Source organism: Phyllostomus hastatus, unplaced genomic scaffold (genome assembly GCF_019186645.2).
Source record: "Phyllostomus hastatus isolate PE091 unplaced genomic scaffold, TTU_PhHast_1.1 phas_scaffold_21, whole genome shotgun sequence".
Classification (NCBI taxonomy): Eukaryota; Metazoa; Chordata; class Mammalia; order Chiroptera; family Phyllostomidae; genus Phyllostomus; species Phyllostomus hastatus.
The window spans coordinates 38,656,282-38,799,832 of record NW_025334017.1 but is presented as its reverse complement, the minus strand read 5'-3'; the positions used below and the strand labels follow the sequence as shown (position 1 = coordinate 38,799,832).

At 48.3% G+C, this 143,551-nt stretch overlaps 2 protein-coding genes and 1 long non-coding RNA gene across 4 annotated transcripts; 2 read left to right on the top strand and 1 right to left on the bottom strand.

Annotated features, from left to right (window-relative positions):
* The first annotated feature begins 23,420 nt into the window (after positions 1–23,420).
* ANXA13 (annexin A13) lies at positions 23,421–70,074 on the top strand. Its single transcript, XM_045860706.1, has 12 exons — positions 23,421–23,517; positions 24,667–24,789; positions 43,759–43,834; positions 51,177–51,271; positions 53,217–53,387; positions 55,731–55,764; positions 55,870–55,949; positions 57,746–57,814; positions 58,231–58,332; positions 63,058–63,133; positions 66,565–66,677; positions 69,473–70,074. Exons 1-12 carry the CDS (start codon positions 23,503–23,505, stop codon positions 69,590–69,592), a joined length of 1,074 nt encoding a protein of 357 aa, XP_045716662.1. The 5' UTR covers positions 23,421–23,502; the 3' UTR covers positions 69,593–70,074.
* Positions 70,075–88,999: 18,925 nt separating this feature from the next.
* On the top strand, positions 89,000–97,356 carry KLHL38 (kelch like family member 38). 2 transcript variants are annotated; one of them, XM_045860725.1, is made up of 4 exons: positions 89,000–89,191; positions 89,595–91,184; positions 95,326–95,431; positions 96,306–97,356. In XM_045860725.1, the coding sequence occupies exons 2-4, from the start codon at positions 89,832–89,834 to the stop codon at positions 96,593–96,595; spliced, it is 1,749 nt and encodes a 582-aa protein (XP_045716681.1). In that variant the 5' UTR covers positions 89,000–89,191; positions 89,595–89,831; the 3' UTR covers positions 96,596–97,356. The 2 variants fall into 2 exon arrangements, with proteins under 2 accessions (XP_045716681.1, XP_045716680.1); XM_045860724.1 differs by lacking the exon at positions 89,000–89,191 and having other exon boundaries at positions 89,426–91,184.
* A 24,330-nt stretch (positions 97,357–121,686) lies between these two features.
* On the bottom strand, positions 121,687–132,815 carry LOC123833360. The gene is made up of 3 exons (XR_006788220.1): positions 132,763–132,815; positions 132,101–132,212; positions 121,687–121,918 (listed from the first exon to the last, which is right to left on the bottom strand). It is a non-coding gene; the product is annotated as an uncharacterized LOC123833360 (long non-coding RNA).
* Positions 132,816–143,551: the final 10,736 nt, after the last annotated feature.

Sequence of the window (143,551 nt, the reverse complement as noted above, 5' to 3'; positions counted from 1 at the left end):
AGGTGCCCTTCAAAAAGACTACAGAACTGTTTCATTCCTGAAATTCCAAGAAAAAAAAAAGACAAAAACAAAAAACCAAATCCCAATATAGTGAGCAGAAACAACCTGAAAGTATGGAGCTTTCTGGTGATTTAATTTCACAGACTCCAGGATGTCACTTTGTATGTTATGTAGAATAACGACCCCCAATTGTCCATGCCTCAATTCCTGGAACCCGAGTCTATGTTACCTCACACGGCAAAAGGAACTTTTCCGATGTGATTCAGTCACGGTTCTCCAGATGGGGAGATTATCCTGGGGTCTCTGACTGAGCTCAATGGAATCACAGGGTCCTTCTGAAAGGGGGGCTGGAGGGCCAGAACCGAAGATGGACATGTGACAATGATGCAGAGGTCAGAGGGACTTAGGGCCACAGGCAAGGAATGTGGGCAGCTCCTTGGAGCTGGTGAAGGGAAGAGATTCGCCCCCAGAGCCTCCAAAAGGATCACCGCCCTGCCAACTCACTTTGGACTTCGGATCTCCAGAACTCTAAGATAATAAATGTGTACTGTTTTAAGCCACTAAGTTTGCAGTAATTTGTTACAGCAGCCATAGGAAATTAATATACTCCCCCAGCAATAAAATACTCCCAACACCCCAACAGCTGCTGCATTACACTTCATACTTCAATCGTTGTGATTTAAATGTAAATGCCCCTAGGAAGAATAATAGCTTTTTAGCCTTATAGGGTTTTTTGTTTTTGATTTTGTTTTTTAGTACATATGACCTCTCACATCCTTTTCTGAGAGTAAGTTTGAAACAGAAAGAGCTCGGGATTAAATGAGGCTAGAGAAGCACCTGTGCAGGAGGAAATGGCATCTAGAGAAAAAGGCGAAGAAGCCACTAGAAACATTTTCTATTTCATGATTTTGCCTGGGCTTGACCTTGGCCTTGGGTTTCCCTAATACATATATATGCATTGCTCTGTCTTAGGAACCAGTTCATCATCCCTTGATGCTCAATACCGTGGCCTGCCTTGTTCCCACCCAATGGCTTTTGCACTTGCTATTCCTTTGGCCTTGAATGCAGGCTTTCCCCCTGGACCTTTGCATAGCAGGCTTCCTCCAACCCACCCAGTGTCACTTCAGGTGGCCTTCTCCAGCTCCTCTGTCCAGCCTGCCCACTTCTCTCCCTCCTCCCTGACACATTACCTTTGTTATTGCCTTTGTTGCAAGGAGTCACCTTCTGACCTTATCCTATTTGGCTTCCTGCTTACTGCCTATGAATATAATCTCCATGGAGGAAAGGACCTAGTCCGTCTCATTCATCAGTCTGTCTCCAGTACTTAGAGCCGTGCCTCGAACACAGTAAGTGCTCAATAAATACCACCGACTGTATGGAATGGGTGAAGCAATTATGTGACACCTGAGCTCTCCAATGTCACCTTCTCAGCTAAGTCTTCTCTGACCACCTTATTCACAGCTGTAGCACATCTCCAGCCATCCTCGGCTGCCTCCCTTGCATTATTTTTCTTCATAGCACTTACTGCCATCTTATGTATTTAATAATTTGCACAGTTTTAGAACTATTTCCCTCTCCCATTACACTGGAAGTGCCCCGAAGGTAGGGGCTTTTGTCTGTTTTGTTCTCTGCTTTGTCCTCAGGCTTAGCGCAAGACATAGTAGTCCCTCAATAAACACTGAATGAAGGAAAGGATGGAGTGTACGGAGCAGAATTCTCATAAAAACCCAGATTTGGGAATTCTCTTGAAAATGTGGAAAATCCCACAGCATTAGACCCCCTTCCCAGAGGACAGGAGCTGATAAAGGCCACCTGGCTAAGGCACAACAGGGACTCTCTCAGGGGCCACGTTCTCCTGCCCATTATGGACACGGTCTGTTGTGAAAAACACCCTACCTGTGCTAGGTGGGATAGGTAGTAAACTGAGGCAGGGAGGAGGAGGGAGACACATATAACCCACTGCCTCAGTAGTCCTGAGCCTGGCCCGATAATATCTCCAGGTGTTCCAGCATCAGAAGGAACACCATGCTAACACGGGGGGAGGGAAGTCCTTGAAATTCTATGTATCATTTCCACTCTCTGGGAAAGAAAGCCTTGAAACTGTGTATTCATCCCGAGGCCTAGAAGGGAGAAGAGGAGGGGGCCCACAGTCCCCACCCAAAGAAGAAGCCCATAAAACAACTTTGGTTAATTGCCTGCCTCTGGTCTCTATCTGTTTTATGAGGGAGTCCCCTAGTGGGTATAGGAAAAGCCCATAAATAACTTTGGGTAACTCGCTCAACTTTAATTAACTGCCTCCTCTCATGTATCTGTTTCACAACAGGATGAACAAATAGAGTCTGGAGCAAGGTAAGGATTCGAGCTAACAGACCCCCGCACATACCTATGTTTGGGTAGTCAGTCCCCCCGGAAAGCTGGTACTATCTTTATCCATTGATCAATATGTCATTTCTTCACCTCGTCCTGACAATTATGCTCTTGTCACCCCTGCTCTTGCTGCCCTTGTTTTTTGTCACCTGGGCCCTTGCCTTTCACCCCCAGCCCAGCAAGGCCTGGTCTCTTCCCTGAGAAGCATCACCAGTAAACCCTGCTTGCACGCTAATGGACTTGCTGATCTGTAACTCTTTGCCGCGTCGGCAAGAAGAACTGGGTTTCTCCTGTAACACTTGCACTTCGTTTAGCTGGAGTGGAGACATATTTCTGTACCCTAGTCTCTGCTGAAAGTAAAGGAAATGAAAGCCAGACCAGAAGACCGAGCTTCTCGTCCAATCTTGCATTATACTCTTCAGAAATATGTTTACAGTTCCCAAAGTACACCATACTGTTTAAGCTCTTTGGGGTTTTACATACAGAATGCTCCTCTCTGAGGTGCCTTTTCCTCCTTCTCTACCTGGAAAACGTCTCATCCCGAATCCATGACTGGAATACTGAAGAATCAGGAGGTGAGCATGGAGAGGTGAGGAGGGGAAAGGTCGTGTGGGATCATATTTTCTCCAGTAAGGAGTTTCCAGGATTTTTTTTCCCTGCAGATTGTGGAAAACAACTAAAGAGGTGCAAGTCTGTTTTCAAGAGAGGTTGAGAGATCCTCTTGCCATAGAGCCTATTAAAGATTAATATTATACACTTATGTATACGGTATAGAATGTCATATTTCTGCCATCTGAAGCCAGTCTGTGTTTAGAATACTTGTGGTCTGATGTGGAAATGGACTTGCCAATATTAAGCCACGGGTCATCCCCACTCAAAAGCAGAACTGTAATTCTTAGGGTGCCCACTAGGGGCCGATCTCACACAACATTTTGTTACCCAAAACCTGCAAGCTCTAGCTTTCCTCATCTCTGACTACTGATTTTTATCCAAACCATCCTCTCAGGCCTGAAAGTCCTTGAAATTCTTTCTCTAATTTGTCTCCAGTGTCTGCTAGGGCCAAGTGCGGTCGATTCTTCCTTGGAAATTGAAGCATTTAGGACTGCTGGGTTGTGGTCCAGCTGAGGTTTGCACAACCTTAGGGTCGTCGTTGAGCTTGAAGTTGCGTGCCTCTTGGTAGCTCAGGTAGGCGGGGCAAGTCAGCCAGGTGCAAAGCATGAGTTATCCTTACTTGAATATACAGGGTCCTGCAGAAGTAACGCCTGCTGGAGTGTGGTTGGTAGGGTGTGTGAATGTCTCACACGAGATGGACAGCAATCTGAACATTTCACCTAAAATGTCATATGGTGTGCCTGGGTGTGACATTGTTATGTTACAGAATTACATGTTTGTGATTTTGTAATAAAAAAGGGGCATTATTTGTGCTGGACTCTGTATTTTCACAGTATCCCTGGTAAGAAGTAAAATCACATTTTGAGTGAATGGGACTTGTTAATTCTAGTGAGGTACTTAATTTTAATTTTTTAAATGAGATTGGACTCGCTGAAATAATAAACAGAGGAAAGGAACGGTGTACAAAAGCCAACAGAAGTGAGGAGGCAGCTGGAGAGTTCCTGTATTTTTTCTCCATTACTTCATTAAATGAGTTAATTTAAGTAAGTGGGTAAGATACACAATAAAAATCTTAATGCCAGTTTTTTTTGTGAAAAATTGGGGAGCAGGTAGTCCTAGGAGCACGAGATCCCTTGAGAAGATTTTTAAACTACCAATATCCAGGCCTCACACCAGAGCGATGATATCAGAATCCCTCAGTTGGAGCCCAAGTATGCATATTTTTAAAAAATATCCCTAGGTGACTCAAGGTACGCCAAGAGCTAACAACCATTTATCAGACTTCTTTAGGCTTCAGGAACTCAATAGCATTTGTTGAAATGAATCTGCAAAATGAGGAGTTTGAACAAAGATGAATTCTAACGTGCATTCCAATTCTACAATGATAATTACATAGCCAACTATAATACTTTTTTGCATATGCAAAACAGTTCCCCCAATCTAAGCTTTTTCATACAAGAATTAAAGCAGGCACCTGTTCAACATTCATGCCAGGGGTGTCCAGCCTTCTGGCGTCTCTGGGCCACACTGGAGGAAGAGTTGTTTTGGGTCTCACGTCAAATACATTGTGACACGTAATCACAAAAACATCTCATAATGTTTTAAGTAAATTCATGATTTTGTGTTGGGCCGCATGCATAGCCATCTTGGGCTGCCTGTGGCCCGTGGGCTGCAGGTTGGACACCCCTGAAGGAAATAATTTCTTCGCCCCTTGATAACCGTTGGGAGAGCCATGAGATAAATAAATAAAGAATTACACACCATTGGACTAATATGGAAATTATCTGAGTTCGTGTTGTACACATGGCATGGGGCCATCTCAGATCTTTTTAGCTTATTTGGGTGTATTGTCACAGTGGCTTAGAACTTGGCTGAAACGAAATCTTTTTGTTTTCTTCTGCATTATGTCATTCAAACTTTACACCTTTAGCAACACGTAATCTCTTAACTGTCTAACAAGAAAAACAAGTTTGTCTGCTAGAGTAAACGTGACCCAGAATTCAATTCGGGCACAGTAGGACCGGGTCACGACCTTTTTCAATGAAATCTGAGTGAGAGAGAGGATGCTTTCTTGGCAACATCACAGCTGGTTCTGGGAAAAGGGTAAGTTGGCCCTTTCTTGGCCTGGGTCTGTGTAAGCATTGGTTCCCTTGCTGTATAGACATGTGAAGTTCTCTTTTTTTTTTTCAGAATTTGGGAAGATTAAGTCAAATGTCACTAGGGGCATATCTTTTTAGAATTTGTATTGCTTTAATGCATAGTAATTTTTGGTTGTTGTTGTTGCTGTTTTCTTTCAAAGAGTATAAAAAGCCAATTGAATTGTGTAGCCAACTGAATTGTATAATGGTAAAAGGACCAGGAAATCAAAGTCAGGAAAAAATTAATCAAAAAACTAGCATGACCCATTTGCCTTTGAGAAGATAATTATTAAGAACAAAGGCAAAGAGCCCTGTCTGGTGTGGCTCAGTGGATTGAGTGCCGGCCTGTGAACCAACGAGTCACCGGTTCGCTTCCCAGTCAGAGCACAGTCTGGGATGCAAACCAGGTCCCCAGTTGGGGGCGCACAAGAGGCAACCACACACTGTTTCTCTTTGTCTCTTTCTCCCTCCCTTCCCCTCTCTCTGGAAATAAATAAAATATTTTTTAAAAAAAGAAAGGAAGAAACAAACAAAGGCAAAGAGAAAGTCAAAGTTCGCCTTTTGAAATAAAAAGTAGGATCTTTTAGTCTGAGTAAAACATAGTCTTGAAAGCCAGGCTTTGTTGAGAAAGGGTTTTCTGAACTATTTTAGTTCCCACTGGCACATTGTAAGGAGAAACAGAGGAGGAAGATGGAATCTTCAAGGTGGGGTATTTGCTAAATAGAAACTATTGATCTGATGAGATGACTGTGTTTAAACAGGAAGAGCCAAATTAAGAGTATTTTGATTGGTAAGAGCAAGGCCCCACTCCCCACCTCACCCCCTACACACACACACACACACACACACACACACACACACCGCCCAGCAGGGGATCAGAAACAAAACAGCTATAATTTTCTTGGTTTCTGTGAACAGTCATGTGTGAACATTTTCAACCCCGAACAACTGCCAGCGTTAATCTGAGCTAAGACGTATTTCGTGCACATGGGAGGCAAGGAGCAGGGCTGAAGGGCAGGGACAGTCCGCTGCGTTCCTCCTAAGAGAGCACCAGTACCCACAGAGTACCGTCCCTGGGCAGCAAGCCCTGGGTAGCAGGGCCTGTCCAGAGGGGAAGGCCGACAGCGCCCATGGGCTACTCAGAAAGAAGAATCACTAAGGGGTGACCCAAGCTGTGACTTACTAAAGGGCCTGTATCTGAAGGGAACTGTGAATCCATTGAAGGGCTGAAGTCCCTGTGGAATTGTTTTAAGCAGATAACTCTGACCCTAGCTACAAAGGTGTAGGTGTTTCATGGACTCCATCGATGAAACCAACACGAAAGATTGTGATTAATTCCCAAATGCAAAAGAAGCTCAAAGCAGGTATCATTCTGGATTCCAGAAAAACCCGGAGGAAATTCTCCCCCTCTGGAAATGGGGAAGACGCCGGAAGACTCAACACCTGGATCCCGCCATGCTCCCGATTCTTACAGCCCAATGACAGAAATTGAGTTAGCACCCGGTTTTGTCCTGCTGCCAAATATTGATTTCTGATTCTAGAGAAGGATTAATTGAACAAAAGGATATATTCTTTCGACAAAAATGTGCTAAGTGGTTTTCTGTGTGCAAGGTCCTAGGCTAAGTAGCTGGTGATACAGAAATGACTAAAGCATGATCTTTGCCCTTCAATGATGTACAGTCTAGTGGGGTCGAGACTCCAGATACTTACTCCAGGGGAACACTGAATATGATGGTGGGTCCAAGATGATGTGTGGGTCTGGTGGAAGGAAGTGGCTCTTCTGATTAAGCATTCTGGACGCAATCGTGGAGCAGGTGGGGTTCTCGAGGGGCACTAGTACTTGGGTAGACGTGAAGGGGTTGAGAGGGAAGGTGTTTTCACTGGCAGAGAATGGCATGACAAGACGCCATCGGGGCCAGGTAGGGCTAAAATAAAAAGGATAAGCTAACGCTCTTGCTAGAGTCTGAGGTCAGCAATTTAATGACCAAAAGTCCCACCTGACAGGTGACTTGTCCTTTGGTAGCTCTTCAGTGTCTTATGATGTATTAATATATCACAATCATAATATTGATCTTTGTAATTAAAATCCTAACATATTTAAATACAGAGAATGGACTTAGTTTATTTTATATAGAACCCCAACAGAAATTATTGATATGACTAATACACCAAGTCAAGGAAAAGATATGTGGACTGTTTAGATATTTAAACAGATCGAGGTCACTTGTAGTTTCTCACCAAGTGTATGGCCACTGGATTCTTGAAAAAAATAAGAAGCTGGTTGTTCATTTCATAAACCACAAAGTTACAGATTTACATTTGCACTAAAATCCAATAGCTGGTGCAAGCTGGTACCGTGTACTTACTTCTGAAATGAGAAGCCAGACACACCTGCTGTTAGCAAATAATGACAGGACATTGTGAAAGTACATCCTGGAAAACATACCGGAGACGCTTAGTCACGTCGATTCATCACGCTGGGATTGTGTGGGTGCTCCTCTGAGAACTCCGAGATGCTTCACAATTCTCTAGACCAGGTACTCTCAACGGGGGGCAGTTTGGCCCCCAAAGGACATTTAGCAATGCCTGAAGACATCTGGGGTTGTCACAGCTGAACAAGGTTGTGAAGGCCACCAGCATCTTGTCAACAGAGGCCAGGAACGCTGTCCTAAAATGCAGAGGACAGCCCCTCCTTCCCCCCAAAAAGAATTACCTGGCCCAAAATGTCAATAGTAGTGCCGAGGTTGAGATCTCTCCTCAAAATGAAAACCACTCGCCATAAAAGTGGGTTCTCTAAGAGCGTTCATCTCCAACTTTCTGACTCCAACTCCCAAATCGGTTCTGAAGGTTTTCTGTACAATCGCCATACAGAGACCCACGTCCACCCTAATTATGCAGCTGTCAGGTAGAGAGCAGCGGCCCGAATTAAAGTCCCCATGTGACCACTTACTAAGGGGCCTCTGGTTGTTTAACCACTTCGTGCCTTACCCCCATCTGTAGAACTGGGCAAATAACAGTAACTATCTCACAAGGTTGATGAGATGTTTGAGCAAACAAACGTGTCAAGTGCTTAAAAAATGGCCCATAGAATTAAATCAATGTAAACGTATTACTACTACTTAGCATAAAGAGAAATTTAATAATTTGCATTTATCTAGATCAATTTCCAAAAGTTCAGGAATTTCAATAATTTTATTTCCAAGTATCATCTAAACTACTATTTAGTTGAGATTTTTCTTAAAATTGTCATACTTCACACTCTTTATAAACTTTTTGTGTCCATAGTTTTTTTTTAACCTTATCCAAGGACAGGCCTATTGATTTTAGAGAGAGGAGAAGGGAGGGGGAGAAACATCAATGTGAGAGAGAAACATCGATCACTTGTCTCTCGTATGTACCCTGACTGGGAATCAAACCTGCAACCCAGGCAAAGAACCTGCAACCCAGGCAGGTGCCCTGGCTGGGAATTGTACCCATAACCTTTTGGTTTATGGGTTGCTGCTCCAACCAATTGATCCACACTGGACAGGGATTTCCTTTACAGATTTGATGCCTTATTTGTATTTTTCTAAATCATAAAATGATGCAATGCTATCAAAGCAAGGTTGTTTGAAATCATCTCACGTGCCCCCTTGGTAGATGTGCCACAGTGTGATAGCCACCCCCGTCTAGTGGATTTTTGTCACTCACTTGTCTACTCAACATCTAAACATTGTATCAATCCTGCTGGAGGCAGAGTCCCTATCCAATCAAAGAAGCCATAAATGCCACAGACACTCTTTCCCTGCTGCTTTTGCAGCTGAGCCATGAGTATGTGACCTCGATTTCACCAATCAGACACGCTCATGCCTGACCCTGACTCAGGAGCCGGTGACCAGAAGAAGCTGGCACTGTGTCCATCACCTCAGTCTCCACAAGCTGAGCTCCTGTGGCTACAGAGACATCCAGCCTCGGGAGGCTGAGGGGGCAGAGATTTTCTCACTGGTCCACGATTGCCCTTTATCAAGTAAAGCCCCGTAATTGCCAATTCAAATGCTAGCGGGACTAGGCAAGTCATGCAACTGAGTGACTCGACCCAGGTCAGGGGGTAGTGGTGACTGTGGGAACACCAGCGCTCACCCTTCATCTAAAGCGTGCCCAGGTCCCGCCATTCATTTTCATTGGGGGCTGGGTCGGGGGGCTGGTGCATAAGCCCTGTACTACCAACACTGATTTTTCAAGTGAAACAGGAATTCCCAGTTTTACGTGAAATTGATGCATAACCAACTCAAACAAACAGGTGAAAACCCACTGTGGGGGCGACATTGATGGGCAGGTGCCTGCAGCCCTCAGGCCACCTGTGTGCCGACGGCAGGGCGCTCCTAAATCCTCGCACCTCTTACCCACTCCCCAGTGGAAGGTTCCATTGAGAGAAAAGTTAAAGCAGTCTTCTTACTAATGTTCAACCAAGAATATTAAGTAATAATATCATTAGCAATTTTAACATTATTAAGTAATAATAGGTCATCAAAATATTAGTAAGACTTCAAGACTTCCATATTTTTAAAAATATTTTCTTTTCTTTTATTTATTTATTTTTAGAGAGAGGGGGAGGGAGAAAGAGAGGGAGAGAAACATCAGTGTGTGGTTGCCTTTCGCGTGGCCGGCACTGGGGATCTGGCCCACAACCCAGGCATGTGCCCTGACTGGGAATCGAACCAGTGACCCTTTGGTTTACAGGCCATACTCAATCCACTGAGCTACACCAGCCAGGCAACTTCCACATTTCTTATTAGCCTTCCAAATAGAAGCCTTATTCCCTGAAGAAGTTTCATGTCTCTGTACTTTTGCTCATATTGTTTCATCTTCCTTTGTTGACCCCCCGCCCTTTGCCCAACTACTGTTCCTTCTAAACCCTATTCAAGGGTCACTTCCTTCTGGAAGCCCTTCATGATTTCCTCTTCCTCCTTCCCACTCATCTACCTTGGGTTAAGGTACCACATGGCACCCAAACATTTTAAAAAAAAAACAGTATCTTAGCCCTAATTCTCTAAAAAACAGATGGATAAAGCTGGCATGCTAACACTTTATTTATCTGGGGATACAATCCTATGGCAGCAAGAGTGAGGGGGAAACAGTATGATTCAGGAAAGGATAAAAAGCAAATAACCCTGGCTGGTGTAGGTCAGTGGATTGAGCGTGGGCTGCAAATCAAAGTGTCGCAGGTTCGATTCCCAGTCAGGGCACATGCCTGGGTTATAGGCCACGGCCCCCAGCCACCGCACATTGATGTTTCTCTCTCTTTTTCTCCCTCCCTTCCCTCTCTAAAAATAAATAAATAAAATCTTTTAAAAAGTTTTAAAAAAAGAAAAATACAAAAAAGCAAATAAAAGACACTGCATTCCTGAACAGGCCACAGCTTCTCATGAAAACAGTTCATTGCTTTGTCCTGCGTGACACCCCTTAAGAGGCAGCATGGAGCTCCTGCTACTCAAACCAGTTCTGTGCGGGTAGGAGGAGTGAGGACTCTGTTGGCCCCTTCCTGTCTTCAACCTCCCCCTGAAAATCGGAGCTATGGGAGAGGGGCCCCCCAGGACCAGGATGGGTGTCCAGGCACACACGGGCCTGACTGCAGGCCGGCCTCCACCTTGGAGACGTACGAGATGGTGCAGGCCTGACTTCTGGGCAATGGCACCATTGATGACACCAATAATGCCGTCGCCATTTACATCTTCGGCGTTTCCGTGGTGCTCAGCACACAGTAGGGAGGCAGGTGAGTTTGGTTTAGCTCTGCAGGCTTTACAAAACATCTAGGGTTGCCAAGTGGAGTGAAGCACAGAAGTGGGTGATGATAACCTTGAAATGTCAACCCCATTTTCAACTCATTCCTGCAGCTTTAACAAAACTGTATGTATTAGTCAGGGTTCTCTGGAGAAAGAGAACGGATGTGTGTGTAGGTTTACATTATAGGAATTCGGTCACGCAGCCTGGAGGCCACGATGTCCCCCAGTCTGTCCTCCGCAAGCCAGAGAACCAGGAGAGCTGGTGGTCTGATTCTGTCCAGGTCTACAGGCCTGAGAACCAGAACTCCGATACCCAAGAGCAGGAGGCGGACATCCCAGCTCAAGAAGATAGAGCCGGATTGGCCCTTCCTCCTCCTCTTTTGCTCTGTCCAGACCCTCAACAGATTGGATGATGCCCCTCCCCCATCAGTGAGGGCGTACCTTCTCTTTACTCCTGTGTACTGGTCAAATGCTAATCTCTCCTGGAAACACCCTCCCAGGTACACCCAGAAGTAATGTTTTACCAGCTTCTGGGCATCCCTGAGCCCAGTCAAGCTGACACATAAAACTAGCTAGCATACTCAGCAACCCAAGGCACACTGATTTCTGGCTTCCTCTCCCTTCCCACCCGCCTCTGGCCTCTCAGACACTTAGGTTCTCTTCGGTACCACAGGACAAAATCTTGGGTGGTTGCTCCAGACAAAATTCCACCTAATTAAAAACTCGACAGTGCATAAAATACCTATAATTACGCACCCGGCGTTTTACTATTGTTGATGGTGAGCCATGCTCACATGCCTTTGCCATGCAGTTGAATTTTTCTATAAGAAGGTTTTGTATATCTTTTCAACCAAATAAAAATGTTACTTTTTGTGGTCTTTATTGTGCTAATTAGTTTTAAACACTCACTTTCAGTAGGGTTCCCCTACATCCCCAGAATTCCCTTGATGACCTAAATTAACAATAAACGAATATTTTTATATGGAAAAGGAGACCCCATCTGTATGGGAGTTTTATGTTTGCTACTGAGGAAAAAGTACCTTTTGCAATTCTTATCGTTGTTTATTTTGTACATCTACTTAGCACATAATTACTTTTTGTCTGTGTGTTTGTTTTCTCAGCCATCTACTTATTGGGAACCACCCTGCATGGTTTCAGAAGCTGTAACCCCCCAATAGCTAAGGCTGAGTGAGCGACCTTCGGATCATAAGCCACTAAGGAGACAAAGGTTATCTCGCTGGCAGGGGTGCTGCTTCTGCTCCTTTTTCTCCATCCATAACTGGCCCCCAATGCTTGATCAGTTAGCCAATGATGGGTAAGATTCCTCAAGGGGGGAACAACCTAAGACAGGTATGATGAGGGGGAGGCCCCAGGGAAGGACTTGGGGGCTATAGCAAAAGGGGGTGATGGACCCTCACCCCTCGGCTTTGACAAAGACCTGAGTCCTCATTCTGTCTGTGAGAAGTCTCCTAATCTCTTGGCTGCTTTACTTCCCCTGCCTGATTTAAGCCTGAAACAATGACAGAGGGTGGTGCAGCCCTGTGCTGGAAAGGGCAGGTTCCCTGGGTGATCAGGCCTAAGAAAGGATATACAAAATCCTGTGAAACCTGCTTTGTTTAGAATCCTCTCAATTAAATCATAAGGGTCCGAGCAGGAAATGAGTTTGTTGCCCAAAGTTTTATAGCTCTTTAGCTAACAGACCCTGACTCAGAATAAGCCCTCATAGTTCTTTGTATGCTATCTATTGTCTGATCCTCACTGCCTGACAATGATTAATGAGCTTTACCTGTATTCCTGTGCAAAATGAACCTAATAAAAGCCCATTGAGGAAAAGGCTCTTGGCCCTTCTCCTTTGAGAGATCGGCCATTTTTCCTCCCCAAGCAGATCATGTCTTGGTAGACTTATTCTCATCCCTGGTGGCTGGGGGGGGGGGCGGGGGGTGCCTGCGGGCAGAGCCCCCCCACACCTACTGAATATCCTCAGGGTGCAGAGCACCCAAGTTTCATTCTAGCCACTTAACATGTACCCCCCCAAAACTGCAAAACCTGAACTCGCTCTTCTCAGGGGGCTGAAAACATAAGAGTGGGACTGAAATAGGATTTTAAAAAATAAATTGTGAAAAATAAATTGTTGGTGTATCTAAATTACTCATTAAATTCCTGGTAATGCTTGACTGCATCAGTTACTTTAAGAATTCTTTCTCTAACAGTAATCCTAACTATCAGGAAAGGTCAGGAAGACTTCATGATCTGTTAAAAAGTGAATGTGCGACCTTCACGTTACCTTTTGTCATTTCCTGTGGCATATTGGTCAGCAGGTGATTCACTAGCTTCCTGCTCTATTAATGATTTATCTGTTATCACTGTGTATGACTTACATTACAATTTCCTACAGCCTTTAAAGAGAGTTCGGGAACATTCACGAGATCTGACATGCAGGCTGAAAAAGGTTGTTATGGAACAGCATTCCTTGGGCTACCTTTTGCCAAATGAAGATCATCAAATAAAGCTTTTCAGCCTCCTGAGTGGAGCCCACACACGCTGGCCCTTGGGAGAGCAAAGGGCCTCCAAACAAAGAACTTTCAACATGTACCCTTCCTCTACAGAAAGTTCAGGGCTTGAAGTCAGCCAGTAACACAGACCCAAAGTGTGGGGGTTGGGAGGAGCTCACGGGGCAGGGAACTCATCTCAGGCATCTTAGTTTCGTCACAGTGTGCCCTTGTAAAGTAAAATTGATAACACAGAACAGGCTTTCAGATGTCATAAAAGTAACCAGTCTGAAAAGAGGGATCTTGCATCTTGCTACTGCTTAGCCCAGAATCACGAAATGAAAAGTCAGAAACGAAAATACTCTTTTTGCACATTAACACTGGCAATGCTAACCTTAGGCAAAATTTTTGGAAAGACAAATTTATTTTTTAAAAATTCATGTGAATAAGTTTAATTAAAAAGGGCTGGATAAATGGTCCTAGTCGGAATCTTAGTCTCAAAGCAGCCTTGAGGTGGAAGCGACTCCACAGGTCCTGGTCTAACCCCATGCTTTAGAGCTACTGAAATGGAAGCCCACAGAGAGGGAGGGGCCGCTCCCGGCCCCCAGCTAAGTGCAGAGAAGCAGGATGGGGCACTCCCTGCGTGTCCCTGAAGTGACACGGTGAGCAGCCACCTGCTTTACTTCATCCCAATCAACCTGACTCTGGTTATAATCACATCTCTTTACACAAATGCAATTAAGTTGACTAATTTAAAAATATATATGAATTAATGAAATATTTATTATTAATTAGTAATGAAAAAAATTGCCCTAGCTGGTGTAGCTCAGCGGATTGCACGTAGGCTGTGAATCAAAGGGTCGCTGGTTCAATTCCTGACCAGGGCACATGCCTGGGTGGTGGGCCAGGTCCCCAGTGGGGGCCATGTGAGAGGCAACCACACATTGATGTTTCTCTCCCTTTCTCTCTCCCTTCCCCTCGCTCTAAAAATAAATAAAAAATCTTTATAAATAAATAAATAAACTACCTGAGAAAATACTGCTTCATTCAGGTGACACATATATTCCTAAAAGCCTGTCAGGTTAATTTTTAGAAACAAAAATACACTTTAGACACTTTGCTCACCTCGGAGATTGTATTCAACAGAGTTAACTGCTCACCTTCTTGAAACACTGTCTGGCCTTCCTAGACGTGGCATTCTCCCCGCTTCCCTCAGTTCCTGCGCACTGCTCCTTCTCTGCCTCCATCGCTGTCTCTCCGCTGCCTCTGCCTTGAAGGCAAGAGCTGGCCCCCCGAAGGCTCAGCCCTGAGTCCCCCTCTTCTCTCTCTCATCTCCTCTGTCTTCACACTCTCCATCCACCTGACTCAGGACTTACAGCCAGGCTGATGACTCCCAGAGGCACCTCCCACCCAGGCATCCTTCATACCCCAGGGCCCCTGGGACAGCACCACCTGGCCATCTGATAAACATCTCACACTTAACAGGACTCAAAGCCAAATATCTCGGCGCCCTGCTCCGTGACCTCTGCCGGCCCGGACTTCCTCACCTCAGCTGGTGCTGCCATCTTCTCTTCCAGGGGCTTGGAGCCTCAAGTCTGGGAGAGACATCCTTAATTTTCCTTTGTCCTCGGTTCCCACATCCAGTCCATCTGCCTGTCCTCTCGGCTCCACTCCCAAATCGGTGCCCACCTCTAAAGGCCACTTCTGCGTCCGAGCCACCTGCATCTCTCACCTGCTCCACCGCAGGAGCCTCCTTACCTGTGCCTCTCCTTCTGTACTGCTGCCATGAAGTCCATCACGCACACACGCCTGGGGCGATCTTTTAAACACTGGATCAGATGGTGCAGCTCTCCTGCCTAAAACTCTTTAGTGATTTCACAGTTCTCTGCAAATGAACTTGAACCCCTGGCCATAGCCTGCAAAGCCCTACTGATGGCTTCTGCCTTATCTCCACTGTCACCCCAACTCCCCACTCCAGCTTCCAGGCTGACACCTTTTCTGTTGCTCAAATGCACAGAGCCCTTTGACCCCAGGGCCTCCTTTGTCTGGCCTGAAGTTCGCTTCCCCAGCTCTTCAAAGGCTGAGTCTCTTCAGGTCTCAGCCCCCAGCCTCCTCCTTCCTGCCCCTACCGCTGACCTCCCCCATCACTCACCTTCTCGGGCCCCTGTTGATTTCCGCCACAGCCTTGCACTTTTCAAAATCTGCAATTATGTCACCACACCTTTGTCTGTGCCTTTACGTTGCCCCCAATACAATGCATGCTCCACAGGCTGAGACTTGGTCCTGTGACTAGGCAGAGCACCTGGCACACAGTGGACGCTCGGTCAACTACTACCTGTTTAAGTGATCATGCACTTAGTGGATGAGAATGCACTAAGGAATCAACCCCCTTTAAAACAACGCTAATGGGAACCGATGTAAGAATCACAGGATCACACACAGACTCATTCGTCTTTGGGGGTGTAAGTGGCAATCCCAGTCTTCCTAACCTGCACTGCTTCAACGTGAGGAAAACCTGTGTACATCACACACACACATGCTTTTTCCAGCCAAACTGTCCACTTGTTTAAAGAATTTTTGCATGAACTAAACTGCTGTTGAAGAAATTTGTATGTCCCTTGGAGCTCTTCATAACAAAATCTGGCCAGTGGGAGGCAGCTTTCTAGAGAATTCATCACTCTCAGTCACTCACTCAGCAATGCCTGCTGTAAGGCAGCTGCCATCATTTCCGTGTGACAAGTGCCATCCAAGCCACTGGATAGAGAAATAGAGAAAAGTGAAGAGGAGACGGTCGCTGTCCCCAGGAAGTCCTGTTCTCGGGTGAGAACATGTAAACAGGAAAACAAATTAAAAACAAAGTTCCCTTTAGGCCTAAGGAGATTTGGGACGACGCTCAGTTTGGGGAGAAAGACCAGAATAAAAAGGAATCTTATACACTGGTGGTGGGAAGGATTTCATATATCAGGGTTTTTTTATTATCTGTCCAATAAATGCTTGAAGTATAAAAATGCACCCAAACTCTAAATGCACTAAATTACTTCCATAAAACTGAGAACTTAATCTAACATTCCTCCCGGTAGTTTACTCCCACGTATCAGCAGAGACTGTAGAAGTTATTTCTAGTGGGAGAAGAATAGCGTGGAAAGAAGTGTCCTGAGCTCAGGAGATTTTAGCACTGTAAGGAATCTCAGGAAGACGCAGTGCACTGTATAATTAGTGTAACTACTTCCTTGCTGTGAAGATGAGTGGGAGGCCCCGTCACTCTCCCGAGATAACACAGAGACCATGGGACGAGCAAGCAGAAAAGCACCACTGGAGGACACCTACGTCTCCCTGGCCTGTGCCTGTCTATCACCCTTTCTCCCCGGTTCTCACAGTGGGGAGGGGGGGCCAGCTGCAGGGTGGGCTAGAAATGACACCAATCGCATGGTGCCGAGAGCATACCTCCCACTCCGCCTGGCGTGCAGAATGTCGTTCTTGGGGCTTCTTGAGTCCAAACCTCTCTCCACCGTTAGTGTTTCTCGTACCCCTTGAAACAAAACAAAATCACGACGCGGGTGAGGGCTGACCTGGGGGAGGCAGCCTGCACCGCAATGCTCCGTGCTTTTCATTAGCTTCATCTTGTCTCTATCACTTTCTCTGATGACCCCTCTGACCTCTTCGATGGCCTCTCTCTCCTCACCACCCTCCAAACAGGTTTCCCAAGCTTGGTCCCCGGTCTTTGTTTATGGGCTGCGTGCTTGGCCTCCGCACACCTAAAAACGCTAACACCCTCTGTGTGGATGGCTCTCTGGTCTGGCTCTATCCATGACTTCCCAACTAAGCCCAGTTCTTCTTCCTCCTGCCCTCCAAATTCTTCTCTTTAGGGGTCTTCCGACACCTCAGGTCCCCCCCAACTCTCCTTCCTAGAGTAGCCCCTTCCTTGATGGCCCCCTTGCTGAAGACATCAGCCCCAAGACCCACTCACTCCTACTTGACACGCTGGATTCGTTTTGATCATTTCCCCTTTGCCACTATGCCAGTGCAGGCATTCTCACTGAGATTAACTCCCCAGTCTCCTCAACTCTCCCTCCCCCATGAACATGTCAGTCTCCCCGCCACCTGCCAGTCAGTCCCCAGATGGCGCTCACTACTTGATGACATCCCCTGTGTCCCCTTCCCCCATGTGCCCTTCCCCTGTGTGCCCTTCCAAATTCTTGCCACTCCGTAACTCCCAGAGGAAGGCCCGTGCCCCTGTGAAGTCTTCCTCCTTCCTTTGGGCCGCCCCCTTCTTTCCCAACTTCTGCAGTGTACCTTGTGCGTAACAGCCACTTAGCAGCTCAATGATATCCTGGCTTCCAATTCTACTTTTTAATATCGGATTCCTTACAAACAAAATTGAAGTTCTTGGAGGGCAAACGCCCTGTTTTATACCTTCCTTTTTTCTGCTCCATGGCCCTAGCACAGTGCTGCCACTCTCCTGACATGGCGGTCAGTGCAGACCTGTTAGTGAACGAGAGCTGGGCTCTGAAATTCCGCAGTGCAGGCCGGACGTGGTGGTTGGTGTTCACCGGGGCATGGGCAGCTATTGAACGCGCCTGACCACAGGAGGGTCGGCCCCAGGCGGGTCGCCTCACCCAGGGGTGCCCAGAAAGCTGCACCAGAAGTGCAAGTTCCAAGGGAAAGAGCACTCAGCCCCCCTTCTGGTGGCGCAAATGTCGGTCCTCAGCCTCCGGGTGGGCTCCAAACGCTCTGGGAAACAATTTCCGCCTTCTCCCATCCTCGCAATCTCTCCCTTGTCCCTTTTCTTTCTCTCTCTTGCTTCCCGTATATTGCTCTTTTTGCCCTTCGAGTGGCCATCTCTGGTTTTCGCCAGCTTACGGTCTACTCACCCTTCTGTTATGAAGAACAGCCCAGTTCGCTGGGTGACCACCCCTCCCCCACTCTCAGACCACGTGATTTGGGTGGGGTTGACTCCTCTCCCAGCTGCAGAGGTGAGATAAAATCCAGTCCTTATAGTCTCTCCCCAGCTATGGTGACCTGCTCAGCAATGAGCATGGGTCTCAATTTGGGCCAGAGAATCAGACCAGGACATATATTCAAACTTAGGGCAAAGGAAAGCTCTCATTTTCTTCTCCCTAGCTTTGGGATTGTGAGAATGAAAATGTGGATCGGCAGGCAGCCATGGTGCCTTTGAGAAGGGAAACAGACCCCTTTGAGTGACAGCAGGACTGAGAAACAGAGAGAGACAGCCCAGGGATATATTCCAAAGCTCAGTGCAGCTCTGCTGGAGCGAACTACGTTTCCCAACCATGTGAGCCACTGAGCTCCTTGTTTGTGTAGGTTGTAGAATCCAGATTTTAGTCACCTGCAACCAAAAGAGTCGCAATGTGTCTTCCCAAATCCAAATTGTTCACAGAACTTTAGGTCTGGAAGTAAATGCAGAAATGAAATCTAACTCTCACGTGTATGTAGTAGAAACCCGGGAACCAGAGAGATTGTGACGCTGGTGTGACCACACTCAAGTTGTACCGGAGACCAGCCGAACACCCAGGGCTTCGCTCTCCCAAGGCCATGGTTTTTCTGCCACAAAATGCTCCATTCAACCCAGGCATTTTTCTTGCAGGGCTCCTTTATTGCCCCAGGCAGGGAAGAGGCCCCTGACACGGCAGGGGAGGGCGCTGCCCTGGAGCCGGAGCCGGCAGGTCCCGAACGTACAGTGTGCACTTGTTCACCAATCACTGAGGGAAGAAGCCTTCTTGTTCTATGAGATTTTTTGCAAATTGTTTTTGTGTTTGCAAGATGAAATGTGTTACTTTCGTGGTTTTTACTATTTGGGGAAGGACAGGAGTATAGGATATGGTTGTTTCAGCGGCAATAATCACTTCCTGCAGATTCCAGTCTTTGGGTCTTGGTCAAGCAATGGCTGTTACTAAGTAGCCATTACATTGCACGCGGGGGTTTGCCGAGCAACGGGCCTGCCTCTGCTCTTGGGAGTTTATTCACTAACGTGGAGGGGGAAGGAAAACTGTACACAAATATGACAAAATATTCACATTTTTGCTTTTGTTTGTATAGAGGAAAATATCAGTCGAAAATCAACTATAATGTTTGGATTCTATCTCATTTACACTAAATAAATAGATACAATACTGTCAATTCTCCCTGCGGAAACAGATATTAGGGAAGTGTTCGACTTCATTATTATATTTAGAAAATCAGCATCTATGTGCTTTTGTTGTTTTGAGTGGTGTGTGGCTACAGAATAATCTGAAACACTGTGGTCTTGTTATCATATAATATGAAATCTTTCCCAAAGTTGTTTCTAAATGAAAAGTTTATTAAATGGAAATTACAAAGCCCAGTGTATTTGCTGCAAGACTCATAGCAACTGATGATGTTTTGTTTGTTTTGTTTTGTTTTGTTTTTATTTTTTTAGCTGTTGTAATAGTTTCTCAGGAATGCTGTAACAAAGTATCACAAATTGGGTGGCTTCCAACAATAGAAATGTATCATCTCACAGTTCTGGAGGCTGGAAGTCCAAGATCAAGGTGCGGGCTCTCTCTCTGGAACCTGTAGAGGAGGCTCTCCCCCTACCCTGCACCCTGCCTCTTCCTGGTGCCTGGTGGTGGCCGTCAGTCCTGGGTGCCCCTTGGCTGCAGCTAAGTGCCCCCGTCTCTGCCTGGGTCACGATCCAGCCTCCCCCTGTGTGTGTCTTCACAAGGCACGTTCCTCGTCTTATAAAGACACCAGTGACAATGGCTTCTGGCCCACCCTAATGACCTCTCCTTAACTCGATTACATCTGCAAAGACCCTGTTTCCACATAAAGCCACATTCACAGGTTCTGAGGGTTATGACCCCAATGTGTCTTTTTGGGGTGGGGGGAGGAAAGGATATACAGTTTAACTCCCAACGGATGTATGGGTAACATTTTGAAGAAGTGTTAGACACCATCTTGGTGGGCGGTGGAGAAGGAGAGACTCCCTTTGGCAAGACTGATTGATGACGTGCTACCGAGACTCACAGGTCAGAAGGGAAACGGGAACTCTGGCTGCCACGCCCACTTTGAGAACCACTGAAATCCGAGAGGTGTGAATAAATAGGCCCAGTCTAGTCAGGATATTACACAGCACCTGTAACAATGTGGAATCACTGAATATTCATAATAATACAAAAAACCCTACTCTCCCCCAATACTCTTCTGTGCCTACTCTTCCCCCCCATGTCTTCCCAGGCGGATCTGTCTTCCCAGTGGGGTGGGCCACCAGTCCTGACACCCTCCCAGGAATTCCTCAGAGGTGATCTCCTTCCCCTGCGGCGGCTTAGAACCCTCCCGGCCACCTCACCGCACACCCATGCAGCTGGGGAGGAGAAAAGGAGGAGATGATATTCTGAATAGTTGTGTTTGCCTTAAATCTGAACTTGACTGTGGGCAAATTTAAATAATCAAGAGGTGGCTATAGTGGTGGTGATCTAGAAAAAAATTTTTAAGTGCATCAGCTTTCTACTCGGCCTCTAAGTTTCGTGTCTTTCACCTCCCTGGAGTCATAAACTATCCATATCTCTTCCTTAGGCATTTCCTGTGCTCAGGAACTCAGCACGGGGAACAGAGCTGTCTCCACATTGAACACTCTGCACGTCTGATTGCCTGGTTCCGCCTGGACTTTGAGCTTCAACAGTGGGCGGGGGTTGGGGGGTGGCAGGACAGGAAGGGAGGGAGAGAGACGTCACCAATCAAGGGTTCTAGGAGGGTCAGTGACACAGAGGTTGGTTCACAGAGGTGGGGCGAGGAAGACTGCGCCCTCAGAGGTCTCAGGCTGGGACAAGGAGGCAGCAAACTATGGAACACAATTAGACACTAAAGACAAATAATAGCGGAGGGTCTAAGTGTTCACTGTAACTCAGTTCCTGGAGGAGAGTGTTATCTCTCTTACCCCGTTTCCCCAGCACACATGCCCCTGCCTGGCACACAGACACTCCAGTCTCTCTGACCGTCTTCCAGTTCTTCTGATTTGCAAAGCTCTTTGCTGCTCCTGAGCCATAGCCCAAAGTAAGAACATCTGATCTGAACACTCTTCTCTTTTCAAAACCTTTTCAAGCTTCCGTTCACAGCTTAAATGGTAGCTCCTTGCAGAGCATGCACTTTAAAGAAAATTACATGCATACACACACGCACACACACACACACACACACACACACCTTTATCACAGCATGCTATTCAGTGTCCCCGCAGCCCTACAACCATCTGCAATGGTCTGTCTCTCCAACAGCTTCTCCACCTGACTGCACGTTCTGGGAAGAGAAAGTTCATGTCCATCTTGCCCGCGCTTGTAGGCCCAGCAGTCAGCACACCCGAGGCTTTCAAAAGACCGTGGTTAAAGAACACAAGAATGGATATGTACACTCAGAATTTTAACACTGTATCACATGGGAATTTTGGCATACGCTAAAGATGGCATCTTAGACCAGCAGAGGAAAGATGAATTATTTATTAACTACCTAGGATCGATTAAATAACCAAAACAAAAGCTGACTCTATTCCTTCCTTACTCTATATCAAAATCAATTCCAAATGGATCGAAGATGTAAGCCTTAAGAAAATGAAGTTATTAAAAGAACATGAAGCAAATTATGAGAAGTTGTAGTCATCTTAGTGCAGAGATGTTTTTTCCGAGCAAGCCAAAGAAGAAAAGATGGATATATTTAAATACTTAAACACCAACACTTTCCTCACACACACATACACACTCTCAACATACTCAGAGACCAAAGACCAGCAACAAATTGGGGGAAAATGATTGTTACCCTTGACAAAAGCCTAGATCTTATTGTAAACCAAGTCTTGTTACAGCTAAATAATGACAAGACTAGTAACTCAAAATAAAAATCAAGGACCTAAGTAGACCACAAAAAATTCATGCAAAGGGCTTTTAAGAAATGAGACATACAGTTTTAAGAATGTCGAGGAAACAAGTATACATTAAACAGTGAGATAGCCATTTTTCATCTTTGAAATCGGTGTAAGTAAAAAAACATTAATACTGCTTAGTGTTGGCCAGCATGTGCAGAAGTGAGCCCGGACATGCCATCATGGGGTGGGGGGGGCATACGTGTGTCTTCAAAGTCAGCCTCATCGGTCCGCTGGCCTTTGAGAAAGGTTCAGCATGTCTATGTCTGTGCAAAGGACAGCTGGGCAATGTTCATGGCAACTTTAAATGCAAATGCTCTTTGGCCAGCAAATGCAACCTAAGAGTTTGTTCTACAGACAAACATGGACACATAGGCAAGGATTCATGCAGAAGACCAAAACAACCGAAATGACCTTGAGTAGTGGACAGATGAAATAAGGTTCGGTTCACGCCCATCATGAATCACCATACTGGGGGAAAAATATGCCGACGGCATGTATCTCTTTAGTATTTGACACATACACGATGTGGAGCATGATGCATTGTACAAACTCATCTGTCGAGAGGGGGAATAAAGCAGTCCAGGGATGGATAGACAGACAGCCAGACAGATAAACGGAGAGACGTGAAGCTGTATACATACCATTTCTGGAAGGATTCACAGGAAACCACGGGGGGAGGGGCCAGGAGTCAGCAGGCTTACTTTTCATGACACCTTTTCAAATCACTAAGAAGAATTTTTTTTGCTAACTCCGCATATTACTTTTTAATTTAAAAACTAGTTATATGATCAAATGATGTTACCATAACTCAGTGTAGTCCTCAGAAAGATTTTCTGTGCCAATAATAGTGATGTGAGAAAAATAGAAAGATGTTTCAGTCTTGTTTGGTTGAGGTATGAAATTTTAAATGAACACATAAAATAAAATAATCATGACTTTTGCAATAATCCAGAAGTGAGCTAGGTTTAGGCCTTTAGTTATGAGTAAGTTATTCAACTTAAAAAGCCTACATTTGATTGATTAATAAATATCTTATTTTAAAGAGATGGTGTGCTGAGGCAGGCTGGGCCAGGTAAGCTTATCTGCAAGCAGGCCACACCCTACCCATCCCCAACAATGTATTCATATTCAATGCCAAAAGTTACTCATTAAACTCAAGCGGTATTATGTCCTGGGAAAACCATTATAAACTTGGCCTTTAGCAGAGCTGATCTCTTAACAACTATCTCAGAAAGACGAAAATGGGCAATCGTCACGTAAGTATTTATTGCCTTTGGGAATCGAGCAAAGTTTTAATTTTGGTTATAGCATGTGCACAAATTTAAACTATTAAATCATGATCGGCACTTTTATACTTGACCATTGTGGTTAACCCTTATCACTGGTTTTTGCAATAGCACAGCATGCTTTTGAAATACATTTGCAATGTATTTTTCTCCGTTAGTCAAAAATCTCTTACAATGGAGATTAAGATTATGACTAAGATTAAGATTCTTTTAGAGAAGTGTTTACAACAAGGTAATAAACAGTGCCTTGCAGAGCGCAAAATGGTTAATATGCATTTGTGGAATGAGTGACTAAAGCTGTCGGTAGCAGAGTGGCACAGAAGTTCATAGACGATGGCCATTAGAATTTGGCAGGGAAGACAGGTTCTTGTTGCGAATATCAACAGATCAAGGTAAAATTATACTCCAGCAAGGCCGTAGCACTTGGATTGAAAGGTGAAAATATTCCAGTATGATTTCTAAACAGCATCCAACATCCAGATATTTGCAAATATCCATGAAATGGACTCAATAGTTTACTTTCCTTCTGAAATGCCTAGGCTCATGTGAATAATACATCTAAACCATTAATAACTACAAACTGCCAAAAACGCTACCATTTGGAACCAGCTATGCACAAGGCAGGTCAGAGTAAGATCTTAAAAAATGAATGGCTAAAGCTGTTGCAATAAGAACTTTAACAAGGCTTTGCGGCACCTACCATAGCTTCCCACAGCAAGGATGATTTACTGTGAGAACCCAAGGAGCGAGAGAATAAAGCTCCAAAATTATCTGTAAACTCTAACTTTATGTTTTTTTTCCTTTGCTATGAATTAAACTTGCACTCGGATGGTTGCAAACCTACAGATATCTTCTTCAGAGAGGCATTATTTTTAAATCACCTGTAAACGATATCACATACTAGCCAAGATTATAAGCCTGCAGTCAGAACATCTTTCAGAGAAAATGAAACCTACTCTTGAAACACTTGTGAGAGGGGCCGAGGACCTCAGGGGCCATGACCTGTCCCCGCACGGGCACTTCAGGAGGACATTTCATCCCTTGAAAGTCGACCTCCCAGGGCAGCTGACTCCTGTGATTTGTCTAGCATTCTTACGTATTTCTCTTTTGAATCTTCAGAGCCATTCTTACTCCCTCTCAGAAGGCAGCCAGCAGTTGCCCAAAGGGGACACCTCAGCCTCGACAGCCGTGCGCCCTCTCAGCCACCCGTCAGGGAGCGGACAGCTGGAGGCCCAGCAGCCTGTAAGCACGGTTTTCCCCTCCAAATCCTGGGTGGGACGGGGTTTTCTTCTGGGCCCGGTATTACTCACCAGTGACCTGTGGTACTGGACACACCCCTCCAGTCTGAGAATGTCATCGTCAGGCATCAAAAAAATGTCCCTGGGAAAATGTTTGCCATGATATTTGCAGCTAATATAAAAACGTAATTTTAAGAACTGAGTTTACACTTCCAATAGTGTCCCCTTAACAAGGACTAAAACGGGAGAGCATGAGGCTACAAGTGGCCACAATGACATTTTTTTAAATACTAATGATATTTAACGTGTGCCCAAGGAATGAATATGTTCTAAGGCTGTGTTTCTGAATGAGTAAATGCAAGGCCGTCTGACAGGACAAAAAAAAATTTGTCCCAGTAATGACTTACATCCTTTGCGTTAGAAAGTACCTTGCATATCTATAAACTTAAAGCAATGCTTGTAATTCTGAAGCAACTATGCAACAAAAACAAATTTAAAAAATTAAATAAAAAGGGGAAAATTTACATGCTAGTATAAAGCACAGGGCGAGGAGGTGCAAACGTGTGTCGCTGGTTCGGTGTCACGGACAAAGCTGCCGTGCGGGACTGAACGGCGGTGCGCAGTGTGAAACCCGTTCTGAGGGCCAGGGTGCGGCTCCTTCTGACTTGCAGCCCGTCCGCAACGGGATGTGGTGCGTGACTCCTGAGTTCTCCTACCACGTTTCTCTATCCACGCTACTGAGAAACTTCTGTGTGTCAGACTCCTGGGATACGATGGGGCCTCCTCTTGGCTAAACTGCGTGACTTCTACATCAAACCTCCCTCTGTTCTTTGTTCTGTTGTCGTCAGCCTGCAACAACAAACGTGTGGCTGCTCGGCATCTAGACAGCTGCACGCAGACACACAAATGCAGGCGCTGAGGTCTCGAGCCTTAGCCACGATGGGTCGTCCTGATGTGCAATGTGCTGTCGGTCATTTTTTAAGTTATCGGCACTAACTACACTATTGAAGAAACCTACCCGGAGAGCTCTGAGTCCCCAAGAACACGTCCACAGATCAGGGCTCGCACAGAACCGTCTGGCAGACACTGCTGTGAAGCCAACAGCGTCTGGGCCAGGAGGCGACGTTTTCCATGGTCCTAAAACATGGAATCCTAGACAATTCTGAAAACTGAAAATTACTTTTTTTTGCTTTGTGCTTTCCCCAATCCTTCTATCATCATTAATTATTTTTTTTTAAACTAGAGACCTAGTGTTTGTGACTAACGTATTTGGAGCACTAATAAGATTCTGGGTTGCTGTCATCAGCTAAATCACACCATGTCCACAGAGCCTGCTGAGCCTGGGGGTGCGTCCTTGAGTTCCATGAACTCTGTGCACAGACAGAAAAGTAAGACCCATCTTACTTGGAAAAATCTTCTTAGGTCTAGCCAGATGCCTCTCAGTATCTACCCTGGGAGTTGTTTTTGAGAAACTCAGTATCTAGAGCAAAAGAGTATTGAGATTGAGTGAGATGGCTTTGCAGAGAGTGTGGCTGTAGGGTATTAGCAAAGTAACAGAGAGAATGAGATGTAGTGGGGCCATTGATATATATGGGAAAGAATCACAAACTGAAGAGGACTCAGGATTTCTGGGGAATTATTTTCAAGGCCGATAAACAGGCACTACACGAGACCAGAGCCTTGCTACTCAAAGTGTGGGTCCTGGACAAGTATTGGTATCCACGTGGTTGCCTGGGAGCTTATTAGAAATGCAGAATCTCAGGCCCGCCCAGACCTCCTGAATCAGAATCTGCATCTTAAACAAGATCCTCCAGCGATTCTCATGTGTGCTAAAGTCTGAGAAGCGCTGAACTGGGGAACAAGTTCTCAAACTTGGATGCACACTGGGGAGTTCTAGAACCCACCGGTGCCTGCCCCCCAGAGCCTCTGAATGAACTGGTGTGGAGGTTGGCCTGGCCTCTGGGATTTGTAAATGCTCCCTAGACAATGCTACTGTACCACGGAGTTTGAGAAACACTGACCTGGGGCGTACCACTGTCTTTACAAGGACAGATCGGCACACTGTCCGTGAAAGCAGGTGCCATTACAACTGCCTGAAAGTGAAAGCCACCCTGTAAATGTGAGGACATCTGCTTAGCGTCCTGCCGTGGTGTTTGTAAACATGCTACGTTTATGACTTCCTTGTGCCAATATTTAGCCAACATAAATATTATCTAAGAGGGAGAACAGTGGTGGGTGAATAACAGGCAAGCTCAGATGAAGGTGGACAGGGAAGGACACTGGGGAGCCACAGGACAAGAGGGGAATAGGTCCAGATTCCCCAAAAAGAAGGGAGGCTGTGGAGGCAGGTAAAACTGTGACTGGGGATCTGAGATAAAAGTGGGTTTGGTTTTAACTGAGAGTGTGCACTAAAATGTGATAAAAAAAAAAGCCAAAGAAGCACAGTGAACCCCAAGCAGAAGCCAGCCTGGGCGAGGCAGTCGTACCTCTTCTCTCAGGAAATGTTTTGTGCCAGGAAGCTAGCGTGTCAGGTCCCCACCAGGAGTCACAACACCCCCGAACATCAAACAGGGCATGCAGTAAAGCACACCTTCTTGACTGAAACACAGGTTTCCCATTCGAAATCGAGCTGTCTTTGAGACACAGTTTCACAGTCGTGGCTTGGAGGTTTCTTGTCTACAGTAGATAAAGTGCAGTCATTTAAAGAGGTGGGGAAAGGCTTCCAGGACAAGGACGCAGACAGAAGGAAGAGCATGCAAACCGAAAACCTGACACAAGGACTCTCAAGCCATAGGAGCCTGGGCCCCTCAGTGGAGGGGGTGGAATGGAGGCACCCCAGGGCGTGCCAGCGTGTCTGCTCCACCTCACAGCAATAGGAGCCCCAACTCCTAGTGGTGAGGGCATAACTGGAGGTTTAAAGGGGCCTTCTTTGGAAATGACATGATGGCGACAACGGAAATTTGTCAAGAGCTCACTGCACCGTGAGCTGTTCTGAGGGCGTTGGCCCTGGTCGTTGATATTTGAGCCTTTCATTCCGCTTAGTGCTCTACCCATGGCACATCATTTAGTTCTCCCAACAGAGGGAGAGGCTATTATCTTTCACCTTTTAAATATGTGGAAAGTGAGGAAAAGAGAGGTTATGTCATTGGTCCAAGGTTGTACACGTAGGAGGTGAAGAATAGATTTGGATTTAGACAGAAGTTCTTCACACTATGCCTTGGGCTCATTACAGGCTCATATGACACCAAGTAGGAGCTAAAATATTGGGATTTCTGAAACTATTGAAGTGGGTGTTCACCTCGTCATCCACTCTCTACCCCATCCCTAACTTCCTCCTTTTCCCCCAGGCTGGACTAGATGTTCTTTTTTCTTTCTTTTTTAAAAAAATGTTCTTTCTTAATGCTTCCATAATACTCTGTACATAAAGCCATCCTTCTTCTCCCATGTGGTTTTAGAACTGTTTATACACCTTCCCTGCACTGGATTGATAGCTCTCTGGGGGTAGGACTGCATCCTTTTCATCTTTGCATACCCATTGCCAACACAATGTCTGGCACACAGAAAATGTTCAACAAGCATTTGATGAACTCATCAATTCATTAAATTTTCTAAAAGAGCCTTAAACCACTGGAGTCCAAATCCCTTTGCCCAGTCACACCCCAGACCACTGTGTGGGTAAGGTCGTGGTACCTGTGTGTTCAACATTCCCCTAGTGATTCCAATGCACCCAAAGTTGAGAACCATGGGTCTAATATTAGGTGTTCTTCTAGTGCCATGGTTCCTAAATGGGGTCCCCAGACCAGCACCATTGGTGTAACCTAGGATCTTGTTAGGAATGCAGATTTTGGGCCAGATCTACTGAGACAGGGAATCTGAGGGTGGGGCCTGCCCAACAGTCTGCAGCTGCACCAGCCCTCCAGGTGATTCTGATGTTCACTCAAGTTTGAGAGGCAATGTGAAAGCAAAAGGCTCTCACAGGCCCAGAGGCTAGGGCTTTGTCCCAGCCTTGGCAATGAACTACTCCCACCATTCAGCCTACAGACATGCCTGGATGACGGCATTTAAAATCTGCTTAGCCCTCGGCCCCTCACACCACATGCGACCCAGGGAACTGCCCCATTCTGCTCCGTCCTCCATCCCACCCCAGGCTGCACTTTCTCCCACCTCACCCTAGAGCAGAGGAAGGCAGCAAGAGGAGGCCCTCTGCTAGTGCAGAGGAAGGAAACTACTCTCCATTTTTTCAGGAAATTCTACATACTCTTTTAGAGAAACTACTATGAGCCAAGCACTGTCTGAGACTCTGTAGGTACACAGAAGAATAAGAAAAGCCCACAGCCCATACCTTGAAAATGGGCTCATGATCTAGAAAGGGAGGCAAACAAACAAATAATTATAATGACATGTGATAGATATGCTAACAGAAATGTGTCCATGGTAAAAAGACTGGAAATTAGACAGTGGAGAGAGTGGTTCTGTGCAGGAGAAACAAGGGGACCGCACTTTGGGAACCACTGCCTGAGGCAATCGGGAAGCCTCAGTGGATCTCAGACAAAGGAATGACAGGGTCAGAGCCATGCTTCGGATGGACCACGCTGGGAGCTGGTGGAGAAAGGGTTAGAGAGAAACACAAATGAGGGCAAGTAAAGCACTTGGGAAGCAGTGGTCCTGGAAAAAGATGACGAACCTCTGTCCCCAACTAAAACAATGACAATGGAACTGGAGAAGAAGACAGACTGAATGGTCAAGTCAACATAACTTGCTGGCTGATTGGATATGGGAGGGGAGGGACAAGGAAAAATAGAGTAACTCCCAGGTACCTGGTGTGTGCACCCGGGTAGATGGTGACACATCCTGGGGATAAGGCAGAGGAGAGGGTGAGTTTGGTTTGGGGATCTGCTGGGTTTGAGGCATCTGTGATATAGATGGGTATAAAGCCTAGCAGGTAGCTGGATCTGAAACTCAAGATAGAGACTCCCAGTCAAGGTAGAGGCGTAGGTAAACGCACTTTGCCTCCTCATGCAACCACAGGAAGAATTACAACTAGACCTCAAAACAGAAAACAACCAGAACCATCAGGAAATCGAGCTGTATGGAAGTCTGAGAACTGAGGCTCTAAAGAAGCCACATTCATCCAGCAGGAGGAGCAGAGACGTGGAGACAGGCAGAGAGAGAGTCACAGAGATGTGGTGTGGCATGGAGAGGCAGTGGCAGCAGAATGGGTGGTCCCACATTCACATGTGGTGGATAAAAATAGAGAGGGACACCTTGGGAGCAAGTGATCACAGCCCCAGGCCAGACCACATAGCCCAGGGTTCCAGTGCCAGGAAGATAAATTGCCATAACTTCTGGCTGTAAAATCCAGTGGTGTTTGGGGCAGCAGATGAAACTGCTGGATCTTCAGGAGACTCTGCTTAAAGGGCACACAAGGACTTAGAATGTACACAAGGCACATTGTAGGATTCAGCACCAGGGCAATAGCTGGAAGGGTGCCAGTCGTAATAGGAAGTAAGAGAAGTGACTGGAATCAGGGCAAGTACTGGGCAAACCTACAGAAGCCAGATAGCAGCACTGTCGCTTCTCCAAGCCCTCCACCCACAGAGAGCCACAAAGTCACCACTTTGAAACAGGTTGCCCCCCTCCCCCAACTCCGGTGATTACCTACGGCTCTGCCCTACACAATTTACAGGTGCCTTTTCAACCACAGGCCATGTTACTAAGACAGGGAGTCAAAGCACCTCTACCTAATACACAGAAACAAACACATGGAAGCTGCCAAATTGAGGAGACAAAGAAATATGACCCAAGTGAAAGAATAGAACAAAACCCCAGGAAAAGAACTAAAGGAAACGGAGATAACCAACCCAAAACACTGGTGATCAGGATGCTTAAAGAACTCACTAAGTATGGCAACAATATGAAAAAGCCCCAGGAAGAAGTGAAGGTTACACTAAGTGAAATAAAGAAAAAATCTACAGGGAACCAACAGTGGAGGGAATGAAGCCCAGATTCAAATCAATGATTTGGAATGTAAGGAAAAAAGTAAGCATTCAATCGAAACAGCAAGAAAAAATAATTCATAAAAATGAGGATAGTATAAGGAGCCTCTGGGATATCTCCAAATATACCAACATCAGAATCATAGGGATGCCGGAAGTAGAAGAGAAAGAGCAATAAACTGAAAACTTATTTGAAAAAATAATGAAAGAAAACTTCCCTAATTTGGTGAAGGAAATAGACACATAAGTCCAGGAAGCACAGATAGTCCCAAACAAGTTTGACCCAAAGAGGACCACACCAAGACACGTCATAATTAAAATGCCAAAGGTTAAAGATAGAGAATTTTAAAAGCAGCAAGAGAAAAGCAGAGAATTGCTTACAAAAGAGTTCCCATGAGACTATCAGCTGATTTCCCAAAAGAACCTCTGCAGGCAATAAAGGACTGGCAAGAAATATTCAAGGTGATGAAAAGCAAGGACCTACAACCTAAATTACTCTATCCAGCAAAGCTAACATTTAGAATTGAAAGGCAGATGAAGTGTTTCCCAAACAATGTAAAGCTTAAGGAGTTCATCATCACCAAGCTATTATTACATGAAATGTTAAAGGGGTTTATTTTTAAAAAAGAAGATCAAAACTACGAACATTAAAATGGCAACAAATGCACAGCTATCAACAAGTGAATCTAAAAAAACAAACTAAACAAACAATAAGAACAGGAACAGAATCATGGATATGGAGATCATTTGGAGGGTTATCAGCTGGGAGGGGGGAAGGAAGGATGGGGGAAAAGGTGCAGGGATTAAGAGGCATAATTGGTAAGTACAAAATAGGCAGGGGGATGTTTAGAACAGCATAGGAAATGGAGAAGCCAAAGAACTTATTTATTCATAACCCATGGACATGAACTAAGTGGGGGACTGCTGTGGGAAAGGGGGTTATCAAGCAGAGGGAGGAAAAGAGGGAAAAACTGGGACAACTGAAATAGCATAATCAAAAAAATATATTTTTAAGAAAAGAGAGAGAAGGCAAGGCTTGAGGTAGTTTGGGAGGTATGCATTCAGTTGTTTTTAAGATGATGTGTGTTCGATTACAAGTAGCAGTCAAATTACCAGACCAACAGTGGCTTAAATAACAAACACATTTAGTTATCAACGCTAAGAGGAAGTCTGCAAGGAAGGGATTCCAGTGTTGGTTCAACAGTTCATTAGGGACCCATTAAGGACCCATTAGGGACCCTGTCTGCCTCTCCATTCTGCCACCTTCGACATGCTGGCAACATCTCCCTTGTGGGTGCAAGATCATGGTCATGGGCTTAGGCTAATCATCTCACGTGATAGGGTCACAAGCAAGAAGGAAGGGGATAGAGAAAAAAGGGCCTTTCTCTTCCTGTACCACACCCCTGCCGTGAGGAAAATCTTTACGGAAAGCCCAAGCAGCCATTTCTTTCTATCCCATCAGCCAGAAATTGGTCAAAAGCCCATCCCTAGACCAATCCCTGGGAAGGGGGGAGAGGGAAAAGGATAGTCATGAATCATGATTCTTACCCAGGGCTGCTCGCTCTCGCTCTCTCATCCTCCCTTTCTCTGTGTGTGTGTGTATGCAAGTGTGTGTGTGTGTGTGTGTGTGTGTGTGTGTGTGTTTGTGTTGCCCTCATTCGCTCCTACTGAAAAGGAGCTTTCCTTTTCAATAGCATGGGAGGCAAAAGGAGTTACTGAGCAGCTCCACAGATAGCTCAGGCTCCACAGAGAATTCCATGCCCTCAAACAGACCCAGATTAACAACCTCAGGGAAAAGAATTTCATTCTCTACACATCTACGCATAAAAATGTTAGGGAAAAATTATAATTGGCTTGGGTCATACAGCTGCTCCTCGGACTACTACCACTGTGGCCAGGGTTGGCCTTACTTATCTTTGGGGTTGAGGGATATCTATTTATCATTATTATTTTCTTATAAGTATTATTTTTTATTAATATTCGTACTAATGCTGCTGCTACTATTAAGTGGACCAAAATAGAAAGAGAATGAAGAGTTGAAGATCAGAGAGAAAGGCAGTAAAATCATGCACCCTTCCAGTGACAAGGGTTTAGATGGTTGTGGTGGGAATGAAAAGAAAGCTAAAAATGTTTTAGAATTTTAAAGAAATAATTAATAGGCTTGGATCCAATGCACCTTTAAACTCCCTTACCAGGGGAAATAGCAACATCCATTGTTTTGATTCTGATTGAGACAGAAATTTGCTCAAAGCAAATTTAGCTATTTCACCATGTTTCCTTTTCATCAAATCAGAACTTGTTCGCATTATTGGTTACACCCTCCTACGCAGCACCATTCGATGCTGCAACGGCCCAGCCAGCCCCCAATATTTTCTCCTTTCAATCCCTTCTGCCCACTCTTGAAGATTCCAGAGTACATCAGCTTCTTTTTTTTCCTGCAAGTAATGAATCCCAAGTTTATACCTTCATTGAATTGGGAAAAAAAAAAAAGATAGCCTTGGCAATGGAAGAAGGACATGGATAATTCTTTCTAATGAGACAGAAAAGTGCTTTGTCTTTCATAAATCTTGAAGGCATGGTTTCTTTCATGGTTGAGTAACAGCCATCATCTGCCCAGTACCACACTATCCTCCAGGTTCACGTTCGTTAATGCAATACAGCAGTAATTGGATAGCTGGAGGTCTAACACTCTTCATGGTCTCCAACTCCCCAAACGATCTGTGGACAACCTCAAAGCAGACAGTCATTTCCCCAGGACACGAACACTTGTTTCTAGACAATGCGTGTTATTCTGCCTCTGGAAGGAACTCAGAGTACTCCGGCCCGACACAGCACTAAAGGGCTCCCTATGAATGAGTCAGCTGAGGCTACTGGTTGAGGCAGTGATGCCTGCGATTGTGATGCGGACAAAGAGCAGAGGGTGCTGACAGGCATCTCCCTTTGGATGGACTTGAACTCAAACTCTTCCTCCTGCTTACCTCATCCCTGTACTCGTCTTTCAGATTTGTCATCTGGGTCACTTTGCAAAAAAAAAAAAAAATTAAAGAAAAAAGACACCAGGGCCCACTTCTAAGCTTCCCTTTTAGGTAACCACAGCAATGTGCTCTTTGTGACTAGGGATCTTGCTTTAGTCGGTACTTATGGGCCATTTGTCAGGAGAAGCTCAGCCTCTCAACACTTTTTACAATGACGTGTTGACAGAATTGTTACAGTCATTAGGGCAGGGTTGTAGACCCTTTGCACACTAGATCTTGGCGCTATTGACAATTGGGGCCAGATTATTCTTTATTGTGAAGAGCTATTCTGTGCCTTATAGGATGTTTAGCAGAATCCCTGGCCTCAATGACTAGATACCCCTATCTGTGATAACCAAAAATGTATAGACATTTCCAAATGTTGTCAAGGAGGCAAAACTGCTTCTGGTTGGTTGAAAAGCACTTCATAAGACACAGACCTTAGACAGGAAAGCAAGGCTATGGGTAGACGTCCCCATGATGTCTTTGTCTGGCTGAATTCCCACCAGCAACCACGCATTTCTGCCCCTCTGCCCCAGACATTCCCTCACACACGATAAAAGCCAACTCATCCTAACCCTGTCCCCTGCTGGCGACAACAGAAACTGAGAGGCAAGCAGCTTCCCTACACAAGGCCATTAGCGTATTAGTAACTTCTGATGACCAGACTGAGGAGGGCTTTTCTGCAGAGATGCCCAATCATGAGGCTGCTGAGCTGCTGGTTTTCCCACCTAGAGGAGCAGTGCTCCCCTGGAAAGACACGGTCTGAAATGATCGTGGGTCAGTTTGCTCACCTCTGCTCTGGCTGGGCATAGCCCCCAAAGGGCTGCCCCATTCCGTCTTCCCATTCCAGAGCTCAGTGTCTGAGAGGCCCATCACATTGTCTGCACTTCTGAGTACACCGTCAGTGCCTTAAGGAGTGATGGTGCCTACCACCTTACAGCCTTGAAGGGCCTTATGGTCAGATCTTCTTATGATCGGGTCTCAACCCCATAGTCACCTTTGATTGGTCAATAACCCATTGACATGTATAACCCAGAGCAAAGCTAAGAAAACCGGTTTTTCTGGAAATGACCTAACAATGCCAATCTTCATTTAAAATGTTTTTAATATGCCAACATATAAATAATCCCAAACTTAGGAGGAAAGTCATTTTTTAATCTAGAAAGTTTCACTCAATTTGTGTAACACATGGTCAACATATGTAAGTAAATCATACTGAGATCTGACCCAAGTAGATTTTTAAAAAATTGTCAGCTCTATCTGCCAAATGATGCAGATAGTCCTACCCATTTAGACCAACAACCAATATGTACTTAGTTTATACATGGCATTTTAAAATTGCATCTCTGTAGAGATGGGTCAATAGCAACAAATAGCTCCATGTGTTCTCAGCACCCATCTAAGGTTGAGCAGAGCTCAGGGCTCCTAACATGCTTTCCTAGCTATCTGGTCTACCTCCTCAATTAACAGATTTCTAAAGGGCATCCCAGTGGGAAGAGGATCTAAGAATAGAGGAATCAACTTTGCCTTTAGTCTTTGTGACCCTGGAGAATCCCAATTAAAATGGAGCAATAAGTACATGGTGAAATACCAAATATTCTTCTAAGATTGAACCTGTGCTCATATATATCCAACAGAGCATTTAACAATATATATATATCATTTTTATTTGAAAGCTCCCCAAAAGCAACACTTTATCAAATTTATTGTCCCAATGAAACTGTGCCTAAGAAACTGTCAACTTAATAAAACAATGTCCTATTCATTACCCAAGATCCTTGTTTAAAGATGTGAATGGCCCTTCTGTTCCATTTCAAATTGCCCATCAATGTCTTCTAAACACGTCTGTGTAAATGTCACCAGGATATTTTCTGGCTCTGAATTTGTGAACTTTAACAGCACAGTACTTTGCATTCATAACCAACTGGTTTCAAAGTACAAATAAATGATCAGTTAGAGGCTCAAATAAATTACCCTGAGAGAGAGGAGTTTAGGTTTCTCTCTAAGCAAGTAGGTGACCCTGGGAAGATGGCTTAACAACCAGGCCCTGGTTCATCTGTGAAATAAAGGGGTCAGGTACGTTCACTGTTTCTCAGACTTCAGATGCAAGTGATAAAATCCAAACCTACACAACTTGGATCCAGAATTATATGTGTGATATATCGTATGCCATCGCTTTTTATCAATTGTGAAAAATGCCACAGAGAATCATATTGTCTTACTCCATCTCCCTGAGCTTCTGCCGAGCAGGGCAGGAATGAGTCCCAGTTTACAGATGAGAAGCAGAACATGCGGCTGCATTTGACTTCAGGAGAAACACTGGGAGCAGAGCTGACAATAATGCTTCTCCCGCACACACTTTGCCTGCAGGAGAAGCTGTCTTTTTTGATTTGCAAATAGTGGCCACTGGCCTTCATTTATATTTCACTTCCTATTGTCTCACTGTCAGAAACGGTTATAATCCCACAAACTATGCAAGTGGTCCACGGCTTCCATGGTCATTAGACAAATAGCAGGTCTCAACTGGTGTTTTGGTAAAAGACCAGCATTCTAAGAGTTGGACTGAGTTTTTCTACCATTAAATAAAAAATTTTTTGATAGGGACAAAAAAATAGTAAATAAGTTAATAGTAGAGTTTCTGGATCCAGATTGTGTTGGTTTGAATTCCCTCACTTACTAGCTTTGTGACTTCGGACAGGTTATTAACCTCTTTGTATCTTGGTTTTCTCATCTGCAAAATTAGAAGCAATAATACCTGCTTCGTATAGTTGCTGTGAAGAGTAAATGAGTTATTATATGCAAATTGTTTGGGCCAGTGCCTGGCGCATAGTGCTTTATTTTCTGCCATCATTCTCAATTTTATATGTTTTTCCCATAAATTTCTCTTAAACTTTTAGCTCTTGCTACTGCTTATTGAGAAGTACAAAATGGTTTCTAATTTTGGACAAAATTATGTCATCAGTTTAAAGGCGCCACACAAAGCACCATGTCAAGAGCCCATTCCATACTCTGCAGGAATCAGGTCAAGATGGAAAGAAGTCATAAAAATAACACAGGGCGCCCGCCACAAGCATCCTGCCAGGCCCTTTTGATACAAATCCTTACAACCCACCACAAGAAGGTCCTATTATTACCACCTTTCAAGTGGTAAAACAGAGCCTTAGAAAGAAGGAGGAAAAAAGTAGCATGCCAGGCTCAAGGGTGGATTTCTCGGGAAGGGGGTACCTACATGATCACAAGGCAGTCTCTCTCCCAAACTGGACCTCAGTGTCCCCAACTCTATAACGAACTTAAAAGCAACACAAACCAAGTTTAGCCCGGATTGTCAGCATTGGCTCAAGATCCCATGAACTCGCAGTGGTGGTGGCCATTGTTTACACTGAGGAGCATTCAGGAGGTCCATGGCTCTCCCCAGCACAACCCTCACCTGCCCCCCATTTCGTTCCTGCTAGTACACCCGGTCATCGCCTGGGGTCAATCCTGGCCCTCATTTGTAGTCTCCCCAGCCGCCTCCCGGTTTCACGTCACCTGGAACAGCAGCCCTCCTTAGATCAGTGTCTGAGTCCTCCGCCCTCCGCTACCCGGCACTTCCTTGGAGCCCTCCTGTCTCAGAGGTCGGACACCAAGCAACCACTTTCAAATATTTACTGAGCAGGCTGCAGTGAGCCAGGGCTTCTGGGCGACTGCGCTGGAACAAGCAAACAATCAAAATGCCACTCCCATCGCAGTTCAATAATACCTCAGAGTTTACAAATGACCCTCACATGCTTTGTCACCAAGCATCCCACTTCCTACGTGCCATAAGCTTAGTGTGTGCTGCAACCTGGCCTGTGCCACGGCATCCCAGACGTGACTGCATCCAAACCTCACACCACCCAGTGGAGTAGGTAAAGTGGAGTAGGTACAGCTGCACTTTAAAGACAGACGACAAAGGCTCAGAGAGATGGGTCGGCTCACCCACCATCATACAACCAGCGATGGGCAAGGAATAACAGCACACAGTAGGGCCGACTCCCAAGTCCACACCAGGTCATTATGTCATGTTTAGATCAATCGTGTTTGCTCTGCAGTGGCACAGTGACAGGTCACAGTCTCTCCCTGGAATGTCCTCCTCCACCCCACCACTCCTCTTCCTCATTTTCCCCCCTTGCCTAACCCTCACGAATCTCATGAGCCAGCATGAATGTCAACTTCTCCATAAAAATCCCCTTTTCTCCTCTTGGCTATTTGAACCCAACTGTTTACGATACCATAATACAACAGTCATGTATCTATTTCCATGTTTATTTCCCTGGGGTCAAGGACTGAGTTTCATAGATCACTGAGTCCCCCGGGCCTGGGGTAGTGTACATACAACACGATAAATCTTCCACACTTGCTGAGGGGAGGGGAGGGGGAATAACCAGGGAGGGGAAGGGGGAAAGGGAAGGAGGAAGCAGAGAACGAGAAGGGAGGAGAGGAGGCAGGGAGAGAGGAAGGAACTTGCCATCTATTACTTTTTCATTAATTCACATGTCCCTGAGGAGACAGTATATTCTTATTTTCCATTTTTGATGCTATCCAAAGAGAAGATCAAGCCACCGGGACTGACAAGTAGGAATGCATTGAAATAGGAGTGTACTTAAGGCTGGGTCCTGGAAAACCTGCTTCCTATGTAACACACAAAGCAGCCACTTTGCAAACCATATCTCTCCGCTAACTTTCCCACAAACTCCAACCTCCCAGTTCGCTGCAAGCGGGAGGAAGATTTTCTTTAAATGCTCCCTTTCAATCATAAGAGTTCATTTAAGCCTTCCTTAAACTGTGCTGACACAGGAGCCCTGGGTCCTGCGTCCGGTTTGCATTCTGCCCTCCTGCTGGGGTCTCAGAACCGGACCAGAAGCGGGCCCTGCTCCGGGGCAGGCAACGTGCTGAGGCTGGTGCACCCCTGGGTCCTTTCCCAGGGCAGGGTTTGCAGTGTTCTCTCTGCCCGGTGACACTGCTTCTGGGGCTCACAGTGTCTCCCTTTATTTTCCACACCTCCTCCCTCCAGAGAAAGGAGTTGTTCATTTCCTTGTTTGAGAGGCAGGAACATGGGGACATGGAGGAGGGATATGTAGACATGCTAGAAGGAAGAAAAACCAAGCCTGACTGACCATTCCCAGCTTATGCAGTCACCAGGCAGGGCCTCTGTGGAGGGAATAGCATTTGGTCCATTCTGAGCCCGACATCCTGGCACACGGGCCAGATGTCATCGGGGTTGAAGCTCATGCTCCACAAGGTGTGAATGGGCACCTTTGTCAAATGAGACTGGTTAACAAAGTGTGGAGTCGGGGTGTCATCCCAAGTCCCCAGGACTGCACAGCCCTGGATTTTTAACCACCTAACCGCCCTGTGTGAAATCTGCGCCCAAACTCTACATCTGAACAGCAGGTGGCTGATGAGGAACCGATCTTCACAATGCCATGGACACGATGAAAAGCCCTCAAGCAGGAAAGGGTCTAAAATATTCTGGCAAGTTCATTGGTGATCTGCCTTCCACAAATAATTGTTTACATGTATTAAGCACATGCTCTCTGCTAGGCTTCGTTTTAGATGCTTTGCACAAATGACTTCATTGGAATTCTCACAAAAGACACGCAAAGTGGCACTTCTATCATTCCCAGTTGACCATAAGGAGACTGCAGCACAGGGCTGTTCCCAAACTTGTCCGGGGTCCCTGAGTAACATGCAGACACACTGAGATTCAAATCCAGGATGACTAGAAATCCACATTCTTAAATTTGACTTTTATATCCTCAGTGGCCTCCTGGTAAATCAAAATGTGCAGAATCGAAATCTAAATATCACTACAAGACAAAAAACCAGAGAAGGCCCGAGAAGCAGAGGAAGGGCTAGCATGTCCGTGGCCCCTCTGTCTGTCTGGCATTTGCAGTGCTGTATTGTGTCAGCCTCAAATTTTACAAGGCAGACACTGCCCCCACTTTACAGAGGAGGGAATGGTGGCTAAAGGTTAATGGTTCAAGGTCACGAGGCTCCTCAGGGGCAGAAGCACTTTTAAACTTGGATTCATGTGGGCTGAAAGCCCAGACTTCTGTAATCATTTTCATGTTTATTAACATCTAACATCTTGTCTTTTTTTATGTGTCTCCTGAGCATCAGGGCAAATCTTATTTTAAAAAAACAAACAAACCTATTATGCCTTGTAGTTGAAAGCAAGTGAAGTATCTGTGTAGTAGCCTAAACCCTCACAAACGTGGGGGCCCCCTGCACCCCCATTTTGTGTCTGACTCACATTCCTGCAGACCTGCTGTATGTGGAAATTCTGCTCCATGGCCTCGAGCTCCAAAAGCAAAATCTGATTGGCCGACAGGCCCGAGGCCCCGAAGTCAGCTGCTGGCCCCTGACAATGCACAATGGACGTGGAATGTTTGCTCCGCAAACACTCCGAAGAAGAAGCTGGGTCCCCAGCTCAGCGGAACCAGCCGAGGATGCCCCGCTGATCCACACTGGCCATCCCTGATGAATGTGCCCATTGTGGAGGCAGCCCCAGCCACGCAGAGGGGAAAAGTCCCAACAGAGTGCTTTCTTTTCCCCTTTAAAAGAGTCACATCACATGATTCCTTCACACTGACATTAAATATCCTGCTGTTACGAGGAACAAAACCAGATTCTCTTCCCATCAGGAAAGATAACCGACGTGGTCAATGGTGGGTGGTTCCTAGAAGGAGCGGGGGGATGGTGGGTCGACCCTGCTGATGGTCACATGTCTGGTACAGACTCTCACGCCACATGGTTTGTTAAGCAAAACAGAAAGAAATTAAGTCCCAGCATCATTTTATTCCTCCCCGCAGCCCCCAGAGGGCACTGTTATGTTGGACCAAAGGGTGCTCCCCTTTTGGCCCTGGATAAACAAACTGGGCGCATTCGCATTTGGACGGCTGTTTCCCCATCCCTCTGCTCCCTGGCCCTGGAGCCAGTTTAGGAGCCCTGAGGGATCAGAGGCAGGAAAGTCATTGCACAACTGACAGTCAGACAATCCTGGTCCCAGCTCTGGCTGTGGCTCAGCCATCGCCTGGTCACGTGACCGGAAACGATTTCCACGTGGCGTCTGCAAGCCCCGGCAGCGTCTTTGTGCAAACCAGGAGAAAGTGTCGCTGTGAGCAAGAAGCAGCGCTGCCAACACAGGGCCCGGCAAGTGCACCCCCAGCCGCACTCCAGCCCCTGCGCCCCTCGGCCAGGGCCCTCCCCCGGGGCACAACCTCACAGCCACTCGCAGAACCCTGTGTCTCTGCTTCGACTTGTCAGCCGTGAGGCGGGACAGATGCTCATTCTCTGCACAGATGAGGCTGAAATGACATCCCGAACCATGGATCAATCAGCCAGTTAGAGACGTCTGCTATCCTGGTCCAATCCCACCTCACCTCCTGAACCCTCCATAATATTTCTCACGAAAAGTGGGGACACCGTCTACCCCTCCAGATGACTTCCCGCACCCCCACACCCAGAGGCCCACCCCCTCCAGAGCTGGATTAAAAAGCAGGGTGGGCTTCACACTCGTGACGCCTCTGCAGCTGCGCCGGGCCCCACGCTCCGAAGCACCTCACACCTTGGGTCAGTGCGCTGACGTCACTGTCTCGCAACCCTTGATCGCTTCTAACAAGGAGCGTGCTTCTAACAAGAAGCACCACGTTTCCATCTTGCGCTGGGCCTCACGTATGACGTCACTGGTCCTGCTGACACGTCTTGGGAAGCGCCAGATGGTTTTCTGCTATTATACCCACGGAAGTTCTGGAAAGGAAAGTGGGAAGTGTCGCTCTTCTGCTGGACACGTCACCGCGTGCGAGGCAGGGTGACGCGCTGGGCCCGCGGGCACGGGCTTCAGGCGGCGCACGGAGCCGGGGGCTCCCCTGCACTCCGTGAGCCCTCGGACAAATCCCCGACCCGTCCGAACCCGGCTCCCCTGATCTGTAAAGCAGACAGCTAACGCCCACTCTTCCCTGCTACTGATGAGAAAAGGCCTGTCAGTGGAGAAATTGTCTGGCCCGCGGCAGGGGCTCCACAAATGGAAGGGCCCCTCCTGCCGCGTTGTGCCAACAGAGTCTTCAAGATGGACCCCACACTTACAGTCCAGACGGCAGGGGGCGATGGGTGGCCCGAAGACGCTGCGGCTCTAGGGTCACTTGACTCCGCCTTAACCAGGGCCTAGACGCCAGGGCTCCCCCAGTGCATGGACGTTAGTCGGGACACGTTTGGCTGCGAGGGCGCGAACCCAGCTCCTGTTCACTGATGACGGCGATTTTCAACCGGCACGCCACGAGGAGTTTTAGAACATGCCACACCTGGCCAGTCAAGGGCACCGACGTCTTTCTGCAAGCTAAAAAAATGACAACAGCCAACACAACAATAGTCATCCACTGTGAATGAGTCAAAATGATACCTATTTGGTTGTCAGATTAGCAAAAAATATTTTTGGTGTGCCGCAGAATTTTTGTAATTAGTTTATGTGTGCCGTGAGATGACAAAGGTTGGACATGGCTGACTTAAGGGAAAGTGGCGGTTTGTTTGTTAATGAGACTGGAAAGTGCCAGGGTAGGTGGACAGTGCTGTATGTGAGGATTGATACAATGTTACTCAGTCTCTCCCTTTCTCTCCCTCCCTCCCTCCCTTCTGTCCCCCCATATTTTTAAGCATGACTGCCAACAGCCCGAGACCCAGCTCTCTAATTCAGCAAACCCGGAGGGGACAGACACATCTCTCTCAATATTCATATATCAACCACGGAAAAAACCCCAATTGACCCTGCCTGGATTACAGCCCCATTCCTGAACCAGTCACAATGACCAGAATAACAGGGCTTGCGCCACCCAGGGGCAGGACACTGGGGCTCAAGCCTCACGAGGGACAGCCCCAGTGAGACCATGTGAGATGTAGAGCCAGACAGATACAGGCAAGGAGACCACCATGCCTTACGGGGTGTACCGTTCCTCCCAGCAGGAGCCAACGGCGATGAAGGAGGGGGAGGGGATCGGGCGGTGTAGACACAGCCATGAACTGTCCTTCCCCGAAGGCTGGGAAATAGGTGACACAAGTCATCCGAGAGAGTCTCTGTGCGGAAGACACAGCGCTGAGAAAACACGGGGCGTGTTAGAAGCCACTGGTTGCACAACTGCAATTAACCTCACCTCTTTAAATGTTTTATAGTGATGCAATTATTTTCATGTTTATCTTTTGCTTAGGCAACCTATACTGGTTTTCCATTTTAATGCTAATGGAAAGTTTCCTTTCAAAAATATCTTGAAGTAGAAACAAAGTCAGCCAGTTGAAGTAAAAACAATAAGCAAATAATAAGATAGACTTAAGCAGCTGTGGACAAATCAGTGCATGTATCATGCCAACGACTAAAGTACGACAAACGTTAGTTTAGTATATAAACAGAATTTTCTTTCCCCAAGGAGCAGTAAAAGCCAATAACCTTGCCATCGTTGGTCTGTGTGGCATCTCTGGCAAACTAAATATTATGTCCTTCATTGTGTGAATGGCAAAGCTTTAGCTCAGGTCACCAATTGGGTCTGTGGTAAGATCCCTCAGCTTCTGGCTGGCCACACCTATTGCTAGACATACCCGTGTCTCATAGCAAAGGGGAGAAGCACCGTTGTAGGACACTGGCCCACCGTACCACTCTCTGTGTCAGAGACAGTCACGCAAAGGTAGGGTTGGCATGAAATTCACTCATCCCAGAATTGGCCAGGCTGATTGTCTTGGAGAACAAAGGGGCCACTGTCCGTGGTCATCCGAGGCCAGCTGGCTCTGAGGAGTACCAGCCACCTCTCTGGGGCCAGCGTGTCCCCAGCTGATTTCCACATGGACCCACGTGTAAAGTGGCAGCCGGTCCCACATCTGGATGTCTGCTTTGCCTTCCAATTAGCTACCAACTCTGGCCCATGGTTATCCACTCACCTGTTCGATTGTTTTCTGCAGGCCAAAGCCAGGGAGCAGCAGCGTTTCGATGTGGATCGAGATGTCAAGAAGCTGAACAAGGCCTGCAAAGGAATGGGTAGGAAAGATATTTTGTTTGCTGATTTACTCTGGAAGTTGATTAAATCGGATCGCATGTCCAACTTTCCCACGGTCTGAGGAAAACGGCTTCCCAGTTAGCTTGTGTTTTCCAGGCGAACACAGGTGGATCACTGCTTCTGAGGTTGTCTTTCTAAAAGATTCCAAAGTTATAATCAGATCGGATTGCTTCTCAGGATTCTATATAACAGTTAGAAATTAGACAGTACGACGTTCAGTTTGACCCGGAGGTGGAAGAGACTTCATGAGAGGCATAGTTTGTGGAGCCTAATGTCACCTCAACCCCTCTGAGCCCTTTAATGGGGGCGCGGGTGGGGGGGCGGTGTGCAGGCCTGATGACAGCTGGATTCGGGCTCTGGGAACTGCATCTGTAAGCAGATCACATGAACATAAAGTTGTGGACAAGGTCAAGAACTGAGTGTCAAAACTGGAGGAGTTCTTTATATCCAGGCCCAAGGGTCAGGGCATGGCCAAGGACAGGAGACCAAGCAACAGGCTGAGACGAGAGTAAGGTGACCCCAGGACCAGGTGGAGTGAGGGAGAAAGCCTCTAGGAGTGAGGTCATGAAGAGAGACTCTGGGACCCAAGGAGGTCACTAATGAAATAAGGTTCTCATCCCAGAAGCCTGGGTTCGGGTATATTCACAGCTGTGTGTAACCGTCATCACTAATGCCAAAACATTCTCATCGCCCCTGAAACAACTCCACGTCCATTAGCAGCCACTTCCCAGTGCCCTCTCTCTGCAGGCCCAGGCCAGCGCTAACCCACGTTCTGTGTCCATGGATTTGCCCAGTCTGGACATTTCATGTAAATGGAATCATGTAATACATGACTTTTTGCATCTGGCTTCTTTTGCTTGGCATAATGTTTTGTGAGAACAAGTGCTAGATTTTTCACGTAGAAGTAAATTAGTGCCGATTTGCTTTTCTAGGAATGGGTATTATGGTAGAATTAATATGGCCATAAATCCTTTGTGTGACTTCAGAGGAAAAAAACAGGTCCACAGTGGCAGTTCTAGGAAGACGTATTTTGGCCAATATAAGGAACCGTCTAAATATAGAATAGTCTGCCTAGCCCCGAGAAATGTGGGAGAAGTCCCAGGGGAGCTGGGGTTGGGGGAGATGTGGACGGGAAGTGGTAGAAGGGATTTCTACATAGTAAGTCTCCTTGAATAAATCACAGAGAGACGGGGCAAGGGGGGACGTCCTGGAAGTGAAGGATGACAACTAGGCCACTTGGTTTGGGGGCATCAGAGGAAAGCTCAGCACAGAGTCGTTGCCCCATGCTTCCATCCAGACCTGGCTGATCTCGTGTCTGAATGACAACTCTCAGAGACAGGTTTGCCTGGGAGGGTCAAGACGCTTCCAGTCCTGAGTCCTGCAGAGGGGCTCAGCCGGGCTCACAGGCGCCTCCCTGCTGCCTCCCGAGTGAGGCCCTGACACCTGGACGTGGGTTGGAGCCGAGAGCGAAAGTGGGTGTGGGAATGACGGCACTGAGGTTAAAGATAAACTCCCACGTGCTCAGCCCACCTGGAGTTCAGTTCAGTAAGCACAGGTGGGGCACCTACTGAGTGGCAAAGTCATGCAGTGTTCTCTCCCCTCTTTTAGCTGTGGCCGCAAGGTGAGACCGCTCTCGGGCTGGTCACGGTCGTAGAGCACCTTCTCTGTGCCAAGTGCCAAGCTGGGTGCCGCACGCACTTCATCTTGGACAACCCTCCCAACAGCCCTGGGAAGGTGTAATAGAATGATGTAATAGACGAGAATGCTGAGGCTCTGAGGTTAAAGATCTTGCCCAAGGCCAAGGAGTTACGGCATGAGTGTGGGTGATCAGAAACTAGGGCGACCTTGGGAAGCTGTCATTTGGTTGAAGGCCTAGCACTCCATCCTCTACCATGAAGTGCAAGCCCAAGCAAAATCATATCACTGGCAAAATTTGTCAGCAAGACTATACAGCCACCTCCTTGATGTACCATCCCTACCTGGGCTGGATTCACAGGCCACGTGTCCAGCAATGACAAAGGTGAGCTGCGTGGTTCCTTTAAAAATTTTGAGACAACAAATTTTAAAAGCAAAAGAAATGCAGGTGAAATCAACTTGAATATATACTTCAGGTAACTCGATACTATACCAAAAATCTCATTTTGACAATCAATATAAAAAATCATTAATGAAATATTTGACATCCCTTTTGTTTTCACATGTCTCCAAAACATGATATGTATCCCACACTTACGGAACATTTCAACAGCCACGTCACACAGTGTGTTGAGCAGAGGGGTCTAGAGACCCTGCATGTCCAAAAGGTGATGTGCACTTTCTACCCACTCACCTGTCTACGCGATCCAAAATAATAAGAGTGCTGGACCACAAAATAATATCTGATTTTTCCAAATAGCAACATGAAAACTTTGAGATTTCTTTCTTGTTTCTTTGATGTCCCTCCTTTCCTTTCCAAAGTAGTAGTTGGTCTGGATCTTGGCTAACTGCTCCCCACCCCCCACAGCCCTCTACCCTCCTGCCCATGCTGGTGCTCCTGTGAGGTCTTCCCCTGGGTCCCTCTGCCACCCTGCCCCAGCAGGGCCCTTCTGAAGCGAACGCCTCAACCAGCAGAGTCGTGTAGACCCCAACACCCATTATCCCCTCTGAAGTGCAAGAGGAGAGGACGTTTGTCATCCTCCCTCATAGGAAATGCAGAAAAGCCACCTCTGGGCCTCTGGACCATCCAGTCCCCAGCTTCTCAAACCTTAATGTGCATCTGAGCCATTGTCCATATGCAGGTTCTGGTTGGGTGGTTCTGAGTGGTTTCTGAGATTGTCCGTCTCCAGTGAGTTCTTCACCGGGAGGTTCTGAGGATAAAGCAGGCAGCACAGGGCCCAGCATCTCACTGGCCCTCACTACCTGCTCATCTTCTCCTTTGGAACAATATGCTCAGATCCGAAATGCACACAAAGCCAAATTGGATGAGTATGAGCAGTGAATAAGCCCACCCCTGACTGGCCTTTATTCTCTATTGCTGAGGGTGTGCCAGGTTGAATGGCCCACCCCCACCCAGAAATATATATATATATATATATATGTCCCCCTGGAACCTGCAACATGACCTTATTGGGAAAAGGGTCCTTTGAGATGTAATTAAGGATTCTGAGATGAGATCATCCTGGACTACCTGGGTGGGCTCTAAACCCTTCAACAAATGTCCTTAAAAGAGACAGAAGAGAAGACCCACGAGAAGAAGGTCATGTGGAGACAGGCACAGACTGTGCTGTTGGTGGGAATCAGGCTCTGCCACAGGGTCAGGAGGAAGCATTCCAAGGACCCACGCACAGAAGATTGAGTGTGGCAAGACGGTTTATTTGTGTAGAAGGCTGCCCCTGGGTTTCCAATTTCCCATTTTTCTCCATCCCGCCACAGAAAAAGTCCAACCTTGCCTTCAGCAAGGCCACAGCAAAGGCCAGTGTCCAAAGTTTCTGCTTCATATTGAGGCTCTTAGTCCTTCAGAGTCCATGCCATGTGTTGCAGGCCTGGCGGCTGCTAGACTCACATAGTCGTGTACCCCCACGCGAATGCATGGGTGAACGAGGATTCCAGAGAGAGAGAGAGAGAGAGAGAGGGAGAGAGAGAGAGGGAGAGAGAGAGAGAGGGAGAGAGCACTCCTTTCCCTCTCTGAGATTGTATTACCTTGGGTTTGGGAAGTACTTGGTGCTTTTCCAAAAGAACCAATCAACTTCCCAAGCTTTCATGGGTTTTTTGATGGGTCCACTCCCCAGCCAATCCATTGGTTTCCAGGCTAGACTGGCAGGCCTCTATGGTCAAGCACCTCCCCCTGTGCCATTTGACTTCCATTGTGCACGTGCCTACCTCCCCCAGTCCAGGGCCCCTCGCCCTACCCCCAGAATCTGGTACCAGGGTGAGAAAGGGAGGAGCGTTAATCCCCTTGGCAGAGCAAGGCTGTGATCCCCTGGGGAGTGACGCTGTAGCTTCCTGGTGAAGCAAACAGGCACATGCTCCCCGGGTTATTAAGCTCAACATCTAATTCCATTTGCTCTCCTTCCCTCATTAATAACTAGTTAACCACCCATGGTAACAACTGAAGTGATACAGACACAAACCAAGGACCACTAAGGATCGCCAGCAGCCTCCAGAGCCTCTGGAGCCAGTGTGGTCCTGCCACCACCAGGATTTCTGACTGCCAGCCTCAGAACCGTGAGGGACTCCGTGGCTGTTGCTTTAAGTCCCTGAGTGTGTGGAAGTTAATACAACCTCAGGAACCTCATGCAGTGAGCACGTGGAAAACAATGACCCACCCAGGCAGGAGAAATTCTCCTCCATTCATTACTTCATCTTCCTTCCCTGCATCTCCATTTCCAAAGGAGAAACTGCAGGACTGGAAAGCCCAGTGGTGTTAACGGAAGAGACTGTCCCTCAGGCACCAACGATGGGGCTGCAGCCCCCAGGCTCAGCCAGGAAGGCTGCGGTGGGCCTTTGGCATCTGCGGGAAAGCTGAGCCCCTGCCCCTGGTTCACTGCGGGGCTCGCTCCTCTGGCACGTGGGCCCCTGGTGTGAAGTGGAGGGCACTTCAACCCCAGGGACCTTCATCCTGCTGGACCTCAGCTTGGTATCTTCCCAGAAAATTGCTGGGAAAGCAAAAGCCAGGAGGCCCTCCAGCCCTCCCGAGGCTGACAATCACCCCGTCCTGACCTCTGCTGTGTAATTACTCGACAGTGTCCGATGCACAGTCAGGGCTGAGGTTCCTTCGTGTCTCATATTTTAAAAAGTCTTTCCCAGAACCACTGGGGACTGGCCCTGGTGCCTCAAATCATTGTAAATGTTTACAGGAAGCTGTTGGGCAGCCCAGACTGCTTATATGACACACATATTGTGAAATGTAAGATGAGGTCACCATTCAGTAAATCGCTTCCTGGCGGGTACTGGGAATCACTCCCAGGATGAATCTGAGACCCATACTCAAAGGACTTCAGAAGAATCTAGTCATTCCCATGCCTCCCCACTCCTCCAGGTTGTTGCTGAGCCATCCCAGGTCTGCCACGCTCTCTGGTCTCTCTATTTAAAGCATTCCAGGAAGGAACGTCTAAAAGACATTACTTTTACACTTTAACCCAATTTTCCTGAATTATCCAGATATGGGTTGACTATGGCATCAGCATAGAGGGCTTCCTATCGGTCCATGCTACATACAGCCCGCCAGAGTAGCACATGCAGCCTACACCAATGCAGAGGCAAGGTTCAGTCCTAAAGCAGTGCGAACTTCCCCATTCGTTCATTCATTCATATATGCATGCACTGGAACATTCATTCATTCAGCAAGCCATCTGACAAATACTGGGGGCCTTCTCTGGGAGTGCGGCAGCGAGCAGAAGCCCCTGCTCCCACGGAACTTGCAGTGTGGCACGGCAGAGACGGGGCGGAGACGGAGAGCAGGCCCCGTGAGCCAGTGAGCGGAGTACCGAAGGAGGAGGAGGAGTGAACCTGCCTCATGGTCAAAGGCAAAGATGTTCCAGGCAGAGGGAACAGCCTGTGCAGAGACTCAGAGGCAAGAAGGAAAGTGTTCTAGCCCTGCCTACTGTGGTTCAGTGGCTTGGGCATCGTCCAGCGAACAGAAAGGAACCCAGTTCAATTCCCAGTCAGGGCACGTGGCTGGGTTGTGGGCCGGGTCCCCAACTGGGGGCGTGCAAGAGGCAACCGATGGATGTCTCTCTCCTCTCCTTCCCCTCTCTCTAAAAATAAGTAAATAAATAAATTTTTTAAAACAGGAAGTGTTCTAGGAGCTACAAGTGATGTATAGAATTGATGGAATGGAGGCCTGGGGGTGGGTAAGTGGGGAGGGACAGCAATGAGAGGCGGGTAGGAACTAATCCGAAAGGCTTCATCATATGCCCCACCAAAGAGGTGAGACCTTGTTCTGGATTCAAAGGGGCCTATTCTAAACGGCTTGACGCAGAGGAGTGAGCAGCCTGGTCTGCTCATCAGAAAGGTCACCCTGGGGTCAGTGAACACAGATCAGAAAGGGTGAGAGGAAGGCGGGAAACCCACGTGGGTATCATTAGTTCCGCTGAGCGACGTGACAGAGGTGAGGATGGAGAGAAACGGGTGGTCCCGAGAGGTGAAACAGGGAGGTCTTGGTGGTAACGAACCGGATGCGGGGTAAGGGAAGAGAGGAGGCCAGGGACGGGCCCAATTCCTGTTGGCCACAATACGGGGAACGGGCCATCTGGGAGGCAGGAAGGCCCCTTCCAGGGGTGACAACAGTCAGGGTCCAAGCCTGCGACACGGGGGCCCTCGACCTGGGCAAGACCCACACACGTGGACAGAAAGGGGCAGAGTCAAAGGATTTTTACAAGAAAAGGAAATCCCTTTTGAGGTGAGATTTCTGGCACTCAGAAGTTAAAAAAAAACAATGTCACAGAGGAAGTAACTGGATACACATTACGTAGGTGACACTGTGGGAGGAAACGAGAGCGACAACATAAATAACAGTGCTGGAACCGAACCAGAAAGAGGCAGGCAACTAACCCCAACTGTTTTTACAAGTGAGCTCATCCTGGAATGCTCTGTGTCCTGGGTGAAATCAAACAGCTACATCTTCCCAGAACTGCAGAGGTGGAACTAATCCTTAAGACTAAGTGAACAGTCGGTCACCATGGTCAACGTAGACCATTTTCACCACCTCGGAAAGAAACGTCCCGCTCTTCAGCTCCCAGCCCCCCACGCTCCCCACCTCAGCCGCAAGCCTGAGTGCTGTCTCCATAGATCTCCCTGTTCTGGGCTCTCATGTGGATGGAAGCTTTGAACACGCAGTCTCCTGTGATTGGCTTCATTCACTGCGCATGTTTCCAAGGTTCACTCATATTGTAGCGGGGATTGGTACTTCATCCCCTTTTCTGGCCTAATAGTATTCCACTGTATCAGTATACCACACTTTGTTTATCCATTGGTCCACTGACGGACATTCAGGTTGTTCTCACCTTTGGGCTACTATGAATGATGCTGCAGTGAACATTCAGGTACACGTTTTGTTTGGACATTTGTTGTCATTTCTCTTGAGTATAGACCTAGGATTGAAATGAAGCAATAGGCCGTACTTCTGCCTCTTACCACCACCACGCCTGGCAGTGTAAGGCTCCCATGGATATTTCTCAAGTGAGTGGAACAAAGACAGTTCTCCACCAGACACGAAAGCTAAAGGGTCCCCTGAGGTTCCACCTCGGCCTCTGACGGCCATGCTGCCTCCTCAGACTTGACGAAAATGAATCTCCGTCTCGTTTCTTGTTCACTATTGCTTTGTTTCTTTCTCCCACCCTGTAGGGACCGATGAAGCGACCATCATTGACGTCTTGTCAAGCAGGACATCAAATGAGAGGCAACAGATAAAGCAAAAGTACAAGACCACGTATGGCAAGGTGATTCCAAGGGTCCTCACGTGCATGCACGCAGCCTTGGCCTTGACAGTCTCTGCTTCTTCTAACACAGCCTTGGCCTTGACAGTCTCTGCTTCTTCTATATGCCCCGGGCACTGGGGAGCAGCTGTACAGCCTTAGGAGTTCACCCGAGAGGAAAAAGTGAAATAATTATTGAAAACTTTGACTTTAGAAAACTGAAACTGCCTTGTTAACTCAATGGCCTGTAAAGTCAGTATTCTTTAACTCATTTTTTAAAATTGGCTCTATTTTAATATTAATCCCTCTCTCATTTCCCCCCCTCCCCCGCTCTCTTGGACTAATTCCACATACTAACTTACAGATAGGCTAGTGGTTTGAAAATCAGTTTTCACAAGTGGGTCTTTATATAAGAATTCTTCATTTCTTTCAGCTGTCTTCAAGAATGATGCCTCCTTCATAAGTGAGGGTTACAGAAAACTAAAAAAAAAAACACTTTATTTCATTAAGCATTACCTTATTACTTTACGTTTTTTCTTTCATTTTTTTTTGGCTGACGATGTTATGTATACAAATCTTTAAGAATACATCAGGCTTTATTTTGTTATTACTCTATAATGAACACAATTTAACCTTTTCTTAACGTCATTAGAAAGATTAGTGTGCAAACTGAATGCTAATTATTAGAGTGTACCCTAACCCATGTCTATGAAAGCTTGACAGTTTCAACCACTCTATGTATAAATGGACGTGGAGGTATGGATGGATTTTTCTGACTTTGACCTTGGGCGGGCAATGCTCCCTGCAGGCCTGGGCCTCCTCACACAGAGAACGAAAGATAATCCACCTCCCTTTCTCAAGCTGCCGGGAGACCCCAGCAGGGTACAGCCAGCCCAGTCCAGCAAGGGGAGCTGTGCCGAGTCCGAAAGTTTCCGTCTCTCACAGAGGAAGAGCGGAGCTCACCCGTTTACTGGGCTCGTGCAAAATCGCACACGGGAAAGAAAAAGGACCAGGGCTCCGGAGCTCGGGGGCCCGTGATCCCTCTTGGAGAACCCACCGCCGGGAGACGAGCTACTTATTCGCACACCGCGTGGGCCAGGCGGCGGTGCTTCTGCGGTCTTTCTGCGTCTCCCCTCGCAATCAGGCTTGACAGCGTCACTCACTGAGGACCCAGAGGGCAATGAGTGAGTCTTCAGTGCGGCCGTGTGTAACGGATCAGGACGGCGTTGGCCCTCCACCGTGCCAGCGTCGCCTAGCCAACCGCGGCAGCCCCTGTTTCTGCTGTGGCGACGTGGACGGTCAGACACAGGCTCCTTCCATCGGCCGTGAGACAGGAACCGATGGGTTGGAGGTGCGGGCCTCGGGGCCATGTCACAAATAAAGCAGGCACGCCCAGCGCAAAGCTTCACAATGCCGGCGCCTGTCAATCGCACGCTCGCTTTCCAGTTCTCCGCTGTTCCAGACAGCAGAGACTGCCGGACAGGTGATCTGCAGTCACAGCAGCCTGAGGCTAGAAGACGTTAGAGGCGAAGACGTCGAAGTCCCCGGGCCAACGGAGCTCCGGGGAGAATCCCCACCCCCAGGGGACGCAGCTGGTTAGCAGAAAAATCCAGGATTAGAGCTGAAGTATCCTTTGAGCTGGCTTCTCTGTTCAAACAGAATGTAAACACACAGGGTTTGTGTTCATGCCTGTGGCCTGTAAGCGTAGGCAGCTGGATTTCTTTTCTCTGCAGTTTTATGTAGAGTGGGACCCCCTTAGCGGGAGAAGACAGGTTCCAAGACCCCCAAGGATGCCTGAAACTGTGGACAGTACCGAACCTTAACAATAGTGTGTCATTTTCCCTTTACGTACACATGTGTGTCCATGGCAGGGTCTCGTCGACCCTGAGGCCACACAGTGGGGACAGCAGACACCTGCCCCTCTCCTCCTGGGCCATTCCCAGTCAGGGCTTTCGATGTCGTCCTGCAGGAGCTGGAGGAGGTGCTCAAGAGTGAGCTGAGTGGGGATTTCAGCAAGGCCGCCTTGGCCCTTCTGGACCGCCCCAGCGAGTACGATGCCCGGCAGCTGCGGAAGGCCATGAAGGGTCTGGGCACGGACGAGGCGGTGCTCATCGAGATCCTGTGCACGAGAACCAATCAGGTCAGCCCCAGCCAATTCCTCGGACCCCGCCCCAGCAGAGCGTCCATATACCCCTTAGAGGTGGCTGCTGCAGCAGCAGCCAGAAGGGAAACTACACCTGGCACTCCTCCCAGGGGCTGAGCAAGCTTCTGGGCAGAAATGTGTCCACTTTGGCCCATGCAGGGCAGAAGCCTCTTCCAGTCCTCTGGCTGTCAATCTTGGGGTTACTGCCACTGGCTTGACGTAATAGATCCTTCCAGAACAGCTGCACCAATGCAGCCTTTGTTTTTCTAAATGGATGCAGTTTTCTATGCAGCAGACGAGATTCTACTTTCCCCCGCCAGCCTGACTCTGCTGGCCTCCTGAAATGAGTACGGCGCTAAGCAGCCCAAGCGTGTGTGGGCAGCCCCTCACCCGTGGCTCTCATCTAGCGTGGGGTACCAAACAGACTGTGTGGAGGCAGGGAGGCGGGTGATGCAGGGGACCCCGTGGCAGCCAGCACCTCTCCGGAGGTTTCCGTGTTCTTCTCCCTGCAGACCTTTCCCCTGGTCCCTGGGGCGCAGGCCACATTCAGTCCCTGAAGAGAGCATGCATTTGCTAAGGCCCCGGTGGAAGCCCACCCATCATTGGTTCCAGAAGCCGCAAGGGCCAAGGAATTCACCAACAGTAAAGAGAGTCTGTGAATCATTATCTGGGGCTCCCCCTCCCTCTCCCACAACCACCTATCACAGTAGAATGTGGGAGGCCCAGCCAGAAAAATGCCAGGAAACCCCAACACACTCCAGGCCTCCAGGTAGGACACGGAAGCGGAGGCTGGAGCAGGAAGCAGCAGCGCTTGGCCCCTGAGCCTCGAGGGAAGCCTTCCCGGCCGACGCCCCCGGGCTGGGTGCTTCTGCTCAGCCTGTGCCACCCAACCGCATTTCCCGAAACGCTGCTCTGCTCCGAGCTGTATCTGTCCACCTCCTTCCGGAGCTTGCCTGCACCACTTTACCCCCGACAAGATAGTAACAGCCTCCATCTCAGGGAGTTGCCGTTTAGGGCTGTGCCTTAGAGGAGGGTCAGCAACAGGCGGTGGCATCAGTTCAGTCCAACAGTCGCACAACTTTCCCCACTCAGCGTCCCACCCTTCCCAGAAGCACCACAGTCCCCAGGAAGCGGCGTCCAAGATCAGGGCCATCAGCAGCCCGCCTTGGCAAGAAGGTTCATTTCATCGTTATTGTTCTAATCCTACCTGGCCTTCTGCTGTCTCACTGTGGTTTCTTTCGGACCCTGGTCTCAAATAGCAAGCAGAGCCCTTTGTTTTCAATCAAGTAGACCTGACACAGAGAGAGGAAAAGCAGAGAGAGCACAGGCCCGGGTTCAGGCAGATCTTGGTAGTGGGGTGGAAGGAGGAGAAAGGGGAAGGAGCTGAGTAGACACAGGTGGGCACTCGGTGCCCCCCCCCCCCACCCCCCGCCACCTTTCCTCCCACCCTCCAAAGCACAGGAGCTAGGCTTCTCACCTCTGTTGTCCACCCCACCTCCTCCCACCCTACCTCCTCCCACCCTGCATGCTGACTTTCATTTTAAACAGCCCGCAGGTGACACTGCGGGGAAATGCCTGCTGTCACACACTGCTGGTTCCAGTGTAAACTGAGGCAGCTCCCGCGTGGAGCTGGAACCGCCTGGCACACCAGTCATTGACATACAAAGTGACTATTCCCAGGACATGCACGCAACAAACCATTTACTGAATCAAGCCTTGTCTGAAGTAGAGAAAAATTAGAAACAGCTTAAGTGCCCATCAATTGGAGGCTGGCTAAACAAACTGTGCTTCATGGTAGGATGGAACATGTTGTATCCAATTTAAAAGACACTAGGTAACTAACTATGTATAAGCATAGCTGGATCTCCAAGATATACTACGCAGTGAAAAGATAAGTCAAAGCCCAGTATGTTCAATTTTCCTGTTTTTAAACACAAACACAGAGTGACTCCACATGTTTTCAGTAGCACATACAGGTGTACAAATACAAACAGAGATATTTGCAAGGATATGCCCTGAACTTCTGACACTGGCCACCCGGTAGGGGTTGGCAGTAAAAGGCGGTGAGGAGGTCATGAAAGCGGGTGTTAGCGGTCACATCTGCATCTGCGACAGAGGAGAAGCCCATACACCTCACCTGTGTGGTCCGAGATGTTCGCACAGACGGGGCCCCTCACACCTCTGGGGGACCTGCTCCAGGCCTGCGCCCCAACCCCTGGAACAGCCCTCTTTGGAAGCGTCCCGTGTCCAGAGACAGGCCCCAGACTCGTCTCTTTGTGTGTCTCTCTGTATCTTATCGATTAACCTACCTTGGCCTGTGGATTTTATTACCTTTTCTAGGAAATCATCGCCATGAAGGAGGCCTACCAAAGGTGTAAGTAACCTTTTGTTCTGACTTCAGATAAAGAAAGTCCCTTTCAGAAAGCCCTTGTGAGACTAAACCCTCTGCTCCCTCCCCTCCTCGTTTCTCCTTCGAAAGTATTTGACCGGAGCCTGGAATCAGATGTCAAAGACGATACCAGCGGAAATCTAAAAAGAATTCTGGTGTCCCTGCTGCAGGTAAGAGGGAAGAGGTCTCGTGAGCTTTATGACCTTGGGGATAGCCCTCGGCAGCACGGTGCCGTGATGAGAAAGGCCACGTCCATGGCACACATTCCCTTCTCTGGTTAAAAACGTTACCCAGGGATCACCGACCCGGGCTCCGTCAGGTCAGCTATTGTGAAATCACTCAGCTGGGATTTCTCCCACAAGACAAATTTGTCCAGTCCCTTGTAGTTTACAATCCTTTTTTGTTAATGAGCGACCTCCTTGGGCATCCCCGCCTCGTTTTGCCAGGGAGGAAACGCCAGCCTGGAGAGGATGAGCAACCTGCCTGGGTCTGCACAGGGTGAGACGCAGCCCGGGAGCCAGATCCAGAACCAGACCCTCTGACCCCAGGCAGGGCCCTTTCCCTGACACGACTCTGCGATCACTTCCAGGGTTCACCCCAAGTCTCAGCCTGTAAGAACCACTGCAGGGAGCTCGGCCAGGAAAGGGGGGCTTTCAGAATCGGCCCTGCAAGGACACGGCTCCTGCGCCTCCGGCTGCACGGCATCTGTGCTTCCTGCTGACACATCCGTCTCACTAGCTTCGTGCATTTCTTCTGTTCCTTTCCTCTCGGCGTGATTGGACTGACGGCAGAGAACACACAGAGTAGCCTTCAACTGTAGTGGGAAGCATATGGGTTCTCCCGCTGCACGACAAATTGCCACAAACTTAGCAACTCAAAACAACACAGATCTATGCTCTCACAGTTTCTGTCGGCCGGGAGTCGGTCACAGGCTGGCTGAGTCCTTTGCTCGGGGTCTCCCCAGGCTGGAATCAAGTCGTCAGCCAGGGCCACCGTTTCATCTGAGGTCCTGCGTCCTCTTCCAAGTTCACTGGCGGTTGGCAGGTTTCAGTTCCTTGTGGTTGTTATGACTGCTGTCCCTGCCCTCTTGCTAGCTGTCAACCAGAGACCCCTATCAGCTCCTGGAGGCTGTCTGCAGTCCCTGCCATGTGCCCCATAGACAGTTCAAAGTATCAGTTGGTGTCTTCCAGGCCAGCAGGCACTCATCTCTCTGATGTCTTCCATCTCTGACTGATAAGAACCTGCCTGGGCCAGACCCTCTGGGGTAACCTCACCTGCCTGGGTCAGACCCTCCAGGGTAACCTCACCTGCCTGGGCCAGACCCTCCAGGACAACCTCACCCGCCTGGGTCAGACCCTCCAGGATAATATCCATTTCGATGAAGCCAACTGATTGGGGGTCTTAATCACATCTGCACAATCCCCTTTGCCTGTTAACACAACGTAATCACAGGAGTGACATCTCATGATGGTCACACGTCTTGCCCACACTCAAGGGAAAGTGACTGTCCAAGGGTGTGGGCCACTGGGGACATCTTAGAAGTCTCCCCGCCACAAAGGGGTCAGGTTACACTTCGAGACCTCCAGGGACCAACATTCAGGTTTCTTCAGGACTGGGACCCCAAGAGCTGAAATTTGATATTTTGGAAGGAAGACTATTAGCTTTCCACTGGGCTGACTCTAGGGGCCATTGCGAGGTTCCTTTCAGCCCGTTTAAGAGGTCAGTGGTTTTTGTGAGTGACCTGATAGTCTACAAAAAAGGAAAAGCGTTGTTACGGAACTACTGTGTTTACCAGCTGTGCCCAGAAGATGGCAGCAAAGAGCAGCACTTTGCTGGGCGGATCTTCCTCCTGCCACCCGTCTGAAATCATCGGGCTTTCCCCGCACTTCCCTTTTGTTTTGTTTTTTGTTTGTTTTCTGTGGTCAGGCAGGAACTCAAGTTCATAACAATGTGTCAATTTTTCTAGGCTAATCGTGATGAAGGAGATAATGTGGACAAAGAGCTCGCTGGTCAGGATGCCAAAGATCTGTATGATGTAAGTGTGCAGACGTGCCAGTCCCGGCGACATCTCTTTAAATATTTATCAGCGGTACTTTCAACAAGCGTGTCTTCAGTACCTGCAAATGGGAGTTCCTCGGGACACACGTACGATCTTCACAGCCTTTCTCATGTGCATCCTGTCTCCATGAACCTGAAAGAATTATTCCTATTTTTATCCTCTGGGGTCACCCGCCTCAGACCCAGCTTGTACTTGAGCAGGGCACAAATAATGTAGATCACTGTGTGAAGTGGACTCAGGGGGTTAGACGTTTCAAGTGTTCAGTCCCTCCATTCAGCTTCTGTTCAATGTATATTTTATCATTTCCTGTACGTGAGGCCTGGCCCCAGCACTGTTTATTCAGTCTTTTTTTACAAAAGGCTTTTACAAAATGTCTGTACTTGACCCGCAAGGCAGGGGAAGGCCGCTGGGGCACCGATGAACTTGCCTTCAACGAAGTCCTGGCCCGGAGGAGCTACAGGCAGTTACGAGCCACCTTCGAAGCCTACCAGATGGTGAGTACTCGCGAGTACCAGGGCGAGGTGTTCGCGCCGGGACGGAGTCCCCAGTTGTTTCCACAAGAAGCCACCATCTGGGACATGGAACCGGTGGCAGGGTGGGGGGGGGGGTGTTATTTTACAACTGTGGTTCTCAGTCAGGGGTCATTTTGCACCCCCCCCCAAGGGATATTTGATAATGTCTGGAAACGTTTGGAGTTGTCACACTGTGTGCTGTTGGCATCTAGTGGGTCGAGGCCAGGACGCTGCTAAACCCCTTACAATACACAGGAGAGTCCCCACGACGAAGAACCACTCAGCTGCAAGTGCAGGACCCAGGCTGGGAAACACTGCTTGGGAACAGAGGCTAAGAAAGCAGCAGACAGGTGTCAAGTTCAGGAGCAAAGCCCTAGAGTCGAAGCCTCCTGGTGCTACCACTGGCCAGCGACCTAACCTCTCCATCCTCTCCTGTGAAACGGGAGCCACGATCTCCACTGTTACATCCTCGGAGGGTGATTTTAGCAGCTAAAGGAGACCAACGGAAAGGCTCGGGACCGTCCCCGGCTCGTGGGGAGCGCATGAACAGTTTGCCGTTGTCGTCATTCTAACGCACAGTGCTCACCACACCCCAGACGGGCGTGACATGCCTCAGAAGACACGCTCCTGAAAAGAAGTGTATAAATTACTTTTATACAATCATTTTTAAAAAATCTAATGATAATTTTAAGCCCACAAGGTGAGTCAGCTATTTCAAGGCACTCACTTAATGGTAAGTCCTTCCCTGAAAATCAGCCTTTCAGTACAAGAAGCCTTTCGGGGAGTATCAGATTTTTTAATTTTTTTTTTATTTTCTGGGTCTCTGTTTTATATGGGGAGAGGGCCTTTAACATTCAAAGCCGTTCTGTGCCCTGTATCTCATTTCAATTTTGCAACAATGCCGTCACTATAATGCAGGCTGAACAGCCATTGTTACCCGCAACTGCCGGACAAAGAGCGTCTGTTGTGAGCGAGGAGCCATCTGTAACTTATCAGGACCACACAGCAAGTCGGTAGCAGAGAGTGGAGCAGAACTCCAAGATTCCCCAGCCCGAGCTCCCACCTCGGCTGGAGTTGGCCGCTCCTCACTCAAAACAGCGTTTCCTATGGGCTGCCAGCAGATGAAAAGACAATAAGGCTTTGGAATGTTATCATCACTGTATATAGCAGCCTTGGAGGCCCCCTGCTTTCAAACCGTGCCCAGAGTCCTGATCAAAGGCGGCCGACCCTGCACCGCCCGCCCGGGGCCTCTGTGCCTGGAGCTGTGCGGACGGAGCTGAAAAACTTCTCCATGACCTAGACCTTCCAGGGGCTGCGGGGGGAGGTTCTGAGGGTGGCTGTACTGCTGGCTCTAAAAACACGCACGTGAGCGTGTGAGCGTGTGTCTGTGCGTGGGAACAGCCGACCACCTGAGCCGGGGGTGTCCAGCCTCTGGGCGTCTCTGGGCCACACTGGAGGAAGGAGAGCAGTCTTGGGCCGCACATGACTACACAAACGCTGATGAAAGCTGAGGAGCAAAAACAAAGGACTTGAGTAAACTTAGGATTTTACGTTGGGCCACATTCATAGCCACCCTGGGCCGCATGCAGCCTGTGGGCTGCAGGTTGGACACCCCTGGGACCTATCATTCTCAAGATGAGTCCTGAAACGGCAGCATCAAAATCGCTTGAGGACAGGATAAAAATGAGAATTCTCATTCTCCACTTCGGACCTACTGAGTCAGATTCTCCGGGGTCGGGGGACCGATGGTCTGTGTTTTGACAAGTTTCCGGATGCAGGTTGGAGGTTAAAAAGTCTGCTCTATGCTACGAGCTGTATGACCTCGAGCAAGTTACTAAGGGTTCTATGCCTCAGGCTCCTCAACCATAAAATAGGGACAGTCATGGTTCCCGCTTCCCTGGGCTCGTCACCGTTGAATGAACGAACGGAAGCAGAGCACTTTGTCTCTGGCACGCAGTGGGTGCTCGCGTCCGATCCCTGGAGCACATGATGTGGCCTAGGTTACCCTGGTGTACAGGTGAGTTGTAATTTCTGGCAAAAAAAACCTCGGGCTTTTGTCCTTTGCCTGCCCTCTAAGACTGCGTCTGAAGTACAGATGCTCTCAGAAATCCCAGCCCAAGCCACAGAGACTCCCCAACTGAGCGGCATCATGCCCCCAAGGCTACCAAACAGGAAAGGTATATCTAGTTACGGAGCCAAAGCGAGCTCCCCAAACAGGGCTCGTTACAAACTGCAGGTGCACACACCCACACCCAGGCTCCTGCCTCCCCGCCGTGCCCTCCCCGTTGCTCGGCTCCCCTCCAAGTGCTCCTGCGCCCGCTCCAGAGCCTTCAGCCCTCCGGCTGCTGCAGCCGAAGCCAGTGCACAGGGCTGTGCTGTGGGCACACCGTTGACTGGGGGGAAAGGGTTTTACTCCCCTGTCCTTCTCCCTCCCTGGTTAACTAGGATCCTTTGAGGCTTGTCTGATACTCACCCCAGACATGTGCTTTCTGTGCCGAGATCAGAAAGCCTGGGTGTGTCCAAGAGCCTCCTGAGAATTAGGTGTTCCAGGAGGTGACAAGCGTGCCGTTTACAAAGGAGGGCCACAGTTACCTGGAGCCAATCCACTGATTTTCATTTGTGTTCCCTGGAGCCCCTGGAGGTGCCTTCCCAGGGTCCCTCCTTACCGGGCAGGAGGTGCCTACCTGGAGGGGGGTGGGGCAGGAGGTAGGTAGAGAAGAGAGAGCCATGGCTTCTCATTGTGTTGTGTGCACAGTGCCCCCTGGAGTTGTGCAAAGGAGAGGCCCGGACAGGGCAGAAGCCTGGCATTGCTGCCACGGCCAGCATAAGGGGCCCGTCCACTGCCTCTCCGGAGCAGCTCTGCCTCTCTGCCTCTGTCTGCCGTGTAGGCTAAACTGTGGCAGAAAGTCGCAAAGCACTGTCCGGCCCAGTCTTAACCATAGAAACAGACAGTGTTTTAATGCAAGGATTTTTTTTTTAGTAAACACAGACCTAAATGAATACAATGTTCTCTTGAAATGCCATCTCAGTCTACAGAGCCAGAACCCTGTTTATGGGAGAGTGAAACCAGCCCCTTCTGAAATACCGGCTCCCATGTCAAACCCCCAAGAGGCCGGGAACAGCTAAGGAAAGCACAGGACTGAACGCCCCCCAACCCAGTCTGCTTCTGACCACCCATTACCCACCCCAGACCCCTGCATGTGCAACCGTGATGAGATCAAGCGACGGGGCTTCGTGAGATCTGGGCCCTCCGCCCGCCCCCCGCCCCCATCTATTGTGCTTGCACCACAAAGAACATCTTGTTTACCTTCGCCTTCAGAAGAAACTACACAACCTCCACTGGCGCGTCCGCCAGGGCGCCAGTCATTTGTGGAACCACAGTCGTGTCATAGCCTCTAAAGATAATTTCTAAGGAAGATGTCTCAGCATTTCTGAGGCTCAGACGCATCTCCCAGACCCGACAAAAAGTCCTCCTTTCTCTTTATTTGCTCGTTCTGAGGGTGGCCCAGGCAGCGCTTGCGCTGAGCGTAGTCATGCTTTACTCTGAACTTCAGCTTCTGTAAATATTTGGAAGGAAACCTAACGTGTAATGCTGTGCAGAGTGACGTGAGGGCTGGTAGTGAATACAGGATCGCCTGGAATCACCCCAGAAGGGAGGCGAGTGGCGTTTTGATGTGGTCGGCACCCCCGCTTCCAGCCCACGCAGCCCCACTCTATCAGAAACATTAGACCAGGTTGTTGCCATGAACTTCACAGACTCTACTTATTTCCCCCAAACTGTAGGAGACAGAGTCCCCAGTCCTGGGACAAAGATGACAAGGAAGGTGTGGGTAAGGTGATGGCAACCACAGCCTCCTAGAAAATGAGAAAAAGAAAGAATTTTGAAAACACACAGGACACTCAGTATTATATACAAACATAAAGAATTGTTGTCCTGGCTGGCGTAGCTCAGTGGATTGAGCACGGGCTGAGAACCAAAGTGTCGCAGGTTCGATTCCCAGTCAGGCCACATGCCTGGGTTGCAGGTCACGGCCCCCAGCAACCGCACACTGATGTTTCTCTCTCTCTCTCTTTCTCCCTCCCTTCCCTCTCTAAGAATAGATGAATAAAATCTTTTTTTTAATTTTTTTTAAGTTAAAAAAAAAAAGAATTGTTGATACAGCATACGTGCATTGTTCTTCCATTCCCCAACTTTACAGAGGAAGAAACTGAGGCTCAGGGTGTGGTCATGACTGAGTTCAAGTCCATTAGGGGGTCACATCTGGACCAACTCCTCGGCCGTGAGAGCCCCCACTCAAATGGGGGGGGGCAACCACCTTCAGTCCTTCAGCAAGCTAGGACGCCAGACAGGAGTCCCTTAAGGCTGCATGACCAAATCTGGGAGAGTTTAGTGCTTTAAAAAAAAAAAGATTTACTTATTTATTTTTAGAGCAAGGGGGAGATGAAGGAGAAAGACAGGGAGAGAAACATCGATGTGAGAGAGAAACATCGATCCATTGCCCCTTATATGAACCCCTATGGGAAATAAATCTGCAACCCAGGCATGTGCCCTGGCTGGGAATCGAACCCACAACATTCACTTTGCAGGATGACACCCAACCCACCGAGCCACACCAGCCAGGACAAGTTTAGTGCTTTTTGTGGGGAAAGAACCCCGAGTGCACCAAAAGCCAAACCTGGACTAACGGCCGGACTTTGTCTCTCCAGCTCATCGGCAGAGACATCGAAGAGGCCATTGAGGCGGAAACGTCGGGAGACCTTCGGAAGGCCTACCTAACTCTCGGTAAAGCGGAGCTCGGGGGGTCCCTGGCTTAGGCTGGGCTGCCTGGAGACAGAGACGGAGGTTTGTGTGCAGGAAGCTTTCACAGAACAGTTTCGGGAACAACAGGCCCAGCAGCATGGGGCAAGGGAGAGAATGCATGCGATGCAGTTGCAACTGGGGCTTTGCTGCTCCCCAAGGAGTCCTGATGCCTGATGCCCAAAGTGCACAAGGGGGCCAGGTCTTTGCACCCCACGTCAAGCAGCCGGCTGGTTGCCACCCAGAGGCATTTGCTACCTTGGGTAAGGCTGCTCCCTCCTTGGAGGACAATTCCTGGGATGAAACTCAGTCGTGAGCAGCCAGCAGGCAATACTTGGGCTTTGTCCTAAAGAGGTCATCTGGGGTACACACCTTGGCAATCACTATGGTCCCACTGAGACTACAGGTCCCTGAGAGCACCTGTCAACAGCCTGTCCAGTCTCAGGGAGCATATGTAGCTCCTGTGACACTCAAGAGTACCCAGGCTCTGGAGTCATGAACAAGTTTCTGCACATGCCTGATGGCTTGAGGGTGTCTTTTTCCACTTGGTTCCCCTCAACATTTGGAATGAATGAGGTCTGTTTAGAGAGTGATGGGAGGGAGACCAGCACCTGGCTGTGCCAAGCACGCACCAGGACCTTCTCTCCAGGTGTAGCCCAGGGGCAGGAAATAGCAGAGAGATGGGCGGGCACGGGGCTGTGTCCCGCAGGCTCCTTTTCCGTTTTCGCAAGCCCTGGAACGAAGGCATTGTCCGTGGCGCCGTCCCAGATGGCACACAACACAGAGAGGTGCTCCCCCAGAAGGAGAGGAAGAACCGAGAAAGCAGCCCTGGAAGTTAAAAAATGTCATCTAACTGCCAGGCCTTCTCTTTCCTTTCCTTTTTTTCTTTTTTGAACAATGTCAGCAATTGACTTAAAAAAAAAAACACCCGCATTTTGCATTCAAATTAGCAGGACTTCTATTGTGATGTACAGAGCCCTACCCCCGCCCCCAGAATGAAGACACGTGGTCCACAGCCCTCAGGGAGTAGAGAATGAGTGTCTTAGGTAAACGGAGAGACCTACACCTGGCCCAGCCGGGAGGCGCCAAACCCTCCCTGTGCTCACAGCGCAGAGAGTCAGGAGAACACCTGAATTCAGTCAGAACAGGAATGCTAACCTTTGTTAATATTAATTACTAATGGTAATGACATCGTTCTTAATATCAATGGTAATACAACCATTCAATTCCTTTACATGTACTTAGTGCGTGCCCGGGCCAGGGGCCGTGCTGGGTGTGCAGATCAGAGGTAAACGGGTCCAGTTTCTGCTCGCAAGAGGCTTAAAGACCACGCCGGATACACACGATTCCCAGAGGAGGCTGCCGTGATGCTAAGAACAACAACAGCCAGAGCCAGGGGGTCTGGAGGAAGGAGAGGCTCGGAGCCCGGGGCTGGGGGCCACGGACTTAGCTGCACTCCGGTGGTAGCGACCACGAAGCGATGAGACAAGACCTTAGGAGTCAACCGCACAGACAGTAGCCGTGACTTCATGGCCACAGTTTCTAGACAGCCCCCCACCCCCGTACTCCCACCAAGCTCATAAAGACTCCAGTGCACGGCTAAAGTCAAGGGGGAGGGCCTAGGAGACCAAACGACTGCCACCACTTGCCGCCTCTGGAACACCACTTCTCCAAGTGGGGTCCCCGGGCCCCGGCATCAGAATGGCCCGTGGGGAGGCGCGTGAAATGCAGTTTCCTGAGCCCTACGGCAGGCCGCCCCCTCAGAACCTTCAGGAATGGAGGCCAGAAGCTGCACTTGGACGGGATCCCCGAGGGTTGGCTCATGCTCACTGGGGTTCGAGAGCCCCTGCTCTGGAGTAAGGGGGAGCAGGAGGCCGCACAGCAGCCGGCAGCCCGGCCTTTCACTCACCACGTTTACCTCCGTATCTTCCCTAGCAAGCCCCGTGCGAACGTCTGGGGGGCTCCTGCCACTGCTAAGGACAGAGGCTGTCCACCAGGCGTAGACTGTATATGAAGGAAAGCCGAGGATTTCCTCCTCCCCAGACTGTCGGGAGAGGCCAGGCCAGGGGAGCAGTGGTCCACGCAGGTGTGGCGCGCACTGACCTTGGGCAGACGGGCGTCTCCGTGTCGGTTAGCTCTGCACAGGAGAGGGTCCCCAGGAAAACACGGGGAGGCCACCAGCTCAGAAGGTCTGGGGGTCACAGTGAGTCCCCAGTGTGCTATGCCCCAAATTGGCAGGTTCCCCCCAAACCACCACCAATCCTGCAGCTCTTGGATTGTCCTCGGGCTGGAGGGTCAGACACCTGGGTCTGGACTTTTCTGTCCCATGGACGCTCTCATGGCTGACACACGTCCTGGGAAAGAAGACCCCCAACTCAGACTCTGCCTCCCTAGTCCTGCTCCTCTCCCTTCCTCACAGGCATTCATCATATGGGCAGCTACCTAGGAAACAAGAGTTTCCATTAAGGACATACTAAGGCTGTACATTGCATGCTTATATTGAAGTTATCGCTTGTGATTAATCACTAACATCAAAAATGTGAAGCGTTGTGGGTCAGTGTTAACAACCTAAAGAGTAAACGGTTCGTTTCCCCCAAAGTGTTTGTTAGTCAGCATGGACTCATATGAGCCTGGAAAGGGGGAGAAGGGGAGAAGAACGATGGATCCCCCAGAGATGCACCCCATCTCCTGCTCGGTGAGCCAGAATCCTGCGGCACTAACCTGTGGATTAGGTCAACGCTGGTGGGCAGGGGAGGGCCAGGGAAGGGCCACCAGCAGCATCACAGGAGGTGACCTATGGGTGGGATCAAGCCTTTCCTCAAGCCCACGTCCCCGACTGCAAACTGAGAGGTCCATGGGGAACTTGGAAAAGACCCAGCGACGAGACTCCCAAAACAAACCCCGCGAGGAAAAGCGAAGGGAAGGAAGGTGGTTTGGCGTGGGAAAGTAGGCCACAGGCCAACTGAGGGAGCCCCAAGATGATGAAGTTCGCTTGCAGCAAGGATGCTGGCCCATCCGTTTCCTCTCCGGACCCGACTCCAGCATCAGAGGTTTTGTTTGGATAAGAACAGTTACTTCTGCGGGCCAGGAGCATGCGCTTGGTGGGGAGAGCCTGAGGATGGTCAAGCGTTCTTCCACCTCCCAAGAGTCTTGGGGGAACAGTAAGGGTTCTTACTCATCAGGAGGGGTTTTGACTCGGTTCTGGTGGAAGATTCCAGGTGCCCTGACCTGGGGAATCTTCCACATCCCATTACACAAAAGTAGGAAGTTCCCTCCTCTCGAACATCTGCCTCACTATCCTATCTCCTCCAAGGGTGGCCAGGTGGCACTCTGGGCTGTCTCTGTCCCTTCAAGGGTCTCCATGTTATTCCACAAAACATGACCGTCTCACATTCTTTTTCCTCTCCTCTGCCCAGTGAGGTGTGCCCGGGACCTGGAGGGCTATTTTGCTGACCGTCTGTACGAGGCCATGAAGGGTGCGGGGACCGATGAGGAGACACTGATTCACATCTTTGTGACCAGGGCTCAGGTAAGGCACATTCGACTCCCAGGTGGCAGGCTGCGACTTCTCTTTTTGCCACCACGGGCGCCATCAGCAAATAGTTTTTACCAAGGACCTATTTATAGAAAAAGTAAAACAAAGACATCCTTTGCCTTCCCAGACTTTGTGAAAGACCCTTTGTAAAGCTTTGCTTCAACCTGTGTCTCTTTGTAAAACTACAATAATGATAGCTGCTTCTATTTTTGTCACCTGTGGCTCCAGAAAGCTCACGGGGGTGTGCAGGGGGACCTCCCGGGGCCCTTCTGGGTGGTGCAGCTGGGCTCGGCCCCATTTTATAGAAGACAAGACTGAGACACTGGAACTCAGCACCGGACTAGGTTACCCGGTGGCAGGAACGATGAGTAAACGGTTTCCTAACTCCTGAGCCAGGCCTCTATTTAATTGTGCAGAAGCACAGCTGTGCACAAGGAACGCATCAGTGTAAGAAAATGCCTCAGCCTTTTTAAAATGATTAATCACCCATTAAGCAGCCTTTTCAGGCCCATTTTTTCCTTAATTGCCACCCCCCTTCCCTGTCAAGAAATGTTAACACCACAAATATGCCGCATAGTTGTTTATGTTCCATTTATAGGTGCCTTTACGTAAAAAAATGGAGGGGTTTTTTTTTCACCCTGTAAGAACCAATTTTTTGTCCCATTAGGAGTGATATTATCTCCCTTTGAGAACGCAAGAGCGTAAGAAAGGGGCAGGGGAGTGAGTAGCCCAAAGCTTGGGAGTAGCTGTGAAGCCTCATAGCAAATGCTTTGGAATATAGAGCCACACACAGAAGAAACGACGAGAAAAGGGGTGGGGAGAATGAATGGCATTTCAGCTGCAGCAGGCGAAGCCTGGGAGAATGACGTGCAACTGAGTGCTTAAAAACCACAGACATCTCCACTCAGAAAATTGTTACACGGAGCGGGAAAGCTACCAACCCAAATTCTGGCCCACAGCTTTTGACAAATAATATTTAACCATCTAACCAACATTGTTGTTTTCAAATAGAACTTAGCAACAAGAGTGTTCTTTTGTTTTTATTTCTGTTCCTGGAATTTCTCCTCCCCGCCTTCCCCTCCTCCTCCCCTCCCACTATTCATGTTTTTCTTTCTCTCTTCAAGTCTGTGCCTCTCTCTCCCCTCTTCCTCTTCTCTGACCTCCCTGTCACCCTTCTGCGGTCCCCATTCTCTCTTCTGTGGCTCCGAACCTCTCTCTTTCCTTTTCCTTCCCAGGTCTCTGTCTTCTCTCTCTGTCTCTTTGCAACTCCACCCCCCAACCTAAGTCAAAGGAGTAGGCTGGTGACAGAGCAGGGCAGGGATTCCGAAAGACCCAGGGGAACAGGCGGAGGGCTCCTCAGGGTTCTGCGTTCTGTCCAATGCAGGCCACGGAGCGTCCATTCCAAAACGCTCTGCCCATCTCAGTACTGACCGTGTGTCCTGAGTCATGCCCGCACGGGGACCATCCCGTCAGAATGCTTCAGGCCCAGCCAGACGTTGTTAGCGAGAACCCCTAACCCGCCAAAGCATCACGGTACAAGATCAGGGCTGCGGTGTGTGCCCCACATTGACCTCCCCCTTTCCGCCCCCCACCCCCAGCCAAACAGGGCACAAGCCAGGGGAGCAGAGGCACAGGCACCACCCGCCCGCTCCGGCCTCTGTCCTGCTCAGCACCACCCTCTTCCTCACTCACCCACCGGCCACTGTTCTCATCTTTCTCTCTCCCGTTCGGCTCTCTGACTGGGGCAGGGGTAAAAAGACCCAGAACTTGAGCGATGGTCTGTAGGTCTGTCTAGAAAGCGAGGTAGAGTTTACATTGTCAAAAAATAGGGAAAGAAACAACAAAAATTCCCGCCTAAAGACAGTGCTTGGCCTCTTTCATGAGACTCGCTGGGTTCCGTCTGCAAGTGTATCTTTCCTACGGCAAGCGTTCTCTCATGGACTAGGTGGCAGGAGTCTTTAGAACAGAACAGCCCTTCAATTTATGTTTATTCTCAGTCCTCTCACCACCTCTAGCGCTTTGGTTTTTCAAGCTTTCCATAAGTCGGACTCAAAATAAGACCTACAAATTTGGTATGGATGTGACTTTTGTTGCCTGGCTCTAACACACTGATCAGGGTATGAGGGGGAAAAGAGGCTTCATTTCAAATATCTGTGTTTTGCCCAGTTCTGCTACCTACGAACGATTCATTTTTTAAATAGCTGTTTAAAATTCCAAAGGGAAGTCATTTCAGCTGCAGCAGAAGCTGAAATACTTTTCAACACATAAACACCATGTGAGCCCTGGCTGGCATAGCTCAGTGGATTGAGCGCGGGCTGCGAACCAAAGCATCACAGGTTCGATTCCCAGTCAGGGTACATACCTGGGTTGCAGGCCACGGCCCCCAGCGACTGCACATTGATGTTTCTCTCTCTCTCTTTCTCCCTCCCTTCCCTCTCTAAAAATAAATAAATAAAATCTTTAAAAATTTAAAATTCAGTATTCTATCCCCCCAAAAAACCTCTCTTCCTTTAAAAAAAAATCATGTGAAATCCAAGTTTCAGCATCCGTCAAGTTTTCTCGGAACATACGCACACACGGAGACATCTCTGCAACCTCTGGGCAGCGGAGCTCAGCGTTGCTCTTGTCCTCCGCACCAGCGGAAGGGTAATAGCTCCTACCTCTAATGGTGCTTTTCAGGCATCAATGAGCAAACGAGAATGACATGCGTAGTGCGGTGCCTGCCTGCGTGTATGGTGAACATGCTATACACACGGCCGTCTCCACTGCTGTTGTGATCTCCTCTACAGGTGGACCTTCAGGGGATAAAAGCCAGGTTCCGAGAGAAGTATCAGAAGTCCCTCTCCGACATGGTTCGCTCGGACACCTCGGGGGACTTCCAGAAACTGCTGGTAGCCCTCTTGCGCTGAACCAAGCCAGAGCCGTAGGGGCACAGGGAGGAGCCGTCTTTGTCGAGAGCCCATTCCAAACCTGATTTGCAAACATGACTCCGGCTTGAAAAACTTTCAAGAGTCCTGGTTTAGTTTCTGGGCAGCTTCTGTTTAAGTCAAAGACAGTGGCTTCGATGTACTTGGGAAGGTCACCCTTGCACGCCGGCCTAGCGGGTGTCTGGGCTGCTGCTTCGCTTTTCTCTAGAGCATGGTAACTGAGTGCTTCATAAGTGCAAGTGAAATCAGCAGTTGATGGGGAAAAAAACTATCCATTCGTAATAAAACATTTAGAATTCTATATCTCACACAAGGGTATGTATGTTCTGGGTAAATATTAAATGGTTAATGTACAGGGAAGATAAAATTAACCAATTCATTAATTTCCCTTCTGTGTGTTCAATTTCAAAGCCTCAACATTAATTAAAGTTGTGGATTATGCCTCCATCAGCTGCTTTTCCAAAGACTGGGTTGACTCGTTTTGGCTCTTGTCCTAGAAATCTATGACTTGTGAAATTTCAAACATACTTGGGAAAGGCAAACAGTTGCATTTACTAGTAATCACCAAGGACAGTCGTCAAAACCAGCAGCAAGGAACCAGTGGATCCACCTATGAGAAATGCAACTAGAGGTGAATCCACTAATCGGTTACCTGGTTTACATGGTTTGTCTTGCTTCTGTAGACATTTGACCCACTTGAGTCTTCCATCTGATCTTCAAATACAATTAGGCTGGGCACAATGCCAACAGGATCAAGGTCAACGGGCTGACTCTTAAATGGATTTGTTCCGCACCAATAGCATCTCTGTTCCAAGACGTTTGTCTCAGAGCCATATGTTGCCAGACGTAGAGGGTTCTGTCGAGACAACCGGGACACTTTGGTCCAATGGTTATAGCTATCACTCCGGATGATTGTTTGTGTCTGGCACGGCTAATAGCATACTTTCATATTTAATCTCCCTAGCAGCCCTGTGAAGTTAATATCACCCCCTTTTATCAGTTGAGGAAACTGAGACATTAAGCAACCTGGCTAAATTCATTTGCAAGTAATAGATTTCAGGGCTTGTTGACCTCAGAAATCACATGCTAATTGCCTTTCTTGGAAAAATAAAACAAAGCACATGGGAGTGGGTCTATATTCATTCACCTGCTGAGGTCCCTACTCTCTGCCAATCACTGTGCTGGGCTCTGGGGATACAAAGATAAGTAGGACACTGGCTATGCCTTGGGCAGTTCATCCCCAGGCCAGTAACAGAGACAGATGCCTCCCTTCGACAGAATGCTGTTAAGTCCATGAATACAAGCACGTAAAACTCTCTGTCCACAAGCAAGCAGGGGAACAGGCCGCTCTGCCTAGGTAAATGGGGACCACTTCAAAGAGATACATTTGTGTGGGGTTTCGAAGAATGCATGGAATGTCTCCGGAGAAACAAGGAAAGAAGGGCATGGGCGGAGGTTCAGAAGCATTAGGAGATGCCATGTGTTCAGAAAGCAATGACACCTGTTCTCCTGGGGCATGGATGCGGTGAGAGGAAGGAGAGGGTCGGGGAGGCAGGCGATGGAGCTGCCAAAGTGTTTGCTTGAATCACGTCAGCAATGGTGTTGCCTGCCAAGCGTGGGCCTGGCCCTTTGGGCAATGGCGGTCCCTGGAGATGTTTAAGTGAGGAACATTTGGGCCTAGGAAATCACTTTGCTTGTGTAGTCCATGTACAGCAAGTAGACCAAATGCTCAGTATAAGAATACACGTCATGGCGTGTTTTCTAGTCACTGTAAAAGAGTGACTAACAAATTAAGGCGTCATGTTCACATTTGTGTCCTCCATACACGGAGTAGTGTGTCTCTGACCCAGCGGAGTGGAGTCTTGCTTGCCCAACAGCAAGAGATCAGTGCACAGGACACTTCCAGGCTGCAAGCAAACTGTGTCTCAGACCACCCTGCGGCCAATAAAAATGCCTCAGAGACGCTCCCCTCACCCACCCTTTGGGGTTGGGGAGTTGTGGTCTACTTCCTTGAGTGGGGAATTTTACATAACTTATTTGGGATTCTCCTGTACTGGAGGTTTGCCTGTTCTCCCATTGTTCTCCCATTTAGTACTTTATTTACATCCGTATAGACTCATGAACAATTTATTGTGTACTTTGGGTTATAATCCAATTCTATATTATTTATTTTGTTGCTCAAATTGTTCCAGCTTTGTCCATTGGGAGCTCTTAGAGTTGGCTCCAGTGTCCCTTTGACACACCCCTCCACTTGGCTTCTGAGTGCTCCTTTAGTTTCTGTAACTATAGGATAGTCCAAGCCCATCTTGCATATTCTTTGCCCAAGCCCTACCATCTTCCATTTGTCCAAGGCATCCTGGTTCCTTTGATTAGATGATGGTATTAGAAACCAAGATCTGGGCACTGGGAGTGCTCATTGCTGGGGTGTCACTGCTTCTAGGCCCACTCAGTGGACAGAACTAGGAAATATAAGTCTGTATACTAAGCCACGTATCACACATGTCTGTATGTATACATGTATGTAGACAGAGGACATAGATACAGGTTTAGATGTAGGTATAGACCTAGATTCATCTGACTCTACGTTAAGTTATACCTGATTCAAATGATGTCTTCAACTTTCATCCAGTACCACCTGGTTCATACTGGAAGGGGGATTTTTGACTTTGACTTCTTAAAAACGGCACAAGGAGACAAGATAGTGGAAGGGGCGCTCCTAGAAAAAGGAGCCGTGGGGAGAATCGAAGCAAACCACACACATCGCCCTGCATGTACCACGGACAATGCTTCTATCTGGACTGGCACAGTCTGTGCCGGGTCTGGGAGAAAGGGCCGGCCACGGCTGAGTGCCCCTCAGACCTCCACACCTGGTGCCCAAGGAATTGTGCTTAGGTTTCCAAGAGAATGCTCCATGGCTTCTTCGGAACCAAACCAGAAATACCGATGTCTTCCATTCCTGAGGTAACCAGTTTTCAATGAGCTCAAAATGTGTCCCGCCAACACTGAGCCATGGAAGCAAAGCGGAGAGAAAGACCAGCTTCAGTGTCAGAATCAAGACAGTGGGTTTCCATGTCAGCCTCTCCCTGTTAATGATTCTTGGTTGCCAATAACCGTCACTTTAGGACTTCTTAGAACAGTGGTATCTCAAGAGGCCTGAGGCGTGTTTAGACTTTAGAAGGAAAAGGGCATTGGCATTGGATCATCTCTCACTGTGAGTAATGTGGGCCTGGATAATATGACTCCGAACCAAAATGTACACACTAACTGGTCAAAGTCTGAACCTGTTCCAAGTATTAATTTTTTAAAAAATCCTACGGAACAAGTTCGCGTTAGAACAAGTCTCCGGAAAAGGTTGAGCCAGAAGAAAAAAGAATCAGAAAAACAAAATCGTTTTCACACAAGCATTTCATTCACGTCAAGTGTACGGCACAAATATGTACTATGTGTGCATTTCTATTGGCAGGACCTCTTTTCATTGACTCTCACCTAACCTACTTGACCGGTCAACCAGCACGCCCTACCCCTCCACAGAGTCTACAGGTAGATGTCCTGGATGCTCTGAAGGCTGGGGACTAGTGTGGGGCTGGGGAGGAAGCCTTCTCTCTCCTGGTGGTTCATGCGTTTTGCAAGAGTGCATTTCATTTATTCTCAAATCTTATACATATTGTACTCACTGTTGTAATTACATAACTTAATTAAATTGTAAACAAGCTAATTAACTGTTCAAGTGCAAAAAGAAGGAGTTCTTGTGTATACGAAAAACTAAATTGAATGCCCTGGGAAGATTTTTTCAAAAAAAAAAAAAAAAGGATAAATGCCAACATTGAGTGCTCATCAGCAGCTCATTTGCAGAGAAAAATTCTAAGCAAATCAATATACTCTTGAATGCTTCATATGAAAAATCAAATTATAAGCTTGTGTGTGTTTTATTGTAATGATGCTGTGCTTTCAGCTTAAATATACGTGGCTGATTGCCTTTCTCAGTGTGTCAGAGAAGAGGGCTTCCACTGAATACACCTCTTCTCTTCCTTCTGAAGCATTAATCTGTCTGGGATGACCACAGGCTTTCCTTCCTGTCAAAGACCTTGGAGGCACCGTCACCACCTACTGCATCTCCCGACACCTAAGCCTCGTGCAGTGATTAAGAGCAGGGGCTGAGGAGAGAGAAAGAGCAGGGAGAGACTCCTGGTGGCCCCAGTCACAGGCTATATCACTCTGAGAAAGCGAAGTAATGGTTTGAGAAAATGGGGTGATAATAGTTCAGAAGCTCCCCTACTTAAGCACCAAAAGCAAAAGGGAGCCTTCACAGACGAGGACAATGCCACCGCCAGGACAAACAGGGCAACTCTGCCTGCGAACAGGAGATGTTTTCAGAGGTCACCCATTTAGTGTTATTTGTATAAAAACAGCAGCAGCACCAACTAAACTGATGTGTAAGTGGAGGAGCTGTACCCCATAGCATCTTGGTTCTGACTAATGAGATAAAGTCATGGAAACCCTGAGCACACAGATGGACCCGTGCCAAGCGCTCCCTACACAACAGCTGTGTTGTTGTCTAGCTAAGTCACCCATCTGTGCTGGGGCGGTCAACCCTGGAATGGAATCATGAGGCAGCCTATTGCATGAGGAAGCAAATTAAGGTGCAGATAGATCTCACGTGGACTCACGCCTCCCACCCTCCTCCAGCCCTTCCCCACCTGGGCTGACCTGTCAGACCAGGATGGTCTCTCACCTGCACACACCAAAAGCAAAAGGAGCCTTCCCCCAAGGCCATTTCCGACCCCACAGCTGGCATCCTAGCGCTGGGAAGGGTTTGCCACTCTTACACCTTGAGCCTTTATGAGGGCCGCTGCTTCCCCTCCACTGGGATGTCCAATTAGCCCCTTGTTCCAAGTACATGCAAAGAAAACTCTTGATTTCACCCACCCAACTGGTTCCTTCCTCCGTTCTCCCTATCTCACTAACAACCCCAAGCCACCCAGCTGCTCAAATCAAAGTCACTGTTGACTCCTCCCATGCCTCTGTCCTCAAGGGCTGTGTATCAGAGGTCCTTTGGTCCCATTGCTCCAAACACCTTCAGTTTTCCGTGTTTCGCCACCTCCACAGCCACCACCCCAAGCCGAGCCTCCATCCTTTCCCGTCTGGACCCCTGCAGTTGCTTCACATCTGGGTTTCCTGCTTTCCCAGTTCCTTCATCTCTGGGTCCTTCTGGAACCCCCACTCCCTCCCCCTCACTTACCAGTCACTGACCACATACGGCTTTTTCTGTTCCTCAAACTTGTCGCCCTTATTTCTGCCTCAGGACTTCTGCACTTGCAGGTCCCTCTGCCTGGAACTCCCCTCCTCAGGGAGCACCCCGGGAGCCCGTCGGAGAGCACATGTCACCCCCTCCAGAAGCGGACGCTGGCTACCACATCAAGTCTCATCCCCATCACGGGCCTCAGCACACACCCAGACTCTCCCTTCGACACCACCCTGGATTGTCTGCGTAGTGGCTGTCAGCGTCACCATCTCACCTTGCCTGTCCCCACCCCCATGTAATCAGTCACCTCTCTGTGCTCTCTCTTTTACATGATTCCATCATAGACCTTAACATATCATTCTCCATTGTTCCCCTTTGATTCCATCATAGACCTTAACATATCATTCTCCATTGTTCCCCTTATTCATCTCCCCAAGTAGACTGGGAGCTCTCTGAGACCAAGGACCATCTCCTACTCAGCCTCTGAGCCCCCGTCCACATGGCAGTTCTCCCCAGCTCTGCCCACCCTGCCTTGCCAGGCCGCTGGCTGAGAAATTGTCTTTCCACCCTGGCCGGCGTAGCTCAGTGGATTGAGTGCGGGCTGCGAACCAAAGCATCGCAGGTTCGATTCCCAGCCAGGGCATGTGCCTGGGTTGTAGGCCACAGCCCCCAGCAACCACACATTGATGTTTCTCTCTCTCTTTCTCCCTCTCTCTCTCTCTCTTTCTCCCTCCCTTCCCTCTCTAAAAATAAATAAACAAATCCTTAAAAAAGAAAAAAATAGTCTTTCCCTCCACCCCCTTCTCCACCATCGTGCTGCCTTCACAGCACGTAGCAGCCTCTCGCATCAACTCATCCTTAATTATTCATCTGTTCGTTCTGTTTACCTCTTGTCTTCCACCCCCCTGGACCCCGCTGACTAGAACAGTGATGGGCACATAGTAGGTGCTAAATAAAGACTTGTTTACAAAGGACTCATTCAGACGTATCTGTTAAACGGAGGTCTAATCCAGTGATTTGCTCTCGGGGGACTGAAAGATCAGGGAGCTCCGATGCGATGTTTACGACCGTTACTCATGGTTTCCAACACGAGACACATGGGCGTGATTTGTGAAAATCAAATTCTGAAGGAAACGTTGGGGGTGGAGAAGAGAGCAGGAGGGCGAGTGGAGGTTTGGCTAATGAGCGAAATAGGTCTTGAACCGCTCCGGGGCATTCGACACCCAAATTACTGATCAGTGGCCTCTTTTGTTCGGCACTGAGAACCCAGATGGGAGCAGCAGGTCCCTCTGCCACTCCACTAATTCTATTCCAATTAGTCTAATTAGAAACAGGCCCAGGGATAATTGCCCAGATGTTTGGCTGCATCGGAGGTCACATCGCACAGGCAGCCCCAGAACAGTAACGTAGATAACGGGCATACACAGGGTGGGGAGAAAGGACGCCACTTAGAAAGAGCCGGTTCAAATGCACGGTCCAGGGATTCAAAAGCAAAGGTCAAGTGTGAAGGAGCTTCCACAGCCCTCTCTGAGAGGGAGGCCTCAGGGCACCTGCCTTCTACAGCCTCCTCCTCCTGCGCCAGCAGGGGAGAAGGGACGTGAGATTTGTTGGCCACGTCAGCCTGGCATCCTCCGTGTGACATGTAAATAATATCGGCCACAGTGAGCCGCCGAGGCCCGCAGCATGGCTGAGGACACGGGGGACAGGAGCTGGGGGGTGCGGCAGCCACAGGGCTGGTGAAGTGGGGGCTGGCGCTGAGCCGGCTGAGGGGGCCAGCGGAACAGAAACCAGCCCGGGGCTGCCAGCCCCCAGATAATATTTCGTCTGAATGGCATGCGAGGCCTGGCCAGAACGGGTCCTCCCGGGGGAGGGAAGTGTACAGCTAATTCCAAACAGGTTATCAAATATAGAAGTGTACCTGAGATCTCCTCGGACGGCACTGCGCCCAGCTTCTGTTTATCGTGTCCTCGGCGACGCCGTGGACCTCGAGCGGCTTATGGAGATCATTTACACATCACGTGGAAGATGCCAAGCAGGGCGTGAGGCGCATCAGGAGAAAAGTTATTGGCGTCTACTTCGCCTCTGGCCGTGAGTGAGCTAGGCCAGGGAATCACGCCTGGTGGCCTTAAGCGACGACAACAGTGTCTGGCGCGGAGGTCCCTGCCCTTGGTTGCATGGCTCACAGAATCTGCCCGGAGATTGGGGTTTTATTGGACTTAGACTGGAGTGCAGCCCGGGAACTAGGGAACTTTACATTTCCCCCAGGGACTTGACCGTGAAGCCAGGGTGAGAGCCACAGCCCTAACGCAGCTGCAGGTGGAGGAGGCTCCGAAACCCAGGCTCCATCCTCACCCAGCAACACGCCCAGAACCGCCCGTCACCTCCAGACTCATTTTAAGCAAAGAGGAAGAAGGACCAGTCCCTGACTCTTGCCACAAAGGGGTCCTTCTGGGGTCATACAGTATACCTCTACATAGCTTTTATTGAAGTCCTCTTAATTTTTTATAAAATCCTAATTCCTTACACTAGCATCTGAGGCCCTATCTACGTGTCCATACATCCCTCCAACAAATACTCACTGAGCACCTACTGTGGGCCCAATGTTGTTGTTCTCATGAGGCTGTCATTCTGTTAAGGAAGATAGAGAATAAGCAATGAAACATTACAAGTAGAATAATGTTTCAGAGTGATAAAAACATAAAAGTGATATGACATAGGGAGACAGGTGGGAGGATGCAAGATACTTCTGGCGGTCAAGAAAGGTATGTTTAATGAAATAAGGTCTGAGCTGAGTTCTGAACTCTTAGAAGCTAGCCACATCAACATTGGAGGGAACAGCATTCCAGCAGAAGGAACAGCAAGTGCAAAGGCCCAGCCTCAGTCTCCCTGTAGCCTGCTTTAACTCCTCTGCTATTCTGCTGATGTCACCAGCTCCCCCACTTTTGCACTTTGGGATTTGTCCAAGGAGTGGTGCCATCCTCCAACCCAAATCTTTTACTTTTCCAAGAACCCCCTCCTCCAAGAAGCTTCCCATGTCCAGCCCCTCCTCATTCTGACCACTCTCTGCTTCATCTCCAAAGTCTGTGAGTGCCCTTAGTAAACTGCAGTGGGTATAAAAGCACATGACATGATGGTTGTCACTATTCATGCCTCCTTCACATCCTGCCTGAATGTGCATTGAGTCATCACGCCACTAATTCTATTGTCTTGTTGTTTCACCTGGTACAGTCGGTCTCCTCCCCTGGGACATCAGGCATTGTTCCTTCAGGGCACAGACCGTGTTTTCTGCTTCTTTGCTACCCCAGTTGCTCCTAGAACAGGGCTGGGCATTTATTCACAGTCCCTGACAAGAGCTGTTTATAGGAGTTGACTAGGTTGCCAATGAAGAGTTTGTTTCAATGAGAGAATTAATGAGTTAGCCTCCCCTCAAAACCGCACAGCCTTCACTCCATTGTGCACTCGCATTCTCTCCACCGCACAGATGAGGAAACCAAGGCACAGAGAGGCGAGGTAACCTGCCCACGTCACACAGCTGGCAAGTGGCAGATCTGGGACTGAAACCCAGGGCTGTCTGGTATTAGAGGAGGTGCCATACTGCATGGCACAGCCCCACGGAGAATGAAGAATGAAAGTCAGCAGTTCCACTCTTGATTTTTCAATAAAGGAACTAAAACTCATACAAGAGTTAACAGAGGTGACCTGGCTCATAGATTCAGTGCCAAATCCAGGGCCAGGATTCATGGCTGAGGATGCCAAGGCCTCTGGGCTCTCGGTGTTGTCAGGTCCCTTTCAGAAAGGTCACAGTTTTGGTTGAGATTCAGCCAAAGTATCAGCTCTTTGTTGTGCCGTCTGATGAACGTAAGTCCTGCCAGGGAGCTCCTGACGAAAGGTGAGAATGTCTAATGAAATGGCCAGTAGGCGGGAGGCCGGAGAACATTCATTTGTCTTAAATTAGGTTTCCTTCCTCCCTCCCTCCCTTCCTTCCTTCCTTTATTCCTTCCTTCTTCCCTCCCTTCCTTCCTCCCTCCCTCCCTTCCTTCCTTCCTTCCTTTATTCCTTCCTCCCTCCCTCCCTCCCTCCCTCTCTCCCTCCCTCCCTTCCTTCCCTCCTTCCTTCCTTCCCTTCTTCCTCCCTCTCTTTCTCTTCCCTCTTTCAACTACTTGAACGGTCTTGACAGAGAAGGACAGGGGCAAGAAGCTAACAGTTATCAAGCGCACTGAGCAGGTCACATAACTTCATGGGTAGTATGGGCTTGATGGAGGGTTATCAGGTGTAGCAAATAAAAATACAGGATACACACTTACATTTGAATTTCAGATGTTGAGAAAATATTGTAGCATAGATATGTCTTGGGCAATACTTGGGACATATTTATACTGAAAACCCTAGTTCAGTGAAACCTGCCTCACAGGACTATCGTGAGGATTAAACAACACCCCGAGGGGAAAGTGCCCAGAGGTACCTGACCAGAAGGCGGCGGTGGTAGGTCCGCTCCAAGACGGCTTTTCTTCCTGTACGTGGCCGTTGGAAATGGACAGTTCTGGGCCTTCATGGCTTAGAAAAACGGCCACTCTAGACTACTGACACATGGTTTCGTTCAGCAAATTTACCTGGGGAGAACATGGCTCCCCCTCAGTATGTGAGGCTCTCTGCTCTCTCCTCGGCCCCAGGGAAAGAAGGAGGAAAGGCTGGAATCAGTTAAGTCCAGAAAACCAGCTAAGTCCAGAAAGTTCCTCCTGAGATATGATAGTAGAAGAGATAACAGGATAGTGGTTTTGTAAACAGACTTGAGTTGGCTGAGCAAGAGGAGAAAATGAGATGGGGAGATAGTGGGGGGGAATGGGGGAGTCGGAGGGGAGCAGAGGCTAGGGAGAGGCCACATGAAGGAAGTTCATGGGAAAACGTCCAGTGGGAAAGGTCCGTTCCGCCTAAATCGGAACATCTGAGCCGCTTGTGTGATGCGCGGGGTGGAAATGTTTCTTGAAGGTTCTCGGACAACCGCTGGCATCTCTGTGAAGCAAGCAGGCTTGTCTTCGACGCCCTTTCCTCTGCCCATGCAGCGGCAACCCCAAGTCTGGCCTCCTCCCTGCCCAGCAATCCCCCACTGCCCACGGAACATTGTTCTAAGAAAAGCTCCACCTTAATGTGCTACTCCAGGTTTGGTGTTGCTCTGTTTACCTACGGTGTCCCTTCTCAGACCCCAATAAGTTCATCTGACAAAGTAACTTCAGGAATAGAACATTCTTTCCAAGGATAATTCGAATTTTGGTAACACCTTCTGGAACAATCTTTTCCCCTCCGTTCCTTTATGAGTGTTATCTAATTCATTATCTCCCCTAGATAGAGGAGGAGGTGCTTCACAGGCAGAGGAGAGAGCTAGTACACGCTCTGGCAAAAACGAGACCTTTGTGTCTCTCCAAATACGTTCTGTGAGCAGGGGTAGTAGGTGTGTAGAAGGTGTTCGATACTTTTGTGTAGGAATGAAATGATGAGTTGGTCATCATTTGACCTGATGGCTCAGTAACTTCAGCCAAGATCACCCTCATCACTGCTGTTACTCAACCGTTTCTGAAGGAACACGCACTGACCACAGGGAATCGTAGTCGTGTTGCCAGTTCGCCACTCCCCCACCTCCACTGTGTGATGCTCTCTACTCTGGGAGCCACAAATACAGTTCCGCTTCTGGCACTTGTGTTGAAGAAAATCCTGGGGATGACAATAGGACTAATGTGCACATCTCCTGGGTGAAAAGGCAGATTCCTGACTGCTATAATTACTACCAATGTTGCACAATGCCTTGGGCAACTGACAATGCACTAGGTGTTACGAAGAGTTTAAATAGCAGGCTCCCCAGCCTCCAGCTCATGTCTGGAATGTCGTGGCCTGTGCTGGCCTGCCCGTCAGAATGGAAAGCACAAGAGGACACTTCCTATGTCCTTACCCAAGGCCCTGGAGATTCGGGCAAGCTTTCCTAGGAATGGGGATTACCAAACCAACCATGTTTGTCTTGGCCCACTCTTCTTCCCTACCTTTTGACTACTCAGGTGTAGACAAAAGAAAGAGATGGCAAGGGGAACCTTTACCCAAGAGGCTCCTGAATCCCTGGCAAGGTTGAGGACTGAACTTCAAGAACAATGTGTGAAGCTAATATAAACTAGCACCTCTCCAGTAGCATTTATTTCTCCCCCTCCCCGCAACAAAAATTATTTACAAAGAACGGTGAACACTCACCATACCTCAGACAATTAGGAGTATGAGACTATAACCCAATATCAGAATCAACCTAGTATCAGAAGCAGATAAAATTGGTTTGAGAGAAATAGTGAGTAACCTATTTATGCTTTACGACATGCAAGAGAGGAGATCCATTTCTTAGGAAGTCAGTAAGAAGAGAGTTCATTGCTTCTACACTCCTTGACTTGAAGATACGGATTGTAGGCCAGTCTTACAATTGGCCAGTGATCATCTACTACGTGAATGATATCTTTTGAGGGAGCCAGAGTACAGGTTTATACACACATATGCACTCCACAAAATCTCACCGTGTCTTTTTAAAGACCGCAACTCTTAAAGCAAGCAACAGGAAAAGTATGGAAGATGGTGAGGTGCGTCCCTGCCAGAGTCACTGTGGATCCCGAGGGTGAACGGAGCCATCATAAGTAAGTTTTGAAAGCTGTGGGAAAGAGTCTGTTACGGGCATTTGTTGGACAATGTGGTTATAGTTTTTCTGCCTTGGAGACAGAAGATAATCATACCTCCATCCTGCAGGGCCAAATTTCATGGATGCCACAGGACCCCTGGGAATGGAGCTAGGAAGTGGGAAAAGCACTGAGCCATCCCTTTAACTGTAGACATAAGAAGGACATTCGAGCAGCACCCAAAGGGATAGTTGTGGTTCCCAAGGCAAGCTGTATAGTCTGTTGGCGGGCCATGATTGGGTCTGCATAAACCTTCTCACGTAAAGATGAATAAATAAACAAAAGAGGCAGGCTATGGAAAAATACTGCAGGACAAAGAAGAGAAGGCTATTCTAAAGACTTGAGAGTATGTCCAGAAGAAAATTTTTCAAAAACTTCAGCATGGATAGTGCAAAAAGAAAGTGACATTACTTCTGTAAAATAAGCAGAAATAGAAATCAGCTGAGCCAGAAAGAGAGTTAGGTGAGCTGTGGAATTATTTCAGAGGAATAAAAATGCAATAATATATTTTAAATCTGCACTGGAAGCAGCAAAGAGGAAACCTAACCCTATGAAAAAGTACACAATGACATCAATGGTAAGTTCTACAATGTGAGAGTTCTAGAAGGCACAAGCAAGCAAATATTTAAGAAGAGATCATGATTTATATGAATAGGCCAAGTTTTAAAAATACATAGGTTTTGTTCATGAAAAAAACTACAATTAAAGTAATAATCAAAGATATAATTGAAGAAAATTTTCTTAGGCTGAGTAAAGGCCAAAGTATGGAAATCAATAGCCATGTTTTATAGGCAAAATTTACTTTTTAAATAAGAGTAGGTACCTGGACATATCCTAGCAATATTTTCTAATTAAAAGAATAAAGACAAATAATTTTAAAATATGTAAATTAGTCAATTCCCCAACCTCTCTGCAGCACTGCAGTTTTTCCAGAATAATGTGGGTGGTTTTCAGAAAATTTTGAAGAAAAAAATGTATTTATTATTTTAATTGAGATATCATTGACATATAACTTTATATTAGTTTCAGGTATACATCATGATTTGATATTTATACATATTGTTAAAAAGTCCCCACAATAAGTCTAGTTAATACCCATCATCATACATAGTTATAAAATTTTTTTCTTAAGTCAAGAACTTTAAGATCTATTCTTTGCCCTGGTTGGCGTAGCTCAGTGGATTGAGGGCGGGCTGCGAACCAAAGCATCGCAGGTTCGATTCCCAGTCAGGGCACATGCCTGGGTTGCAGGCCACGGCCCCCAGCAACCTCACATTGATGTTTCTCTCTCTCTCTCTCTCTCTTTCTCCCTCCCTTCCCTCTCTAAATATAAATAAATAAATTTTAAAAATCTTAAAAAAATATCTATTCTTTTAGCAACTTTCAACTATGCAATATGGTATTATTAACCATAGTTACCATACCTCATCACAATCCCTTGGCTTATTTATAACTGGAAGTTTATAAATAAGAAAAAAACAGACCCTAAACTGTCATACCCAGCCAAGTTTGTTGTTTATAGGATGGCAGCAAATACAAAGAGAATCTTGGATAAGGAAGGATTTAGAAAAATGCTCCTCTCCCCAATTCTCCCTAAAAACAATTATATATGAGTCAATGAACTTCAGTTAATCAAAAAATGAGTCAGAGTTAAGCGCTTAAGAATGAGAAAACTGTGGCATAAAAGAACTGGCAGTGAAAATGTAAATCAGCCAAGGATGGAGCTAAGTTTAAAGACTAGCTGTAATTATGTTTCAAAAGCAAATAGCAAAAGCAAAAAGTCATTCTTAAAAGATGAGATATAGCATATAAAATGATTTCACATCAACAAACTGGAACTTAAATTCCAGGTTATCTTCACAAAAACCAGGGACAAAGAAGTAAAAAGTGTTTCAATTCTTTTTCCTACCCAGCAGGAAGTTGAAAACTAGTTTGTTTGTTTTTTTTACCTTTATTTTTAATCATTAAAAATAGGTAAAAACATTTCATAAAAACTTAAAAGAGCCCTGGCTGGTGTGGCTCAGTGGATTGAGTGCTGGCCTGTGAACCAAAGGATCATCAGTTCGATTCCCAGTCAGGGCACATGCCTGGGTTATGGGCCAGGTCCCCAGTAGGGGGTGTGCAAGAGAGGCAACCACACATTAATGTTTCTCTCCCTCTCTTTCTCTTTCCCCTCTCTCTAAAAATAAATAAATAAAATCTTTTGAAAAATAAATAAACTTTTTTAAAAACTTAAAAGAAAGCCACTGTTAAAAACATAAACAGTCTGAAAAGGGCAAAAGTAAGTGAACAGTGTCCATCTCTGTTGGTGAATTCCATTCTCTGTCTTTCCTGACATGGGGCAGGAATATAGACTTATTCCTGCCCTCAAGGAGCTACAATATGAGAGAGAGATGAAAACACATGACTAAAAATCAGCCTGACATGAGAGCTTTTCAAAAATGTATGCATACAATTCTTCTATGAGGACCTAGAATTTATGGTGGGACAGGGGTGAGTTGGGAAGGAGGGGGGTTGAGAAAGGCTTCCCTTCATAATACTTAGGACACTTAAATCATTTGTTTGTCTGTCTTCCCTACCAGACTGTAAGCTTCACAAGGGCAAGGGACCTTGTCTTACTCAGTGAGTGGATGGACGAATGGATGGATGAATGGACCCTTGGTTAGTTAGACCCTTACCTTGCTCAAATCACATTTCCCCAAGGGATTCTAATTAATGCTACTTCTAAGGAAGTAAAGTTCACCCTCTCAACAGGTGTCTTTCTATAGGTCATCCACCTGCTATACCCCAGCAGAAAGTTGCCGAATCGTGCCTCAGAGGCCTGGAGGGGGTGATATTCCGGCCAAAACGCTTTTCTCGCCATCAAGAGCGCCTGCCCTGGGGAGCAGAGAGGCGAGGCAGTGTATTATTATTCTTGGTGACTCACAGTGCTAAAACGAGAGAGCAAGAATGCATCTTTGACCGTATTATTTCTTTCTTCCCAATTTAATTTAGAGCCCAGAAAGCTGATCTGTGGCATAAATGATGTATCAGGTCAGGAAATAGTTTGTGGGGAGAAGGGGGCCCTGACAGCCAGCTTATACACCAACAGTCCACGAACAGACCTGCTGTTATCTCTGCCGGCCTTTTCTCCCCTTGCCCACCCCAGGGGGAAATACGAAGACATTTTCTGGGGGCAGGGGGGCAGGCAGGGTGAAGGAAGAGCCAGGAATGCCTCATTTGTACTACTCGAGCAACAGCAGGGCTGGGCCTTCTGTTCTCAGAGCACAGTTGTCACGGCAACGCCAGAGTCAAGGAGCAGGCGGCCTTTGGGCCGCTGTCTGGAGTACAAAGTCCCTGTCCAGCTTTGCACATGCTGGTGAAAAAACACACCCAGCCAAAAGATACAGACACGGGTGGGCAGGAACTCACATACCGAGACAGGTTTTGCAGTCACATAGCAAGAGGCAAGTTCCTTCCCACAGCTTCTAATGACCCAGTCCACCGAAGCCTTCTTTGTTTGATCCTCCTTCTTCTTCTTCACCTTCCAACTGTGGGAACAGGAGACAGTCGGAAGACAACAAAGAATGGCCATCCATCCAGTCTCCAAGGAGCCGCCACACGGCCTTTAAGGGCAGATCTGCTCATTCTCGAAACATGGTTCCTTGGGACCGACAGCTGTGGCTCACTGGTGAGTGGGAAAGTTGCACCCTGCCCCGAAGGCTGTTGGGAGGACTGGACCTGGACATGCGTGGTGGAGTATGATGGCGGCTTCCGTGCTGCAGTTGTCAGACCTGCTGCTGCACCGAGGCAGCCTGCCCCTCCCCAGGAACCCAGGCCCAGCTCACCCAGGCAGGGAAGACTCTGTGCAGAAGCTCTGGGGAGGCCCCCTCTCCGAGGGTCAGCCTCCGGCGGTCCCTTCTGGTCACCGCCGGGCACAGACTACAGTGTGGCCTACAGTGGGTGGGCTCAGATGTCACCTGGCCCAATCTTGCACAGCCACACGAGAAAGTAAGTACAGGGGGATTTAGCGACTTGTCCAAAGACACAGCCAGTCTGCGGCAGAGCCCATACTCGATCCAAGATTCCTGGAAGCTGAGTAGATAATAAGGAACATAGCGATTGCTTAAGACACAGGAAACAGTGAGAGTGAGCAGAAGACCAAATTAGATGCTGAAAGTTGGGCGCTGGGAACTATTGGAATCTAACAAGATTATTTTCAGAGTAATAATATAATAAACGTTACCCATAAGTTACCACAGTGAACCCAGTCTGTTCCAGGCTCTTTACTGGATGCTTCCCACACCTTATTTCTCTGTGACAAGGACTGTTATTCCCATTTCACAGATGGAGAAACTGAGGCGGGAAGAATATAAGTTCCTTGCCCAAGACCACGCAAGATCCGGAGAGGAAATATCAAGGTTCTCCCAAGTCTTTGTGCCCCCAAAGCCTGAGTCTTAACTTGTTATGATACCAACTTTCACCAAAAGTAGGGCAAGGGGCTGAATGTCCTCTTTTATTTTAGGTTCCCATACATTCAGACCCTAAACTCCAAAGAAGGACAAAAAATGAGGGCAAACAGCACACACCTCTCCGAGACACATATTTTCATGCATTGGAAGTAGCCTGCTAGGGGTTGCATGTGGGTGGCAGACACGCTGTGGATTGGGCTTGGGGTTGCATGCGGGGGTGCTATGAAGTCAACACCAAGACTCTTTTGTCTTTTCTGACATTTAGCATAGAGCCAGAATTCTCCTAGCAGGCCAGGCCAACAAAATGGGGCCTGCTTTTCCTAAACTTTAAAACCCAAAGGGTTTATTAGAACTGGTCAGACATGGACACTGCACACTGGAGCTCACTAGAATGCCTGACAGGGCTGGATTCCAGGAGGTCTAAGCAGTTAGGGAACGGAGGAAAAGGTCCGAGAATCCCCTGCAGTGGGAGTTCCAGAAACCCCTACCTTCTGCCCTCACAACAAACCCCGCGGTTTGCTCACCGGCTGGGAGAGAGATAACACAGGCATTTCAGACCAACAAGGAAGTTATCTTTCCCTTGTGCTGACTCCAAGGCCAAGGACTAAAGCCCTAGCTTCAGAGTTGGACCTCAGTTTCGTTTCCAACCTTGAACTTAACTTTTGCTGTGTGATATAAAGCAATTGTTTTCCTTTCCACCTCATCACGTTGTTGGAGTTGAGTAAAATGAGGGACGACCGGGGCCACTCCGGAGCACCTGTCGCATTGTCATCTGATGGACCAGCGCCAGGCTGCGCACGGCAGCCCCGCTACACCTGTGCAGCAGGTGGGGCGTGAAGTTCGCCCACAGAGCTGCCTCCCTTTCCCAGATCTCCGTTCTGTGCCAGACCCTTCAGGAACTGTCTGTAACTCACCCACTGTGCGCCAGACACTGTGTGCCAGACGGTGTGCTCGGACTCAGAATGGAGAGACAATTAAGGCAAGGTTCTTGCTGTCCAGACACTTCCGTTCTAGCAAGGGAGACACAGACAGGCAAACACAAATGCAGCGAGGTCTGAGGCATGTAATACTAGAAATATGTGGGGGAATGGAAACAGTACAGAGGAGTCAGAAACTGATTATCCAATTGGGTCAAGAAGACTTTCAGAGAAGCGGAGACACAAACTAAGTTTGAAAGGGTGAAGAGGAGTTGAGCAGTGAAAATGCTTTCATTTCAATGTGTCTCTTTAGACTACAAAAAGAATAAAACATGCAAAGGCACAGGAGCACAAAATAGAGGGGCCTCAGGCCCTTTAAGGAATCTGGCTACTCATCGGCTCTACGGCCAGCATGGCTCAGACACGCAGCAACAGTCACCTGCTCTGATAGCTGCACCCACGGCTTCTCTCTCCAACACCTTGCTTGTATCGCCATGGGTCTCTGACCCCCATGGCTCAGGTTTTCTGCTCCTAATTCTGGCCCGTAGGCCCCTGGCCCCAATGACGTGTCGTGGATATATCTGCCTGACCTCAGGGCATGATCTGTGCATCTATGAATGAGAGATACTCCTTCCTCCCTCCTTCCCTCCATCCCTCCCCCCTGCCCTGGGACACCCTGCAGGCCGGACCAGCCCAGCCATCCCAGCTGGGAACAGACACGTACAAGGATCTGCAGGTTGTTTGATGGAGCTAGAATAGTAGACAGTATCAGGATCAATCTGATTCCCACTAGATAGAGTCTGGACTTCATGCTGCAGGCATGGGGAGCCGCTCAAGGGCGTGATGTAGGGGATGGCGGATTCTGATACGCCTTCCCCAGGGCCACCCTGTTGGCGACAGAGTGGGTGCATTGGAGGAAGAAGGACTGGGGACAAGGCGGGAAATGGGATGGGAGGGTGTTGCAATAGTCCAAGCGAGATAGAGGAGGAGAGAAAGCCAGGCTCCTCGGCCACTCACTGCTGGTGCCCTCACACCAGGCCTCCCCAGGGATAGGGCAGGACAGACCTGGGGTCCCTTTGACTCATCCTTGTGGTTCCACAGGGATGGAACCCTGTGTGAACCCTGCCATCCTGATTGTGATTCTTACATTTGGAGGTTAACACCTACTTCATCATCATCACCATTCTCCTCTTCTTCCTCCCCTTCCTTCTTCTTTTCCCCCCTCCCTGTCTCCCTCCTTCTTCTCTTTCTTCCTCCCCCTCCTCCTCCTCATTTTCTCTCTCTGTCCTCCCACCCCTCCCTGTCTCCCTCTGCTTCTTCTCTTCCCTGTCTCCCCCTCCCTCTTTCTTTCCCTCCCTCCTTCTTTCGCTCACTTTTTGGAACACCCTGGAGCAACAAGCCTTGTCTCCTGCCTCTAGTTCAAGCCTTTCCGATAGGAGAAAAGTAAAACAGAAAAGCCAGCCAGACATATAAAAAAAAAACATCCCTCTGTGATAGGGAGTTATGAGGCAGAAGAGTGCCAGGGACCACACCACTTTAGAACTGAGGCCTCTGCAGTTAGACCTGACAAAGGTTAGGCCGTTCTGAGTCTGAAAACTCTGGGATGCTTCGTGCATATTAAAAACAACTTTGTCATGGACTCTATCATCTCAGAGCCTGGAGGAGGAAGTCACAACCCCCTCCCGTGTCTCTGCCAGGCAGGTGGAATGAGAGACCCATTACACAGCACCCCTGGGCCCACATTCCGGCTGCCCTTGTGACCATCCAGAACTATCGCCAGTGAATATCCCCAGGTCACAGCAACCTGTTTACAGACATCTAGAATTCCCAGGCACTTTTAGGACAAGGGACTCTGGATGTTTCCAAGTGGGCAGCAAAGTCTTCTCTTAAGAGAGGCCGTTCCTTCAGATCTATTTATGCCGATGTAAACACTTGCCAAGGAAACAAGGCATGTGGGCATGCGCCGGCCCCGCCGGCCCTGGGGTTGCTGCAAAAGGCAACTGGAAAGTCACATGTCATAACAGTGGAAAGTACATATGCAACTATTCTTAGCCCTGGAATGTATACACTGTCTCCCTGCCCAGCAGTTCTTTCACGAAGCTCTAGAAAACTGTGAAAGCGCCTTTAGCATAAACAAATCCAGAACTCCCCCAGGACAAAGCCTTTGCCAGCTCAAGGGAAGGCCTGGGTTTATGGTTTCACTTGGAGCCAGAGGTGGAAACTCCGGAGGGCCCAGTGGCCCAGGCATCGGTGGATATCCCTGCATTTACAAGGTAAACGCCCCTGATGTTTCCTTCTCCTCCAGGTAGACTGCCCGGTGCCAGGCAATAAGCCCTGCTTTCTGTTTATCCCATCTCTAAAACAAAACCCAAAAGAATTTGTGAAGTCATGTTTAAAAAAACTGCAACGGTCTGTTTTCGTCCCTTGTTTCTGTCTAGTCACCAGGGGGCCACACCCCCAGAATGACAACCTTAGGGAATGACTAACACCCAGGAAGATGCTGAGATGAGTTTACAAAGTAAGAGCCGGGCTGGGAACCTGGAGAAAGGCTCACCGGCTTCCGCTGGTCAAATGCACGGACCGTTGTTTTGCTTCGGGCTAACATTTCAGCCCCTGACCATCAGTAACTTCCAACGATCTCCATTGTTTTTGTTTGTTGTGGTTTTTTTTTCTCAGATTATATGAGGGTGTTATTTGCCTGCGACCTTTCTGACTAACCAGAACCAAAAAGAGCTGTCAGCTGTGAGGCCTGGAGGGTGGGTAGCCTCCCTTCCCAGCCTTCGCTGAGCCACATCCTTGGTGCCACCCACACGCATCTCGGGGAGTGGACAGAAATGCGCTACGTCTAGGAGCCTCCGCAGCCAAACCCTCCAGCACGTGCCTCCTCGTGGGACTTCTCCCGCTCTTTGCAGGATGGACGAGGAGTCCCCAGACGGGCTGCTCTTCAGAGACCACGACTTCTCCTCGGACTTGTTGAGGCAGCTCAACGGCTTGAGACAAAACAGAATCCTGACGGACGTGACCCTCTGTGTCGAGGCCTGGGAGGTGCCCTGCCACCGAAATGTGTTGGCCTCCAGCAGCCCCTACTTCAGGGCCATGTTCTGCAGCAACTTCCGGGAGAGCGCAGAGGCCAAAGTCCAGCTGCGGGGCATCGGGTGCACGACGCTGGACCAGCTGGTCCTGTACGTGTACACCGGGGAGGTGCGCATCGCCGCGGACAACGCTCTGCCCCTGATGGAGGCCGCCTCCATGCTGCAGTACCCCAAGCTGTTCGAGGCCTGCTCCTCCTACCTGCAGAGCCAGCTGAGCCCCAGCAACTGCCTGGGCATGATCAGACTCTCGGACATCTTGAGCTGCGAGACCCTCAAGAGGACAGCCAGGGAGGTGGCCCTGACACGTTTTCCGGAGGTGGCCGTGTCGGCCGACCTGAAGGAGCTGTGCGCCTTGGAGTTGAGAGACTACCTGGGGGACGACGGACTCTGCGGGGAGGAGGAGAAGGTGTTCGAGGCCTTCATGGTTTGGGTCCGGCACGACCTCCAGGCCCGGAGGCGGCACGTGCAGGAGCTGTTCAAGCTCGTCAGGCTCCCGTACATCCACCCAGCCTTCTTCCACCACTTCATCGCCAACGACGCCCTCCTGCAGTCCTCGCCCTCCTGCCGGGTCATCCTGGAGACGGCCAGGAGGCACATGTTTTCTTTGTACGGCACCCCCAGTGTCCCAGACCTCCAACCTCCATGGCACGTCCCCCCAAGAAACTCTTACCAGGACTTCCTCATCCTCTTGGGTGGAAGGAAGGACAACCAGCAGACCACCAGGGACGTTCTGCTCTACAACCGACAGACCGGCCAATGGCAGAGCCTCGCCAAGCTCCCTGCTCGGCTCTACAAGGCCTCGGCCGTTGCCCTGCACCGCAGCGTCTACGTGCTGGGGGGCATGGCTGTCGGCACAGAGACGAGTGTCCCCAGTCACCACGTCTATGTCTTCTCCCTGAAACTCAATCAGTGGAGGCTGGGGCAGCCCATGCTGGCCGCCCGCTACTCCCACAGAAGCACTGCCCATAAGAACTTCATCTTCTCCATCGGGGGGATTGGAGCCGGGCAGGAGGTCATGAGCTCCATGGAGAGATACGACAGCATCTGCAACGTCTGGGAGAGTATGGCCAGCATGCCGGTGGGGGTTCTGCACCCTGCGGTCGCCGTGAAAGACCAAAGACTCTACCTCTTCGGGGGAGAGGACATCATGCAGAACCCTGTGCGCCTTATCCAGGTAAAGGATTGGTCCTTCCCATCGTGTAAGTGCATGAGTGTGTGTCCGCACACACACAAACACATACAACACACACTCGTGAGCTCATGTATGCATACATGTGTGTGCATGCACGTTCACATGTGGACACATGCCTGTGACACAGTGTGTACATGTGTGTGTGTGCTCATAGGCACATGTATATATAATATATATAATATATACATGCACACTTGGCATCTGCAGGGGACAGAGAAGGAAAAGAAGAAAGGCAAAGAGGAAGGAAGGGAGAGAGGAAGTTTAATTTCAACCAGATTTTATCCATTTATGAATTCTTTTGTGTAAGATTAATATATACAAACGTACATCAGATACAATCCCTGTCCACAAAGAGTTTATCTTTATTTGAGAAAAAAATAGTATAGCTAAAAGTTCAAGCCAGAACCCACTGAATGTCAAATAGGAAAGTCCTACAGGAATCTGGTGAGCTATTTTAACCCAAATGGCCTTAAAGAAGATTCCCAAGCACTGGTCCATAGTCTCTTACCAAATCTCCTGGAGCACGGCCTCAGATCTGCTGTATCGAAATCTCTTTGTGTGGGATCCTGACATTTCTAAAAGTCTCCGAGAGATTCTAAGGTGTGTCCAGGTTGGGGAACCCCTGCACTAAGTCATAGGTAAAAGCTAGCTTCACTCACAAGCTCTCTGAGAAGCGTAATTAAAAAGATCAAAATTTCAGAATATTAAGGGTTTCCCAACATTATGCAAGTTCTAGCAATGTCTGCAATTCACCTAACAATAGGCAAAACTTGAATAATGAGCCGATCTTGAAAGACAATCGAGGAGGTCCCAGTGCTTTGCTTATTCATTTATGAGAGCGGCCTTGAGCCCGCCCACAGTGAAGACCTGAAAACACAGGCGTGGGCAGTGGACTGCACTTACCCTCAGGGAGCTATGAGACCTTTGCAACCCAGATGCTGACTAGAGGGGTGCTTTACGAGCAGGGGACCAGGGAACTTTGCGGGGAACTCCCTCTGTGAGGTTGGTTTAAGCTGACTTAAGCAGAGCAGCAGGAGAAGGGGGAGGGGTGATGAGTCAAAGAGGACGAAGGGCGTGGCATGGACACAGAGGGGCGGGAAGCTGCTCTGAGCAGAGGAATCTGCCACCTGCAGCAGGAGACCGGGGTCTCCTGAGACCAGGTGGTGCTCCTGGGTAAGGGAGCAGCTGGCACAAAGGCCCTGAAGCAGAAAGGGGGTGCAGCCCATTGCTTGGAGGAACGTGAAGTATGTCCACGTCGCTACCACACAGGCCGGGAGGAGAGAGGAAGTGTACACCACGGAGCTGGGGTGGGGTTAGTCCCCACATAATCACCAAGAGCCCCCTCCCTGAGTTACCTCCTCCTCTCAGACCACTGCCTCTGAGCCCCTCCTGCAGAAGTTCTGGAACATTCTGGGGTAATGGGTGTTTGTGGAGATGATGCTGGTCTGGCAGGGCTTTCTAGGCCTTGGCAAGGGATTGGGGTTTTAGCCTGAGGGTAGCAGGGTGGAGGAAGTAATCAGATTTGCAGTTTCAGAGGTTCCCTCTGGGCACCTTGTGGAGAAGCGATTGGAGAGGGCCTGAGCACACAAAGGGAAGAGAGCTGGGGACTGATTCTTCCAGAGTTCCAGGCGAGGGATGATGGTGGAGCCTGAGCTAAGTGGATGCCAGCGGCAGAGATGGAGAAAAGTAACAGACTTCAACTGAATTCTCTGTTTGTTTTTTCTTCTTGCCTTCACTTCTCCAGCCCACATCCTTGGCTCCTGCCTGACCATCCAGGCAGATTCTGAGTCTCTTCCAGACCCCACTCACTTTCTTGAGCCAAGAGAGACATAGTCAGCTCCTCTCCAAGCTCGGCCGCACAACACAGACGTAACAAAATGCTCCTATGTCGAGCTACAGCCCCGCCCTCTTTTTTTAAACTTTTTTTTTTTCAAAATGAAGTCAACACATATGCTGATGATTTCACATTGCAAAATTATCCACTTCCTCAGAATAAACACAAAACTCGAAGGGGCTTTTAAGTTGGCATTTCAAGAAACTCATAGTATAATCAAATGAGACCCTTGCAAAACCACGAGCATGTGGTGGATTCTTTTGCACTGCACTGGTGAGAAGGAGAAAGGGGTAAAGTATTAATTTGGAAGCTTTTCTTGTGTATTTAGCTTTAGTTTTGAAATGGAAATTTTCCTCACTTAGATGGGGTTTAACAGGAATTCTTGGGGGTTACTGGATGGAGATGGAGCAGGCTGGATTGCCATGCACAGGTTAGGAGATTTCTTCCCAGGATGGTTCACTGGCATGCGTTCCTCTAGGAGTTACACTGCAGCGGGGCTCCTGGGCAAATCGTGTGACTGCGTGGGCCTTTCCACTGGGCCTTCTCTCTACCTCTCTTGCTGGATGGCATTCAGGGAATCCTTTACCATAACGAAGTACCATTTCCTTCCCTGGTCCAGAACACTCCTTTGATATCCTTGCCCCGGCCTCTCTGAGGTATTAGGAGTATTGTGAGTAAATGTTTAATCTACTTTTGAAAACACACATGAATCAGATAGAGAATAGAAGACCAGGAGGTAATTACTCAAGTAAAATGCAAACCACGTTTGCTTTTTCTCCAAGGATCCCACTTTCCACAGAGTGTCACCTATTTTCTTTTTTTTTAAAGATTTTATTTATTTATTTTCAGAGAGGGAAGGGAGGGAGGGAGAGAGAGAGAGAGAGATAGAGACATCAATGTGCGGTTGCTGGGGGCCGTGGCCTGAAACCCAGGCATGTGCCCTGACTGGGAATCGAACCTGTGATGCTTTGGTTCGCAGCCCATGCTCAATCCACTGAGCTACACCAGCCACGGCTGAGTGTCACCTATTTTCAGATAAAACCATGTGGCTTGACAGCCACTGTGATCCTCCCTGTCTCCAGCGCCCAGCCTCCTCCATGCTTCACCGGCTTAACCAATCGTAATGATGGGGGACTCCAGTCTCAAAGCCTCCAGCAAGAAAGGCCACACCAGGAGCATTTGAGATCTTGCTTCCCAGCAGTTGTCATTAGTTTGGGCTAAAAAAGAAAAAAGAAAGGAAAAAGAAAAGCCACTGCTACATGGCCTCAGCAGGGCCCTGACTGTGGAAGTTGAGAAGGTGGATACCGGGCTCAGCCAGAGCAGCTGGCCCACTCGCTCTAGCTGTGGGACTTCGGGCATGCCACTGAGGCTTGCCAGAGAGGTCTGAGCCTCAACGGGGGTGAGTAATGGTACCTGCCTCACTGGATGGGCGTGAAATCGGGTAAAAAATCTGGCAAAAAAAATAATTATAAAAATAGGCCCTTAGTACGACGGCACCTATATTCTATAACAGCAAGACTGTCCAGTGAAGAATACTGTGCCATTTTCCTCAGTAAATGAATGTTTTTGTTCCTTCTTTTCTTATAGGAAGTCTATCCTAGATCTCTTGTGCTCATGTTTGCCAATGATGAACTTATTGATGTTTGATAGCTAAACTTCCAAAGGGGAGAAGGAACCGGAGGACAGGTTCTGGGGACGCTGGGTTGCGGCTCTGGTTTCGTGTGGCCACGAGCCCCGCCCAGCCCCGCCCCGCCCCGCCCCGCCCCCTGGTCCTTCTCACACATCTTTTTTCGGCGCTTCTAATGACTTTCAGGCATGAACTGTCCAAGAGCCTTTCTCGCTCAGCCCCAAATGTATTCTTGGCTCTAAGAGCTCTCGGATATACTTGGAACATTGAGAAGTTTAAACATGAGCCAGAAATAAAAATAATTGAAAAATCATTGTTTTTCATGAATATCCAAGTTACTCCATTTCTCATTAAAAGACAAAGCTGCTCCAAGCAAGGCAGGCAGACACGTGCTACAAGGAGTCACTCCTGGTTCATCCTGCAGAAACACAGCCACTGACCTCGTGGGGTCCCGTGGAAACCAGTTTCTTAAAATATTCTTCTTTCTATTTATCTGAGTGTATTTGTTTATTGATATGTAATATACCTACATTCTAAAAATTGGGCGGAGAAAGGTGAAAAGAAAAAAAAATCATTCCCATTGTACCCCCTTAATTACTACTTCTGCCTTTTAAAAAATGTATCCCTTTAAATACGGGGCCACGGTTCTGTTCATCTCTCAGGTTTACCACATTGCCAGAAACACGTGGTTCAAAATGGAGACGAGAATGATCAAGAACGTGTGCGCCCCCGCGGTGGTGCTTGGGGAGCGGATCGTCATCGTGGGAGGTGAGTCTGACCCGGGGCCGCCCGGCTGGGCACGAACTTGGCATCTCCCGTGGGAAAAGGGCCACTCACAGACAGGCGTTGCTGTACGGGCCAGCCTTCGTAAAGTCACCTCCCTCCGGCTAAGGGGAGTGTGGACAACTCGACAAAGCTCTTCTCTCATCCAGAAGTTTCTCCCTGTCTTTTTCTGCAAACGGGAATGAAATACTACGTATTTCACAGAGTTGTGGCAATAAAACAAGCTCGTGTATTGAAAGCCTTTAGCACGATCCCAGACACACAGCAAATTCTCAAAAAACATTTGCTCTTGTGAACATTGGCTACTCACGGATCGCTCTCTGTAATCGCAGTGCACCGTCATGGCTGAGAGGACGGGTTCGGGGTCAGATGGGTCTGGGTTCGCACCTTGACCCTGCCGCTCACTGGCCGTAAACTCTTTGGCAAGTCATTACTCTGGCCGTGCCCCCGTTTGCTCATCTCTAAAATGGGGATCCTCAGGGGACCCGCCGGATAGGGCTGTTGAGGGGACCCACTTCTGAGTTTCCCAAAGGTTCCTTCTTCAGATCCTCGTAGCTCTTGGACGGGCACGTGGGAGAGACAAAGGAGGCTGTGAGGCCGAGAGAGCACTGCAATCAGGAGGCTGCTCCCAGTCAAAAGCTGACTTATGTGCCACGTTAACTTGGGGTCAAGCATGTAGGGGCCAAACCCCATCTCTGCCGCACTCTAGCCCTTGGGCGGGTACCGACACATTCTAGGCTTTCATTCCCATTCTGGCCTCAGTGTTAGGTGACGGCAGAAATCAGACACATCCCCAGACTGCTGACCTCTCCCCGCAATGAGCACGGCTGACCTTGCTGATTCCCCACTTGGCTTTCAGGTTACACAAGGAGGATTCTAGCTTATGACCCCCAGTCCAACAAGTTCGTCAAGTGTGCCGACATGAAAGACCGCAGGATGCACCACGGGGCCGCGGTGATGGGGAAGAAGCTCTACGTGACGGGCGGGCGGCGGCTGACCACGGACTGCAGCATCGAGGACTCGGCCTCCTTCGACTGCTACGACCCCGAGACAGACACCTGGACGTCCCAGGGACAGCTGCCTCACAAGCTCTTTGACCATGCCTGCCTTGCCCTCCAGTGCATTCCCTACACTTCCACCTTACGATGAGGTCGATGAGAAACCCACACGTCGTGTGTCTTAGTTGAGATGCTCTTGTTACAAGAGACAGAACCCAACTCCAAAAAGCTTAACCCTAAAAGGGCGCAGGGAGACCTCACAGGACAGAAAGCTCCAGAGTCTGGGGGCCCAGAACCAGGCATATTGTTGCCAAAACTCACACACTTTGTCTGTCTCTCTCTCTCTCTGGCTTTATTCTACAAACAAGCATCTTTAGCCACACAGTGTCCATGAGGACAATGACAACTGATAAATCCAGACTCACATTTTCTAGCTTTGCATCTTCAGGTGAAGCTTTATCATTACCACATAATAACCCTAAAAAAACTACCAGTGCTGATTGGCCCTTTTTGAACCCATGCCTACGTCATGAGCTAATCACTGTTTCCAGGAATCAGGTTACCACCACTGGCTCGTCCTGGATGGAGTCCCTACACGCAGTGGTGGGTTTAATGATTCTCGCTGACACCCTGCCTGAAGTGAGCACCACGGCACGGCAGTGGCTCCTCAAAGGAAGCCACGCTGGCCCGACAAAAACCACAGCTGCCCAGAACACCCCGGAAACCGGGAACCAGAAGGCCAAGAGAGCCAGGAGTCTCTGGGAGCACCTGGTCCAGGCGACAGCGTGAGCAGTTGGCCATGACTGTTTCCCTGATCCCAGGGATGCAGCACACTAGAATTCCAGAAAGTATGAGCAACTCACGATCTAGCGTTTGCAGCGTTGTCTGTGCTGCCAGAATAAAGTTTGCTTCTGCTGCCAAGTGATGTTTTTTCCTCCAGCCTCTGGGGAGCTATAAACCTGCAGAATTAATCAGGATTTTCATTTTGGTAAATGTTATAAGAATTGCTCTTCTAAGGAAAGCCAGCAAATTCCTTCACAGATTACAGCAATTATTGCCCTCCCAATGCTGGGGCTGGCTTTCCCTACGGCCCTCTTTATCTCAACGTGCCTGCCACGCTGGCCAAGTCCCAAGCTCAGGAATAAGCTGAAGCTGGTGGTGCATCACAATGACAGGGCAAGATGTTTGAAAATGGGACCAGCCCCCACTGGAGGTAGGCAGATGGGGATTCTTGCAGGCAGGGCCCAGGGCTCGGGGGTTTTGAAAGGCATCCTGGGTCACTGTAATGGGCAGTCAGGACCACCGCACTGCACCGCTCAACAGTGCGCACTGGAGACCTTCAGGGGCTGGTCCCATTCCCAGTCTGACACGGCCAGCCCTGTCCCAGCCAGCGGTGCAGGCCAAGTCCTCTCCCCTCCAGTGGAAGCATCTGGAACGAGTCTTGCTGCCCTGAGTCTGGCACCAGAGTACCCCCAAGCTGAACTCTTCCTCCCTCCCCGTCCAGCTTGTAGGCCCATGTTCTGGACTTTTCCTTTCTTCCTAGTTTGTATTTTTGCACTTGAGCTTCTGTTGCTGGAGTCTGAGGGTCTGTTCTGGTCCTCATACCACGTGGCTGTGGTCCAGGCACACTGCCCAGATTGTCAGCCCTTCCTCCTCAGCCTGGACGCTGTCCCCTTAGCTGTCGGCCGGCCTCTCTCTCCCACCTGTTCTCTTCGCACCTCTCTCCTCAGGGGCTTAGTCCCACCTGTCCGAGAGTGTCCTTGTAAAAGTGACCAGGGACCCCTACAGGGCCTAAACTGGCAGCCTGTTTTCATTCTCGTTGAACCGAGCAGTCAGCAGCATACGGCACAGCCAACCTCTCCATCCTGAAATACCTTCCTCACTCCACCTCCAGGACCACTCACCCTTCTGCAATTCCCTGCAGTTCACTGCCGTCCCCCCACTTTCCTGACGAGCAAGGGGTGCCGCTCCCCAGCCTTCTTCCAGTCTACTTGCACTCCTAGGTGAGTGAGCTTGGCCAGAGCACACTTTGAATACCACCCAGACGCTGCTGACCTCAATTTTCTCTCCTGCCAGACTCCGCTGCTCACTCTCCACCTCCACTTCCACCCGCACTTGGATGTTCACTAGAAACTGCAAACGAATTATGGTCAAGATCACTCCCTCTCCACCAAACCAGTCCCTCCCATAGGCTTCCCCGTCCTGGAACAGGGCAACCCCTTTCTCCTGCTCTCCCAGGCTCGAAGCCCTGGACACTTCTCTCGATGCTTCTCTCTCACACTCCACTCCATCTGCTCTGAGTACATCCGGAGCCCAGGCGTGTCTCACCACCCACAGCTCCCAGTGAGGTCTGAGCTGCCACTTATTCTCACCTGAGCTATTACAGTCATTTTGTCACTGGTCTCTTTGCACCCATCTTTGCCCCCTGCCTGAATCTCCTCTCAACCCGGCAGCCCGTGTGATCTTCTAGAAGCATCAGAGTAAGTCAGAATAGGTCATTGTCCCATCCCAGCTCTCTGGGGTGACTTCCAGGGACCTGCAAGGTTGTTCCCCAGCCCAGCCCAGCTACCTCTCTGTTTGCAGCGTCCCCTGGTCTCATCTCCCACGACATCACCACCCCCCACCACTACCACCCGCCCGGTGTTAGCCACTCTGGCTGCCAGGCTCACACGCTGCGAGCAAGTCTCCACTTTCTGTCTCCCTCTTGCTGTGCCATCCAACCGAAAATGCTCTCCCCAGACAGCGTCTGTCCCCACGTGGGTCACTCCCTCGCCTCCCTCGGGCCTCTGCTGAGGGCCGCCTTTCCTGAGGGCCTTTATCTGATCCATCGACGGGTCCCGTCAGTGACGTCCCGAAATAGTCCACAGGCACCCCCAGTGCCTCCCCCGCTGCTGCCACTCTGTCCGGGTGCAGCCCTCCCACCTGCCGACCAGCCTCGTCACGGGCCTCCTGCTGGAAGTGACTCTGTGGCTTCCTGGACACCTTTGCATAAAGCCCTCCATCCTTCATCTGCCCTCCAGGACCCTGTAACGTCCTGCATCATCTCTCTCACTGCCACTCTCTGCGGCCTCCTCTCTGGCCACTCCTCCCCGAGCACACACACACACAGTTGTCTCTGCGCCACCCGCCCTTCAGCATCTCCCCCTCCTCTCCCTTGTCTCAGGGCCTTAGCGCCTGTGGTCGGCCCTGCCTAACACACAGCTCTCTCACCTCTTCACATGGTGTGACTTCAGTTCACGCCTTACACACCAGAGTAAAAGTCACTGCGCCAAGGAGGCCTTCCATGCACCCCCCCACCTCAGCCTGGGTCAGCTCTCCCATCAAATGTCCCCATTTGTCCCCTATACTTTAGGGGTGTTTTTCCCTGTGAGACCCTTATCTGATTTGTAACTACTGTCTCCCCACTAGACCCATACATCTGCCCTGCTCTCCGCATTCCCAGAGCTGGACTCAGTGTCAGTCATATAAATATATTTTTTGTCAATAAATACATGAAGAATGGGTGAAAGAATTAGCCAATGGAAAGAGAGGCTGGATCTACATGTTTTCTGGGGTCTCCGCTCAAACGCAGAAGGCCGTGAGTGCAGGTACCAGCTGAAGCAGCCCAGACCCTCTGCTGAGGGGCGATTCTGTCCTTCTCTCTTCACCCCCTTATCCCAGCCTGAACTGGGCAGTGAGTCTGGGTCGGGGGAAGAGGAGGCGTGGCCTGCCTGGGCCCAGCATGGAAGGTGAAGGGCCTCGTCTCAAGGATCCTGTTTGCCCGGCACCAAAGGTGGGGGTCTTGCTGTCCTTACACTCCTTGCGGGGCCCCCGACGGTCCTCGCGTCAGAGACTCGCTAAGGCCCTGACTTTCTCTTCCCTCTGTCTCAGCCCGACAGTTAAGAAGCCGCCATCTGGAGCTCATCCAAGTCTCCCTGGGGCACAGCACAACCATGTAAACTGCCCGCTGGGTTCTATACAGAAAGACGGCATCAGGGCCAAACACGTTCAGACACACGTGGCCGGCCAGCTTCGGGAACCAGATAAGACACCTCTGGGGCAGGTCCGTTCTCACACCTGGGCATCCCGCTGGCCGAGCCCGTATCTGAACCAGTTGCAAAATAACCCTCAGGTCACAAGCCATCCCTTCTAATCTGCTGAGGAAGACTCAGGCCAAAAAGAAAAAGAGAGGGTTTTGGCACCGGGCGTCCTTGGTCTCCCTGGCTGAGCAGAGAGTCACGGTACAGAGCTGAGGTCAAAATATATTTAGCTCACAGCAGTTACACTGAAACGTTTTCAGCTAAAAAACAAAACAAAACAAAACAAAACAAAACAAAACGCCAAGTCGCCTGACTGGTCAATTCCAACGGAGAAAAGGGAAAAAAACCAAAGTGGAGCAAGGGCGACCCAAGAAAACACTAATGAAAATATCAAACACGCCGTCCCAGCATAACCCAGGGGGCAGGACCAGGGCCCGGGCAGAGAATGCAGTGACAGATGGAAGAAGCTGCCGCAGGGAGAGTCGGGAGTGAGGCCCTGGAACCTCCCCCGGCCCCGGACCTGACTCCCAGCGGGCGGGCGTCTTGGAGGAAGTCCCTCCAGCAGGCCACTCAATGACCACGGCACGGACATCCTCTGGCAAAGCAGCACGGCCCCAGCAGGACAGAGTCGCCGGCATCCGGGCCCCACCCGGTTCAGACCCTTCCTTTTTCTCCTCATGATCAGTGGTGGCTCCGAAGGGGACCCCCCTGACCTCCAGTCTCCCCTCCAGGCAGTTATTTTCTTGTGACTCTGCCTCAGCCCCTGCTGCACCCACTCTCGGGTGAACCACGGAGAGCCCCCAGGACCCGCGTCTGACAGTGGGTGGGCAGTCATTGTCTTCTCCTCCTTCCTGCCTTTATTGCTGGCCAGTCTGCACATCCCCAGGGGACAGCTTCCCAGCATCCCCGTGTTTACCAGGGAAGAGCAATCAGCCCGACAGCCCGGAACAGCCCTCCACTTCGGCTGCCGTGGCTTTTCGCATGGGACAACTCCTTTTCCTGTGGCTTGCTAACTGGTCCACCTCAGACCACACTGCTCTTTTCATTAATTCATTCATTCGCTCATTCACTATTATGGGTGCATTCAACATACACTGGCCAGAAATCCCCACGTGCCAGGCATGGCGGTAAGTGTGGGGGCCATGGAGTGAACAAGGAGGTGCCTGATGCTCCTGGCGTCACCAACCTCACAGCCCAATGAGTGTCCCCATCCAGGAGCACCGTGTGGTCACACATGGAAAGGGGATGGCAAAGCAAATAGCGAGACCAGCCTCTGTCCCTCAGGACTCAGCTCAGATACTGAGACACTGCATTGGCCACCAAGGCGGCCACAACAAACTACCCCCACGCTGGGTGGCTTCAAACCAGCAGTGTGCTCCCTCCCAGTCCTGGGGGCCGGAAGTCCAGCGTCGAGGTGTCAGCAGGGCCTGCTCCCTCCGGGAGCTCTAGGGGAGGGTCCTTCCTTGTCTCTTCCAGCTCCTGGCGGCTCCTGGAACACACGGCCATCCTTGGCTTATCACGGCCTCACTCTGACCTCTGCCTCCAGCACCACCCGGCCTTCTTCTCTGTGTGCTCTTTGCAGTCTCTGATTGGATTCAGGGCCCAGCCTGATCCAGCGAGATCTCATCTTGGTCCTTACCTTATCACATCTGCAAAGACCCTATTTCTAAATATGGTCACGTCCTGAGGTTCTGGGTGGACATGAATTCTGAGAGAGGCACTATTTTCCCACTAAAGATACCATCTCCTCCGAGAAGGCATCCCTGATGCACCCTCATCCCGCTCTGTCTCAGGCTGAGCCACCATGACGCTGACTCATCCGCATCTCCCCCTCGTCACCAGGAGCATCCTGTGGGAAGGACCGCGTCTTTCACTGCTGTAGCAAGGGGCCTGGCACCGAGAAGATTCTCAGCAAATGCGTGTTGAACTGAACAAAACCATTTAAGAAGACTAGCAGTTTTTTTAATCAACTCCAAGGACAACGTATACAAGACACAGCTTCCGAGCCACTTTCCGAAAGTCCAAGATAAGCAACATTTGCCAAACGCCAGTCAAGAAGGAATCAGGGTCCATGAGATGAAGCCTTGGGTCAGGCACAAGAAATTATCTGCACGAACTAATCGGTTAGCACAATATCACCCAAAGTATCCTGTTTTCAGTGCTGACAACATGAGCCTTTGGGGTGACATCAGGAGAGGCTGCACCTCAAAGCTGAAGCTGGTGCTGAGGGTGCTGCGGGGGGGGTCTGGTTTCTGAAATGTCAGCTCTCACGCAATCTTATAGGAATTCTAGGCAGCCATTCAAATGCCACATCATTCCCTTCTTGTGGGGAATTTGGTTTTTGTTTCCCTAAAGATATCCGCAAGTCTCTTTTGCTCTTCATTTCACTTGTCGGATTTAATTAGGATTCCAGGACCTGCGATCCAGAATGTCCCAGTAATGCTCCCATAACGAGCCAATGGGCCATAAAATGGTGCTTTTGAGGACCCAGCGATTCAAAATCGAAGTTGTCGGCAAATTAGGAAGACAGAGGCACAGAGGTATGTGCTATTCACAATCACAGGAGGTCTTTGCAGTTTCCCCAAAAGACCTGTCAGCTCCAGCCACAGTCAGAGACAAGAGGCCACGTCAGGGCAACCACAAAATCAAAACCTTCTGAAAGGGGCTGGACGGGCAGCGATGGGGAGACATCTGTGCCGAAGATAAGGCCAAAAAGAAAATAATAGAATTCATTAGCAGAGCCTCGGAGACACTCACCTTTTGTGGAGTGCTGGAGACGAAAACAGAATTAACCCCCACTCTGGGTATAGATTTATTTGGCTTACTTGTCTGAAGGACAAAAGTAAGAATGCTAATGGGTTTGAGGGAGTCCAGATAATTCTCCACTCAAGACAGACATCACCGGTGTCTCTGCACATGGGTGTAACACTGAGCCTTCAGAAAATGTCTGGTGAATGAATGAGTCCATGAGTAATAATGGCTGATAACGATCGCCCATTTGCTAAGCACTGTCCCTACATTACCTAGCTCAGTGATCACAAGAACCTCCAGCACTGCCTCAGCACCCACCCTGACAACCCTATCTAAGGTAGCTCTCACCCCGCCCACTGCATCATTCTCTCTCACACCTTGCTTATCTTCATACCTTTCATCATAATTATTTATTGTTTTATTGACTTTCCTGAGTTTATTTAGTTGCTGTCCCCCCTAGAATGGAAGGTCCACGAGGACAGAGAACATGAATGCCTTGTTCACATCTGTTCCCCTGGTTCCTGACACAGAGAAGGCGATCAACACAGACTGTTGAATGAAGGAGTGAAGGAGCGAGTGAATGAATGAATGGATGGCAGTCCAGGCATTTAACACTTAAGGAGAGAGAAGGTAAGTTTTCAGAATGGCAAGTGGGGGCAGAGGGTTGCAATATGAGGAAGGGGTTAACTGGCCCTAGGGAGGGCGTGTGGTCTTTATCAGGTGAGGGCTCTATGAGGGTCACTCTGCCAGCAGCCAGTGGAAGAACGGAGAAGTCCAGAGAGTTTAGCTGGGAGGCTATTCTGGAACACGTGAGGGGTGATGAGCTATGGCCACTAATGTAACAGTGATCGGCAAAGGGAGAAGACATATGAAATGAGGTGGCAGAATCCACAGGCAAGCGATCACTAACAGGGACACAGAAATGGGAGCGAGTGTGGAGCAAGGAAGAGGGAGAGAGAGCAGTTGCAAGCCTGGCTGACCCAGAAGATGCCTGTGCCATCAGCAGAGAAGCACAAAACAGAAGGCAGGGACTTGTCACACGGCTACCAGCCAGGAGGCGAAGGCTTCACGCCAGGCAGAGAGTCTTCCCGAGTGAAGAGGATGCTCCTTGTCCTGGGGGTTAGTGCGACACGAGTCCCACAGATCTGCATCCCGGGCATCCTTACCCATAGGCGGCCTCCCCTGCTTGATCTTACGGCCTATCTTCCAGAACCCGCTTAAAACACCCTGGACACCAGTGAAAACACCTCTGACCGTGGTTTGTGTGGTGACCTTGCACGACTGAGGAGGAAGCTGTAAGCAGCAGAACGCAGCTTAGTGGAGGAGAACGCAGACGGGGCCGACATGCCAGCTCTGCTCTCCACTGGCTGTGGGGCCCTGGGAAAGCTAACACACCCCTCGGTTGCTCAGTTGCTCAGATGCTCATCTGTGAAATGGGGGTTACGATAGCACTTTCCTCCTCATAGGGTTTTTGAGAGGATTAACTGAATTAACATAAGTGCGTGCTATCTGTGGCTTAGCCATTACTACCATTACTGTCATTAAATATAGTGCCCCATAAAGGCTCATGTGTTGGCTGTGTGCCCTTGAGAAGGTCTCTTCACTTCTACGTGCATCGGTGTCTTCCTTGGTAAAATGAAGATGATGATGATACCACCCTGTAGTAGGATGAGTCATAGCCCCCCAGAAACTATAGCCTTATTTGGGAAAAGAGTCTTTGCAAACGTGGTTATGTAACAGATCTAAAGATGGACCCTAAATCCAACGGCAACTGTCCTCAAAAGAGAAAGGCTGAGGCAGTGGGAGACACAGAGGAGAAAGCCGTGTGCAGATGAGGACGGAGTGGAGGTTAGCCGCCAAGGAGGGCCCGCGGTCGTGGAAGAGGCCAGGGAGAGCTCTCCCCTCTCACCTGGAGCCTCTGGGCGGAGGGCAGCCCCGCCAGCACCTTGATTTTGGACTTGCAGCCTCCAGAACTGTGACAGAATAAATTTCTCCTGTTTTAGGCTACCAAGTTCATGGTCCTTTGTGGCAGCAGCCCCAGGAAACTGATATACTCCCTCAGAGGACTGTCACAAGGATTGAAAGAGGTAATGTGCATCACGTAGCCAGCACGTGACAATTTATAACAATTATTTTTATCATTTATTTCCCTTCTCTGGACCTTGCTCTGCCCACCCATAAAATAAAAATGGCAGGGTGGCTGGGATGAAGGTGTCCAAGTGTTCGCTGCTTTGTGCTGGCTCCTCTACCGCTCGGCTCCTTCGCTAGGCGGGCAGGGACCATGTTGACTCCTCGCCCCCCTCCTGGCCTCACTCCAGGGATCCATGGTGGAGAAAATTCCCCGGTCACAGGTCTTCGTCTCTCCGTGTCCAGCAGGGAGGATGGTGGACGCTTGTCCCTGTCCCCATCTTTTCACTAGACGTGACGATGAGACCACAGAATCCTGAAAAGTCACTGTCCCAATCTTCCAACATGAAAGAGGACCCTAGGCAAGTCACTCAACAGCACTAGGACATCATTGCCCAAATTGTATTTTAGGGATTATGCTATTCCCCTCTTTCTGAGGGCTTGATGAGGAAGAAGCCCTTAAGGCCATTGTGTAAATGTCTAAAGCAGAAATAGTAAGCATGAACAGTGTGGGTAATAACAGATGTAGAAGTAAAATGTATCATGCCATTTGCTATGTGAATGACATTTAACATTTAAATTAACAATGACATAAATGACAACAATGGCAGAAATGATGGAAGGGAGGAAACAGCGAGGCTCCATGGGTGGACTGGATGGGGATGCACAGTGACCTCTGGGCCCCTCACCAGTCTCCCCGGCTCCATACTCCCCAGCTCTGAATCCCTCACCGCCTGCCACCGGAAGTCAGGCTTGGAGAACAATCCTAGCAGAAACGAGAAAGCAATAGAAGCATTTCTCTTTCTAAAAGATAAATCTGGCCTGATCTCTACCTGGCTTAAATCCCTTCAGTGGTTTCTCAACTCAAAGAATTCGAGCTCCCCTTCCACACCCATGAGATCCTTTCTGTGTACCAGAATAAACTGCCTCCGCCTGGTCAGGTAACAGATAGAACGGTGCGGAGGCCCCCTCAGGAGGCACTCAGTGAGCGCCGTTTCCTTGCTGCCCCACACTCCCTGTTCTCTTCAACGGGCCTAGATGAGAAGTCCCTTTTTTGCCTATTAAAAAAAATGTTTAGGATCTGGTGGAGTAGCTCAGTTGCTACGAGTGTCTTCCTGATACGCCAAGGTTGAGGGTTCAATTCCCAGTCAGGGCACATAGAAGAATCGGCCAATTAATTCACAAATAAATAGAGCAGAAACTCAGTGTTTCTTTCTCTCCTGCCTTCCTCTCTCTAAAACTACTAAATAAAAAACCACTGTCTAACTATTAGCTATAGATGTAGATATAGGGAAACAGAGACTGAATAGATCTCAGGCCCGGCCATGAGTTCCTCATCCTATGGGGACACAGGATCCTTTTCCTTTAAGGGCTCAGTCCCAGTGAATGTGGTTAAGGCCTTAGTTTCTCACAAAGTTTCCAAGGAAATATTTTTGCCCTCAAAAGTGCCTCCTTCTTTTCATCTAGAATGATCACTTATTTCATTATTTGGTGATTGAACATTCATGAAATTGTGAGGTTAGGGCAAAAATGTGTCACACGCAATTCCATATGCCCATGTAGTGGGGCCAAGAAAATCCGACAGTGAAAACCACTATTTCTTCTCCCAGAGTGCAATGGGCCTCCAGCCTTTTTTTTCTTTTTTTTTTCTTTTTACTTATAACATTTTATCCCCTTAATCAAAAACATTGCTTTAAAAAAAAACAAGTTGATATAAGGCTCCATAAATAAAGATAATACTGAAACAGGGTACTTTCTTAGACTAGTTTCAAGATGCAAATTCTCAAATGCAAATGTAACATTTCTCAGTCACAGAGCTAGAAGAAGCCGTGAGAGACCAGCTGGTCCAACCCAGAGAGGCAACACCGAAAGATGGAAAGAGCAGTGGGCCTCCTGGGAAGCCTCCAAGAACCCAGAGTTGAGGTTCGGCTCTCCTTGTACTAAATGTGCATTCAAATGGGGCTTGAACACAGCACATGATCTCTAGTGCTAGTACACTACTCTGCCAACAAATGGGGGACAAAGTCTTATTCCATTTGAATGAGGCTTCAGTTATTGAACGTTGAACATTAGGAATTGGACATGAGTCGCTGATTCAGCCCGAAGAAGTTCTCCCCTCATACACATCAAGAGGGTATGACATGGGAATCGTTTCTCGTTCCCCTAAATCATCTGTGACCTTGGTTCCAAGGAAGAAGACGATGTTGAGAAAGTAAATAAGGACAGGTGTGGCTCCTGTTCCATCTCCCATTCTCTGAAGGGAGGAAAGAGAACCACCTTGGCAGGAATAATTTCCTTGGGCTCCAAGGGCTGAGGTCTACCAGGAGATCATGCTCCACCAGGCGAGGGCCCTGTCTCACTTGCTCAGTTTGGGTGAGAATCAGGTTGTATCACAATACAAGCCTTGGGCCAGTTGCATAATTGGATGTGTAATCAGTACTTTCTAGAACTTCAGCCAAAAGCACTCATGACACTGCTTCAATCTTGCTGAATCATCTGCAAACCCCATGGCTGGATGATTCACTAGCCACCTGTAGGGTCATGACTATCAGGTGCTGACCCAGAAATGAGAACTAAATTCATAAGGGGAGAGATCCTCCCGTGGGAGCTCTGGTTTTTCCAGTTCTTCAACCTAACATTCCCTGCATTTCCAAAGAGTGATGGAGGCCATGTTGGTCTCTTTCTCATCAACCTCAATACATGGAAAAAGATAACCAGAGACCAAGTAAAAAAATATAGGGAGCTAGCATTTGGAGAGACCTGGATGATAAAAAGCACACAAACCCACAATCTCCTATCACAATTCCAAAAAAACCAAAAAGCTCTTAAAATCAAGATGTTTGCTTGTTTTTTTTTCTTTTTGTGTACAGTGGTACCTTGATACTCATCATTAATTCATCAATTAGTTCTGGAACTGGAACCTGAAGAGTACCAAACAATGAAGCATTTTCTCCTGCTGGGCAGCATTGTGATTCATACAAATTCTAGCAAATGCAACAGAGTCCCAAGGAAGCAGCGAGTGCTGAAACATTTTTCTTGTTGAAATGTGATGAATGTAGGGTTTGATGAGTTCTGAAGCTGATGAGTACTGAGGTATGACTATATTTGCAAACAATTCATTTGGTAGCAAATCCTGACAGCGAAAATTGACATGAGAATGTTTTTAGTCTTTATTAGTCTTCCTTGGGGGAGCACACTCATACGTTTTGATTCAGAAGTATTACCATTTAATAATGAGCTGCTGAATTAGACCCCAACGGAATGTACTGTATTTTACTACTTTAATAAAAGCTGAAAACTTTTAAGACCAAAGCACATCTTGCATCTAAGATTTTATATAATGATGATAGACCTGTAAACCTTTAATTGCCTTATTTGCTCTGTGCAAAAAGCTAGAGCAAACAGTATTGTCCCAATTTAACAAATGAATAAACTGAAGCACAGAGAAGTTAAATGGCCTGCTATCTACTGCCACATAACAAATTACTCCAAAACCCGGTGGCCTGAAATAACAATAAACAGTTATTATTTCACACAGTTTCTCCGGGTCAGAGATATGAGCGTGGCTCAGTTGAGTGGTTCTTGCTAACCGTCACTCACGAGGTTACAGTCAAGATGTAGCCAGTTACTCAACATGTTTTACCTGAAGGTTTGCCTGAGGCTGAAGGATCCACTTCCAAGATGCTCACTCAGTTCCCTGTCACACGGACATTCCCATAGGGCTACTTGTGTGCCCTATGAACATGGCAACCCCAGAGCAAGTAATCCAAAAAAGAGCGATATGGAAGCCCAAATATGTTTTATACCTAGACTCAGAAGTCGCATCCCATCACTTTCACAATATTCTACTGGTTACCTAGAACAGGCTCTCCAGTGTGGGAGGGAACTACACAAGCACATGAATATCAGAAAGCGGGTATCAGTGGGGGCGGGTACCATGGGACACTGGCTCCCACAATCAGATAAGATCATTTTGTTGATATTTTGGTGAGAGTCAGAGCAACTGGTCTGTGGTTATATAGCTGACTAGATGCAGAACAGGACATGAAGCCAGGCTGACCTGCTTCAGAGCCCATGCTTTCAACTATGACATGATAGCACCCCTATAATTTATTTGACCATCCTCCTAGTATATTAGGTATTTAAGTAAATTTCCAATTTCTTGTTACTATGAATAACGCTGAACACTTTCTACATAAATCTATCTTCACCTGTTCTTCTGTTGGGACAAATGCCTAGAAACAGAGTTACTAGATCAAAAGGTGTGAACTTTTTAAGTCCTCTAGACACATATTACAAAACACAATTTCCAGGAAGGAAACATCAATTAACAATCTCAGTGAAATTTCATGTGGTGTCTGTCTCACTAAACCCTTGATACGATGAATATTATCACTGTTTAAATCTCTATTAATTTTATAAACTAGTGTCTATAAATATTTTTATTTATATTTCTTGGGATATTTCTTCACATTCTTATTATTACTATAGAGTTGCATCATTTAGGGTCTTTGGTTGTAAGCAATAGAATTTGACTAATTTTAATTCAAAAGAGAGGTATTGAAAGCATGCCAGGTAGCTCACAGAATTAAAAGAAAGGTTGGGAAATCTGGCTTGAAATGGGTAGAGACCAGAGAGTCCCCAGAGCGTCATGCAACAGGAGGTCTTGCAGGGCACCGTCACTGGGATGAGTCCGTTTCAACAGTCTGTCCACCCTTGGGCCTTGGGTTAGAGAGCCCTAGCTTAGGTCATAGATCTAACCTTGGGGAGGGCAGGGCAAGGCACCTTGATTCAACCAAGACAGCACTTAACATGAGAAACGTGATTACCCAGAAGTAAATAAATTGTTGTTACCAAGAGAAGGAAAAATGAATCCTGAACAACTAAAGAACAACAAGTATCTGCTACAGGGTTTAATTTGACGATCCCAAACTCATGCTCCGAAGTTAAAAGTCCTCTGCCCCTTATCCTGCTTCATGGTCTAATCTTAGTAATTGGTTAAGTAGAGGACCTTTACTTTATTTTTTTACCTAAGAAGCTCTAGCGTCATTGGAGTCTCCACCACAGACAAGTTGGAGAAGAGTTCTCTTTGGTTGGAAGAAAAGTCTAAAAAGGTAAGAATGTGGAAATAAGACTCCTTTCATTTTGCCAAGTAAAATAACCCAGAACAAAGGGATTATAACCCTGTGTTGGTCAGAATGTCTGTGCCACCACCCAGCCCCTTTAAATCCATATGTTGAAATCCTAACTCCCACGTGGTGGCATTAGAGGGTGGGCCTTGGAGAGGTGATTCCGTCCTGAGGGCAGAGCTTATGACCCCCAGAGCTCCCTAGCCCCCTCCCAGTGTTTGAGGACACAATGAGAAGTCTGCAACTCACTGATTTCTTTCTCCCTCTAAGCATGTGCCACTCCTCACAGCGAGAGATGAAGTCTGTTTCCCCTGTGCTTAAATCTGGGCTGGCCTTAGTGACTTTCTAGACCAACAGTATACACAGAAATAACATCGCCTGACTTCTGAGACTAAGTCAGAAGAAACTTTGCGACTTCCGACCTGAACCCGCCAAACATTTCCTTTCGGAACCCAGCTGCAGTGCCCCAGCAGGCTACGCAGTGCCCCAGCAGGCTACGCAGCGCCCGGGAGGGGCCCCGATGTGGAGAGGAAGTGAGGACTCCCCACTGGTGGTCTGGCTGAGCCCCCAGCTGACACCCAGGAACAGCCTGAGAGTCACGTGGGCCCTTCCACCCCCACATCAGCAGCACCGGCTGATGCTGTGTGAGTTACCCAGCTGAGCCCGCCCCAATTCCTGACCGGAGATATTCCTGACCATCAGGAGATAAAACAAAATTGTTTAAGTCGCCAACTTCGAAGCCAATTTGTCATTTGCAACAGAGAGTTAAAACATGAAGCCAATCACAGTCTTTCTTCAGCATTTAAAATTTAGGTTGGAGGTAAAAAGATATTGGAAATTTTAGGAGCTAAGTCTCTGTAAAGCGACCACGGGTGTGCATTAGAAATCACATGGAGAAACTGTATAAAAGGTAAAGTTTTAGGCTTCCACCCTTCCCCCAAATTTCTGGTCCAGTCAGATTGAGGAGAGCCTAGGAATGTTTTAACCAAACATTTTGAGCAGGCATCCCAGGTGATTGTGATTTCATAGACTAAAACTGTGACTTGGAGGCACAACGTGGAGAACCAGCACACACATACACTTGGACCTACCCTCACCCTGTGTCCCCAAACTGCCCTGGACGCGAAGCCCTGACAATCCAGTGTCAGCTATGTGTAGCCTAAAGTCTGGTTGGACCTTAAGGTTAAGAAAAGCTCATGTCAATAACAATAAAAAAAAAACCAGTGAGGGGGACGGGGGTGCTTGAATCCTCATTAGCCTGCAGTTCCCTCTAAAATGAACTTGAACACTTAACCATCTTCCTAAGTTTAGCATCCTGAAATATCTAGATCTCAAGATTAGAGACCTTTTTAAACTACAGTGTGAAATGTGTTTTAATCCTTGTTATATACATTTTTTTCCCCTCCAACAGGCACATCTCATCGGCCGCCCTGGGGATTCTTCTGGATTCCATCACAGACAACAGGATTCTCGCCGTAGGACAGGCCGGCTGGGGACGGCCCTTATCTGCAGACAGACTTTGCAAGGGCTGCTCCGTGTGCGTGACCCCTGGCAGAGGTGACCGCCTGGGGGGGAGGCTTTCTTCGAGGAGTTCTGATGGGAAAGCTGATTTACAGACACTGGACTCCCACAGTCCGGCTTTAGTTAGACGTGAGTCGGGTCAAGGTCTGTGTGTTCTCTCCTGCTTGAAGGTTTATTTGGGAACAAGAAAAAAAGACGGAAAAACATCTCTGGAAGTGAAATTGGAAGAATAGTCACCTCTTCCCCCAGCCAGTCCAAAGGGGCAAATACTCTATAAGCGGATATTTGATAGGGCTCAAAGAGGACTTTTTTAAAAAGATTTTATTTATCTTTTTTTTAGAGAGAGGGGATGGGAGGAAGAAAGAGGGAGAGAAATATCCATTGGTTGCCTTTGGGGATCTGGCCCGCAACTCAGGTGCGCACCTTGACTGGGAATCGAACAGTCGGTGCCCAACCCGCTGAGCCACACCAGCCAGGGCACAGAGGACCTGACAAACTTGACGGGGCCAGCAGGCTTGGAGAGCAGGTGAAACGTATTTCAACAACCTTCTCCCCGCTCTGTTTTCAGTAATACCCCTCTCCTTCCTTTACCCTCTGCCTTCCTTCATGTTGCCCTCCTGTGCCTCGGTTGTGCCCCGCCTAGAAGTGGCTTACGCAGCAAGTGCCTGAAAGCTCCAAAAGCATTCTCTCTCTTTTTTCTTCCCTCTTTCTTCCGCCAACCCACCCCCTCCATCTAAACACACCCTTCCCAGTTTCCATTCTCTCTGGCCCCTCTCCAGGCTGATGATTCATTCTTTCCATAGCACTAATAGGTGATGATTTTATTGTTATCTTTCATGTTCCAGTCTTGCCATTCACGGGGACCTCATGAAAACAATCTTTCGGGGCAACTAGTAGGTAAAATTCCAGTGAGAGGGTATGAAGCCCCTTCTTTCCAGGCATTCATAGAGGCCCAGCCAATCCCCAGCACTCGCTTGGGTCCCTTGAGAAGAGCTCAGGTATTAAGGAAAGGAGAGTACATTCTTAATGTGGGCATTACTGAGTGTGCCCGGACTTGGAATACAAATTGCCTTTCCTGTAACTCAGGATCCATTTATTCCTCCCTGGGCAAATGAACAAAAGGTATTTTTTAAAAAATCTGGGAAATAAAACCACCCCAAAGTTGAATTAAAAAAAAAATGGAAATCTGAAACTCATCTTCCCAAGCCATTACTGGCACAGCTGGGAAGGTGGCTGACATTCAGGGTACATGACAGCCCTCAGCCCAGGGCCCTTACGGAGGAGAAGGGGGCTCTGCATCAGTCCTTCGGACCAAAGCTATCTTCCCGGCTTGCCTCCCCTGGGACCCCAGACCCCCAGGGTGACTGCATTTTCACAGGAAGAAATCTGCACCGGAAACCAGAAGACCTGGCTGCTAGCCCAGGGTCCGCTGCAAACTGGTAGGGCTTCACTTAAACAGCAAAATGAGGAGGAAACACCTTGGAAATCCTCTTTATCCTAAAATGTCTAGCATTCCAAGATTGAAGTCCTTTGCTTAAAACAGAAATAAATTCCCTGAAAAGACATATTAGTCAACTCTTACCCATTACCCCTTAGCTCCAATGAGCCTACAAGCTTAGCCTGCCCATTTCCCCACAGGCCCTGAAGGAGGCCACAGAGGGTGGGCAAGTCAAGCAGGGTGATGAGCAGGGGAAGATCTGGAAGGTGGAGGTTTCCTAGGGGAAGAGAGGAGTCTGGTGGGAAGCCTGAGGGACCAGCAGAAAGCAGAAGACTCTGCACCTAATTCTGCAGGTATCAAAAGGAAAGGAAAGTACGGACTACGCACTAAATGCTAATTTTTCCTAGTTCACCTGCTTTTCTTGGCCGAACCTAAAGAACAACTGCAAAGGAAGTCTGTCCTGGTGAGAGATTTTTAGATCTGTGCGGATGCTTATTCCATTTTAAATAACTCTAATAATGACGACCCTAAGGAATCCTACTCCCGTCACTGCCCTGATGTGGGTCAAAGTGGAGCTGCTCTCTTCCCTGTTTGAGAAGTGAGACTCACCTGGTGTGGAGCCAGGAAGGGGGAGGGGGAGAGAGGAAGAAAATAAGTGGCTATTGCCTTTATGAAGAATCCACATTGGACAAGATACATTTGCAAAGAGAGAGAGAGGCGGAGCAAGATTATCAAACCCATTCTACAGAAAAGGGGCCTTGAGGTCAGAGAAGTGATCGCCCAGCCATGATGGGCACAGCCAGGATTCAAAGCCACACATGGGTGACACCAAAACCCACGCTCTTTTCACAATGGTCACGAAAATGAGTTTTAGCAAACAAGTGTTGAATTTCCACTTAAGCAATGTAATGATTAATTTTCAGTGTGGGCTTATTAACTTGCCAACCACTGTGCACGATGCCATTATGTATCATAACATTTAATCCTCGCACTGAGCCTATAAAACAGCTAATATTGCCCCATTTCACTGCTGAAGAACCTGAGGTGGAGCAGTTTGTCCAGCAACACGTGGTTAGAGAGCGAGGACAGGATTTAAGCTGGACAGTTGGACACCAAACCCCTGCACAGAGCAAGCTTATTTTAGTCCACCCCCTATAAATAAAAACTTGTTATTGCTCAGGTGCATTAAGAGGGATGAAGATACAGAGATTTACTACAGTCCAGGCTGTTGACAGGCTCAGAAATTACTCTTTGACAGCAGCTGAATCACCTATGGAGGGAATGTTTTCAGAGTGGCCGGCCTGCCCCAAAGCTGCTCAGGCCCCAGACAAAACCTTCTCTGGGTTCCTGTGTTCTTAAAGAACACGGGCCAAGTTCAACTGTCCCAGGACAGATGGCTGCTGCTGTACCCCATCCTGCAGAAACTGTGCCCTAACCCTCTCCATTCAGGGACTGGAAAACGTTTCTGGCATCTTTGCAGAGACAGGAAGCTGGCGTCAGGAGGAGGCAGAGAGGAGAGATAAGAAATGGGAGGGAAAAACAGTGTGTATGTATGTAAAATGCAGAGGGAAGCTGAGCTAAGGAAAGACAACATATTTCCACAAATGGAACCAAAACATGTTGCACAAACTGTTGGCCTTGCAAAGGATTAGCTGCTAGAGAACATGACCGTGGGTACCACGCTGTTTACAAATTCTCCTCCGCGCAGCATGGAGACGTGACTGTCTGTGTCCTCGCTGAAGGGTTGACGATCTCGTTACCTGAGCTGTGAGCTGCATACATGCAAACGGTTCCTGGAGATTCTAGGACAAGACTCAAGAAGCAAGGCCTGGAGAGGCTGTGGCTACAAACAAAACGTCAGAGTTGTGAAAGGAAAAAAAAAGGCTGAGGAACTGTTCCAGATTAAAGGACATTAAAGAGGCATGACCTCTAAATGCAATGCACAATCCTCCATTTCATTTTGGACCTGGTTGGGAGTGGAGGTTGGAGTGGGGAGAATTGCCATGAAGGACATGATTGAGGCAACTGGCAGAATTTGAATAGGGAGAGTATGTTTGTTAGAGAACAGTGTTTTACCCCCAAAGTTAAACCTGAACTTGATCACTATGCTGTGAGACTGAATATACACAGGGACAATGGCCAGTCCATATATAAAAATGGAACTTAGGCCCACGACCTCCCCAGAAAAACCACCTATGATCTGCAATAAACCAGGCTAGGCAGCCAGCCTGCCACCAGTCAGACTTGTAGGAAGCCAGCTTGCTGTCTTAATGACAATCCAGGGAGTTAAACAGTAACTTCTGTAAAAATTGGCCCCAAAATAGCCAGAACTTGATTAGTAACTGACAGCTTCCCTGATTTTTGTCCCTGCTTCCATCTTAGGACCTACCAGAAAAAGTCAAACAAGAACCCTAACCAATCACATGGATCCCCCACTTCTAGTTAGCCTGCCTCCAGCTTCCTCCTGTCAAATATCCTCCAATCAGGGCTCACCGAAGTCCTCCATTCCTTCCTCTATAAAGGTTCCCCACTCCTCTGCCTGACTTTGAGTCTCTGCCAGATGTCAAGTGCTGGTTGCTAACTCCTTTGCTGTAGCAAGATCAGTATATAGCCTTGGCTCTCCTCATTTGGTGGGTCTTTGTTTATTTCCACAGTTCAAGAGTTGTGTGAGGGAATGACCCTGTCCACAGGAAATACACAGTGGAGTGTTTAGAGGTTAAGGGTTTTCTGAACCTCAACAGTTCAAAAAAACACGTGTACATCTAGAGAGAGGGAGGGAGAGAGAGGGAGTGATAAAGCAAATGTGGTCACAAGTTAACAACTAGTGAATCTAGTTTTTGTACTATGATTGTAACTCTTTTGCAAGTGTGAAATTATCACAAAATAAAATGGGTTTATAAAAGTGTTCCCAGCCAAGTGCCTACATCCGGCCCAGTTGGACCACACCTGTTCACAGAAAACCTCGGATGATGGGCTCTGGCTAGTCTGTGTCGCTATGTCTGTTCCCCATGAAGAACCACAAATGCAGGATCAGGGCCCTCTCAGCCCGACCCCTGAAGAGTGACCACACGCTCCCCACCCCACCCTCGGCACTTTCCTAACCCTCTTGTCACTGATCCTTTCGGATGACTGGACACACACAGAATCAAATTGACCTGAAAGTCCTTTCTCCCTTCCTCCCTGGGCCAAGGGGCTCAGGAGACGCGGGGTGATGCTCTCATTCTCGGCCCTCACATGTACCCTGGGCCTCGTGATGCACATGGCTTGTGAACTGGGGATTGCAAGGATGTTTGGAGATTGGCCATCATTTCTTCAGGCTAAGCTGAGTTCTTGGAACTGGCTGGGTTTGACTATTTTGCATTCCAAAGCTGTTGTATATGACTATTCCTTAACCTCGACTTCTTACTCTTCTTTCTCCCTTGCAACTTATTGGGGCACTTTCTTATTTATTAAGCCTCTTTTATCCTTTCACTTAACCTTGACTGCACATTGGAATCATCTGAGGAGCTTTAAAAAACACTGAGGTCGGGTCTCATGTTCCAGCGTCTCTTGTTCAATTGTTCCGAAGTGTAGCCTTGCAGTGCTGATTTCTCGTTCTCTTTGATTTCCATTTTTAAGCTCCCTAAAAGCTTCTAGTGTGCAGCCAAGATTGAGAACCACAGCCTTAATGCATTGTCACCTACATCGACAGAGCCCTTATCTCCCAGGTTTTGCATATTTCTAATTACTTTGGGGAGACTTCTGACCATAGCCTCAGACCTCACTAACGCGCCCATGCAGGGGGAACGTTCCTGAAGTGGTTCACTTAGAACTTGCTCGCTCTTCACAAGGAGTGACTTATTTGGAAGTCTTTCTCTAACAACAAATTAAGGAAAGATGAGACATGTGAAAACCTGCTCTGGTCAATAACAATCAAAGGTCATCACCATCGTTTCCTGTAAATAAACTCACCCAGCCTATACTCGGGGCGAAGCACCCGTCAGCTCCACAGTAACCCATCCCCTTGCGACCGCACAAGTCGTCGCGGAGCAGAAAACCACAAATCGTCCATCCAGATGTAGTTACAAGATACTGAAAATACGTGGGGCAAAGAGATGATGAAACTACCCCAGATTTACAGCAACAGGTGGTGGCCTCTCCTAGCACGCATGTACATGGTCATCCGACCTCTCAGTCACACGGAAGAGAGAACAAGGAGACCCAGCACCGAGAAGTCTGTTGAAAGATTTGCAGCTTGAGCTCAAAACGGGGGAGGAGGGACAGGGGAGGAGGGACTGGAAAAGCGTGCATTTGTCCAATTCTCCGTCCAGGTCATCATTAGAATCACAAAGGGGCCGTCTGAAAAGATACTGGTCTATCACCTCTCCACAGCTTGGCCCAAGTCAATGAGACTCTTTAGGCAGGGCTCAAGCATTAGTATCTTTTAAATCTCCCCCAGACTGGCCAATGTGCTGCCTGCCTGACTCTGAATATCGCATCCACACAGAATTCTCTTGTCTCACCACCAGGCAGGACCCTGAGTGTCCCATGGCCCCTGAACCAGGTTCTGAAGCCACATCGCTCCCCTCCCCCACCCCCGTACTGCTTCCTCTTCTCTTCCCGATTCACTTCCCCCATCACACCCACGTATACACACACACTCATATACGCTCATACTCACACATACTCTAACACACACAGAGCACATTCCCAGCAAGCCCGTTTGAGCTATTACAGTCTCTTGCATATGAGCTGTTTTCTTCATTGCACTGTGAATTTCTGGGAGCAAGTATCTCTTCTGACCCAGTGAGGGCCCCACAGCACCTTGCAGAGCCTCGGACTCAGTGAAATATAAGGGCCAAATGGCTGAAGGGCTGGTGGATCCGTTCCGCCAGAACAATCAGCTAACCTCACTGAGCCCAAGCAAGCCTTGGTATCTGAAGTAGTCAGACAGCCACAGAATGTCATGCACCGTGCGTGGGCCGGGGATTTGGGGATTATAGGTGGGGATTTTCAGGCGGGCAATTAGAGAGCAAAGAAGAGAAGCAGGGCCCCTGGGGAGGCCTTCCGAATGTAAGGAGACGGTAACACGAGCAGAGATGACAGGGTAGCGACATCAGTGACAGAGAAATTATTAGGCACGTTTCGAAAATGTGGAAAACACCTGGGACCCATCTATTCTTTTTTTTTTTTTAGTTTAAAAAAGAAAACTTTCTCTTTCTTGTAAAATAGGCTTGACGAATGGGTCTCCCAAAATAATTGCCCTTAGCTCTTCATTTCCCTTTGTGAGTTTGGAAAGGAACAGGCAGATCTCACTTGGCTGGATTTGACCTTCTCTGCGGTAGACATGCCCGCCCCCACCCAGACCAGGGGTGAGTAACTAGGAAGAACGTGTTCATTGGACCACCACAGTTCACGGACACATTCAAGGAAATAAAACACATGTGAATGTGGGTATGTGAAGCCAGCCCCAGCAGGGAGACACCCCAAAGGACTGCACCTCCGCCCGCACCCCCACACACCGAACTGCTGCACCACTGAGCCCCCCTGGACTCCCATTTCCCTATCTGTCGAGTGAGTGGGTTGGATTCGATGATTCCCATGACAGCGAATTTTATGTGTCAGCCTGGCTGCACCACAGCGCCTGGGTATGTGGTCAAACACGACTCTGAATGTTTCCGTGAGGGTGTTTCTGGATGAGATTAACACTGATTCTGGGGACTCTGAGTAAAGCAGATTGCCCTTCTTCATGTGGGTGGGCCTCGCTGAATCAGTTAAAGGCTTGAATAGAACAAAAACCGACCTCCCCTGAGCCAGAGGAAATTCCCATCAAAACTGCTTTTGGACTGGAACTGCACGTCTCCCCTGGGTGTCCAGCCTGCTGGCCCACCCTGCAGGTTTTTGACTCACCAAGTTTTCATAATCGCAAGAGCCAATTCCTTAAAAAAAATGTATATGAAGTATGTGTGTGCCTACCAGTGTGTGAAGTACCTGTGTGTGTACATCCTGTTGGTTCTGTTTCTCTGGAGAACCCTGAGTAACACAGCCCCCAAACTCCTTTCCAGTTTTAAGATGCCGGGAGTCTGAGTGGTAGCAGAGAGGAAGGGGAAGCTGGGCCTACTCCTCTGCCTGCAGCTCCCCAGGGCAGAGATGCCAGAGGGATCGGGACAATGTCCTCTTTCAGGAGGACTTGTGCAATGGGCCTCCTCGGCACAGCAATAAATACCAGTAGTTCCAGAACTGGTACGCCAAGTACTGTGGGGGTATGGAGAGAGATAAAATGATATGAATGCAGCCAGGAGGGAATCCAAAATGGGATGTTATGAAGACAGTTTTTACATTCCACCAGTTTTGCCATCTTCCGTCTGGACCTCCCCAGCTACTTGCCATGTTGTGATGCTGGTGTCCCAGAGGCAGGAAGCAGGGCATTTTTTACTGGTGATAGATGACGTGCTGCTACAGAGCAGAGCATCTGCTGCAGGAGACACAGGAGACCATTTCTGCGAGGTACAATGTGGGGGAAAGAAGGAAGGAGGGAGGAGGGAGAGTAGGAGCAGGATGATGCTGAAATCCATCAGAGAGGACCACAGCGACTTGGAAGAGCTCGTCCCACACCAGCTATTGTCTAGAAACCCAGGGGCCCTTGCATGCCTCTCCTTTAACACACTCCAAGCGGGTCTCAGCCACAGCTTTCTGGACTAAAGAGGCCACAGAGGGGAGAGGGTGGCTCATTCTCACATTCCTTTGCTGTCTCTTCCCCCTCTCTCCTTGTGTGTCCCATGTTCTGCCCAATGCCCTCTTCTCTTCCAGTCTACACCCTTCCAGGTTGTCCAATCTGTGCCCAAGCCTCCAATTATCACCCTCATATGGATGAACCGCAAAACCCGACACCAGCCCTTCCGCTCACCTGTGGTCCTGACCTGAGCTCCCCTGGAATGTAAGCTCCACGGAACGTAACTGGTGAAAAATAAATATCTGTTGAATCAATGAATGAACCTGCATCTACCAGCCTTTAGACAGCTTCACTTGGGCCATCCTGAGCTCGTCATGTATAAAACCAAACATGGAAGTTGTCTTCTCCTCAAAATCCATGTTCTCCATTTTGTTTATTCACCCCATCATCCATTTCTTCATTTAGTCCCCACAGGATAAATCAAAATAATTCATATTCAGTGAATAGGATGTGTGAGATATGTTGAGATCATCCACCACTTGAGAAGTTTGAAATGATCACCCAGGACTCACCAAGACTCATTCATGCCATCTAGACTCTCTGTCTGAACTCAGAAGTGCTACAGGTGTATCTGTGAACAGCTCCAGCCCCTTACACATCTAACACAGGGAAACAGGTAACTGCATCCTGTCACTGAGTTAATACATTTTCTAACTGAACACAGAGTTGCTCATTACTCAATAAATAGTGCAGCCTTTTTATGAATCTCAGTTTCTTCCTGCCAGAACACAATAGATGGTAGAACAAAGCCCACATAAGTAATTTAAATACCCTTGTCACTAAACTATTTTATAGCCAAGTTCAGCTGAACCTCGGGTCTGCTTCAGCTTGCTCTGGATTGTACAGGAAATAGACTATTGGTGTTAGTTGCCTCAAGAGTATTGAGAACAATAACGACATGCATAAAAACAATAACACATTATGTTGTTAGTGCTGTGATAAACTCATTATTTCTTTTAAATATGCACAAGAACCCACTAAGAAACTGAGGTACAAAGAGGCTGAGTAACCTGCCCCAAATCACACAGCTAATCATGGAAGAGCTGGGCTCGAACCCAGGTCATCTCTGTCAGAGTCCCCTGTGCACTCCCTTGCTACATGTATGATTCTAGCCCACAGCCCAGCTGCGTCTCCAAAGGAGAGGTGGTTCTTACCATCCCCCAACAAATGCCACCTTGTTCTCAGCACTTTGAGATTCTGTTTCATGACTCAGAAATAATTGCTCTAAAACCTTATACCTTCATGTATCTAACCATTTCGTTTTTATTTTTTCCAACTTGAGTATCTGTCTCATTTTACAATGCGATCCTTGATTATTGTGTTGAGTTTTTAAAGAAATCTTTTCAAGTTCTAAATTCCCCTCCCTTACAATGCATTTAAACCTTAAAAAGCCCACCTACAGGAAGCAACATGGCATCATCACTGGGAGCTGGGCAGATGGACAAGTAAAGGATACTATTTTAATAAAGGGAAATTATTTTAATGAAGCTTGCTTCATTTGCTTCAGTTTCTTAGCATGCATATCTAAATGCTGGAACTTGGTTTGTTGGCAATAGTCTGATGAAGCAGATATTTTGGATGAGATGATTTTCCAGAGAAAAGAAAAGCAAATCAAACAGAAACCAGTCAGTCCTCTTGCGCTTCCCATGGTTGGGGAATGGGACTCCACTGACATTTTCATCTATTGAGCTGGCCTACCAGGAATTCGCCTGGTCTGCTTCTGAAGTCTGTCATCCTGCTTCTGGCTGTGGTGAAGGTAGCGATCATCAGGAAATGACTGAACAAACAAGAATGAGGAAGGAAAGAAAAGAGAATAGGACAGAGACGGTGAGTCCTCATGGAAGGCTGTTGAGAGGCTTTGAGACTTAAAGCAAAATGCCATACAACAAAACCAACTTTACCACAGGCTAAGTGATGTGAACATGAGTCAAGTTACTAAGGCATCTCATCGATGTTATAATGAAATAGTATTGAACAAAATGTTGTTTGAGGACCTATTGTAGTAGGTTATGTAACTGCGCGAAATCTCAGCTATCATGGTGAGATGCCAAAAGATACTGTCCAATTGACAAATCAAAAAAATGAAAGTGCAATGACATTTAGATTCATGGTTGTAAGCATAACATTGATCTATTCAAACTAATATCAGAAGGGAGGACAGGGGGCCCCTCTGGAAACGGGGTGGTGGGGTCAGGGGAGAGCAGAAAGCTATTTGATTTTATATACACCTACTCTAATATCTGAAACCTTAAGTCAGGAATACGTAGTATTCGGTAGAAAAATAAAAGAACAAATTGTAAAAATGTGTGTACCAAAAATATGTCTGTCTATCTATGTGCATACAGGTGTGTGTGTATATACATGTCTACATGGAAACATGCATAGACATGAATATATGCATATATGCACATATACATCCATTCTTTGAGCTATTTTCTCTTTAAGGGTATTTGTAAAACTCATTTAGGTATGTATTTTCATACAGCTAATGCTGTCTGTCCCTTAAGATCTGTATGATTTTTTAAAGATTTTATTTATTTATTTTTAGAGAGGGAAGGGAGGGAGATAGAGATAGAGAGAGAGACATCAATGTGTGGTTGCTGGGGGTTATGGCTTGCAACCCAGGCATGTACCCTGGCTGGGAATCGAACCTGAAGATCTGTATGATTTTTTAAAAAGTGACTCAGAGAACTTCTAGTCGAAGATCCTTCTGTTACAGGTGGAGAGAGAAACCCTGTCTACTGACATTTATGGGGTAACTGCAAGTACCGGAAGACATGGCACTTGACTTTGAGATGCAGGGATGAATAAATCCATGGGACTCTAATTAAGATGAAGGAGACAAATATAAACGCCTTAACTATAATCACAACATAAATACAATAAGAGGCAAAACTAAAGGGCACTTATTCAAGACAATGCGGAAAAAAGAACCAAATCCCAGGTGTGAGCTCTTCCTTGGGCGGGGAACTGGTGTTCTGGAGGGCAGAGAACTGGAGGTCACTTCACTTGTCCAGAGTTTGGGACCCAAAAGATGCCCCACTCAATTGTCACTATTCATCATCCTGCTCCAGCCAGATCAAAGCCAAAGCAGAGCCCAGGGGTCCAGATACGAAGAGAAATCCTTCCCAGCCTCTGCTGCGCTGGAGCCGGGTTATCTCAGGAGCCAGGGAACTAGAGGGTGTGTTTCATCTTCCTAGAGCACAGATCCCTGGAAGTCCGGGCTAACAAGCGAGTCCTATTCCTTCTCATGAAGATGCTTCTGAAACAGGAAGCACATGAAAACACCTCCCTACTAGCCGCCGAAACAGCAATCTGGTGCTTCCATTTCTTCCTCATCAGATTGGCAAAGTTTCTAAAGACTGAGAAAACCCTGTGTTGTTGAGGATATAAGGAAAATGGCACCTCAGTCACTGCAGGCTGGAGTACAGACTGGCTGAACTTCTGGGTAGGGCAACTTGAAGCATTTATAAGAAGTTCAAAGGCAAACCTTCAACCCACAACTCCACAAGGATATATGGACAAGCATATCCTTGCACAAGGGTATGTAGACAAAATGCTCACAGAGATATTTATAGCAGAAACTTGTCAACAACCCAAATACCCATCAATAAAGAAGTGGTTAAATCAACTCCAATGTGTCTGTACTAGGGCATATCAAGTACAACAATTTTAAAAAATGAGAAAGATCTCTTTGTCATGGATATAATGGTATGTGAAGAATGCAAGTATCACAATAGCACAGAATGTAATCTTATTTGTGTCTTTAAAAATCCGTGTATGAATGCCGATGTACGATAGGGTGGTTAACTATTTTTTTGTTACCTAAAATTGTACAACATGTATTCATATTCAACTTATTACATTTCTAAGTGAAAGAAAAATATTGTCATGAGAATAGAAAGTCAAAGGAATTTTATTTAATTTTTTCTTTATTTATTTTTAGAGAGAAGGGAAGGGAGGCAGAAAGAAAAACATCGATCGATTGCCTCTTGTATGCACTCTGAGCAGACACCAAACCTGCGACCCAGGTGTGTGCCTGACCAGGAATCGAACTGGTGACCTTTTGCTTTGAGCGATGATGCCCAACCAACTGACCCACACTAGTCAGAGTGAAAGAATTTTTAAGTGAAGAAAGAGCACTAATTAATGAGTTTGTCCAAGTCCAGGTGTTGGTCTTCAGCCTGACAGGCTAAGAAGACACTTGATTACTGTATTTTTTGGACTATAAGATGCACTTTCCCCCCTAAATTGGGGAGAAAAAGGGGGGTACGTCTTATAGTCTGAATGTAGCTTACCTGGCTCACTGTGGGGGCAGGGGGCGGTGGTCTATGTTATTTGTGTTATCAAATATTTTACCACATTTTTTGCTTCAAAAATTTTTTCCTATTTCCCTCCTCTAAAACCTAGGTGCGTCTTATGGTCCAGTGCATCTTACCACCTGAAAAATTCGGTATATCATAACTCAGAGTGGCTTAGTCTCTCTGCAGCAAATTCAAACCACCTAAACTTGCAAGAGAACAATGGAGAAATATCAATTTGTCATTTATGCCTTAGTACCACGGACATTTTGGGATAGACAATTCTTTGCTGTGTATGGTGGGACAATATGAGATGCTTCAGCAGCACCTGGCCTCTGCTCACCAGATGCCACCACCAGCTGTGACAACCAAAAATGTCTCCACGTCTTGCCACATGTCTCCAGGAGGGAAGTTGCCAGAACTGGCCCAAGCTGAGAATCACTGATTGACTACAGCGATAAACGTAACTGCCAAGAAAGCCAGATGCTCTCACGGCAGGAAGCAGCATGGAGAACCAGATTATAATGAAAGGTTGTGGCAGAGCAGGAAGTCAGAGCAAAGGCAGTTTGTTTTGAAAAAAAGAAAAAGATTTAAGTATCCGCTGGCTTTGCCCTGGGATAGCCTGAGTCTCCCCCCTCACTCTAGGAAATGCTGGCCCTGGACAGGACCTTGGCTGGGCACTGTCGCCTCTCTCCCCTCGGGCCCACACTGATGAATGGCTCCCCTTCTGATCGACACTTCTTCCCGGAGACACCAACGTTGTCGATTGTCTTAATGCTTCTGAAACGTGCCAATGACCTCGAACAGCCGAGGGGGACAAACCTATGGAAGCAAGCGCCCTCTGAGGGAGGCAAAGCCCCGAACACCCCCCCCCACAAGTACATTATTTCTGTGAAGTTGTGTTTCGCCTTAAAGATTCATGTGATTTTGCCTTCTGTTCTATGTTTTGTTTATTCATATATAGATATATGAATAAATATATTATATATGTTTATATATATACACATACACACACAGCACAAGAAGCAGATAACTTTCTCCAATAAACCTTGGGAAGGCACACAAGTTGATCCTGTGGCTGCATGCTCTCCCAGGCACATGCCAAGATAAAAAGAACAGACAACTTCCTGTTCTTCCTGCACCTCATTCAAAGAGAGTATGTCCATGAGCATGCAAAAGGCTCAGAGAAGTTCCCTGGGAAATCACGTCGCCTTAGGGTGCCTCCCGCATCTATCTGATCTCCTGGCATGTACTCTGTTCCCTTCCGTGGCTCTGAAGAACCCTTTCATGGCTGCCTGCAGCTCACAGCTTCTGCCCCAGCCAAGCAGCCACAGCCTCGACTGGCGAGTGACGCCGTCTAGGGCAGGATTCCGGTTAAGATAACCGAGTGGCTCATTTTGGTTTCAAGCAATATAGCCTCCTGAGATTTTTGTTTTTTAGAGAAATTTCTCTGAGCCAGAAAATCAGGGGGAGGGGGAGTAGCGTGGGAGGCTCTATTTCTGAATCCTTGGCATTTTATCGTCTCTTATTTAAGGGATTTCATGTTTCGGAGGGGCGGAGGTGGAGGTGGATCTTAAACATAGAAGTATATTTCAAGAATGGCTCCTTTTAAAGCATGTATTGAGACTGGCTTTTTGCAGAGGACAGTGACTTATGGGTTATAAGATAAAGAAGAAAACACGTCAGGGGAGGCGCTCAAAAAATGTTGAGCTTTGCTTGTCAGTCCTCTGAAGTTGGAGCGCTGGACCCAGTGGGGCTGGGGTGGCTGCAGTCATGAATCCATAAATCTCATTTCGGTATCTCTTGGAAGCCTAAACTCTTTCCTCGTTCCCATCTCTCATCTCCCAATCCCTTCTTTATTTATATGCCACAAATACAGGCTCTGAGAAACGACAGAACCAGACACATCCCTTCTCCTCTGTTTCTTCCCAGCACCGGGATGGAAATCCATGTTTTGCTGTTGCCTTTCTTACCCAGTTCTATATGTGATTCTGATGTACTTGCGTCCTTAGATGGTTTCTTAGTAACATAAGATGTTTTTATTTTTACATTTTCTTTTGAAAATGACCCAGAGAAATGAGCTCCGGATTCTCTTACCTTTTCTTCCCTGCAGAATGTGTTTCAAGGACTCAAATCTCAGTCCTCTTGTTTGTCCTCAGCACCACGATATCTAGGGAGGGGGCGCCCAAAGTGATGGCAAATGTGAAGCCCTCTGCAGAGTTAGTTTGTGGAGACATAGCTGTGTGTTGGCCCCCGCATAGTTTCCAGGCCCCTGGAAAAAACGCTCAGTCGTGCCAGGGAATATTTCCACGGAGGGGAGGCGGGCAGAGCTGAGAGGTACAGTTCTGGGAGATCGTGTTCCGTGTTAAGAAACACAGGCTCAGCACCAACTCGGTGACGTGCTAGAGCAGAAAAGTAACCAAGCCCACGGGCACCCAGTAAGAGAAATCGGGCAGGACAAGGTCACACCACCATGAGGACGGTCGTGTAGCAGGAGGAAGGGTGTCTGTGGGGTCAGCTGTGTGTCCCACAGTGTAACTCAGTTCTGAGGGCTAGCACCAAATTCCGTAGCTGAGGGCTCAGTCCCACAAGGCAGCCCACCCCCACACTTTGGACACCGATCGCAAGCAGCGGGTCCCAAGTTACCCACAGCTTCAGTCTGGCTTGGCTACAGATGAGAGGCCCCCATGACACCCCCCTTGGATCTGATTATTTGGTAGAACAGTTCATGGAACACAGGAAAACAATGGCTGACGTTGCCTTTGGACTAAGCATGCGATAAAGGCTACTGATGAACAGCCAGATGAAGAGACACGTAGGGTCCGGTCAGAGGGCCCCAGCACGGGAGCTTGTACCCCTATGGGGTTGGGGGGTCATTCTCCCAGTGCTATTGGCATTCCATGAATCTTCCTCACAAAGGCAAGGTTGCCTATTAATTCCATTTCCAGCCTCTGTCTCCTCTCTGCAGGATGGGGGGCAGAGCTGAAATATTCCAAGCCCCTAATCATGGCTTGGTCTTTCTGGCGACCAAGCCCCACACAGGAGGCCACCAAGAGTCACCTCATGAGAACAAAAGATGTTCCTAGCGCTCTTATCACTCAGGAATTTACAAGGGTTGCAGGAGCTCTGTGCCAGGAGCTGGGGGCAGAGACCAATATCTATTTTCTGTATCATCTCGCAGCAATAGATGCCAGGCACTCTTCTCGTGCTAGAGGACGGGAGGGGCGACCCGGTCATGCTCTTGGGGAGCTTACATCCAAGGGAGGAGAGACAAGCAATAGAGAACTATGTAGGAGAATTTCCACAATAAATGCCATAAAGAAAATAAAACAGAAAGTGATGCGGGGGGCAGGGGCAGTAAAACATTAAAAGAAGAAACAACTGGGCTGATCCATGAATCATAGAAACAGCCAGCCATGTGGAGAACTGTGGGCAGAACCTACTTCCCAGGGTATTTCATAAGGACTCGGGGAGATAAAGTACGGAAAATCTTAGTCCAGCACCAGACACAACAAATGTAAGTTACTCAACAAATGTAGGCAGCCATTGTGATTCAGAGGGATTGGAAACGTTCCCAGAGTCAAGTCATAGGGAAAATGAGAGAGGGATGGTCCAGGGCATCGGGGTGGAAACTGAAGCCAGAGAGTTGACTGTGGAGCCCCAGCCACGGAGAGCAGATGGAACACAGGAGTGGTGGTGGGCTGTGAAGGAGACCACGGGGTACTGGAGAGCTCATGCCAGTCCAGGAGGAGCCAGGACATACTCCACTTCCTTCATTTACCCTGGTCCCTGGGACTTGCGTCTGGCAGCCTGGCCTGCACATGGCACCCCTTGCAGTTCGCTCTACCCGTTACCTCCCTTCTGACATCCGGGTTGTCTCTGCCCAGCCTATGCTGAGTTCTCGGGCAGGAGGTGGAAAAACAAATCAAAGGACATCTGTCTAGTTTCCCCGTTTGATAAAAAGATAAAGAAACTGGGACCCAGGGAGGCAATGAAATCTGGTGGAGAACACAGCCTTGGCTGAAGACCACACCTCCCCTCACCAAGAAGGCTGTCTTCTCACACCTTGGCTCTCTCTGTGTGTGTCTGCAGCTCGAAAGGCGGCATGCAAATGCCTTGTCATTCCTGAATGACATCGGGTTCTTTTCACCTGCAGGCTTTTGTAAGTACCGTTCATCTGCCTGAAATCAATCCTGCTCCTCTCTCCCACCATGACCCTCGTTCACCTGTCTGAGTCCTATTCATTGTGTCCCAACTTAGATATCACCTCCTCCAGGAAGCCTGCTCTGACACTCACAAGTTGGTGCCCCATCGATGTGCCCCCTGTGGCCTGACACGGCTGAGGGCATTCACCCACCACACTGTTCTATGATGACAGTATTGTACTTTAGTCTCTCCCACCAACTACGTTCCACGATGGTGGAGACTATGTCATATTCTGTTCTGTCCCGTGGACTCAGAGAGGCACTCGCTAAGTTGTCATTTACAGAGTCACGAACAGGACCAGAGCCCTGCCCTCCCCGAGCGCATGGTGTGGTAGGGAAGCTCGCTGCCTAGGACGTTTACTCCACAGTAGACTCACCCTGAGGGCCCGAGGCCTCTTACGGCTCGCATTCTCTCTTTTAGGAATGTCTACCCTCCTTCGTTGTCAACAACTCCATGTCAGATGAGATCTGGATAATGCCAATGCTCTCTGAGCCAGCCAGCTCCTCTCTGCAGACTGGGCACCCATCCATCTGATTTCTCCTCTCCACTGGCATGAGAGGTCCAAAGGTAGCCAGGAAATCGGCCTTGGGAATGTTCGTCCTTTCCAGGCCCTGGGGATTAGACCTAAAAATCTGGTCCAGGGAGACAAGCTAACAACCTATTCCCCTATTTACTCATGGGGATTCCTTGCTTTTGCTCAGCTACCTGTGCCCGCCTGTCTTTTCACTCTCATTTTCCCAGTTCTTCATCACCATTTGTAGGTTACCTTTTATTTTTGACGGCGATTCTCTGTATTGGCTGTGGGAAACATCTCTGGGGGTATACCACTTACTGGCATCCCTCATGCCTTGTCCCCTCACCAGTGCTGACTGAACCGGGATTGGGCGCCTGAGCCAACTGGAGCCAATCACCTTCTCTCACCCAGAAATCGGGGCTAAGAGAGTCTAGCTCAAGTCTAAGCTGGTCTCCTGAGTGGAGGTGATGTAAACTAAGCTGCTGCATGATGACCCTCTCTTACCTACTAAGTAGATTGGGTAGCACAGAAGGCGGGTCTTCAGAGAAAGAAGGAGCCAGAGATACTAGATTAAGACATCTGGGTTGGCTTTCTCCTTCCTGGCTGCAGCCCCTCTCTAAGGCCTAGTCATTTTCCTTCCCATTGGGACCTCTTCAACAGCCAGCAGTTACCCAGGGAGCACCTACTATGTGCCAAGCATGAGAGTCTAAGCGCTTGGTCTAAGTGACAGAAAAAAATAGACAAAATTTCTGCCCTCATAGAGCATACAATCCAGTTAATCCAATAACACAAAACTAAATATGTAATCACAAATTGGTTTAACTGCTATGAAAAAAATTCAGAGTGATTTAAAAATGTATGTGTCAGGAAGGCCTGACCTAGCCTAGGGGAGCAAGGAAGGCTTCCCTGAGGGGGTGACATTTGGATGACGTCATGAAACAGAGAGGCACCCGTGGGATGAGAAGAGGATTCCCAAACCAACCGTTACATCAGAGTCAGGGCTTCAGAACAGAAGGGACATCGCCATGAACAGAAATAGAAAATTACCCGTCACCAGGGAGGATCCTGCGCCCTTCACAGGTGGAGGGAGGGGAGTTCAAGTCCGCCTTAGCTACAGCTTAAGAGGGAAGAGGAGCCCTGACTAGTGCGGTTCAGTGGTTGGGTATCATCCCACAAAGCAAAAAGTTGCAGGTTCGATTCCCGGTCAGGGTACATGCCTGGGTTGCGGGTTTGGTCTGTAGTTCAGGTGTGTATAAGAGGCAACTGATTGCTGTTTTTCTCTCACATGGATGTGTCTCTTTCTCTCTTTCTCCCTCCCTTCCCTTCTCTAAAAATAAATAAATAAAATCATTTTTTTAAAAAGAGGCAAGATGATACTCGGGTCCATCTGATTTCATTGGTTTGGGTGGTACTTGGGCACTGGGGGTTTTTCACTCCTCAGGTGATTCGAACGTGCAGCTACAGTGGGCAACCACTGACCTGGGACCGCGGTGAGAGCTGACGCGGAAACCACGGCCCGCAGCATCCCACTCCTCCAGTCACATAATGGGCCGCCGTCACCGACCAGCCCACTCCTGTGACCAAGTCGTCCACACTCTGTCTCAGCATTAATGAGACCTCTGCCAGCTGTCACGCTGGGAGTTTAGACTAAAAAATAAATACATAAGGAGAAGGAAGACAGCTGGCCTGGGGTAGAGCTTACTGAATGGAGAACAGTTCTCCTTAGCCACCTAGACTCAGTGGCAGAATAGCAGGAATTGGGGAGGCAGAAGGCCCAGCAAGGGCACCCCTGAGGTCATGCAGGAGAGCCAGAGAGAGGTGTGGAGCCAGGGGCTGCGGCAGTGGTGTGCTGGAAAATGTTTCACAACCCACTCTCAGGAAGAAGCCCTGGTGTGTTGCGCTTGCCCATTTCCGAGGTGTAAAGATTTCCACCACAGCCTATTTCAAGTTACCAATGTGACATCACCAAAAGCGGAGCTGGGAAGAGATGTGCACAACTGGCACTTGTGAGCTAGTGTGAATCGGCTCCAGCACACCCCTGTCCGCGGGACATAACCTGAATGAGTCCTGTAGGCTGGGGTCTTCCAGGAGCTGTGGGAATGGAGCAGTCACCCTTACTCTTTGCCATAAGTAAGAAACAGCACTTTCTGTCCTTTAACACTCTAAAGGTGATAAGGGAAAGATGCTTTGTCCTCTAGTTTCCCTGTCTTCCAAGGAGGGTGAACCTCAAAGAAGATGTCTTTGGGTAGCAGGAGAAACTACCAAAAGGGGTGGGAGAATATTTGGGTAGGATGCTTGTGTTGAAAAATGAACTTTGGAGAAAGAACGGAGATGCTTACAAGGGAAATTTTTTTTAAGTTTTGCTATGTGGTGTGCAATATTATTATTTAGATTTCCCTAAGAAGTCCTCTGAAAAGTCAGCATTTGTCACCAAAACTTTTGGGGTTTGATTGGATTTGAAGGAGGGATCCAGTAAAGTGCTGAGTTTGGTCTCAAGGCCAGTACAGTGTGAGAGAAGCATAAGCCCAAAGGGTCATAGTTGCATGCAGACTAGATGGGAAATCGCAGTAATAACACAACAATGCAACAACCCCACTTGCTATGCACCAGCATCGTGCCTGGCGCTGCTCAACTCGCTGCACGAACACTAACCCCTTTATTCTCACAGCAGCCCCATGTGGTAGGAACTACACCGATTAGCAACTATCTGAACCCAGATGGGCTGGTTCCAGAGCCATTGGGCATGATTAATTATTACACTCTTTTAGTGTCGTGTATGGGACACGGTGTGTCTTTTTAGATCAACGGTATATATTTCAATATGGAACACCTTAGACCGTTGCAGTCAGGATGCTTAATCTATAATTCAGATATTTCCAGGAGAGCTGGAAACCCGATCGCCTTGCGGTCAGCTGTGTGAAGTGAATGGAAGCCTTACCTGGAACGGGGGTTCGGGCCTGTGCCGGGGAGTTGGGCATTTTCTGTCTGAGGCTCCTGAAATCAGGACGGAAGTGCCTCCTACACCGGCTGCACACAGTTACCCTGAAAACCTGAAAAGTCAACAGCACTCTCTTAATTTTGACAAAATAGAGAGCGCCTTCAAGTTTAAGTAAATGTAACCATACTTCCATTAACTTTAATCGTAATAATTAATAAATTAACTGGTCCCTTGAGCCTTAGCATTTGAAAGGCCAGGCACACTCTGCATGGCTAGGGGACTGTCAGTTCATTGCAGAAGTGCCCGCACTGCTTCCACAGGCTCCCCGTCTAGACTTTCCCGGCCCCACCACGCCCCCTCAGCCCTGGAGACTCCATGTCAGCTCCCCGGGACCTTCAGTGTCTGCGAGGACCCTGATCGCAGCTCAGGTGCAAATGGTTAGTTACGATCTTCCATGGGAGTGTGCTGGCTCAGAAACAAAAAGTGAAGGTAATGGCAGAATTTCAGGCCAGTACGAGAGATCGGGGCGGGGCCTTCCGATTCCCCTGAATCACATCCCATAGGAGGCTCCTTCCTTGCTCCTCCTGCAGGAGGACTGGGCTGGGTTGGGGACATTTCTTTAGGAAACCACAGGGCACGTTTCATAAAGGAGGAGATAGAACCTGGCTAGAGTGTCCTCCGTGGCCTCTTGCGCCCTGGTCCCTGTTTTCCGTCCTCCCCTGAGGAGATGCAGAGATGAGTTTGGACCGTCACCCCAGATAACTCGTGCTATCAAGTTACATTTCATCTGGCAACCCCGGCAGCTGGGTGAGCCAGCACAGAGGGAGGCAGCAGGTGGGGGAGTGGGGAGAAGCCACAGGGGAGAGAGCAGAAGGAAAAAACGGCGATGACACCAGGAGCTTCTGGGGGCAAAGACCTGGAAATCTGGACCCAGCGGGTCCAGCCTCCGAGCCAGTGTTCTGAAGGCCAAGGGCACTGCCAACAGCCCTATGCGAATCTCCAGAATTTCCTAATTGCCTTGGCCACAGGCCACCACAGCTCATATCTCTAGGCATTTCACTGTTTATAGAGCCCTTCCCAGACAGAATGCCTTGCAACGGTCATGGGACAAGGGAGACTGATGTTAATATCCCCATTTTACAGATGAGTAAACTGAGGCTGAGAAATCCAGTGATTCACTCAAGGTTGTGCAGTGAGTGAGAAGGGAGACTGGGACTTCACTCGAATTCCACTCATTTTAAAGCCAGTCCTCTACCACCTGCCCCACTATCTTCACTAGCTCCACTATCATGGTCGACCGACTACCCAAAATTCTCTTTGGTGCCAGTGAGTTGATATCCTCTCAGCAATCTACTGTAACAAATACATGGTACCAGGCAATGTCATAGGATATAAGGAGATGGGAAAAATTGGCCTGTCCCCTCAGACTACTCACAAGCTTGAGCAATTTTGGCCTGTGTGTTTTCAAACTCAACCACGAAGTCCACTCTCCTGAAAAACTCTATCCTACAGTCACTCATTCAACAGACATTTACTGAGCACCTGCTCTGTGCCGGGCCCTGTCCTAGTTACCGAGGTTACAATGAGGATGGGACAGGTAAGGCTCTTGCTCTCATACAGCTCATACTCTAAAAGCAGGAGACAAGAAACCAGCAAAACAAATTAGCAAGTGTGTGCTGAAACTAAAACAGATGCAAACAGAGCTTCTCTTGGGCAAAAACAAGCTCAGATCATGTGAATGTCAAACTGAGCTTCAAAAATTAGTCTACAGTCTTCTAAATTAAAAGCAAGAGTTCTCTATTTACCAGATCGTATAAAAACAAACCCCTTTATTAGAAACCCATGGAAAACATCACGTGACGGCCCAGACAAAATTCAAGCTGGGACGGACTGTTGCAAGACCTAAGGAGAGAGGCTGTTGCTAATAAACCACAGCTCCATCTTCAAGGCCGTCGGGATGCAGAGCCTGAGAAAAGGGCAGACTCGCTCAACGCTGGAACGATCCAGGAAGATGACATTATTGTTATGACTTCAGGGTCGAATTGGAGACTCTTGTAAACCAAAATTAAATTACACTTTCAGTATCACAAACAAGGAATTCAGCTTCCAGGCTGTCAATATGTGTTAGTTCACATGTGGCTTTTATATTTCAAAAGATAATACCAACTGAAGCCAGCCCACCCCCGACCCCCACCCCATGGAGGCTGTTCTCTTTTTGAACTTGATGCATTTGACATCCACTGGGCTTGTTTGGCAATTAACCACGCACTGTCTGTGAACCCAGATTATTGCCTTGCGTTCTTCCTTATCTCTTTCACTGTCGAACTTTTCATGCAATGATGACTCATCTACCACTGGGTTACAGGGATCACCTCTCGCCCTTGCGCTGTTTTAACCTTGCACTAGAATACAGCCTGCATTTAGTCCACAACCTGTTGAATGCCTACTAAGTGCTGGGCACTGCATTAGACACTGGGAAGGTAGCCTTCTTGCAGATTTCAGTCTACAGAAAGAGACAGACATTAGTTCCCACTCAAAGTAGCCTATAGTTACACAGTACAGATGGAGACCAGTGCAATGAAGGGAAAGAATGAAATTCCGTGAGAATGAAATCACATTTGGGAAACCAGACCTGGACTGGAAGGAAGGAAAGGATTTCCTAAGAGAGTGGACCCGGAGCTGAGCTGGGAAGCAAAAAAGAAATGTGCAAAGGCCTGGGGGGGAGGCGGGGAACTCGAGTCAGTATGCGCCCTGTGCAAGAGTCTGCTCTGTAACTGGGCCCTGGGCGCCGGCAGAGAGAGCAAAGGGGGATACGGGAGGGCGAGACAAGAGACTGAGGCAGGTTCTCATATACCCACCTTTGATTTATGCAACTTGATGTATTGTGTATTTGTATACTCATATATACCATAAATTTCACGTACATTGTAAAGCAGACAAATAGAGAAAAATGTTTAAAGGTGTTACCAACAAAAGAAATAGTTTTTAAAGTCTCGTTTTGACAAAATGCTGATAATTGTTGGAGCCGAGTGGCAGGCACATGGGATGTCAACACTGCATTTTCTATTCTGCGCATGTTTGAAGACGATGACGACTGCATGCTATCACTAGTGAACGCCTCCGTGCTATCACTAGTTAACACCTTGAAGCACGAGACACACTTTGGGTGAGGTTTGTCACCAACAGCAGATGTTTGTCCCTATTTCAGCTGATATTTTTGATCACTCCAACTCTGGGGTCCAGCCTAGTGTCAGAATAGACTAGAGCATCATTGTCTTTACTCATCCGAGGAGGTACCACAGCTCAGCTGGTCGCGTATGGCTCCCTCTCACTGGCCCGTAGTGTCCCTTCCTCCTCCTGAGCCAATTCCCCCAACTAGAGAGATTAAGTTGTTCTAAACTACAGAAGGACAATGACTGTATCATTTAAGATTTTTTTAAATCTCTAATTTACTAAGCAGGTACATGTGCCAGGCACTTGAGAAAGCACTTTACAGGCAAAATCTCATTTATTCATTCCTTACCATAACTCCATGAGGTAGGTAACTGTGGTTTCTGCCTGCATTTTACAGGTGAGCAAAGAACAGAGAGGTCAAATACTTGTGTAAGGTCACATGGCATGAATGATGGCATGAAGGCTGTTTTCAAGATAGCAGGGAACAAAGGACACTACACCAATAACCAAGAGACTTGAATTTGAAGTCTACCTTTGCCTGTCACTGTCTCTGTGATCTTGGGCAACCTCACAGCCTTAGCTTCTTCCTCGTTAAGTGAGGAACGAGATGACCTCCAGAGCTCCTCCCAGCCCCGACAGCCCATGAATCCACTGAGACAGAATCTTCCATCCACCAATCCTCCCATCTAACCACACATTTTCTCTCGAACCCAGCTTACTTAGCCACTCCATGCTCTCTGAACAGACACTGCTCTCGGGGGGCAACCAGGTGTTACAGTGGTTGTCTTCCTTTAATTCTTAAAACTGAAAAAGTTGCTCTGGTGCTGATAAGGTCAATGTCTGGGTATTCAAAGACTTGGGTAGGGAAAAGAAGCATTGACCTGCTGCGTGGACAGGGTAGCTGGAAGGCATGCTGGCGTGTTATGTACGGCACTGTGTTGCCGTAACCAAGGCCTGGGAGGCTTAGTGCTTCAGCTGTTCTATCAGCTGGGAACTATTCGTGTTTCTCAATTCTCACGGTTGCTCTGCCTGAGGCAGAATTATTTTCCACCAAGACATATGACAGGTGGCCTTGGGTGCCCACTTAGCACCCAGGGCAGCCACAATGACCAGGCCTTGCTGCAGGCAACTTTTCAGAAGAAGAAATGCCTTCTTTTATAAGCTAGAGGACTCTTCCTCTGAAACCTGCTTCTTCTCGATTCACCTCTAGTCCGCTTTGATCATTCCATTAATAAATGACACCCAGCTCTGGCCATGGGCTCGCAAATCTCAGCTCTGGTTCACATCGTCTTGGTTAAGTCATCTAACGCCTCTAAGCCTCAGCCTCCTCACCTGGAAAATTGAGAGTACAGTACCTTTCAGCATCATTGCAAATGTTAAATAAGAGATCACTCATATGGGAACGTGTCTAGCCTGCTCCCACATAAGTAAAGGGTCTGCATACTTTAAGAAGTGAATAAACATCTGTTAAATCTGAGCCATGCGCTAAGTCGCAATGCCTCGACGGGGAAAGTCACAGATTTAGTGTCACTCCAAGAAAGTGACTTTGGAATTCTGCAACCTTCAAAAGTAATGAGAAGTGTAATTCCATTTATTCATGCAAGTCTTTACTGAGTGCCTACTATACACGAGGCATTGTTCTACATAGCAGGCATTGTTCTAGACACGGAGGAAAAAGACAAATAAGACACACAGGAACTTGCTCCCATGGAACTCACTTAGGGTAAGCTATTTGAACTTTTCAAGAGTTTAAAGTCACTCAGCCTGGCCTCAGGGAGGGCAGCCACAAACTCCCGCGATACTTTTACTGACGGCCCTGCCAGTGTGCCCTTTCCAGGGCTGGAAGGACTGGGGCTCCAACTCCAGGTGACATTTCCTATGTCCTCAGCTAGCCCCTCTCACCTGAGTGGACAGTGAAACAGCCCCTCTCTCCTTAAATATGTTCCTTAATGCAAAATTTGTTGCAGATTTGTTGTTCTACTTGCTCAGTCATTTTGAATGCAATGGCCACACAGCACACATGCTCACTCAACAGTGTGTACTAAACATCCCCCACTGACTAGTACAATGAAGTCATCAGTGTTCATTAATGTGCATTCCAGTTCCTTGGAACATAATATATGTTCCAAGACATGACTAAATGATCAATGAGTAAAGAGTTCCTCGTCCACACAAGTTCAAAAAGCAATGGATTGAACCAAGTTCAGTAGATTTCTTTGCTGCAGGCCTTCTTAGAGTCTTGAGTGAGCCAAGGTACTTGCCAATCTCAGAGAGGACTATAGTGTGAAGCCTTGGACCGAAGTGCTCCTTTGCCCATGGAACACTTTTTATTCTGGAGTATATGGTAAATCTGGCCTTCCCCAGCACACATTTTCAGACATGCTGGACTCTTGGGAAAAGTCAGGAGTCCCAGGTTCGGGACCCAGTATGCCACCGCCTCGCTCTGTGACCTCAGGCAGGTCAAGTGACCTCCCTAGATCTTAGTTTCCTCATCTAGGACATGTGTGCATGCTGTTGAGGTGGGGTAGGAGAATGATGAAGAGGAGGAAGGATACTGGACCACATCACCTCAAAGGTCTCTTTTCAGGAGAGCCAGGTCATCATTTGGAAGGTCCCCAAGCTCCCTGGGGTGCAAACAGGCTCCTGTGTTCCAGCGGCCCCTCCACACTCCAGACCTGCAGGTTTGAATGTGATGCAGCCTTTGTCCCAAGGACCACTCCCACTTATTCCTTTCAATCCTATTAACAGCCCCTTTACTCTATGGCCCAGTAGTTCTTGAAAGAATTGCTCAGTAGCTTGTGTTGTCAGTCAGGTGGGGCCTTAAAGATGCTCCAGAACAAGCAAGAGTCAGCCCAATCCCTCTGACCATTTCTAGATGACTGAGTAAAAATTATACACATAGTATCAGTCAATATATATATATAGCAATGTTAGCCCCATGGGGCTATGATTCCATGAGGAATGATATCATTCCATGAGGAATGATATATACATATGAGGTCTGTCTGGAAAAAGTGCAGCCATTGTTAATATAATGAGAATAGTTTGCACGATATCAATGTAACCTGGGAGCCAAGGAGAGTGAACTGGAATGAGCATGGTTGAACACTGATGACTTCATTGTACTAGTCAGTGGGGGGTGGTTGGTACACACTGTTGAGTGAGCATGTGTGCTGTGTGGCCATTGCACTCAAAATGACTGAGCAAATAGAAAAACAAATCTGCAGCCAATTTTGCATTAAGCTCAATCATTCCTCTGCAGAAACTGTTTAGATGATTCATTCAGAAGGCTGCAGCAATGGGCAACTGGTGATCAGCAGCTTTATCACAACAACATGTCTGCTCATGCATCACATCTCGTGCCGAGTTTTCTGCAAAACTTCAAGTCACCCGGGTGACTCAGCCCCTCTACAGCCCAGATTTGGTGCCCTGTGTCTTCTGGCTTTTCCCAAAACTAAAATGACCTTTGAAAGGGAAGAGATTTCAGACTATCAGTGAGGTTCAGGAAAATACAACGGGGCAGCTGATGGCGATTGGGAGAACTGTGTGAGGCCCCAAGGTGCCTACTTTGAAGGGGACTGAGGCATCAGTGCCATATGTGCAGTTTTTCTTGTATCTTGTATCTTCTTCAATAAATGTCTCTATTTTTCATCTTACATGGCTGGATACCTTCCAGACAGTCCTCATATGTACAGAGAGAGACAGGAAGAGAGAGAGGCAGAGCTCTGTATCTGTATCTATATCTATCTGCCTATTTCTCTATATATCATCCATCCAGAAACAGAAGAGAGTCTGAAGAAAATACAATAAAATTATTAGCAGTGGTTTCCTCTGGGTTGTGGACAATGGGTGACTACTATTTTCTTAAACTTTTCTATACTTTCCAAATGCCTGTCAATGAGCATACGTTATTTGTATGATACAACAAAACTAACTCCTCCCCTGTTCTTTTTTTTTAAAGAGTCATCTAGCCCTGGCTGGCGTAGCTCGGTGGATTGAGCACAGGCTGCGAACCAAAGCATCGCAGGTTCGATTCCCAGTCAGGGCACATTCCTAGGTTGCAGGCCACGGCCCCCAGCAACCACACATTGACGTTTCTCTTTCTCTCTTTCTCCCTCCCTTCCCTCTCTAAAAATAAATAAAATCTTTAAAAAAAACAGAGTCATCTAGTGCAGGTCTGGGCGTGAAGGAAACCATCCAGCAGAACTGGTCACATGGCCCCAGTGAAAGTCTCTGCATTCCTGTCTCCCATTACCTTGGCTTGTTTTCCTGATTCCTGATCTTCAACACCAACTCCCAGGCAAAGTTTTTAAATAGCTCCCCAACAGAGTTCCTGGCATCTCCATGTGACTTCCCGTTATCGGCTTGGCAAGCCCCAGCGCCTCTGATGGCCACGTATATTTGTGCAAGTTGTCCGCTGCGCGACTCCAGGGGCTGCACAGATGACACTACGAATGATACCTCCTGAGCTGGGCAGGGCACAACCCACACGGCCCTGCCTGGTGTCCTGAGCCACCGTCATGGTCTGCTCAGCATTTTGCGGTGTGAGAGCTGCTCGGAAGATGACAGTAGCTGGGCTTGGGAGGCAGTGCGCCCCTGTATCGCAGCACAGGCTCAGAAACCAGACTGCCTGGTTTACACACTGCTCCTGCCACTTAGCAGATGAGTGATCTCTAATGATTACTCTGTTAACACAGTTTCAGTTCCTTTCCCTGTAAAACAAGATAACACTGGTACCTGCCACCTCGTATTGTTCTGAGGATTAAAAAGATGTTAAAATATTGAGCACATAATCAATTTTCTGTCCCAGAGTGAGTGCTCAATAAATGCTAATTATTTTTAATTATGATCTCCTTTGAAGTCACGCACAGACATCCAGAGACAAAGTCTTCAATGCTAATTAAATTCTGCATTCCTATTTAGCTTTATCTGGGTGGGGGTGGAGGGAGGCCAGCCAGGGCGGGGGTGAGTTCCACGAGGTCAGACCCGATCATGGGTGCTCACCAAGGTGGTGCAGGGTTCAGAGAGCCAGAGCGTACAGCTGAATCAGGGTTGGTTAGGGGTGCTGCCTAAAAATAGATGCCAACGGCTAAAGTAGGAGACAGGAAGGAGGTGAGGACTGCGAAGCCCGGGCTGCAGCAGCTGCTGGAAAAGACGCTGGCAGGGGAGGCTGGGGATCAGGCGGGAGCTCTGGATCCTGGCTGGAACAGCCTCGGGGCGCTCTCACCGTGCGGAATCTGGGACTTTCGGGCCTCCTGAAAGGTCGCGGTTAATGCCTCTTCTTTCTACAATAGTTAGGATTGGCTCTAGCTGTGAGTTCTGAAAATGTGTAACAATGGTTCGAACGAGATCATGAATCTGTTTCTCACTCAAGTCAAAGTGTAGAAGTGGAAATCCCAAGGCTGGACCGTGGCTCTGCTCCTTCCAGCTCACACCTGCACCTCTGTAGGGTGTGGCTTCATCCTCGTGGTCCAGTTGGCACCCACAGCCAGCCAGCAGGGTGGAAGAGAGGTGAAGAAAGAAGGGGTCGGGGTGGGGCGCGGCCAGCTGCCTGAGATCCCTAGGAGCCTCCACACAACTGCTCCATCTACACCCAGAACTCACAGCCACACTGAGATGCCAAGAAGGCTGAACAAATGCCCCCGTTATTCTGGGTAGTGTATTAGTTTCCTATCGCTGCTGAAACAAATGACCGCAAACTTAATGACTTAACACTAATTTATTATCTCACAGTTCTGGAGGTCAGAAGTATAAAATGGGTCTCACTGGACTAACATCAAGGTGTCAGCAGGATCGGGTTCCCTTCTGCTGGGTCCCGGAGAGAATCCATGTCCTGCCTTTTCCAACTCCTAGAGCCCACCCACGTTCCTGAAGTCATGACTTCCTTCCATCGTCAAAGTCAGCACTGGCCAGGTGAGTCTTTCTCCCAATGCCATCTCCCTGGTCTGACTCTTCCGCCACCTTCTTCCCCATTTAAAGACTCACAGGATTACATTAGACCTACCTGGACTACCCAGGCTAACCTCCTTATTGTAAGGCTTTCTGATTAGAATCCTTAATTTAACCCATAACCTCAATCCCCCCTTGCCATGTAGCATAACCATATTCACAGGTTCTAGAAATTAGGTTGTGGACCTCTTTGGGGGGCACTATTCGACCTACCACAGGCAACCATGGCAAAAATTCTATCGCCACGAAGAAAAGGCAGGAAGACATGCCACACCCCGCAACGGGGCTACGATCTCAGCGAGTGGGTGTCCCAGCGCCCCAGATCTACCAAGATGCTGTTTCTCACAGTGGAGGAGAGAAGCCGTCGTGTCCGCACAGCATCTCTGAAGGGTGCCCCACCCCTCTGTGCAGTCCGAGTGGTTCGGGACAGGCAAACCTCGTCCTCTCAGCTCCGGGCGGGGCCATTCCGAATTCTCCCGGACAGAGCAATTGCTTCGGGAAATGGTCATGTTGCCCAAGCCAGGTAAATCCTGGCATTCCTGGGCTGGAATTTTGGGAATAATGGTCTCCCTCATTTCTAGGATCACCAGCCTTGAGGACAATACAAGCTAGGAGGTCACCACTGAGTCAAGCCTGCCTAGGGTCATTGCCAGGGCCAAGGTGAGCAGGGCAGGAAGTACAGGGAAACAGACAGAGGCCTGGGAGACCTCCAGACATGCCCACAGCCAGAGAGCCGCCCCTGAGCTTCTAATTCCCTCTGCTGTTTTATTTTTCTTTAAACTAATTTAAGTTTCTTTCACTTGCAGCCAAGCGCTTTGACTAATATACTCAAGAAATACCTGTCGAGGCAAGTCGCAACTTCCCAGAGCCCTGGAGTGTCTCCTCAATCAGTTCTCAAATGCTCTGCCTCGAAGTCAATGATCAGGACCCCTGAGGCCCTTCCGCCATGATATGCCACCGTCGATAATCACATGTCCTGGCCTCACCTGCCCTGGCCCAGCCCAAAGGAAAATACGATTTCCCCAAGTCACTTATTTTGCATGAAAACCACCCTGGGTAACCGAAGGCCCTTCCTGGCAACTCAATTTCTCTTTCCCTTTTGCATCTGTTGGGAACTCTAGCAAACACTCTGGGGGTAACTGGAGACCTCCATGGCTCTTACAGAACATCCGCAGGGGTCCTCAAGGCAGTGGGAGGGAGAGAGGACCTGAGAGAAAAAGAACAGCATTCTTGGAGTGGCAGCTGCAAGAGCCTGAGGTTACTTCTCCTCTCCCCCAGCCTCACACCCAGAACAGCTTTTCCCTGGCCGAAGCCCACCCCCAGCCCAGCCCAGCTCTTGGCTCTGCTCCAAGTGAAAGACACTCCTTGACATGTAACTGAAGCAGGAATACCACCTCCAGGGAGTGCAGCCATGGAGAAAGAAATTTAGGAGAAATCATGAAATATTCCCTTGCCATCTACTGTCCAGGCCGGTGTCAGAATCCGAGGCCCCCTGAGTTGCCATACAGGGCAATTAAAGTAGAGAATTTTACAAAGTTAACAAAGCACCTGGGAAGCTGCTTTGCCAGTGTCAGTCCCATTGCAAAACCCCCTGCCAACAGCATGTCTGAATCACAGGAGCCGGCGGGTGCATCTGTTCCCAGACTCAGCCGTTTTCCAGGTGGTTGGGGCCTCCTCTGCTGCGCAGGGCTGCAGAGCCCAAAGACCCATCTGGATTCTGGTGCCTTTGAAGAAAGCAATGCCCTCTTCGATCACTCATTAAATGAGAAATTCATCCTTGTCATCTCGGAGTTTTGAATAAAATCAAGTGTGAAGTCACAGTAACTACTGCAAGGTACAGAGTGCCTCCCGGGTATCAGACATTCACATCATTATCTCCTCTAAACCTGCCTACCGCCTACCGGCAGGTCTTATTATCCCCACTTTATAAACCCACAGAGGGGAAGTTAGTTGCCAGGGACTCACTTCTACAAGAAGGTATGTACTCAAAAGAAACAAACAAACAAAAAACAAACTCAATCCCACTGAATTAACATGTAAATTTTACCTACCAGTTAACTCAAAATGAAAGACTGTCAGCAAGTGACAAGAGTACCCATCTCTGCTCCCCATGGGACAGCTCAACCAGTACAAGCTTTTACATGACTCTGTTGTAAGAAGAGTCCCACGACGACACATAGTTGGAAGACCACTGGGGTTGCAGAAGGAGCTCAGATCTTGCAGAGAGAGAGTGGAGTCTGAGATTAAAGTCTGGCTCTGTCACTAACTAGCTGTGTATCTCTGGATGAGTCAAGTAACCAAGCTGAGCTTCAGTTGTCTGAAAAATGG

Bases quoted from the DNA above. Each gene is read 5' to 3' on its own strand.
- ANXA13 (XM_045860706.1), top strand. The intron at 51,272-53,216 runs GTGATTCCAAGG...GTCGTCCTGCAG, and splicing joins ACAAGACCACGTATGGCAAG to GAGCTGGAGGAGGTGCTCAA. The intron at 55,765-55,869 runs GTAAGTAACCTT...CTCCTTCGAAAG, and splicing joins GAAGGAGGCCTACCAAAGGT to TATTTGACCGGAGCCTGGAA.
- KLHL38 (XM_045860725.1), top strand. From the start codon at position 89,832: ATGGACGAGGAGTCCCCAGACGGGCTGCTCTTCAGAGACCACGACTTC. The intron at 91,185-95,325 runs GTAAAGGATTGG...TTCATCTCTCAG, and splicing joins ACCCTGTGCGCCTTATCCAG to GTTTACCACATTGCCAGAAA. The intron at 95,432-96,305 runs GTGAGTCTGACC...CTTGGCTTTCAG, and splicing joins GCGGATCGTCATCGTGGGAG to GTTACACAAGGAGGATTCTA.